The sequence below is a fragment of the Clarias gariepinus genome, chromosome 12 (assembly GCF_024256425.1).
Source record: "Clarias gariepinus isolate MV-2021 ecotype Netherlands chromosome 12, CGAR_prim_01v2, whole genome shotgun sequence".
Taxonomy (NCBI): domain Eukaryota; kingdom Metazoa; phylum Chordata; class Actinopteri; order Siluriformes; family Clariidae; genus Clarias; species Clarias gariepinus.
In genome coordinates, this window is record NC_071111.1 from 18,718,031 (window position 1) to 18,862,209 (window position 144,179).

Here is a 144,179-nt window from a genome sequence, read left to right on the forward strand (position 1 = left end):
TCCCAAATGAACATCATGCGAACAAAAGTAACATACAGAAACTACAAACATGCCATATATTGTGAAAAATCCACTAAACCCACTAGCTTCTGCTGACCCATGCCAGCCTACCGAGATAGCAGTCCTGGCTTACAGCTTAATCAAGACACACAAGATTTCCTAATTATGATTACCCATTTTACTATATTTTTACAGAAACTGAAAGGATGTGGTGGTGGAAGTTTAGTAATCTCTTCACTTGACTGGCTCATTAATTGTTATCTTGTAAGTCACCGAGTTTGACCCCAGCTGATTGATAACTCCACGGCATAAAAAGGAATTGTCCAGAGAGACTGAGGATGCATTTGGTCAGTGTAAGTGGTTTTGGATAACCCTTTAATGAGAGGCCTAAATGTAAAATCCACAGGCTTTCCAGGAAGCTCAAACATTCTGTTAGGCCACAGATGTTATTTCTGACCTCATCTTACTCGGCCTGTAAGCAGAGTCTGACCATGAGTGGAGTTTGGAGAATTGAGCCATGGAGCAACAGTTAGGGGACAAAATGCAAGTTTATTCGAATTGCCTATACAGTGTCTGTCTATCGTATCAAGCGTACCTTGTTAAATACAGTAACACACAGAAGACAGAGAGCGAGAGAGACAGAAGTGGACAGGAGACAAGCTGTAACAATACTGATCCTTGAAAGTTTTGCATATTAAATATTACTTGAATTTATTTAAGCAACTATTACTGCCACTGCTGCTTGGGAATGAGGAATCGCTTTGCCTCAATCAAACTACTTCTGTCTACATTCTCATGGAATACATTAATGTCTCACTCTCAGACCTATTGTAGCGTTAGTTGTAAAATATTAATATGTTACATGTGCTTAATTAGAGTATCCATGGGCATTCTATGCGGAGAAAAATTTAATTGGGAATACATACACTACAGAATACACCTTAACTAATACAATTATATGTTATAATTATATAAGTGTTATTTATATACATATATAAAATGCATATGCATAAACTGGTTGCACATCTAATATGTAAAGCATGATACGTTTGCTCTAAGGAAAATAAGGCTCTTTATTTTAGGCTTTTAAGATAGGCCTGGGCTTAACAGTTGTACTGTATCTGTGGTGCTACTATTGAGTAAGGCAGAAGAAACAGATCTGCTGATGTATCCAAGCAGGTTATGATTTGGTTATATTTGCATATAATGTGCAAAGTGAAATAAATATGCCGTTACATTAAGGACCTGCTGCTCTGTGTAGTAGGATAAATAGTTTACAGATAGGCATTTTAGTCAGTCAACAACAATCATTTTTTTAAAGAATTACAAGGAACATAGAGAAAAGTAAAATAGGAGCCATGGTGGCACAGTGAGGTACTGACTAAGAGCTCTGGAGAATTAGGTTTGAACCAGGGCTCAGGTTAACGCCTGAGTTTTACATGTACTTATTGTGTCTGTGTGAGTTCCCTCCGGGTTAACTGATAACACTATGTTAAATAACACCGGTGCAAATGTGCTAATGTATGTGAACATGGTGTACTGCAGTTGTTTACTGCCCTATCAAGTGTGTGTAGCCCTCTCATATCCAGTGTCCATCAAGGATCTGACTAGAATCTAAAGCAGTTATTCGAAAAGAATAAATAAATGAATCAATAAATATACTAAAGTGATTCTCTTGCAATATGTAAGTGATTATCTTGCAAAACATAGAATAATCACATAGTATTGAGCAACGTCGAGATTTATGAGGCTGCAAGAGAAGGAAAAGACAATAGAACTTCTTTGGATCAATTAGAAAAAATGTGATTATAGCGATCCTTTGAGATTACAGACACATTTGCAGCTGCAGAGGAAAAACCACAAGTATTTTGTCAAATAAAATAATGGGACTGAGAGAGAAAGAGAGAAAGAGAGAGAGAGAGAGAGAGAGAGAGAGAGAGTATACATGAGGGTGACAAATGGAATTTAAAATGGAATACAGAATTAAAAATGATTATATTAAAATAGGCACCAGAGTGGGAGAAAAGCATGAGAACGAGACTTAGAGACAGATAAAAGGGACACAAAGAAAGGGAAGAAGACACAAAGAGGGAGAAAAGGATATGTGAGAGAGAGACATGGAGAGCTTGGACACTGACAATGAGAAACCGAGAAAGATATCATGAAAGGGACAGACAGAGAGAGAGAGAAGTGTGTCTAAAGCTTTGTCATGTTCAAAAGTTAGTAGCCCCCTTTTAATTCCGTGTTTTTGTTTAAAACCACAATAAAATTAATGTGATTGTAGAAAATACAACCTTAGACGAACAACATTTTTCTCCTTGTCATTATGTATTTAACAAGAATATAGCCAAAAAAAAAAACTAAATCATGTGAGCAATACTAAAGTACCTCCATTATTCATTAAGCTTGTAGATCCACCAGTTGAAATACTGTTTGTTTTTCACAAAACATGGCACTGGACATCAAGGACAAACAACTCCACTTTGGTATCATCTGTCCATAGGATATTGTTCCAGAAGCCTTGTGATTTGTTCAGAAGCATTTTTCCAACCTCAGGCACACTTCCATGTTGTTTTTTAGACTGACGATAGAGGCTTTCTCCTGGCAACCTTTGAACAAACTGTACTTGTTCAGTCTTCTTCTAATTGTGCTGTTATGGACTTTACCATTTAAATGAAATGTTGCTCTTATTTTTATTTTTATTTTTCTCTAAACATTGCACTGTCTGACCTTGGGCTAAATGTGCTGGGACGTCCACTCCAGGGAAGATTGACAACTGTCTTGAATGCTTTCCACTCGTGAATAATCTTTCTGACTGTACAACGTTGAACTCCACTTTGCTTGGAAATGGTTTTATAACCCTGTGCAGGAACATTGGCTTCTCTAGGACCCCTCTTTCCCTCTTAGCATTTGTTAACACACACACCTAAATGTTCCAGACGAGCGTCTGCTTTAACAGAGGTCTGTACACCTGCTGAAGATAATTTTTTTTATGGGTTGATGATTACCAGCACCAGGCTGCAACTTATCCTCTTAAATTTAAATACTGTTAAAGCGGTAAGGGGTTACTTAGTATTGCCCATATGCTTTTTTCTTTTGGGCTTTATTTTTGTTAAATAAATAACATTAAAAAAAGTTATATGCTGCTGTTAGTATTTGCCTTATGCCAAAACCTGCTATGATCAGACATGATTTTTTAATACAAACATAAATAGAATTAAAATAGGGGGCACTAACTTTTGCACACAACTGTAGATGTGGAAGTGCTCCTCAGGCAAAGTCATTGCCTTTAGGTCAATAGCAAATCCTGGCACTGACAATGTGAACAGGCAGGAATTTTCAAATCTCCTGCTCTGAATGTTTTGTGCTGTGCCAACAATACCGCTGGTGGCACAACACAAAACCTCCATTATCACAGCTTTCTGATCTGAACCAGACTAAGCTATTACTTTACAAGCAAAAAGAAGCTTTTATGCAGAAATATCCAGCATGACAGCACCTTTTCCTTCTTGGTAGTCTTTAAAATATAGTATGCAGCGTAATACAGTATAACCATCCAGGGCTTCTCAGTTATGCTTGCTTGGACTTCCACATGCCTTAGGCATAATTTTCGGGATTACCAGGATGTTCAAATCTCAAAAGTCATCTTGAGCTCTTACAGATTGTAAATGCTTTTGCTCCCTGAGAGAAATTGGTCACAAATTTATTTGGAAAAATCCAGTAAAAGGCAGAGTGCAAACACTGGAGCTGTGTATACACAACTGGGAATCTGGCTGTTAGATATAAATATACAGTACTGCAGCCCTGTTTTGATTCTTAGATAAAGCTTGATTTAAGACATATTTAAAAATCCTGTTTATTAGATATTTCAAATATTTAAATTCTGTGTACAGTTAAACCTTGGATTGTGAGCATAATTTGTTCCTGAAGTGTGCTTGTATTAAAAAAACAAAAACAAAAAAAAACTGTATATCAAAGTGAATTTTCCCATAAGAAATGATGGAAACTGATGATTCTGTCGACGGTCAAAAAAATATTCATACTTAAATAATTAATACAAAATGTAAAGTTAAAATAAAAAAATTACCCTGCACTTTACCTTCGAAAAGATTTCTGACAGAGCAGTGTTTTAGTTAGTTAGTTAGTCAGTTAGTTAGTGTGTGTGTGTGTGTGTGTGACTAACGGAAACACTGCTCTGTCAGGAAACTTCTTTAACAAGGAACCTCTTTAATGACACTTAAGCAGACACACACACACACACACACACACACCTTAATGGAGAAATGGAGAGACTCCAGATCTTTGACAAGGAACCTTTCTAATGACGCTTGCTTTTGCTTTATACTTGCATACACACGCATGGTCCCAATGTTATAATAAACAGCACACGCATGCACAGATGTTGACTATATGAGTGACGGTAGTTGAGTATACGCTCGGCAGACAAAGTGCATGTGTACTACTTGTATGTCAAGCCCTCGCTTGTTTATTAAGTTGAAATGTATTAAAAAAAAGACCTGGTAACTCGCAATCCAAGGTTCCACTGTATTTAGTTTTTATTTTCCATCATCACTTCTCCACATTCACACTTAGGCAAAAGTTACTCAATGTAAGGGTACTGAAAGTAAGTGAATATGTAAGAACTTACCTTCAACAGACTGGCCGATGCTGTGAAGGTGGGTGATGCTGGAGTACTTTTTGCTGATTTCATGTAGATATTGCTCCACCTGAGCCGTGTTGTGGTATTGAAACTCCAGAGCTTGGCCCAGTGGTACCGCAAGAGGAAACCAGAACAGTGCTGACAGCAGCATGGCATCTGCTTTCTCCTTCTCCTCCTGCCCTCTCAATCTCTCTATCTCCAAAACTACACACCAAGAACAAAAACAACACAAATCAGTACAAGAGATGTTGTTTTGGGTTTTTTTTTTTTTTAAGACTTTTATCCCAAAGAATTTTTTTTTTTGCACAGACTGAAGAAATCACAGAACTGAGACCTTGTAGGTGAAGGCCAAGGCCAAGGGTCTAGCAATTGCTTTCTAGCAGGTGTGGGATGTGAATATCGCAATTTGCTTCTTCAGAGGGTTGAAAGACATACTAGTTGCAGCTTGAAATGTCAAGTAGTAGCAAAAGAAATGGTTTATGAGAAGAAAATTAAGGAACAAAGGTATGAAGTTTTACAGAAACAGGTGTGTGTTTGGTGTTGATTCCTGAACCTTTGCCTTGGATACTTTTGTATTCAGGATTAGACGGCTATTAGCTATCATTAACATGTTGTCTTTTGCATCAAGAAATGAAGGAGATTGATACCCAGATACTAGGAAAGACTAAAATTAATAATCAAAATCAAAATGAGAAATATTAAAGATATATAAATATTGAAGAAATAAGAAGCTGGGGTCAGACTGCAGGGTCAGCCAGGATACAGTGCCTCTGGAGCAGATAGGGTTAAGGGCATTGCTTAAGGGCTTAAAATCACATCAGCAACTTGACAGTGCTCGAGTTCGAACCTCCGGTCTTCTGCTCAGTAACCCATAGCCTTAAGCAGTTGACCTATAACTGCCCCAATTTTTTCGATAAGTTTTCATAGCAAAAGGTCATGGCATCCCACGACATGAATGTGACATTTACAGCAGAGGTGAGTAGGTACAGTATAATGCATGGTATCTGTACAGTTCTTAGTTTTCTTATAGTAAGCCAAAATTAACTTCATAATAAATAATTATGAATAAACCAAAAACCTATTTGGTCTATTTTTCACAGGCAGTACATGTTGTTGTTGTTGCTTTGTTTTGTCTTTTGACCCAAACCACTTGAACTCACACCACATACTGTGATTACCACCAACCCACCATTAACAGACTTCCAGGGAGGACTTGCAGGCTACAATATACACTACTGTATGTATGTAATTTCAGTATATATATCTTAAGTATATCTTCTCAAAAGATAATACTATAGAAATGAAACTTGAATATATATTTTTTTGAGTAGTTAACGGTCAGCTTGTATGACAGTATAGATTTATTTTGGTTAGTATAGATGCCCTTTGTAAATAACTCAACATACAGCCATTATTGTCTAAGTCGCTGGCAACAAAAGTGAGTACACCCTAAGTGATGTACAGCTGTACACCTTTAACCATGCAAAGTCACATGTCCTATTTATCATATTGATGTGTTTGTCATTGTTAGTTCATTTAAAGTTCATTACATTGCATAGGTTGTGCTGTAAAAGGAAACCCTGATATGTTATTCTATACTGCACAATCCTGAGATCTATTTATGTTTATTAAAGTTTTAAGGGTTACATTGTCTTATATATTGGCAAATATGATTGCTCTCTTTCTACTTGAAAATAAGCAGAATTCCTCGGATACAGAATAGGTAAGAATCTTTTATCCTAAAATGTTGAAAGAAAAATAGTAGTCAGAAATAGTAGTTGAATATGCTTTCATCATTTGTGTCATGTACAAAGAACCTCCACAGCAAGATTAATAAACCAATAACAAATAAACAAATGAGCAAATAGAAAAATATGTACATACCGCGATAATTTGAGACGCGGTAAGCAAAAAGCAAAGGTTTATATACTGTACTGATTTTGTTTATAGCCAGGCAGTATTAATATTTTCACTGTACTGTATAGTTATTTTGTGTGATCAAGAGCAAGGGTGCCTCCATCCCTAGGTAAGGATTTATTGGAAAATCTTTCCCTAGATTTATATGAAAAAAAAAAACATCAAACAAATACCTGTCAGTACATAATTCTCAGCTGCATAAAGTTATATTAAAGTGTGTGTGTATATATACTCCTATATGTTACTCCTTATTCTATATATATATGTATATATACAGTATTACTATTTAATATTTCTATACAGTATATATATATATAGAAAGAGAGTAAATGTATATATACATACAGTATATATACTGTATATATATATATATATATATATATATATATATATATATACACACACACACAGAGTTAGAGACATTGCTCAGCTGCTATTAATCTGTAACGGAATGCATCAGAAATAAGCTCTGCTCTAACTACCCCAGTATGACAAATACCCCATATGCATATTCCAGGAGGATTAATAACTACATGTTAATATATATATATATCAGTTCTACATACATGACCAGTCTTCTGTATCCAGGAAAAGCTTCAAGACTCTTCACTTCTCGAGGCTTCTTTCGAAAGAACAAGTGACTGCGCGTAATTACGCAGCTGCTTTTTTTTTTTCCCTTCTGTGTGTGTGTGTGTGTGTGTGTGTATGTGCGCGCGCGCGTCGGGCTGGCACTGAGTCTGAAATAAACCACCCATTCACATTTCTCTAAAGCCTCCCGTAAACCTCGCACGCGCTCCGTTCCGACACGTCCTCCAGAGCGCCGTTCAGTCATGTTGTGGAAAGCCAAAGGGCTCAAACACGTCTCCGAAAGGGGCACCGCACTCTGGATCGTACACAGATATAGGGGAAGTCTGTACCTGTGTACTATTCTGTAACATATGGGTTAACATGCTGTTTATAATGAAGTGCATAAAACTCCCCCATTATTCCCAGATGATTTTACTACAGTATGAACAGTTTAGGATGCCATAGGATGAGGTGCTGTCTCACAGCTCTGGAGTCTCAGGTTCAGTCCTGAGGTCAGATTACCGCCTGTGCAGAGTTCCACATGTTCTCTCCATGTCTGCCGGGGTTTTGTTTGTCTGTGTTTTACGGAATTCTCCGATAACAACTTTGGAGAAGGAAGATGCCGTCCAGGGGGTGACTTTCCACCCGTGGGATACTGTATCCTGCTGGGGTGGCACAGAGCACGAGGTAAAGAAGAAGAAAAAATACTTCAGAATAATGATAACATTTGCATGATCGCTTTTCTGTCACTTGTTTGGGTGTTGCATTTTTTTTCACGTCACCGTTAACATTGTTCACACCCTGATTTTGGGAACCTTTGGGAACAAGTACTGCACTAGGAAGGGCTCCCACTGGTCCACGCTGGTGGACATCATCTCGGGTCTCCCCACTAAGCCCGACTTTGAGGTAGCAGTAAAAAAAAAAAAAAAAAGGGTACATATGAAGTACAGAAATTTGTTTTGTAAAATCCTCCCAAATAAATCACAGATCATTCATAATACTGTGTAAATATGTATGTTGTTATTGTTGTTTTCTTCTCCCGTCGAGGGGTCGCTACAGCAGACCATTCGATCCGCATGCACAACAGGTTTCACACCTGGTGCCCTATCCGGCACAACCCTTCCATTTTATCCGAGCTTGGGACTGGCACTGCATCCAGTGGCTAGGGTTGGGTATCGTTTTTTTTTTTTTCGATACTGGTGCCAAATCGTTACTTTTAAAACAGTACCGGTGCCAAAACGGTGCCTAAACCGATACTTTACCAAAGCCACAAAATGATGGTGGATGACTTAAGAATACATTTTTATTGAACAAAAGGCAACTTAAAATTTAACAATATATTAAATGTTTAAATAATATATGAATATATAAGTAAATACAAAAAAACAACAACAACAAAACATAAGCCACCTAACCCAACTACAATAACTAAACCGCTTCAAATTTTAGCAATTCTTTTGCAGAAATTTTACCATATTTGCCTTTTCTGGCAAAATACGACACATGACATGCACATCCTTCTTTGCAATGGTAAATTGGGTCACTGTTGTAGTACTACTAGTACTAACTAAAAAAAAACATAATTATAAAAAGAATCCATGTTACATTATTATTTTACAAATACTAATGTAATCGTTTGACCATTTGTTAGCATGAATGCAAGATTTGCATTTTGTAATTAACATTACATTAGCCTTCGACTAACCTGCGGAAAGGCTGCTGTCGTCATCATAATCGGTGGACTCCTTTTTGCTACAGTTGGTATGACTGGGTGCTGGGTTCACCCACACCGATAGTGCCAGCTGTTGTCCGCAGGCTGTCAAACACGGTGCCTCCCTTCGCTTTTAACTTTATTCCGTGTGCCTCAAATGTTTCATTATATTTGACGTGTTTCCCCCTTAACACGCAACTGCTGTAAAACATTTGCTGCACGTCGCGGTGTCAGAATCCTTTCTTGTGAAATATGGTCACACTTTCAACCGTTTAGTTTTAGGCATTTTAACAAAAGTTTTATTTAACAAGCTAAGATAGCGGTAGACCGCCTGCTGCCATCAGAGCGAGTGTAATGTCAGTTGCTGCATTTACGCGCATCTCGGATGGTCTCTCATTTCCTGATAATTCGTACTTTTATTATTATTTTTTTTATTTAATCTAATAAATCTCATAATCTACAAAAAAATATATAAATCCAGAAAACAAATATTTCAATCGACAGTTCAGGCATTTAAGTGGCACTGAAATGACACACCGAAATTCGTGTTCTGTTTTGGTCCAGTACATACCGGTTATACAGTACCCAACCCTAGGTTTAACCCAGGCCTTCTGCATGGAAGGTGAGATGGATTGTTGGCCACTCAGCCACCAATGCACTGTGAATATAGTATATTGAATTATACAGTTTTGCTTCTTCTGGTTCATGTGAAATAATATATAAATGGTCTACACACATCCCAATGTGAAATGGCTTACCCTAAATTGGGGCTGGTAACGCTTGCTGAATAAAAAATGTATAAGGTCAAAGCTATTAGGTGCACAGTTTAGGAAAAAAAGACAAATGATTATTAACTATTTATATTCTGTCAATTATTTATAATTTATTAATTGGTTGATTAATTAAAATGTAGCCAAATATAGCCAATTAACGCTGAGCCCAAAAATTATTTAAGTGTTTTAAACTGAAACCTGATATTCATTATCATTACTGACTGATAAAAAAGCAGCTTCTTGGTTACTGAAGTTATTGAGCGCAATAAATCACCCACAGGACACAAAGTTATAGAACTACATATAGATCAGTACGAATGAGTAATATGAGTATAACTGTAGTGCAGCATGTAGCATTGCTGGCTCACTCACACTTTGAGGTGGTATACTGTAGGTGTTAATCTAATGTGTGATTGACTGACATTTCGACAGTTCCCAGGCTTTTAGAAGCAATTAAAATGGAGAGCTGTGAGAAGAAGCTTAGACGGGTTCAAACAAATCTAAAATGTAGACCAAACACACACAAAAGAAGAACTGTCTTTCTAAATTATTTCTTATTACTTCTTTAAAAAATATCTATTCCAGCCATCCCAGGACATACAGGTAATACTGCTCCTCCACACTAGAGAATTTATATACTGTACACACCAACTCCTGTTGACCATGTTGACCATGACCATCAGAACCAATTTCCAATTGTTGGCAGTTTGGGTCTTCTTTCAAACCATGTCAAAGTGTCTATACCTCCCAAATTACTTTAAAATAATTAAATCAGATCTTCAAATCTTCCGCTGTTTAAAATTGGCTCCAAAAGACATTCCCAACTGTCTATCATCTATACTCTTTCTCAGATCTCCTTGGACTTTTCCATTGTACTGTGTCTTGGTCAGTTCAAACAAACCCTTTTAATTTTGGCATAGAAAAGCTACCAGCTGTAGTCCATCATCACTAACCCAGGCCTGAACCAGGGAGTGAGAGGCCTTGGGCTATGCAAATTAAAAGTTATTTCAGGAATTTCAGCACCACTGAATTAATAATCTATGTAGATGTGTATAAGAGTGACACAAGTTTGGTCCTACTTTTAGGAGTAGGAGTAAGAGCAATTTATTAACATTCTTCAAATAGGAAATCACTACTATCTAGGAGTTGCGATTTGGCATACAGGCACGGATGTGTGCGGAAGAAAGACAATTTGGTAACATTTAATGAGACATTGAATGAGCTCATTAAAAGCTATGTTTGGACAAAAAGAGAATACTTTTTGTCACAGATCATGTGCGGTTTGCAACTGGTCCATCTCATATACTGTCTCCACAAAAACTATAGTAATACCTTCTTTACATTTTTTTTACTAACAACAAAGATGCAGTTTTTCAACATTGATGATTTGGGTTTGTCACAGCCAACAATGTGAAAACGAATAAATCAAACTTTGCTCTTGTAGCACTACAGATCATGCACAGACTCATACATTTCCCCACCGCAGCATGAAATCATGCGCAATGCCTGTTTCCCTGAAGGTGTTGGCGTCATTTATGGCACAAACATTGATATAATCACCCTGAACATGAATGAGGGGGGTTATGTGAACCAAAAACGCTATCATCACATCAAGTATGTACTGTATATGGCAACCTAGCGGAGCTGGGCCTCGACCCACCAACCTTCTGATCAGTAACTCAAAACCTCAACACACTGAGCCATCAACAACGCCCAATATATCATATATACTGTATCCCTTGAGCATTTGTTCCCAAACACTGTGGGTCACAGGGGATTTTATTTGGGTCGCTATTTTTGCAATTTATGTCTGCACTACACCTTTCAGTCACACAGCTAGATAACTACAGTATACGACTTTTATAGTTTCTGTCATAACCAACCCTGCTTGGCTACCTTTGACAAGACAGCAGGCAGAATTAGCCGTACATGTAGCCAGTATAAAGATGATCAAAAAACTAAAGTTAACCCTGATTGATGGAAGGCAGGGAACAGGGGAACATTCATTTTCCAAGAAAGAAAATCAGAGGCAAGACTGAACAAGACTCCTTTTTTTTAAATATGGTTTTGTAAATTATGTATGTAATTTGCAGTGGAAAATGGCCAGATCAGAGTTTGAAGTCAACTAAACCAAAAAGAAACCATGCACTGTGAGTTGGCAAATAAACCAGTTGGATTTCTTTCAGAGAAAGATAAAGATAAAGTCATTGGAAAAGGTTCTTCATAGAAATGTAACATTAAATGAGGGCTGGTTTACCATTTAAAGCAAATGTAAAAATGTAAATGTAAAAATCATGTGTACAAATCGTTTCCTTTTCTCGTGATTTATAAATAATCTCAATTATGAATTGGGTTCTAATGGTTTATAATAATAATAATAATAATAATAATAATAATAATAATAAAAGGGTCCCTAGAAAAGAAAAAAAAAACAGTTTGGGAAACACCATCTGCACTAATGTGAGGGCACCGTACAGTGTTTTTTTTAATTGTGTTTGCTGCACTTTACCTTTATAGAGTAATAAAGGTACTTTTTCATGTTTTCTCCATAATAGGGGCACCTTAAAAGGCACTTTGTCATGTTTCCTGCAACATAGGGGCACCCAAGGGAGAATGCCAGCATGTGTTTTGTAGAGCCCTCCAACAAAACAGGTCTGACTCCTCAAGTCATGACATACATGGCACCAATATGCTAGCAGCATATCTTTTGAATCCTGTAAGTTTCTAGGTCATGGTCAATATCCGGACTTGCACATCCCACTAATGATTGATCAGATTGGCGTTTGGGGAAATTGTTGCATGGTCCTGCTGAAAGAGACCACTGCTATAAGTGAATACCGTAAGGAAATTGAATGAATGCATTTGGTCTGCAACAATGTTCAGGCAGGTGGAATATGTTCAAATAACATCTACATGAATGCCAGAAACCGAGATTGCCCCGAGCATCACAGCCCCTCCGCCAACTGTATGAGCTTTTGATAGTGGCCAGGTCAGCATGGGAACTATGATTGGTCTGCAGCTACACATCCCCACACATGGCAAGCTAAAATGCACTATTTAATCTAAAAGCTATCATAGCCAGCATTAATGTTTTGTGCTACAGTGGCTTTTGGAATCAGACTGGACAGGCTAGCCTTTACTCCCAACAGGCACCCATGCAATTGCCATTTTTCCTGCTTACACATAAACCCCCGATTGGCTAATTTTCTAATTGGAAACACTTACAGTAAGCAAATGCTTTATGGGGTTATTTTTGAGCATGTGATCTAAACCTTTTCTACAGTAATTATACTCATCAAGGCCATTTTTTAGACAGTAAAATCAATGAACAAAACAGGCTAGAAACCTAGGCAAAGTATCGCCTGTAGGGCTGCTCAGTGGCGCATTGTCCCTGGGGTGGAGAGTTTGAATCTTGATTAAGCCACAGCCATCCATGGCCCAGAGCAAAAATGTCTGTTTCTTCTGGATGTGTTGGAATGCAGAATCACAGTTACTGTACTTGCCCATGTATGAGAAAGAGATAGTGTTTTCCTTTGAGTGTGATGGATTGAAATTGGCAGGTGACCAAACTGGGAGATTGTAGACATGTACCGTATGTAGACATCATCAAGTTTAGATGCAACAATCACTCACTCTCACTCTTCTTTTTACAAGGCCTGAAGCCTATCCCAGGGAACTCGGGGCACCAGGCTGCGTACACCGGGACTGTGTGCCATTCCATCACAGGGCACAAGCATAACACAGGGCATCACCAATTGCCAATTAGACTAATGCAAAGTGCATGTCTTTGGACTATGGGAGAAAACAGGAACCCAGAGGCACCAAGAATGGGGAGATCATGTACACAGACCCGAAGACAGGACTTAAACCCTCAATCCCGAGTGTGCATGGCCACAGTGCTAACCACTAAACTGCAGTGCCGCCCAAGAGCAACACAATGGAGCAAAATGAACATAAAGTGCTGCATAATTGCATCGTCTCTAAGAGAGACTACAGTCCATGAGAATAGTACTGTATATGTATATTTGCACTGGTGATCGTTGAAAGTACATGATAATATTAATGTTGTTTTTAAAAACACAATCTGACTACAGTAGCGGTGGGGGAAAGAAGAAGAAGGAAAAAAAAATGCTTAGACCGGCAACACCACAGATCAAAGCGGGAGCTTTGGAGAAGAACTCGACCTTATACATGACTTCATTTAAACATCATTTCACCACCTCCTTGTCCCCTGAGGGCCGACATACCATCACACTCAGCAAGTGCCTGTCTGTGCAAGCTCATGTACTGTGTGTGTGTGTGTGTGTGTGTGTGTATTACAGGGCATAAAATTAAGACAGTACTTTTATAGATTTTATACAGTATCTGATCAGTGAACAGTGTTTTACAACAACAATGTGACATTTCAGTCATTCAGTCTCTAAATAGAATATTTACATTATATAAAGAAAAAATTACCAAGACTCAATTGAGCAACTTGTCCAAAATGTAATATCTCCTCTGTGTGTGTGTGTGTGATTCTCTCTAGATGTGCCCTTTCCCTTACCTGTCATGTAATTTATGACCCTTATCTTTGTGGCTACTTAAAATGATCATAATTATCTTTAATTGCGTAATGTTATTAATATTTAAAATTCACAGTATGCACAACACCGTAATTTTAAACATATGAATCATACAGATTTTTTTCTTTTAGTTTTTTTGTTTTTAGTTTTATTTCAAGCACGTCTCACTATGTGAGATTGTGATTATTAGGCAGAGTTATTTTTGTTGGTAAAAGAGCTATACTGTGTATTTTTACTTTTGTTTTCATCATAAGTCCCGATTTGACTTGAACGCCTCTCGTACTTTAGACAATCTTTTGGATTTTCAAATGCATGGATCACATAACCCTAATATATATATATATATATATATATATATATATATATATACACTTTGGGGTTATGTCTACGATGGTTAAACCATTTTAATAAAAGTTAAAACTTTTAAGGATGGTCTCAAACAAAACATAAGATCCATGCAGTTTAAGAATCATGCACATATACAGTATATAAGCAAGATATTTGACAGAAAAAAGTTCAGTTTTTATTTACTTTCTTTTTGTCATAACATTATGTAAATTACGTGATGATGTCATTTAGCGACTTCTAGTGACTTTTAGAACAGCCAGTGGTTAAATGGTTAAAGGTTAAACCCATCTAATGCGTTAGGTCCGCCATTTAAATACTCAGTTATTTAGTTATATATTTTTAAAAAGTAATCTGTAAGCCAGACAGCAGTTATTCTGTTAGTGTGTGTGTGAAAGTCGTCTACAAGCCCCGCGCCAATAACCTGCCCTTCTCTGTTATTCCTGCTGTTGTACCCCTATCTCACCTATGCGGTTTGATTTGGGTGAGAAGCGATGTTTGGCACTGTGAGCCACCATGAGTGACTACCTGACGTTCCGCGAAGTTCTACAAGGTCCACGAGGATGGACGCGCGGAAAGATGGAAACAATCACAGCGGCAAAACTCGCGGTGAATTATGATGAACCGTACTTACTGTACGGCCACCATGTGAAACCACATACTGTAAGTGAGATAGTGGTATTAGTAGTTAACAGATTATAAATGATGGTAGAATAATTATAAAGGTCTTGACTAAAACAACATGCATGAGGAATCACAAAGCAGTTTTTATTTTCTGCAATGCAAAAGTACTCAAACTAGTTAGTTTTATCAGAAAGTAAAGCTGTAATGTACCTGATTACTTTAATGACAGTAATTTTGTAATGTAATTAGTTACTTTAAAAAGTAACGTCCCCCAACACTGTTACTGTATATTTTGCCGCATACTTTACATATGAACATTATTTATACACTAGAGTTACCAAGCTAGCATCAAAAGCTGGCACGTACTGTAAAGACTAGCATGGAACAAAGAAAAGTATGATGATTTTTTTTCATGAATCTTAAACCCTGCGTAGAATGAATGAGTCACACAGAGACACACACACACACACTGGATACATCCAGGATTGTAACATTATACCAGTATAACAGAAGGTAAACAGTGCAGCTGTCTTGGATACTGTTATCACTGTATACACTCATACCCTTATCGTTTCTACTGACTGCCACACTATAACGAAAACAGCATAGTCGGTTTAAGCCCCAGTGTCTCTGTTTAGTCTACACGCTCTAAGGTACCATGTGCTTTCTATCTTTGATATTTTCCCTGCAGTAACACACCTGACTCAGATTATGAAGGAATTAGTAATTACCTGATGAGTTGGGTCAGGTGTGTGAGAGCAGAAAAAAAAACACTCACCGTTGATAACTTGACTATTTGCTTTTATCAGAACACAATCATTTTCATCACAGAGCTCACAGTCGATGAGTGAATCTATAGGCATTTGATATTATCCTTGAAGGTTCCTATATTTTACTATTTCTTAATCATTGTTATCACAAACCTTGTTATCACACGCCCACTCAGAATAGCAGAGCCGAGCAGCGACAGGCGATGAGATCTTCTTATATGAGGTCACAATAAAGGTTGACCTTGGGGTTGATCATTGATCAACATAGACAATTAATTGAACATAATCAATCATTTAATTCCATATGTCATGTTTCGCTCATACTGCTACTGTCATACCTACTCATCATATTTTTTCCCTCTTACACCCTTTTATTATGCACATTCTGCACCTCCTGTATAATTTTGTATATTTTTATTTAAATTTACAGTTTTTATTAACTTTTAGTTTGTATTAGTGGCACAGTGGCGTAGTGGTTAGCACCTTGCTCGTCCAGGTTCCGGATTTAATTCCCACTACGGTGTGTGTGTGCATGGAGTTTGCATGTTCTCCCTGTGCTAGGTGGGTTTCCTCGGGTTTCCGGTTTCCTCCCACAGTCCGGAGACATGCAGATTGGATGTTCTCAAATTGCTCATAGTGTGTGAATGTGTATGGTTGTGTCCTGTGATGGATTGGCACCCTGTCTTAGGTGTACCTGGCCTTGTGCCCCATGTCTCCTGGGATAGGCTCCAGGCCCCGACAGCCTGTATACAGGATAAAGAGGTATATGATGAGTGAATAAATGTAAATTGTAAATTTTTCGTATGTAACATTTTTTTTCCTAGTGTGATTTCTCTTTTACAGCAGAAAAATCCTTGTCCTCCTTTTCTACCTTACCTTCCCATTTTTAAGTCAGGAACAGTCACATTTTAATGTACTGTTGTCTTAAGGAATAGTTCTCAGGCTTCCTGAAGGGCTTGTTTTTGTCTCTCATTTCCAGTCCACTCTCTGTACCTGAGCAGGTTCATAGGAATGTTCATTTTTTTGTTTCCTAACCCACACAGTGACCTATAAATCACTCAAGCATAAAAACTACCTAACTTAAGACATAAACAGTGAGTAACAGGTGCAGATGATGACACATGATCAGGATGGTGATTAGTTTACTGCTGATGCTGAATGAATGCTGAGTGGTTTGTACAGACGAGAGAGGAAATGAGGTTGCTGCTGAGGTTGTTACTTAAACAACCATTAAAAAAATATAGTATCGCATGGCCTGTCGCGGTAAAGCTTTTGTTCCAATTTTATGAATTTAATGTGCATCATTTAACATGAAGAAATGAGGGGTGACTCATAGCTTTCACACAGTACTGTATCTACTTAATGTGAATGCATATTCATGTGTTGCTGTTAATGCTAGGACCTTTCAGTGAGGATTTATCCAGTTTGATTAGATTTCTACCTTATTTACAGATCAGATTTAAACAATTGGTAAGAAAATTTAAGCAAGGAAGAATTGAACCATGGTAAAAGATTAATTGGCCACACACATATTGGTAAGCCATAGGAACATATCTAGTTGCAACACATAATTTGAAAATCATTTTATACACACAGATGCGAGTAAAAGTCTGCCAACATAATTCCGATACTAGAAACTTAGTTGTACATAAAAAAGCTTTTGGTGCACTGATTAACTGTGTTTGCTCTCTATGATGATAACAACAACAGAGCAAAACCACATCAAGACATTTATCAAGATTTATTTTGTAATGTTTGACAGTTAAATCTGCGCTTGGGAATAATTGGCATGTTCTTACAAGCAAGATAAACAAAAGCCTTTGCTTTGCTTACTTTGTTCATCTTTTCTGCTTATTCTTCCCCAATTAGGGGTTTTTGTCAGAATAAATTTCAGCATGCAGTGGCAATCACAAGTGCAGAGGATTTTTATTCACCTTACAAGATTTACTTGGCAGTTGCTCACACTGACTCACCCACCGAAAAAATCAAGAGACAAATACGAGCAAGTGAAAGGTAAACAATTTCTCTCTTCACACTAAATCTAGTCAAACCTCTAAAACTTTTTTTTTTATTACTGTAGTATGGGGGAAATAGAATATGCTTACAAGTAAGTGAAACCTATAGCTAGCAACTTAGTATTGTACAAACTGCATGTCCACATCTCACACTTAACTTAAAATCTAATAAAATCTAAACATTTATTCATTTTTCTACAGTAATTTTTTTTCCCCCCAGTGTCCAGTGAACAATGAACACAGTGAGGGAGAAATCACTCTGGGTGAAATGCCAGTCCATCAGCCACTCAGACTCTCATTCACACCCTGACATGCTCATTAACACACTCTCACACTAACTGACACACTCATTCCCATCTACAGTCGTGGACAAAAGTATTGAGATAAAAATAAAAAATTTATGTTTTAATGACAGTGTCAAATTTTTTATACTGCGCGGCATATTTTGTTTTCAAAAAAAATTTTTAGTTTTTTTTTCATCGCTTCAGTAAGTGTACTTTAAGTGTAATGTTGAGTAACAAGTTGCCATACCTACATAGTTTTTAGGCAAAACAGGAGAAATCATGCACACACACAGACAACATGCCAAACACAACAGAGACTGTAACCTAAATAACAGAATATATATATATATATATATATATATATATATATATATATATATATATATATATATATATGGCATACATCCTTAGATGCTTCTCCTTCAGTCATCTTCCAACGACTAGAGCCTTTAGCCAGAGGGTTGTGTCATCAGATGGTTACCAATGATCCCAAAGTGTTCGACCCTTAACCATAACGCTCTCCTGTTGGTGGGTCAATAGTGGTGGCCAGCCACTACTCACTCCCTCCTGACTGCCAGCTCAACTCCTCCCTCCTGCTCCAAATCCAACAGGAGGCTCTTTCTGCTGCCTCCCTCAGCCTTCGCACTGCCTTCTTTCTCTAATCCCCCTCAATCCAATGTCTGACATCAGCTTTCATACTGATTGGGCTGGAAGGTCCCTTACATCCCATCTCAACTGGATACAACCACGTCTGCCAACCTTTGTCCCTGCAGTTCCACACCAAGTCTTTATAGCGTTCAGTCTTTCTTTCAAACACCGCCTCCCACCCCTCTTCCCACGGCACTATAAGCTCTACTAGAATAATCTTCTTTCCTTCCTTGGAGAAGAGGACTGCATCAGGTTTTAAGGTAGTGTGGACAACATCTGGAAACTGAAGCCTTTTCTTCAGATCTACCCTAAGCTCCCATGCTCTAGCGGACTGCAAAAGACTTGCCTTGGTTTTATTGGGCCCTGGTGGCCCTGTCCCCTCTTTGACAAATGTTATTCCTGGTGGCGACTTGCTCTTATGTTGACATTTCCTGGTCCTCTCTTGCTCTAGGATGTCAGCCAGCACAGTGAGTACTTTGTCATGGCGCCATCTGTATCTTCCCTGGGCCAACGCAGTTTTGCATCCTGTCAAGATGTGAGCCATTGTTCCCTTAGGCCGCAGAGCTTGCATGATGGGTCGTCCCTTATCCCCCATCTGTGCAGGTTTACCGGGGTTGGAAGAGTGTCATAGACGGCCTTAAGCAAGAATGAGATCCGGTATGGCTCAAGCCTCCATAGGTCAGCCCATGTCACCTTTCTCTTGGGGGGATCCCACCTTGTTCAGGCCCCCTCAGCCTTTTAGCTCCACAGCCTTTGCTTCCTTCGCTCTTCCTCAAGGTCCCTTATTTCTGCCTGAATCATGGCTCTTTTCTCCACAGGGTTGACTTTCCCCCACCTATGGAAGTGGGTCATTCCAAGTCCTTGCCTTCCTGTGCAGGTTGCTCCAATGATGTCTTTAAGCTCCAGGTTCCCTTCTGCTAGGACCAGAGGCGTCCCACTTCCGACCTGACCTGGTTTTTATTCCAGCTTCTCTGACCTTACCGACTCTTGAGTCCCTGAGGGTCATAGCTACCTTGCACTTGGCTACTTGGCTACTAGAGAAAGGTAGCTGTAATTGCCCTGATCTGATGTACAGCCCGACTGACGTGAAGTCTGGAGGGATTCCCAACCACCTTCTGAGGTGTGCGTTGATTTTACGCTCATACACGGTCATGAGCCACATCAGTCTGGGAGCAGGCCATGTTGATAAATCCATGCTTAAAACTTCCCTGGAAGCCCTGATTTCTTCCTAAGCCAGCTCTCTGCTTGCTTCTCAGTACTCTGGACATTGTTATGGTCCTTTAATGAGTTATCATACATCATACCACTTTCCCAGATACTAGAAGGAGATATTACCCTTTTTAATAACTAGGCTCCTTAATTTCGTGGCTTAAAAGTCAATCTAGCCCACTTTGCTGCCTCGTCCAGCTTTGTTAGAACCCACCTTGCCTGTACATGGGATGATGTTGTGATTGTAAGATCATCCATGTAACCCCTGATAGCTGATTGCCGGGTCCCTGAATCCATCATTGGGCCTCTGGTTTTAATTTCTCTGGCTGTGATAATGAGGTTCATGCCCATGACAAACAGGATGGGGGAGACTGTACATCCTGTGGCAATCCATATCTCAAGGTCCTGCCACTCTGTGATGTAATCCTTCGCTTTGAAACTGAGCTTTATTCTATTCAGGTAGTTGCTGATCATTACCTTAATGTGGTCTGGGATATGGTCGTATTCCAGCGCTATTCTAATTAAATCATGGGGAATGGACCCGTAGGCGTTTGCCAAATCCAACCAAACAACTGTCAGGTCGCCTTTTTTCGCCCTTGCCTCGTATATCAACTAGTTCAGGACTTCTGTGTGACCCAGGCATCCTGCAAATCCCGGGATTCCACCCTTTTGGATTGAGGTGTTGACATATCCGTTCTCGATCATATAGGTCATATAATTGGACATCCTCTTTGCCAACACTGAGAAAAAGATTTTGCATTCCGCTCTGAGTAGGGAGATTGTTTTAAATTGGCTTATGCTCTCTGAGGCTTCCTCTTTGGGGACAAAACATCCTTCTGAAACCTGGGGCTAAAGCCGCTCTCGCCTTTTTAACCATTTCCTGGATTTCTTTCCAGGTTGGTTCATTGATGTTGAGCTTGATGGTGGGAGGCTCTGCCATACCAATTTCTGGATTTTCCAGAAGGCGACTATTTGGGCCTTTATGTGTCTCCTTGAAAAATGCCTCCATCTCCTCTTTAGAGCTAATTAGACTCCCAAATTTAGCTTCTCCCAATAGAGACCTGGGGAAATTGTAGGGATCCTTTATGAACTGTGCCCTCCGCTTCTCCTTCTCCTTGCTTAGTATCCTTGTTCTTTCCGCTTTTCTTATACCCCTTTTCCACTGCTCTGGTTCCCGTGCCGGTTCCGTGCCAGTTCCCAATTTTGGAACCAGTGCCGCGCTTTTCCACAGAAAAAAATTGGTGCCGGTGCCCAAAAATAAGCACCGAACCGGCCCGTAAAACTTTGCTGGTCTAGTTGCGAGAACCTGTGACATCATGAGCGGTGGGCGGAGTTATAGGGAGCGTTAAAAAAAATGGCGGAGACAAAGTCTGTTAATGTGGAGCGCGGACGAAACAAAAGCGTTTTTTTGGCATTTTGGACATTCACCGAGATTCAGCAGAAATTGGAAAGTGCTTTAAGAAATAAAAAAGTATGAGGAAATAAGAGAAGAACTAATAGTCGCAGGCTTCACACAAACAACCGACCAAATAGTGTATAAGCTAAGAAAACTGAAGAAAGACTTTCAGCGGTTATAACACGTCGAATAAACTGTTTTTGGATACTGAAATACATTTTTATACTAGTTTGGAGAATAACCAGTAAACTGACATCGGCCATGGTCGTTTCTGTTTAGTGGGGGTGGCCTGTGACGTATTATCATGGAACTCCCGCTGAGCTCCTGTCTAGTGTAAATGCGGGCCGGTTCTCGGCACCAGCACCAGTGTAGTGGAAATGAGGTATTAGTCTCCTAAGCCGTTCCCGAAGCCTACTTGTGAGATCTTTTACCCCTTCTTTTACCTCAATACTGCTTGCTTTGTACCCCTTGTTAAGGCTCCTAATTTCTTTCCTTAGGTCGCAAATTTCTCTCTCTCTTCTGTTCGGTTGCTTCTCTTCCTTGATGCTACCCTTCTTCTCTGTTGTACCAAAGCGTTCCTTTGCTAGGTTGTACGTGATCTCTGTGAGAGTGTTTCCGATCAGCTGTGCTAGCCTCCTTGATGTCAGACATCTTTGGCCATCTAATCCTCTCCTTTATAGGCTCTGGCTGTGGTATGACATCTGTGGAAATGCTCCCTTGTGGAGTTGGTGCCTGAGGTGCCAAGAAATCTCCAACGCTGTAGGGTGCTTGCTGGTTGGAACTTTCCTGCATCTCACCAGATTTTGGTGAGATGCAGAAAAATCTGCATAGATCTGCATACTGCACCTGTATCTTCTCCCTCCCACACTGGCCTTGGCCTGGTGTATTTTGCTGCAAACTGTACAGTATGCATTTTATATCTCATAAAAATCTGACATTCAAGCTGTAAATCTTTGCACAGGGGGGTTTCAAATCAAACTGGTATTTTGATTGTGCAGAATAACAGAACATAGTCATAAAAATAAAAATCTTTATTTCTCTGTAATGCATTTATCCCAGCATTTCACTAGTATTTGGATACACAGATGTGTGATAACTCCCAGCTGAGTTTCTATAATGTGAATGTGTTTGTGAATAACTGCGCGTAAGATTTCCACAGGGGGTACTCTGCACATTGGAGACGTTGAAGTAAAGTTGCTTACACATTTTATACCTATTCCCCTAATTTTCCTTTAATTCTGTAATGCTGCTTTAAAACAATGACCATTGTTAAAAGGGCGGTTTAAATAATATTAAACTGAATTAAAACAAGGTATCTGCCAAATTTTTCAGGATCAGGCATTCCTCTCATGGAATCTCTCATGGGAATGACTCCGGTGGGCTTCAAGCCACCTCAGCTGCGATCACTATTCACAGATGTACAGCTTTTTTAAAACATTTGCATTTTTCAAAAGTTTCACTGCGGCTGAGAGACCCATCACCATACTGTGCTTGAAGTCTTCTGTAAATGTCAATTAGTTTTATTCCTTCCTTCACAATTGCACTAGTAAAAATGCTGGTAGCTCTCGTGAATACTTGTGCATTTATATCAACATTCGTATTTAGCTGCAACGCTCACTCGTCTTTCTTTAACTGTCTGAAATGAGCACTTATGGATCATTGATCCATAAGGTATGTAAACCATACAGGTGTACTTTTAAACCTTTTCAACTGATTACAGGTGAACTGCGCTCTCTTGTAATTTATCTATCGATTAAGCAACTTTATCTGGTAACTATTTGGATTATTTTTAGTTTAGACATGGTAGTGATGAGCTACTATCTGCAGCAGGTATGAGTATTGGTTACTGGGATCTCAGCAGGGTAGAGGATGATTAACTTAGGTGTGTCTCAACATATCAGTCTTTGGATTATGTCTGACTATACTGCCATCTTGTGGCCGAAAGTACAGTGCAATCTCAAGATTCAGTATTTAATCCATAATGTTAAATCAGACTTAAGAGTTCCAAATAATGCATAAATGTATGTTAGAATTCTTCACTTAATAACCCAATGACAATAAAGCACATTTATTCACATTGTACAAGAAAGTGTTCAAGTCAAACCAGGAATTTGTGCAGATTGTCATTGTGCAGAATAACAGAACACAGATACGAGAGTAAAAACTCCCTTTATTATTCTATATAATCCCTGATACACTAATGCACTTATACCAGTGTTTCACTAGTGCTTGGACACCATCAAGGTAGAATGTCTTCTCAGTTCCGTATAAATATTATTTCATTGGTTTAAAAAAGGAACCATTAGCCAATAAGATTTTAGCATATATTTGACAGGGTTAACAAAAAACATGCCTTTTAGCACCACCTATTCAGATTTATTTTAATGGGAGCTGTGTGGCCATAAGAAAACTACTTTTAGGGAGACTAATCAGGAAAAAAGTGTGAATTTGATAGGGAGCAGAAAGAGGAGCAATGGAAAAATGTTATGTAATCTGATAACTTCAGATTGACCGTTCCACAGTGATGGGTGCATCAGGGTAAGTAGGGAATCATACATAAACTACTATAGTGCCCACTGTTTGCAGTTCTACCTGGATGGTCTTAAACTACAAACACGACTTATTGTGGCTTTCTTTCAACAACGGATTTTTCCTTGTTACTCTTCCATAAAGGCCAGATTTGTGAAACGCATGACTATTAATGGTCCTGCGGACTGATTCTCCCACCTGGGTTCTCAGCTTCTCCAGAGTTACCAAAGCTGTTAAGTCTACAGACTTAACAGCCTTGATTGATTTAGTGATTCAAAGGACAGGGGTGACATCTAGTGACAGTGAAGAGAGATAACATGTCTAAAATAAATTGGACCTAGCCAGGCAAATGTCCCACCATTCAGGATGTTCAGATCATGCACTGGGGTTGTTTTTCAGTGTTCACTCTTAAAATTAACCACTGGGCATTGGTGGCTCAGTGGTAGGTGTCCAAGTCCGGGTTCAATTCCCAGTTCGAACGCCAAACCCCAGCCACTCAATGCAGTGCGGGTCCCAAGCCGGGATAAAATGGGAGGGATCTTTAAACCTATGTGGGAGATGAGGAAATGCATCACATTTTGTCTCGAAGCTGTTTTCCACTGTATTGGACTGTGAACTGTATTTTGTTGAGGAAATTAGGATTGTTCACCATCAGGACAGTTTTACAGGACAGCCATATCTGCGGAAAGTCAGAACTTGATTGTTCGTAAATCAGAGACTACTTGTAATACAATATTTAGTAGTAGTAGGTAGTAATACTGAGACTTATACAACAAGATTTGAATAATGAACCCCTTTGGAGGATTTCTTTTATTAGATAAAGTCATTTTTGATCGTCATGATGCATTTAGTAGTTTAAACCAAAAAAGAAAAGAAAAACATAATAATCTTCCTGCTTGACTAATCACAACTGAACCTCTGTATCAAAACGCACTGTTCATTAACAATATATACACACACTCAGGCCTGTAGTAGCACTAATGATACATGGGTGGGTGTGAATACACAGTCAGCCTGAGAGTTGTGCTTAGTAGATTCCACATGATGTAGTTTAGTGTTTAAATCTGTGTAAAGAAATGTTGATTTCATATACAATGGAAATGTGACGTACATTATATTTAAAAAAATAAGTGTTATAGTAGTCTGTTTGGTGAGGTGCTGAAATACTGAAGTGTGCAACAGATACGAGACCCTTCATAATAAGTTCATATCCAGTGAGAAGCCTAGATGGAGAATACAGTTCCGTTTAAACTCTAAACCTTAAATACTTCTCCTAAACACTTCGACCTGATGAATCCCCATAGCACTTAATAAACATAGAACATAAAACACGTTTATGCAGTGCAGTAAACACAGTGACTACAGAGAAGTTAGTGTTAGCAGAAGAAATATCGGGTCGGAACCCGCTGAAAAGTGTATGCACGCGTTCTTTACTTACATCCAGTATGTTTACAATCTCTCTTTTTTATATATATAATTTTATATATATATATATATATATATATAAAACGCCAGAAAAGGCGTTAACAGTTCCAGACTGTAGGCCATTAGCATCCAGGCTAATGCAGAGGGATGTGCCATTGTGAATGTAGTATTAAGAGAATATTAATAATAAAAAAATCGATGTTTTTTTTATTACATCGCACAAAAAAATTAAAAATAAATCCACAAAGCCAACTAAACCAATTGCATGATCATTTAGTACGTGGAGCTAAAAAGCTGTAGAATGCTACACAAATTCTGATAAAAATCTCAGTAATAATAATCTACTAGCGATGGGATGAAGATCGATTCTAGTCAATGATCGGTTGATTTCCTGCACATTTCAAAAGATCGATTGTGAAAAATCGGTTTTACTTAGTAAAAATTCCCAAAACATGTTGCATGTTTTTTATTACAAACCGGAAAAAAGAAAATAATTAAATTTGTAGTAAATGCAGTGTAATTCGGAAAAATTAATTAAGAGATTAAGAACTCTATTAAGATGCGTCACATGAGTCTAAGCTGAGCTTTGGAATGCATTTTTGCACGAAACAACGCTTGTGGATCACGGTCGGTGTGCAGAGTGGACGACCTGTGGTAACGTACTCATATGCACCTCAATTTTTATTTGTTTATTTTGATCAACAGATCTAAAAACAGATCTGTGCGGTTGAACCGATTATCAATTGATCATGGATTACTCAAACCCATAATCAATTATGAAATGGTTACCGACTTACATCACTACTGTCTCCATTTGTTACTGATATAAACTGCGGTTATGTTAATCTTGGGAATGAAAAGTGCTCTGGACAAAAGCTGCTCTTCTGTTTAAGGTGAAAAAACAAAACCTTTTTTTTTTTTTTAAAGTTTGTGTCGAAATCTAAATAATTTACGTTACATATATAGCACATAGCCATCACCTGAATTAATTTAAAGAGCAATATGTTTTTTCCCCAATCTTTCTAAAGTATTGAGCTTTTTTTTTTTTTTTTACTGTTAGTAGAATTTCTAGAAAACATGATTTTGATTTCTCTGGCTACAGTACTAACATTTCTCCTTCTTTCTTCTATACAATAAGTTGGCAGTTTATTAGGTACACCTTATCGTTCTTAGATAACATTGTTATCTCACTCATCTTCCATACCGCTTTATCCTGTATTGAGGGTCGTGGGGACCTGAAGCCTATCCCAGGAGACTTGGGGTACGAGGCGGGGTACACCCTGGACAGGGTGCCAATCTATCACAGAGCACGCACACATAGTTGTTTTTAGAAGTCCTGCCTATGCCTCTAGCTAAGTACCTAATAAACTGCCAATGTGACTAAAAGTTTAATGAACGAGTGTGCACAGATTTTATTTTGATAATGTTCTTTATCTTCAAAAGCAGCTTTTGAGCCATCACATCCCAGAACCATTAGATTTAAGGATTCTGCTTTTCTAATCCTGACCCAACCTTACTCTGGGAAGGTGCGATAAGCCGGATGTTCCAGCTTGGTTGGAAAGATGATGTCACTATTCAGGATCCACCTAATGATTAAATGCTACAGACTGGCACAGTTATAAAGTATATAAGTTGTAAGTACACCTCTCTTTAACTGTGTTTATCCTCCAGAGTAAAATCGCGGTACTGAGGGGGAAAAATGGGTTTGTGTAAAAATAAAATATTATACCCAGGACTTTAGTTTTTTTGTTTAAATCTCAGCTCATTCTTGTCATATTCACAATCCTGTACAATAAACCGAGCTCAAAAATATGTATACCGTATATACATATAGAGATTTTATGATTATGGCAAACTAAACTATAAAAATAAAATGAAATGGGGGAAAATTTATCTTTTCTCTCCAATTCATGCTACAGAAATTCATGGTTAAATAAATGGGGGAAAAAAAACTTATGTACAATTAAAAAAATGTAAAAGTAAAAAATAAAGGGTTGCTGTTAAGGATGAGGCCATTTAAGTGAAGAAAAAAATCATTTGTCAGTTCTTGACTGTTGATCAGTATAAACACCTGGCGACCTGTCACATTGGTTCCGTAAAGATGCTGAGGGTCATAAACGAGTAAACACACACTAAACAAACCAAAGAGATCTCACACACACATTTTCTATATAACCAACAATTATACCTTTCATTCATCATTCTCTCCAACACTTACTTTTTAACTCCATATCCGTCACTCAGCCTATAAGTCCTTATTTTAATCTCAGTCACTTACTCGAACCATTCTCCTCTCTTTTTTTTAAAACCACCATATCAACTTTGCTCAATATATCACATCCCCTCCCACCACTTTCTCTCTCTGTCTGTTTGTCTGTCTGTCTTTCAGAGCAGCATGGACTCCTGCATGGCGAAGGCCTCTTGTCGGTAATGAACTCCTCCGAACACCGTAGGCATCTGTTTCCTGCCAGTCACGGGCCTGTAGTTCATCATGCCGTCTGAAACAGGCACTGGCGGGAAGCTGAACTCTTTCCCAGGGCGTACAGGTGAGAGGTGGGCTTTCTGAAAGCTTGTTGAGCGTGGTAACCCACCCGGAGGGCGCAGGGACGCCATACCCGCCGCCATACCCGCCTCCATCTCACCGTGCCAGCCCTGGCTTTGCCACTGCCTCTCATATCGCGGATCCACGTGATGAATAGGCTGCCTCGGGAAATGCCTGCTTTCAACAAAGTTGTCCATCTGGCCTACAAAATCAGCATCGAGTGGCTGCCGCCGAGACGTGGCATATATGTTATTCATCATCACTTTTTCCGGGGAACGATTTGGGGGTGTGGAGCGTGCTGTAGTACCGTATGCCCGTTCATCATACGCAATCTCATATGCTCTGTTCTCTGGGTGCATTTTGGGGTGATAGGGGAAATAACCAGGCATCATGCCTTGTGTGTTCGGTAAAGGTTGGCGAGGGTCAGACATCAAGTGTACGGGTGGATTTTTGGGGATTCTGAAAGTTGGAGCAATGATACCACCACTAGGGGGCCTTGTAGGACTTCCATGTTTAACAGATGGTGCCATGTGCTGATGAGATGGATCTGGAACCTGCATAAAATTTGAAACGTCTGCCACATCTCCATCGGACAATGGGACGTTGTCGTACTGTGAGGCGTTAGAGCCACGGTTAGAGCCGGGTGCGACGCCTCGGGAGCGAGGGCGAGGACGACGTGGCTGTTCACTGGCCACTGACATGCTGGGAGAAGAGGGTACCGTGCTATTGGGGATCACTTGGCCCTCCATCATGGCTGCCAGTCTGCCCTCGGATGGCTTCACCCAGCGTGGCCCGATGTCCTTGCGTCCTACATTCGCGTTTAGACTTGGTGGCATGCGCGGTTTTCCGCTCTCGCTTGGCACGTCTTCCTTGGTCTCCTCCCTGTTCTCAGTTTTTTGTAGCGTTCTATCCTCTGAGTCCTTTTTCTCTCTGTTTTCCGGAATGGTAATTTCCGTGGCTGTGCTTGGAGAGGGTAGAGCCTCCATCCGCCCATTTGCGATGTGATTGGCTTTCTCTGGTGCCAATCCCTCAGGCTCTGGTGGAAGCTGGCCCAGCGGCTTTGTGGGAAGCTCGTCGTCTTTACCTACACAGATTATTGAACAGCTAGTCAGGGCACAGAAAATAATAAATCACACATGTCCTCCAACCTGTACATGAATATTCTAGCATTTTTCAACCTGGTCTCTATTCAGTGCGTCTGTAGTGTGTATGAAATAACCACTGACAAGAACTTAGTACATTTTCTTGGACTGAGGGAAGAAGGGAAAACAACTGTTTACTCGAAAGCAGGTATAGACTATGTCACAAAGATACAAAATAAAATAAAGAATTCCTCACCAAAGTTGCCCCCATCACAATTTACAGATGCCTTTGTATAATTTATGAACGCACTTAACAAAAATGTTGCAGAAACATTTATTTAATTCCCAAACAACTGCCTAGAGATTATAGCATTATAAGTGTTTCGAATAAACAGGTTTTAGATTAATTATACTACAGATGCACTTGACTGATGAGATATAAAGATCAGATTGAAAAATATTAGAATATTGAAGAGTTTCATTACAAAATGTCTATCAATTTTAAGAGATTTTGTGGGTTAGGATTTAATATACAACTCTTTACAAAAAATCTATTAATAATAATATATAAAAAAATTATAATACTATTTATTTATAATATATATTTTTATATTTTTGTATTATTTATGCTAACAGTCAAAAGCTTGGACACACCCACTGATACAATGTTTTTTGCAATTTATTTTCTACAATCTAGAACAATACTAGAGATTTTAAAAACTATAAAATAACACATTTGAAATTAGTGAATTAAGTAACAACAACCATCACCACAACAACAATCAGTTATTTTAGGAAACGTAAGGTAAGTTGATGTGGAACAGCTTTAGCAAGAAGAGTATTATCGAGTGCATTTGCAAAACCCATCGAGCACCATGAAGAAACTGGATCTCATGAATATCATCTCAGGAAAGCACGACCAAAACTTACCTCTGCTGCAGAGGAGAAGTTCATTTAGTTACCAGAATCAAAAATCATTAATTAACAAACAGCACCTCAGATTAAAGCCGTTATAAAGGCTTTACAGATTATAAGTAGCAATAACATCTTAATATTAACTGTTTAAAGGAGATTATATCTCATTTTTTTTTCTTTCTACATGTTTTACATTGTAGAAAGAAAAAAAAATCAGGAAAGACCATGAAACTGAAAGGTGTGTCCGAACTTTTGACTCGTAGGTAAAATCTATATTTACCCTAAATAACATAAATAAACAGATCAGCAATAGTATGGAGCATAACAATGTTAAGAGTACAAACAATAAGAAAAAAATACAACAAAAAAATTTAGTCAAATTAAGCTAATTATTATTAATGATTTTATTAATGCTCCTAATATCTTTTTCTATGAAAAAGAAATGAAATTTGAAATGTAATTAATGCTACAATAGTATTTAAGTCTTGGCTGTTTCACTTTGCCTCTGGTGTGACCCTCTTCAACATTATAGCCTGCTCTTAAAACCATGGGTCTGCATAAAAGTAAATATATAAATGATAACACATTTTTGCAAAGAAACTCCTCCTCTGTCAACCGTGTAAACAAACATACAGTACTGGCTTGGGATGCGATCACGTGTAATCACTACATATGAGTTAACTGATAGAAAGACAACGTAAGGGTGTAGAATGCATTCTGGAAACCAACCTCATTTCATAATCACACACAGCTCTGCAACAAAAAAAAAACACTACTAAACTGATAAATAAACGAACAGTAAAGTGTAAGCGGTCATGCAGCAGAACATCCTTCAGAGAATAAAAAAATAAATAAAAAAAGTTAGTGTCCACATTCACTGTGAGGGGGGAAAAGGTCAAGCAACAGCTCTCACCACATCAAATACAAGACTGGGGAACAAACACTGATAACACAGGTCATCAAAAATCATGTGAGGCCCAGCAGGATGTGTTGAGAAGTGCTTCTCGTGAGCATACAGGTGACACACGGCAGGTACATGATATTCACACGTCAAACGGTAACAGATATAACAGACACGACGCACATGGATGGTCCTGTTGACGCTGAGACTGAAGTCCAAGTTGTTCGTAAATCCAGCACTAGGATACTAACACAATTGCCTATAAACAGTATAAAAATGATCCTTGTTCCTTAAAATTTACATTTAGGAAAATTTATGGCAGACTCCCTTATCCAGAGCGATGTACATCTGTTTTTCATTATACATGCAGCTGAGGGTTAAGGGACTTGCTCAAGGGCCCAACAATGACAACACTTGGCAGTTGTGGGATTTGAACCTGGGCCGTTCCGAACCGTAATCCAATGCGCCTCTATCGTTATCGCTTGGTGCTTCTTAGCAGTGCCAGCCTTACCCCCACTGCTTTACGCATGTTTGAAAGTTCATAACTTGAATGTTTGTATGTAGGGGACTCACTATACTTTACTATCTAAATCTCTCCTAGAGAGGCTGCTTTTGCATTCACAGAATTGTTACATGTTTTTATTCAGCTTCTGAATGGATGAGGAGAAATAAATGTTCAGACACTTCATTTCATAGCTCAAAATTAAACAAGGATTCATACTGCATTCCTGCCTACTTGTACAATTCTTACATGCATGGTAGGAGTACAAGTCTAAACCTAGTTTGTTCGACTGTTAATTGAAAATCAACAGATAACTTGTTGTCCAAGCCATTTCCACATGTTTGGGCTATTAAAGGAGTTCCTGGGAGGCTCTAGGAAACTGGCAGTCTGATTGTAGTGAAACACTGGGATCAGTGCCTTAGTGTAGCAGGGGATTATATACGGAAATAAAGCTCGCTTTTGCTCTCGTTACTTTGTTGTTATTTTGGTAGGCATGGTTTTTGACTTTGGAATTTGTAGAGAAAATGATCTATTAATTAGATTAAACTAAGCTCCACTACCTGTCCAAAGCCATGTTGGCATTTGCGCATCACACCTACTCTACAGTACATGAGCTTTTCTGAACATCCTAGTTCGTCTCCCTATTTGTAGCCTCTTGTCTTCAAAAAAAAAAAAAAAAAAACATTTATAGTCTGAAATTTAGACTGTTGCCATAGAATGCAAAACGTGCTGGATGTGTATGGAATTTTAATTTTAAAAAGTATCTGAATACTTATTTCCCTTTACAGTATACATAATTGTATGAACATTTAACTTAATTTTATTGGTCTTTTTTGTACTATATAGAGTACTTTTTATCATTAGTAATGTATTATTATTATTATTATTATTATAACTGTACACCTGTATTAGTGCTGATTTTGGATATGACTGTTCATGTGAACAGATTTTATTTTTAGTCCACAACTGATTGAATGCCTCCCCACTGAGCTACCCAGGAGGCTATTATACTGTCAGGCGATGATATGTGATCTAAAATAGCAAGTGTGTGCACGCATACACAATCGCATACTAATTACCTACCCTGATCTGTCCTCTCCTCTTAAATATCTTGATTCTAATTATCTTATCTCACTCTAAAAACTTTAGAAACGCTCTTCTTGAACCGTTTCTGGGGTTTCCAGGCGACACAAATGTCACAGAAGAAAAGAATACCACACACACACATACAAAGGCTTTGTTACTGACAAAAAGGACAAGATGGGAGGATGTGGACGAGCATGAGTGTGTGTGTGTGTTCATTTCGGAAGGTGCAGAGGGCCAGGCGTGGGACACACAGGAGGATGACTGACAGACGAGACACCGTTGCCCACCGGTTGTGTTTGATGGACGGGGTTTTGTCCCCGTTTCCGACCGCGCTATTGTTGACTGGAGCCGAGTTCAGTTCAGAGGGAGAGAACGAGAAGATCAAGAGTCAGACAGATTAGATGAGATTAAGGCTTTTAGACAAGAAGTTCAGTGGAGAAGAACAAGAGTGAGAAGCGTCCGAGGGAGGATCAGATGAGAAACAAAAAAATGAGAAGAAGGTGGTTCCATCAGATAAGGAGAAAAATAGATAAGAACTAAAGTCAGTGAAATGAATAGACGAGGAGGAAAAAAGTAGATAAAGCTCACCAGATGTGAAAAATTAAATTAGACACAACCAGAAGACAAAATATGCAATATAAGCAAATAATGCATTGCAACAATCATATATGCAGGGGTTTGTGTGTATGTGTGTGTGTGTGTGTGGGTGAACACAAGAATATTGTCTCAGTAATTAGGAAGCAATGACATAATGCAAAGGGACTTTCGATAATACTGAATATTAACTAATAAAATAATAAATGAATAAAATAATAAACAAAAATAAGCACTTCCCTCTCTACCTTCTCTCTTGTGTGAACTTGTGGCCGTTACCTGGAGGAGGAAGATCTAATTTAGAGCGTCTGAGTTCAGTCATGGAGCTCTGGAGCTGCTCGATTACATAGTCATCTTCGAAGAAAAAATCCTTCGAGAGGGCAACTTGAAGGAACTCGACCAGGTCCTCCATGGAGCACTTCAGCAGGGTCTCTGGACACACACACACACACACACACACACACACACACACTTGCATTTGCTGTTCATGCGGTGACGGAATGTTCTCATACTGTACACGTCCTCAGAAACACACAGAGGTGCCGTTACTTTTGTGGAGCTTGAGGATGGTGTAGGACATCGCAGGCAGAACTCGCTCTCCCTCCAGAATGTAGATGTCCCATATCCTGAGGGTTAACGTGAAAGGCGTCTGCCAAAACAGAATGGAAAAAAACACACGTTTATATGGATGTGCAAAAAGTGACAGCGACAGCGTGCGTGTGCAAACAGGGTACACGTGCATGTGTCTATGTGGTAAGAGACGATTTCCTCGTAAAATGTCATTCGCCAATTTTTTTTTCGACCCCCGCCATAGAGAAGGTGTAGTAGACAGGGGCTCTGTTATGGGTTTGTTTTAGGGTATACTGATATACCGCCTGGCCCAAAAACAAAAAAAAATAACTTTTTTTTTTAGAAGTGTTTAATTATTGGGCTGCATCAAGCAAAGAAAACAACTGGAACTGGGTTAAGAACTCTTTAACACAGTATAGCGCTGAACCGTTAACTCTGTGGAGGAAATGTGTCAGGAAAAAAAACATGAATAGAGATTCATTGTGGTTCAATGGTAAAAAAAAATCAGCAGGAAAAAAAACATAGCTATGTTTAATAGTGTAGGTTAAAAGGTCATGTGGTCAGAAGTAAGAAGGTCAGGTGTAGGCTTAACAATAAAATAAAGTCAGCTGACCACCCAAACGTACAGAATGACCAGGTTATCACATCAGTGGAGTATTTCTACGTTAATGGAAATGACTTAAAACTCCAACTGGGTTATAAAGTCCTCCCTCACGTCCTCCCTCCTTTATTCTGTCTGTTTGCTCTCTAATTTTCGATATAATCCTCCATCTCTCTATCTATCAAGCTTTAACACCTTCAGTTTCCGTATGTTACTCTCCCATTACGTCTGCCTCACTGTTTATCTCTCGCTTTTCCTCACCATTTATCCCTTTATCCATATTTTCCTCCCTTCGTTTTTTCTTCCTTCCTCTCCCTCACACATCCATCCGTAGGTCTCTCTCTCTCTCTTTGTCCATCTCTCTTTCTTTGTTTGTTTCACCAAGTCCACCTTTATTCGAAAACTTCTCTAACTAAATAACTGAATCCTCTGAACCACCCTTGCAGTCGCAGGTGCCATTTAGTGTCATCCGCTACAAAAACAGGAAGCGGGGGAAGTATTTATTACACTTATTATATGTTATTATATAGTTCTAACAATAATTTCATTATATCAATCTTAATTGGATCAAGAATGCAGTGTGTGTTGGACTCTTACACGATCCAGAAAGCACTGGAAGAACCACTTCATGGTGTAGAGACTGGTGAAAACCTCCTGGCTGTCCTGCAGAGGAAAGCAAGCAGGCACACACACGGTTATTAAAGAGAATACCAACAAAAACAGGCCAAAACTTGTGACAATACAACAGGTGACATTTCATTTTAGAAAACAAATCTGTGACTGCAGCTAAAGACGAGTTTTTAAGATGATCACGCAAACAATTACACGAGTCTTATGCATTATCTTTATACTACCTGCTTTTTCCATTCGTACTTTTGACACCACTGTATTTTCCCCCTACGCTCTTCCTGCTGTACAGCGCCATCTGCTGCTGTTGAACGATCCCAGTCTGACCCACCCTGCAACTCTTACTCTACACTCGCACCTTCTCCTTTATTCCTGTGGTTAATTTCGCTTGCATTCAGCAATGTTTACTGCACAAATGAAAGAAACAATTAACTCTGTTTGTTCATATCTCCCTGGGGTTCACTGCAATATTACAATAACCCTAAGTAAATTCCAAGAAGACATTTTTACAATAGAAGTCACTGCATACACACGATACATAAACAATAAGGCGCATCAGCAGTTTGTTACATGCTTACTCTGCTCTCAGGAGGCTTGATTAGCTAAAGTAAACCAGTTAATTCTTTCTCTCACACACACACACATCCTCAAACTAATGAGATTCATTTTAATCTTAATGTTCCCTATATGAATTAATCATCCACTGACATTTAGCTAAGTGGGATGTTTTTTTTCTCGCAGATAAATGCATGAAATGATTTTATTAAGAGTAAACAATAACTGATAAATAATTAGAAATAAAAGTCATTCTTGATCACCCTCGGCATTAACTGTAGTGAGGTATCGATCATCAATCTCTGCTGTGTTCAGTAAATGACGTAATGACTGCACATCATTTCTTTGCTAGGGTTTCAGACCTAAATTTTAAAGTGCTATTACATTTTTTTATAATCATTTTGTATTTTGATATTATTGCGCTTGATATAATGTTATAATTCCTTTATGAACTGCTAACTCACAGGGACTTGTATAATAGATGCTCCATATATTACTAATGTGAGTAATCATTAATATGGTGAAGTTTTCTGTGAGGAGACATCGGTACTGTACTGTGGAAAACGTTTGTCTTTCTTAAGGGCTGTGTTGCGGTTTCTCTGCAGCATCAAGGAACATGTATTTGCTTTATTAACTTGGAGAGAAAGAGGGGAAAAGCAAGCTTGGTAAGAAAAGTACTGTTTATACTGATAGCAGGATATGACTTGTGGACATTAAATTTAAGTATAATTATTAAATTACCTACAAATTCAAGACCACAAAATTAAATGCAACTATAAACTCAACATTACATCATAACATTTAACTACAATTAACTACAAATAAAATACCACAATGGTAAAAGTAGCTATAAATTAAATACTACAACTTTAAATGTAACTACAAATACTATAGCACAACATTAACTTTAATATACAAACTCAAAACCACAACATTCAATGTAACTGTAAAAAACAACGAAAAAATTGCCAGGTCCTGTACTTGCAATTGCTTTTTAGACAGAAATAATAAACACTTCAGGACATTCTAATAAACTTTGGGACACATCACACCAATGAGTCAATAAGTAGATTCCTCTTAGTGATGATTAAATTATGATTTTAAGACGACACACTAACACTAGGATGTGATATTCTGAAACACATTACATCATAACTTACAAGATGTTGTTTAAGTTTAGGCATCATCTTCTTCAGGATGCGGTCATGATGCTCTTGGAAGCGCAGCAGCTTTGGAAAACCTGGCACGAAAAATCCTAAACACACACAAACACTTACTTTAGTGCCATTATGGTATAAATGAAAGTAAATGTGTCGCTAAATAATATGTGTGCCCCTGCTCTGAGCCCAAGCTGGAATATACATGCTGTCTAACGTGGTATAGGTATGAATAAAGTGTAGGCGGTATATACTGCATGTGTGCAGGTGTGTGTGTGTTTGTGTGTGTGTGTGTACCGTGCATGGAATGTCTCTGTCCAGATAGCAGTCTGACCAGAGCCCAGAATGCGTCCTCTTCATTCATATAAATCAGAAGGAGAGCGGTGATCTGGCTCATACCTTGACAATATCCCACCTCCTGCACACACACACACACACACACCACATAAACACAATTACTTTAACTCATGCTGTAGTAAATCTTTTTTGGAATTTTTAACATAAGTTATAAGATCCTATTATACTGTAAGATATATATCTTGTATATATATATCTACAGTATGTAAATTGCTCTTAACCCAAGTTAATGAGTTCAGTGCCCTGCCATGAAGCCGCAGCGCCAACACCAGAGTGTTACATCTTCTAATACAGCAGCTTGATATGCATGAATTCATCCTCTCTCTCTTTGAATACAAGCTAATGAGTTGGCTTAATTAAAGATGGGCTGCTCACCAACCATACCTCTAAATAAACTGGTGATTTACATTAAGAAACCAGACGCAATCAGCAGGGGATTCAAAAACCATTTCTAGAAAAGATTAAAGGATCAGATCTCCCTCTCTTTCTCATACTGAGAAAGCTGGTCAGATGTCACTGTGGAAACCTTTTTGTCCGCACACACTTTAATTTACCAGAAAAACACAGACATGGTTCTGCTGACTTTGTTCATTTAGCCTGGGCTCCCTGCAGAGCTTGTGTTGTAAGGAGTTACAATAACCAACATGAAGGCAAACAGTCTGCCTAAAAATGCCTGCTATGTAGGTTTTCTTCAAACGTCGAGCTTTGATCAGGTTGTTGGATTTCGCGGTGCTTTAGCAAAAACAGACATAAGCCTGATTAACTTTTTTTTTTTATTATTAAATACAGACTGTTAAAATGTCTGTGTTGCAGAATGCGGCAACCTTCCATGCAGAAAATGTTTAAACTTCCCTGTGCCTACTGTAGACAGGTGTCAGCTCTGGCACTCTGCGATACGCGACCCCATATGCTACAAGCTGTTACGCACTGCATGTTCTTACACCTTTCTATCAAAGACAGGATTAACTCTTTCAGCAATGAATGCTAAACTTACACTTCTATGGCATCAGATCTTCGCTTCCCATGCCTTGGGTGCCGCAGACCCTGTTGCTGGTTCACCGGTTGTCCTTCCTTGGACCACTTTCAATCGGTACTAATCCGTGCACACCAGAAACACTCAACAAGACCTGCTTTGTCGTTGCTCTGACCAAGTCGTCGAGCCTTCACACTGACTGCCTTCACACCTTCTACCCGATATAACCCTCTGCCTTTGTAAATAAATAATCGATGTTAATTACTTCATCTGTTATGTTAGGTTTTAATGTTATGGCTGGTCACTGTATGTCTTGCATATAAGCAGATCTGTTTATGTATTTCGTCAGATATCTAATGTGTGTTTGAAATAGAAATGCTGAAACATCTGTTACTGTGTAGGAGTCGTCCACTAGAGGGCAGATGAGTGCCGTTTCCCTTGAACTATGTATGTTCTGTTGATCTGTACAATGACACATATTTTTGAGATCAAATATCACTGGAGGTGTAATACTAAAACAAACCGTTCACAAACCAGGACGGAAAATGTTCACAGCTATTCAACAGCAGTTATTTTGTGCTCGCATGCACATAAAGAGTTACATCGGATTAGTTCGGTTTCTCTCCGTAACTGTACGCACATTTTTATTGAAACTGTCCCAACCATAACCGAATCTCTCGGCTTTTATCGAGTCATGATCTCAAGGACGGCGCAGATGTTGCGGTGACTCACCCTGTTGTACATGGAGTAGGCCGTGAGGACGTGGAACAGGTCCTGCTGCCTGTAAACACAAACGTGCACACAAATGTTGCATTAATCAAACACACTTTGTTAATCAAACAAGCCCAATTAGAACACACAACTAACTTGTTTGTATGTGTGCATGTGTATGTTCAAAAAACAAGAGCTACACATTAAAAAACAACCAGAGCAAAACAGACCATCCCTGAGATTACAATTATGATAAATTATATATTAATTACTGGAATACTGGAATGATCAAGATGTGGTTAAGCCTGCAGTGGCTGTGTGTGTATGTGTGTGTGAGTGACGCAGGAATGTATGTGTGTGTGTGTGTGTGTGTGTGTGTGTACATCACGTACTTGACGTCGTAGCGGCGCATGAACATGATGTGGTCCCTGTATGTGCGGTTTACATCCAGGTCTATTTGACGGATATCAGGGGACAGACCTCTCGCCCTCATTTTCAGCTTCTGCAGAGAGACAGACAGAGAGAGAGAGAGGATGAGGTGTGTGAGAAAGCTCGTTAATAAAAATGAATTTTAAATCAACACTGCAGCTCAAACAGCAATCGTACAGCAGAGAGAGGAGCAGTACACAGTGCTCTCATCAACACACAAGCGCACACACACACTGCACTGGCTGCATGAGTCATGATGGCTGTTCATGAATGCCCCAATTCATAATTCAGTGTGTGTGTGTGGTTGTACAGCTTCAAATGGATATGTAAAGTTAAAGCAGTTAAAAACTCATTAAGTGTCTATTAAAACAAAAAATGCAGCCATGTTGACATTTGTAATATAATATTAATATGAAATAAAAATGTAATATCCAGTGGCATCCAATATTAGTTGTATAATGAATTTCTTTGTATAGTCTTTTATTAACAGCTTCACTTTGGTTAATGGTTTCCAACGTTACCCGTAGCTACCTGCATCTAGTGGCATGACTCATGTTAGGACTAAAAGTGCGAACATTATCTTTGTGTTCCAACTAGGAAACATGAATGGAAAACGTTAATCATCTTTTTAAATTTTACTTAAAAAGTTAAATTCTCATATACTCGTTTTTGTTTTAATTTCAATGACCACGGCTTACAGGTCAAAACAAATTCAGCATCTTAAATATTTGCATATTCCCTAAGATCAATCAAAAAAGGCTTTACAATAAATAACTCCTAAAAAAAAGTTTGGTAACTTATGCACTTAACACTTGGTCGGTCTCCTTTAACACTGCACCGATACAGCAGCATGGCATGGAAGTGACCAGTCAGATTACTGAAGATCAGGTTGCTTCGATAGCAGCCTTCACCTCATCTGTATTGTTGGGTCAGTTGATTCTCATTTTCCTTTCGACAGTTTCACATAGATTCTCTATAGTAGGGCTGCTCGATTATGAAAAAAAATCATAATCACGATTATTTTGGTCTTGATTGAAATCACGATCATTTTACACGATTACTCATTGACTTTGGAAATATGTTACCGACCGGTGCCGACACAACCGCGTAGCAAATCTTGCACCTAATATGTTTTTGATCCACGTCCGCTTCTTCGAATCCAAACTGTTCCCAAACAACAGAATTGCTTCTACCTCTTTTGTTGACCAAAGACTTCTGTGGCTTCTCTTTTTCTGCCATCTTCACCCACGCTGATTTTTAAATGCGATCAGATACCACATACGCAACTCGCTGACAGTATAGAGTGAGAGAGTTCGGGCTTCTGGAAGAGCGAAAGTGCGGATGCGAGCGTCAGAACGCAGGTCAAAATAACAAACAAAAAAGTGATTGATCATTTTTTTTCGATTACACCATTTTTGTAATCGTTGAGACCCGATATCAAAATTCGATTAGTTGCACAGCCCTACTCTATAGAGTTCAGGTCAATCAAACACCATAAGATCAGCAAACCGGTCAGTCGTAGCTCTGGCACTATGGGCAGGAGCCAAAAATCAAAACAAAAAAGGCTTGAAATATATATCAAATGTAATGAATCTATAATATATGAGATCCTAACTTTTCAAATGAAATTACAAAAAGAAAATTTACTTTATCAAAATATTATAATTTTCTGTTGTGCTCTATATTTAAGATTTATATAAAAAAATATTCTCTTAAACATCACTTAAAATGGTTTAACTAGCTCCACATTAACGCTTATTTCAGATAACAACTAACTAATTCACCAAGTGCATCACAAATACTTTCCTTCAATTAATATACAGGTAGGTGTGTGTTTGTGTGTACCTCATAGAAGTCCTTCTTCTCCTCTTTCATTTTGGGAATGTCAAGAAGCAGACACCAGACCTGTCCTCGGAGCTGTAGTGGTATCCCTTTATAGACCCTCCTCACCAGCTGAGTACACACACAGACAAATACACACAGTTTTGTTACCATTTCTCAGAACTCTAGCACATCTGTCTTCACAACAGGATGAACAGCTGTATATGGGTACACTTCCTATACTTCATGTTCTTGTCTAATATAAGCCTATTTATAAGGTGAACCATTACATAGGCATTGTAAGTAGTTAGCATGAGAAGAGGTCAAGTGCTTATTGAGTCGTCATCTGTACTACAATCACACTAAATATGTCTGGGTTGAATTTCAGCCATGTAGAAAACACTGCTCATGTCGCCTGAACCATCATATGATTAAACACTAAACGTTACAATCAGGGATATTTTTACTCGGGATATACGCGGGATGCATATGGTTCTTCGGGACGCGCACTGTAATTACTGTAAGCAGTTTAAATCAACAACATCCTCTTTTAGCTGCATTATGTTCAGCACAGAACTGGGATGATTCTAAACTAAGCACTGAGTGTGAATCCTCTTGAAATATCTTTATGATAAATGCATGGTGTTAAATAGTTGCACTAGAAATCGAATCCGCACTGCTCTGAGGTCGTTAAAGTTAATGTGTTATTCTACACTCATAACATGTTGATACACAAGATCTGTATCTTATCAAAGCTGTTAATTTGATTTGACTTTCCTTTGGATAACCCAAGGGCCATTAAACTTGATTTATTAGCTTCATATCAAAATCCCCCGAACATGCCGGGCTCCATTTTCTGAGTCTGGTGATTCATTTCTTCCTGTTGTCTTAGGGAGAGTTTTCTTACCCCTGTTGCAATCTGGTTCTGAGTCTAGACCTGGATTTGCATATTATAAAGCTGTTTAGGAACAATTGTTTTTTAAAAGAAAATGGAAAGAAAAAGAAAGAGAGAGAGAAAGAGACTTAGGGGACGTTTGGTAAGATGATGCAATATGGAGAATTGTCTTTCCCTCGATGCTGTCTCTCCTTCTCAACATGTGTCGAAATATCACACTGCTACATTCCCACACTAACACACTTCCACACTGTCTTGTCATACCATCAGGTTCCAAAAAGCAATGCTGTACCATTTATACAGGACACACACACATATCCAGCAAAAGTATTACAGATTCAGCAGAACACTCATTTTTCCGCTAGAGCAGTCACTGCTAAATTCAATACACATACTCAAAGGAGATTAGGCTTGCGTGGATAAATATTCTCACCTGGAAAAGTTTAAACAAGTGTACAGTGTATAACGATGCATCACATCTACTATTTTAAAGACAATGTTAATGGTAGCGATAATTAGAAAGTAAGGAAATATTATGTAATATGTATATAACAGGGTGATTTGGTTTGAACTAAATATTAAATCGAGGCAATAAGCTGTGAATCATACTGTAGCTAGCTTGCTGATTTTATTCAGTTTGTTTTTTTGGGCATTGAGAACTCGTATTCGATTTTTAAGCACTAAAGTTTTTTGCCTTTTTTGTCTTAAACAACTATATTTAATACTGAAAGTTACTGTTGTGTAACTTCACTGAATAATAACATAACATATATACAACATAATAACTTTCATGTCTCATAAGAAACTGTTTTTCTTTTTCCCCCTGCCAATTGCCTGCTCCACACTTCAGTCCAATAGCAAGTAGGTGGAGGTAATGAGCGAAGCACCCACCATGGGCCATGGGAGCAGTTTCTATTTTCTGCAAAACTTGTCTTATATTTTCCAAAAATATGTCAATTTCAGACTATTTAACATTAAATAAAAAATTTAAAGTGTGACTCGGTTCTAAATTGAAAACGGACATCAGTTCAATAAATGTAACTAGCCTACAAAAGATTACTAAAAAAGCATTAGAGATAGTCAATTGTGCAGCTCTATGGGCTGTTCCACATGATTCGCAATGTATTGCATCTAATCTAGTGATATTGTCAGCAGTTATGCAACAGTTAGTTCTCACTGACTAACCTGATACATAAGAAGCATTCCATGAGTAGTGATATAAAGCATAACAGCACTGGGACATTTAACTATATACATTGAAACCTCGGATTGCGAGTAACACAGTTTGCGAGTGTTTCACAATACAAGCAAAGATGTTTTAGAAATTTTGACTTGGAAAACGAATAAGTCTTGGTTTACAAGTACCGGGTATCATGTATCACGCATGCGCTTCTTGTTTTGATGGCAAGCGTCACGTGATCACAACTGAGCCAACGGTTTTTCTCTCTCTTGCGTTGCGGAATTGTGGATAATCGTCTCCCCTGCTGGGTCTTAGTGCGCGTCTCTTACTGGTATAATCAACATCTGTGCACGCATGTACTGTTTACTATAACACTGTGACCACATGTGTGTGTGTGTAAAACACATTTTATTTTGTGTCTGTATGCATGTGTGTACAGCGCACGTCTAAAGCAAAAACAAGTCTTATTAGAGACGTTAAAAACCCATTATCTCTCTTTGCACAAGACTTAGCCTGCTCTATGTGTCTGTGTGCATGTGCGTCATTAGACACCGTGCACACAGACACAAACTGTCAATTCCCAAACTCTCAATCGCAAGCATGGGTGAAATTAGATTGGGACAGTCTGCAGTAGTGGGGTGGAGGGGCTGCCTGCCATAACCTACATTTAAAACCGGTCACAGAAGCACTTTCATTAACAAAACATGTCATCTTAAACGCCACTTTGTCTCCCTAGCAATCGCTTCTAAATTGCATCTGAACTGTCCAACTGGTTGTGATGATGTTTAACATGAGATACAAAACTGATGGGCTTCTAACACAAGACTCAATCTCTAACCCCTGATCAGGGTCACTACTTGGTGTGTGGAACAAGGGATTGTAAAGTACACCCTACAAAGTGCAATGTTGCTTGTTAGGCTGATAATTAGTACAATTTTTAAGCAATATGAACACTCTCATGTGACATCGCTTTAATATTTATTAATTAGCCTTAGAATGAAAATAATGCTGAAGATTATGTGGTTTCATAAAATTTTACTGAACTAAAATTGCATCATACTGCATAAGAGCCTCAGATGCCCTACACCAGATCAAAAAGTGAAAATGAGAGCCATGTGGACAACCAAATTGTAAAAGGATTATAATAACAATCCGCTAGTTGACACAATTTCACAACTGGCATTGCTTGGAAGCCATTGTCAACTGCACAGCTGATCATTTTCTTACACTTTCTTATGTTATGTTACAAAAACCTAAAATTGCTTATTTATGTATGTGAATAATTATGTCATTAATCCAGACTTTCTTAAATGTTCAATCACAAATGGGAAAAAACATACCTTCTCGCTGTTCTTGTACTTGTCCCAGCTTTTCAGCATCTTCAACCATTTCTCCGTCCTCTCCAGCTCCAGGTGCTTGTGCTGAGTGAAAAAAACTTATACAGTTAAACAACGAACACGACACCATTACACAACACAACAGGTATATAAATTATATTAGAAAGCGCTGTAACATAGTTTGTGCATTAAGACCAGATTGGACAAAATATGCATTGAATATAATGAAACTTTTAAATTCTTGTGGGAGTGGTCTCAACCAAGATGATGATGCTCCAACCACAGCGCACAAGGGCTCAGTAAACGGTCTGATGAGCATGAAATGGTATAAATGATATTCTCTGACATTCACGGTCAGCTTGAATTAAACCCTCTCTACTATCTTCTTTAAAACACCAACTGCAGAAATATCTTTCAAAAGAATGATGTTTATCGCCTTACATTAAACAGAGTAAGGCTGTTCAGCTCAACATCTTACTGTACCAATGCACTTTATGTTGATTTTTACTTTACAGTAGAAATTACACACTACTCCTCTCTGCTCCTGACTATTTCAGCAGGCATGCCAGTGTTTACAGTCAGCTTACTCAGAATCTGAAACATCAGAGACCATCGACTGCTCAATTAAGCAATCTCTGGAGACCACAATTTTCTGGTCATTGCTTGTTATTCATTACACCAGAGTATGTTTGGTGTTGTAGTTCTTAAGGGATTTACCTGACTATTTCTGAAAAGATAAGGTATAATTTTCTTCAATTAGTGCTGATGGCACAGACCCGGAACGTCTTGTTTCACTCCCTTCCTCAACATAAACAGCACGCGGCTAGGGCTGCACAATTCCTGACAAAATTGAAATCATGATTTTTTTTTTCCTCCATGGTACTTGAGATCACGATTTTCTCAAACAATTCTGTTTTTTTTTTTCAACAAAAACATTTATTGCACTTATAAATAAATGAATGAATAAATAAATGTCTGTGCCATTCACACAGGATTTTCCACTTTTTTAAAATAAAAAAGTAGCTTTTTCCTGTTTTAAAGTGAATAACTTAAGAGCTATTGAACGTAAATAGAATGTTAAAAAATACTAAATAAATAGAACTAATAAATATCACCCGTGCTTTTTGGCACCTTAGCCAACTAACGTAGTTAATCACTGCATTCATTATTTTATTACGGCTCAAGCACTATGACATCAGCCCTATGCCATCATAGTTTGTTAAGGGCCCTATTGTTTTCCTAAGAATTTTTCCCCCCCCAACATTTGGGGCATTTTGTGGGTCTTAGCATGCTCAAAAACTACTAAAACTTGGCAGACAGTTTGAAATCTGCTGCCATTAGGATGCCTGAGAGTCTGGGACCTGGGCGCGACATGGGGGCCCTCACACAAGATTTTGCTAAATAACTCCTACACACTAAATCCGGTACACATTCAGAAATTGAACTGAACAACTTTCGCACTGCGTGGTTAATAACTTTGTGACATCACATTGAGTGACATTACATTGACTTTTTGGAGGTCTAAACATAAATTTCCATACTTTTTCAAAATTATGTCATAATGGTATGGGTATGTCCTCTTTAAATGCACGTGCCTGATGTGTCCACGATGAGCGGGTGCTTGGGCCCACTTATCGTTGCTTGCAACTATATCATTATTAACTTTTCATCAGCATATGGTAAACAGTAGTTTGTAATTAAATACATATTTTACAGTGTAAAATTAAAAGGTTTTATTGCCCAGTTAACATTATCTAGTATAATAATTATAGTATAATATATGATATAACTTTCACTTTGTTCTTAGAGACTCTGTGTAACAGCTAGATTCAACCGATAAGGTTTAATTAACTAATATATTGAGTTATGTGATAGAAAACTGAGTTTGACGGCGCAAAAATAAAACTAAAGCACGAAACGGTTTTACCCTTAGGTCTTTGGTATGATAATAGAGACATACAACTTTAGGTGCGCAAGTAAACAGACTAGTCTGTTTAGGTCCGCTTCCTCATTACACATTACCAGAGTGACAACAGAACACTATGTTTAAATGAGGAAGAGAAAAGTGATCCAGGTGTATGGCTGAAGCATTTACTGATCTCTGGCTTGATTGGTGAATTAATAGTGTTTTGTGTCACTAATGAGTTTAACTGATATTTTCTTGACAACAATTCCAGATTGCTATAAGTGAACTCATGAATGCAACTTAATCTAAAAGCAGGAAAATACATGCAGGTGAATCACAATCATTCAGAATAAGATTGCATCTATGGTTTTATCAAGACTTTTATTCGACTAATTGTGCAGCGCTACACACAGCCATGTCTCTCTACCAGATCAAGTCAGGGTACTATTACAGAGGGATCTTCGGGTTTGAGTTACGCAAGTTAAATATCTTTCAACTTTTAGACTTTATCACATAATCTCATCTTAAGGAACTTCACCTTACAGGTAAACCTGTTTAACTGGATCTATTTTGATTGCATATTTTACATATTACATAATATTTTTCCATGATATCAAAACTCTCTGTACACCACCACATTGAATTTCAAACGAAACAGCGACGATGTATGCAAAGTCAAGACTTTCACCTTTAATTCAAGACCTTTGATAGAAATGTGACATACAAACACCTTCATTTAGGGGGGGTCATAAATAATGGGACAAAAATGCCTGTTGCCTCATTCCTCCATGACTAATCAAGCAGATAAAAGACCTGGTTGAGTGTTATATTTGCATTTGGTACCGTTTCACTCAAACTCAAAGTGAGGTCCAAAAGGGTATCTATAAAAGTGAAGGAGGCCAGTCGCCTGATCTCAACCCAATATGAGTGGCATGCACTTTACTTACTGAAGACAAGACTAAAGGCAGAAAGACCCACAAACAAGCAGCAGCTTGAGGCAGCTGCAGTAAAGGCCTGGTAAAGCATCTTGAGGCAGGAAACTCAGCTTTTGTTCAGGTTCATGGGTTCGAGACTTCAGACAGTCATTGACTACAAAGGATTGTGAAATGTGTACGAAAACGGCTGCAATTCCTAAATGGTTAATGCCACACTGACTTTACTCACATGTTGAATGTTTCATTTCAAATTCACTGTGGTGGTGTACAGAGGCCAAATGACACAACAAAAATTATAGACCGCACTGGTTATAATTCCTTCCTTTCGATCTGAAAGTCAGGTGTTGGTAAGGGGTCAACTTATAAAACATGAAATGTTTCACTACATAAAAAAATATATATGAATAAAAAACGTAATTATTATATTATTAACAGTAATAATTATTTTATTTAATTACATTACAGTGGTGTGAAAAAGTGTTTGCCCCCTTACATATTTCTTTTTTTTTTTTTGCAGGTTTGTCACACTTGCTGCTAAGGGTGGCCCAAACCAGTTATTAGGTTTAGGGGGCTAACACTTTTTCACACAGGGCTATGTAGTTTGGGATTTAGTTTTTCCTTAAAAACCTTCATTTAAAAACTGCATGATGTATTTACTTGTGTTATCTTTGACTAATATTTACATTTGTTTAATGATCTGAAACATTAAAGTGTGACAAACATGCAAAATATAACAAAATATAAGAAATCAGTAAGGGGGCAAACACTTTTTCACACCACTGTATATTATATTATTATAACAATTATTATTATAATCATTATTATCAATATTATTTATTATTATTGTTATTACTATTACGATTTTGTATTACTGTGATTTATAAGCATTGCAATTATTATTATTTTTGTTGTTGTTGTTGAGTATTATGATCATAATCTCTGATCTTTTTTAGCGTAGAAGGTGCTCACCTTTTCCTCCATAGCATTAAATGCTGGAAGTTCAGACTCACTAAAAGGAAAAGACAGACAGACATGCATATTTCAGACAATAATTCCACCAAAAATTGCAGCATTATTTCATCACTCTCTAAACAGGACAATGATTTCTCTTATTGTCATTATGTTTTCCTCAAAAACAAAAAGCATCTCTACATTCACAACATGTTCCAGTAAAAGCTGGAAACATACTTTTATGCGAGTAACTTTATGAAGTGATAGTATTAAAGGGGAGCTAGTACAAACCAACAAATCATCTAACTGTCATGTTGCTGAGGTCACATGTAGGCACTTGTGGACCAAAAAAGGGAAACAATCTGTTCCACAGGAAGTGGACTCGCTAGATAAATTAGCATCGCTATGACAACGGGTCATCCATGACGCCATTTGGTTTAACCGGGTTCAAAGAGGGGAATCACTGGCATTTGCACAAACAGGAAATGATAACATTCCATTTCAGGCATTTGGGGTCATTTGGTCTCGAGTTATAGCAGGGGCGAGAGTGGACGCTACAGCTATGGTGCTGTCTAATACTGACCTAAGACATGGCTTTAACATGACCTGGTCTTCCCCTATTAAATCCTCACTCCTTATCAGATCCAAGTGAAGTTTGTTAGACTGATGTTACATGTGAAATAGAATTAATATCATGGTACACCTCGAGATTGCATCTTATACAGGAGGCCTTGTAAACCATTGTTGTTATTTTCTTTTGAAAATAACAGTAGCACAGAAAAATGGTGTATCTGGATACTGCAGAATTCTGAGAGACTGTAAATGCTCATGTGTCCTACACACCACTTTCAGATTCTATTTGATATAATATACGGAATGTAAGTGCGTCATATAAGACATTGCCCTTACTATTTCTAGTTGGGTTTAAGTGGCTTGTATAGTGAATAAAGAATGTGGTTCTCAATGACATAACACACCCATATCTGCTATACTAGTTACAAGAAGTGAGATAAGGTCACATGAAATATTTGTGGGGGAGCTACATCTCCTCAGCAAATCAAAATCATGGCTATAAAGAACAATCACAATGGAATTCATGGATAGTGAATAGTGGCTTGCGACACTGCGATCAATTAAGCAAGATTACATGTGAGGGAGTGCTGTTGTACTGAATGTATCAGCATGGGTGTGATGCTGTCGTACGCACTACACAGCGGTGCTGATATTCAGTACAACAGCACTCCTTATCGTGTGATATTGCTTTTATACAAACACTATCATCAAACAGATTTATGATTGGTTTGTTTTTCTAACTGTTTACTTTGCCAACACATGTCCGTATGTGACTGGAGAACTGACTAACCGCGACTGGAGTTGCTGGTGGAGTGAACGACGGGTATTATATAGACAGAGGTGAGGAGAATAAACCACCTCTGAGGTTATAGGTGCTAAAGCGGCAAGTACGGTATACGATTCTTTGTTCCACAGGTGTTAGAAAGGGATTCGGGATTCAGCCTTGTGATAGAAGCTAGTTCAGTTTTGTCTCCATGAACAAAACAACATAGATGGTTCAGATGGAATTTAGAATGACTAATCAGCAATTACTAAGTGTTGTTTAAGATGACAATGTTTTTTCCTGGATTGGTTTTCAATGTAGGTTTTGGCAACCATTTTATTGCCTATCCACTACATGCACTCTATAGACCCCATTACCCATCATCAGTCCAATGTGGATCTGCTTCTTCTTTATGACACCGTGTTTCATTATGCAAACTACATTACAGTATAAGGATTCTGTGTCTCTATGGTTTGGTTTTTAATGAGGGAATTTAACTCCCCAGACGTTCCACATTATTTCATCTCTTATCTTGTAGGCAGTGTACCGAGTCTTGGATGCTGTGGAGTCACTTGCTGTTCCTTTGTTTACCTATAAGATAAACCGCTCACTTCCCTTCTCCATCCATCCCACCCACCTCCCTTATAGCGGGGCTATTTAACATTACCCTCTCCAAAACCCGACCCTGTTCCACCTGTAATTTACCGTTTCACAGGCGTACGCTCTCTAACATTTTAACATCCTTTTGTCTTCCCCACTGCCAGAACACACTCCCTTTCTCTTTGTAACCCTATGATTGTGGTTTCCTGCTCTGCCAGCCACATGTGGCACCCTATAAATATCTCATAGTACTCTGAGGTTTTAGAAAGCCACAAACCTCCCTGCCAGAAGAAGAAGAAGAAGAAGCAAACAGGGTACAAAGAGGAGAAACGGCTATAAGGGTGTATGTCAGTGTGTACGTACCGGAGCATACAGACTTTTCAAGACACCGATACTCTCTCCCGTGTGTAGAAGAGTATACTATATTGTAAATATAGTGTCTCGAAAACTATAGACGAATATGGACAGGTGTGCACCAATGATTATAGAGTTGCATCATGGGGGGGGTATGGGGGGAATATGGGGGGAGGTATGGACATGAGTCTTAAAATATAGAGTTTAATAGAATAGTATAGAGATGCACTGATGAGTATGGTGTTGTAAGTCGTATAGAGGTGTATGGAAAGGTATATAGAGGGGTTAAGATACAGTAGACGTATAGAGACGTATAGAGCTGGTCAGAGGATTATAAGGAGTGTGTAGGGAAGTATAGAATATAGAGGTGTATGAAAGCATAAGGAGGTTTATGATGGAGTATAGAGGTGTATAGAAGAGTATAGAGGAGTACTGAGGTGCACTTAGGAGTATGGAGATGCATAAAGGTGTGAAGAGAAGTATAGAGGTATGTATTGGAATATAAAGGTGTGTGTATGAGTATAGAGGCGCACAGAGGAGTAGTAGGGTGTACAAAGGAGTAAAGAAATGCGTAGGTGAATATGGAATTATGTACAGGAGTATAGTGGTACAGTATGTAGAGGAGTAAAGAGATAAACAGAGAAATATGGAGGTGTGTAGAAGAGTATAAAGGTACATAAAAGGGTTAAGAGTGAACAGAGATGTATAGAGCTGCTCAGAGGATTCTAGGGAGTGTGTAGAGAAGTACTGTGTAGAGTGTACCGAAGAATATGGAGGTTTGTAGAAAAATATAGAGTATAGAGGTGCACAGAGGAGTATAGCAGTGGACAAAGGGCGTTTATAGGGGAGTATAAAGGTGCATAGAGCATTACAGTAGTGCTCTGAGATGTGTGGCGCATGGAAAAGCGCAGTGTAAAGGCATCATGCTGGGTTTAATTTGGCATTGTGTATCCAAGTGGCCTTGGGCCTTGGGGTATAGAAGTGTGTAAATGGGGTATAGAGGTGTGTAAATGGGGTATAGAGGTGTGTAAATTGGGTATAGAGGTGTGTAAATGGGGTATAGAGGTGTGTAAATAAGAGTATAGAAGTTTATAGAGGTGTAGAAAAAAGTATTGAGGTGTGTGAATGTGTTTGCAGAGTAGCACAGAAAAAGGATGGAAGTTTGGAGAGTATAAGAGTACACGTATGGTAGGGTACAGATGTTTTAGGATAAGTGGTGTTATACAGAAGTGTACACAGACATAAAACCGTCATGTTAATCTTCAGGGTAAGTTTCTTACTGGAGGAAGCCGAAGCGGTCCACCACTTTGTAGAGGTCATAGTTCGCCTCCTCCCACGACTCAACAGCACCACCTTCCAGACCCTAAAGGAGAAGGAGAAACAAAGTCAGCTATACAGATCTGTACGATCATTCTGTATGTGTGTGTGTGTGTGTGTGTCACCGGCTTTAAAAACAAACTGGCCTGCTAGATTGAGGGCAAGCAGCCAAGGTGAGAAGCACTTATAAATATTCATGCATATCAATATCAGATGTGTGGCGCATGGAACCGCGCAGTGTGAAGGCATCATGCTGGGTCTAATTTGGCATTGTGTACCCGAGTGGCCTTGGCACAACTTTGGGCCGGGCATGCAAATTCATTACCGGAAAACATAAAAAAATATATATGAGTATTTAACTTTAATGCCATAGCTGACTTATACCTACAGTAGCCAACATCAAAGCTTATAACTTGGATAGGTTTATTTATTTTAAAATTTATTAACCTACGATATGGTTTCAGGTCAAATAAATGTTTAGTGTGTTTGACATAAAATCAGAAACCCCAAACACCACAAATTTCCAATGTGACTCTATAAAATATAATTATAATAATAATAATAATACAATGATATAATAAATATATATATATATATATATATATATATATATATATATTTTTTTTTTTTTTTATAAAAAGTTGGGATCATCCACTTCCTGTTACACAGGAACCATTCTCCTCAGTGTCTAAGACAAATTTGTGCAAAGTTGATGCAACAGCTGAAGGTTTTCCACAGACTTTTCCTGGCATTACACACAGACACACACAAGTACAGAAGGTTTCTTAGAAATACTGTAAACCACACATACACACATTAGGTATGGTTAAAGGAATGATCTGGGCTGGAGTAAGAAGACTGCAGCTGTGTTCTACACACACACACACACACACGTGTATGCAGGCAAAAGATCACAATTAGCCATGTCTAAAGTTTATACCTTTTTACGTATATCTAATGTTTTAACCAACCTGACCAGTCTCAAATGTGTCCAACTAATCGACCCAAGTCGTGCACATCAGACGCAGAAATACAACATATAATACAGAAAGAAGAAAAAAAAAAAACTAATTACCCGGGCAAATACCTAAATGTGAGTTTTGATTGATTTTTAAATAACTTCGCAGCATTTTCGCAGAATATTTTTACATCAAAAAGACGCCATATTTAAAATATATTTCTTAACACAATAATGCTTCTTATTTTTATCATTATTTTCCTTCCTCCCTTACATTTATAATCTGAGCATCACATCAGTGTGTACAATCTGCTGAGCTGTCAGTTCAGTATTAAATAAGTCCAATACTGAACAGGCGTTTCTGCAAAAATGGAAATGAAATACACAAATGAATATCCTCAGGGTGCTATAAATTCAAAGCCGGTTCTCAGTGAGGCATGTGGGAAAATCCTGTGCACTGGTGGCTCGGTGCATGCATGTGGAACAGAAAACGGATGATGCACACGGTGCATGCAGTGCATAATGTTGGAACTCAAAACACAGGCTACGGAACCAGAATCCCAAATAATTTAAAAACGGATATTGCTTCTGTCGTTAATTTTTTCTTATCTGTACTGACTGGTAGGGATGGAAATCACCAGGGAACACCTGATACACCATACAATACTATCACCATAACTACTGTAAGTGCCCATTTGATTTGTATTGTGATTTTGTATGTCAACATACATACAAAATTAACAACACAGTTTTATAAAAATCCCTATAAAATTTTTTTTTTTTTGGTTTGGTCATATAATTTCTGATAACTTGCTCTAACCACCCAGGATGCTGTCCTGCCTGTAATTGTGTAAAAACTTTAAAGCACGCCATCTTCAGGATTATAGAGAAACTGTAATACACCAATTAAAATGCACAATGGAGCATAGTTCATTCCAAAGTGGGCTTGTATTTCAGAACACTCATAAACCAAATCAAATTTTCCCATAAGAAATAATGGAAACTTAAATTATTCATTCCACAGCCCCAAAAAATAAATACAAAAAAATAATTATATTTATAATAAATAATTAACCTGCACTTTAATTTTTTTTTTTAAATAAATCCAAACAGATAAGTGTTTCCATTTGTGTGTGTGTGTGTGAAGCTGAAGTAAGGAGCCCCTCGCCCTCTCCCCCTTTTCATCTTACTCAGTTACCCTTCCTCCACTCTTTTCACACACACACACACAATGGAAACACTGTTTTATCGGAAAAATAAACAAGAAATCTCTCTAAAGACACTCGATTGAGCGACACACTAACAGGATCACTGTAAAGTAAAAATAAAACAAATTAACCTGCACTTTACCTTTACACAAAAACACTGCTCTGTCATGATTCTTTTTAGAGCAGAGAGAAAGAGTGTGTGTGTGTGTGTGTGTCTGTGAAGGTGAAAGTGGGAGGGGTCTGTGTGTATGTGTGTGGCACAATGTTCAATGACGTGCACACAGACATAAAGAGCAGGCTAAGCCTTGAGCAGAGAGAGAAAATGAATCTTTAACGTCTCTAATGATTTTTAAAATTGCTTTTGCTTGACGCGCGCTGTACACACAGGTATACAGACGCAAAATAAAATCTTTTACATACACACGTGGTCACAGTGTTTTAGTAAACTGTACACACGTGCCCGGATGTTGATTATACCAGCAAAAGACTCAGCAGAGGAGATGATTACCCACAATTCCGCAGCACAAGAGAGAGAAAAAACATTGGCTTAGTTGTGATCCATAATACTTGGTGCTCGTAAACCAAGACAATGCTCGTTTTGCAAGTCAAAATGTATTAAAAACGTTGCTCGTCTTGCGGAACACTCGCAAACCGCGTTACTCGCAATCCGAGGTTCCACTGTATTTAACAAATCGATTTTGTAGTCAGTATGTCAATGAATAAATTATCACAACAACAAAAAAAAGGATTGTGATTTGTAACTAAATTGATTTCTCCCTATCTCTACTACTTATTCATTTGCTATCAAGTCCTTACTTATCAATGCAGCCAAAAGCATTACAAATCATTACACTGCGCTTACTCTCCTCTCCTATAAAGACATGTACTAAGTGCAGGTGTGTGTGTGTGTGTTTCTGTGTGAGAGAGAGAGAGAGAGAGAAAGAAAAGACATTAGAAACTAATTAGGGAAAATGTCAGTCACCTAATGGACACCCACGCCTACACTCAATTACGGTCCAAAATGTCCTCAATTTTGGGGACAAGCCGAGACACTAATAAACACACACACACACCTGCAAACATGCAGCATACTTATGAGAGAGATGAACATATAATACACTCAGCTCATCCTACAACGATTTAGGAAAGCAGAAGCCGGCAAACTGCTCATTAAAAACAGTTCATAGTCCATCATCATGAAGTTGGACACTGACAGTGTAATAAAGAAAGAGTTCAGTAGGAAATAACACTCACACAACATTTGTTTCCCCAGTGACATTTAAAGTTTTTTTTTTCTTGCACAGGAGCTACCAAGCTAAAGTTATTACCGGGAAAAAAAAAGAAAATAAAAATGCTAAGCTGGCAGTTTAGCATCAGGCAACCTGATGATACAATGGTATAAGTATTTGTGTGTTTGCTCTAGATAACCACGGTGGGTCATGTCCAAAAACAAGTTAAGCACAAGCAGTGTGAATTTAATACGGAAACTACGCATATCAGTAAGTAGAACTTCCTCAGTGTCTCAGTTACATGCGATTCTGACCTTGAACTAAAGAACATTCCTCATTGAGCGACTTGAACAAGGAGCAGCATTCAGTTTTGGTATAACCACAGAGTGTCACTTTCCCATAAGAAATACTGGAAACTTAAATTATTCATTCGACAGCCCCAAAAAATAAAAACATAAAAATTATGAACACAAAATATAAAGTTAAAATAAAACAAATGAAGCTGCACTTTACCTTAAAGCTAAACTAACCTGACGCGCATGCACACAGACACAAAGAGCAGGCTGATACAGAGAGAGAAAACGGATCTTTAACCTCTCTAATGATCATTATAAATCATGTACTCAACCAAGCCTTATTATTAATAATAAGAGTATGAAGGACGTTTAAGTCAAACCGGGACTTAGTAATTATTTTTTTATTTCTCAATATAATCCCCTGCTTCACATCTGAAACAAGCGCTGGCCTCCCAGGAACTCCTTTAATAACCCAATCATGTGGAGATATATTCGAGCGAGGTCAGGATTGTACGAGGGATGTGGCATTAACTCCTCACTCGAGTTCCTGTAATGTGAAAGTGGTACAGATCCCTCGGACGGACGCATCCTTTCCGCAGGTTGATGACAAGTTATCTATCGATTTTCACAAAAATCTGGCGTTCCACTTGCGGAATGTTCACTGGAACGATGTCAGTGGACTCTGATCCACCTCAGGCAGGATCGTACGAGACGATTGACGAGACGTACAGTACGGCCATCTTTAATACTTTTGTACCATTCAAATGTTTTACTGCGGCTATCAAGTCTCATTGATTTGGCAGATATCTTTACCCTAAATAAGTTCTCATCAATAAATATATATTTACACTGGTTCACTAGACTACTGTCTAAATGTATCGTCTGTCCCACACTGTTAGAAAAAAAAAAAAAAAAAACTTCTGGTCCTGATTTAACTTTCTTTTTTTTTCTTCCCCTGCACAAGAACTATCGCAAGTCTCGGTTTTTGGTTTTGTACGCCCCTCGTACACAAACACTTATAAGTCTTTGTCTCATGGGTGAGCTTCTTGACAGAAGTTTCTCATTCTGCTTCTACCTATTTATCGGGTTCATACAGTAGTGCTGCTGCTAGCATTAATATTTCATTGCACTTTAAAATGACATATTTTCAACAATTCTAATACAATCAGATTTTTAAAAAAGAACCCTACTATAGCATATTTTCTACACTATGTACACAAAAGCTTCAGAAATCCAGGACTGGATCAATTGTAACAGCTCAAGAGCTCAGAAGAGCTGCAACATCTGGATGGATGAAAAGTCTCTGTCTCTCTCTCGAGATCCAAGGGTGCTTTATTGGCATGAATATACCGACATTTGTACTGCCAAAGCAGGGTGTGTAGGTATGTGTGTGTGTGTGTGTGTGTGTGTGTGTGTGTGTGTGTGTGTGTGTGTGTGTGTGTTTGACTGGAAAAATGTGGGATGGGTTGGGAATGTGGACAATGTGAGTCTGATCCTCGCTTTTACCTTGTCATATCTGGCAACGATTTCAGCCCGCTCCTGATCCAACCTCACAGCGGCGTCCTGCTCTCCGTCAGACGCTGGGGGGAGAGACAAAGAGAGACAGAGACAGAGAAAGACGGAGAAAAAAACGAGAGATTATTATCAATCAAAACTAACTGAGTGCATGGGACAAAACCATAAATAAATAAATAAATTAATAAATAAATGAATGAATGAATGAATGAACAAATAAATGAATGAATAAATAAACAAACTGACTAACACACACACACACACACACACACACACGGACCTCATTCAAGCAACCACAGCTACCATAAACAAATTATCCCACAAAAAAAGATCCCACTTTAGAGCCCTTTTTCTTTCTATAAGCATTTTTAATGCTGGTGTAATTTAGTCAGTCAAATACCACACACACGCACGCCGCACGCACGCAGTGACGTAGGAGAGAAGGGACGGAGTGAGCAAGTAAGTGATGAAGGAATCGAGTGTGCTTTAAATGTTGGTGGGCACCGGGACGAGGCACTGGACTGAAGCCAGCCCTCAGATGTGGGCGATGAGAACAGAACCGTCTGAGTCCGAAAAACACACAATTCTTCATCTTTTAGAACTAACTAAGCCTGCAGATTTAGTTTGAGGTCATAATCTGATTTTTTTTATAAAAACACTAGAACTTTTTTACATTTAACCCGAAATCAGGGTTTTGTTTTGTGTCCATTGTTATCATATCGCACTTTTACACATCCAGCACAAATGAGGACGATGCACACAGTTTTCTGGGATTCTCACGGGCCAGGATTGAAACTTAGTGACTCGGTTCTTTGAATCTCGTTCTTAAAAATGAGCGCATCTTTTTTTGAGTCATTTAGTTTATTTCATTCTTTTGATCAGAAATAAAATAAAATGTTGCATTTTCAATAAACAGACCCCCAAGACGTCTACATACACAAATTTTGTCTATAGTTCCAGTAATAAAAATATTACAATACAGCTAAGGACATATTATGATAAACAGAATGAGCAGCTCACCTCTCATATCCTCTAGTCCGAGTCGTTCGTTCTTTTGAATATATTTCACCACATAGCGTCTATGGGAGTCACGTGACAAAAGACAGAACGACTCGGAGTAGAAGAGTCATTGAGAAAGAATCGCTCAATTCTGTTTCCTGTACATCACCCACGGAGGTCTTGCGACGCCTTGCGCATGCACGCCCAGTGAAAAACGAACAAATCACTCTCTGAGACTACTTGTTCTTCTGAGTCACGTTAAAAAAGATCAAATCATTCATGAGCGACCCATCACTGATCACAACTATCGACAGGTTACAGTGAAACGCTTAAAGAAGCAGAAGCCTAAACTTAGGGTTAAACGCGGAGGACTGCTATCCTGGGGTGTCGTGATCTGCCCATACTTTTGAGGTGTTAAAGCGTCCTCCCTATAGAAGGATCATCCGTCTCGCCTGTCTCCACCTGTCTCCACCTGTCTCCACCTGTCTCACCATCAGCCCTCCTTCTGTCTCTCACTCTGATTCATCTCTCATGTTCGTACTTCTTTCTCTTCTCTCGTTTCCTCGTTTCCTTTCTCTGTGTCCTCTCTCTCCTGCCTACTCACTTCTCCTGTATTTCTCCTCATATCCTCCTCCTGCCCAGACTCCAGTGTGTTCTGGCTGAAAAAGTTGGCATTATTTTTAACCATACTTTGAATTTCTTCTCATTTTTTCATTTCCTGTTTACTACCGTGACCAATGGCATTGAAGAAATGAAAGGGCCTTGAGGTTAAAATCCGCATATTTCACTGACACACACACACACACACACACACACCGTGGGAAAATGCGGTTTAGACACTGCATAAAACTAAAATCTGAAGACTGAGAGAATGTGATTGTGGTGGTCGTACAAATCTAACAAGCCTGTTTCTGTGATCAACTCCGACTTTACATAATAGACACACACACACACACACACACCATTACCGAATCACGTTTAGTATGATCATTCACAAAGTAAAGCTCTCACTTCAGCTTGAGCAACCGCAGCAGCTCGTGCTGTGTGTGTGTGTGTGTGTGTGTGTGTGTGTGTGTGTGTGTAAGGCGTTCGGGTCTGTACACTGTGAAACCCACACGCGTTCTGAAAGCATTTGTTTGTTTCAGTCTTACACAGCTTATAGACATACTGTAGCAATGGTTTTATTTTTACATCACAATGTTAAGAACTGAACATCGCACAATGCGACAAAACACTAAAACACTATACATTAAATACTACAATGTGTAAGATTTTTTTTTTAAAAAGCTAAATTCTCTGGTTGCTTTATTGTAAAAAAAAAAAAAAAAAAGAAAAAAGAAAAAAAGTTTATTCTTTTTATTTCTCATTTACTATATTTACTAGATCCTCCCTCTTCTAAAAGCAGAGGACAGACAGGAAGTCGTCCCTCACTGTCTGCTGTCAGTGTGCTCCTCTGTCCATTTATCAGTCCAATGATGATAAACTTTTCTTTTTTCTTTGTGGGTGTGCGCGTGTGCGCTTGATTTGCACATATTAGAGCGTCGGGTCAGTTTGCTTATCGGAGAATTATTTATTAATAAATCCAGAGAAATGTATTAATTTCCCGAGAAAATCAAGTCATGTCCTAATGTGAGGACATTCATGTCCGGAGAGGTTAAGAAAACAAAACTAAGTTTCACTAAAAGTACATGAAAACACTTCAGTCTTCTGGGAAAGCTTGCCAACTTTTGTTTGGAGCCGAGCTGTGGGGATTTGTGCTCTTACATCTAGTCGTGTGTACATGTGCGTGAGGAGGTCTGATGCTCTGAAGGCCTGAGTGCTGGACACTTGAGATCTTCCACTCCAACCTTCATAGCTTTGTGCACTGTGGCATTGTCGTGTTTGATCCTCTGAGCTCCAGTTAAGGAAAGTGTAACACAATTAAACTTTGCGGCAGGGGTTTGGAGAAGGATGTGAAATAAACACGATTCTATTCTGCTTTCGTAACGCCTGTGATGAACCTGCACAGCGATCATGAGAAAACGCCTTGTCTTCAGAATCAGAAACAAAATTATATATACTGTACATGATGGTCTTATCTCTAAATCAATCGTATTATACCATGGTTAGTTTCAAGCAAGTAATCTGATTAGACGAAAGCCATTCCACAGGTAGTGATATACAATAGAGCGTATTTATACCTTATGTATCTCAGGCATTCTAACAAAGTAGGTCAGTATGGTCTGCAGTACTGGTAAAGAGGAAAGACAAAACCAGAGGCGAGTAGTAACGAGTTACATTTACTCCGTCACATTTACTTGAGTAACTTTTTGAAAAAAATTTACTTCTGCGAGTAGTTTTACTGCACCATACTTTTCACTTTTACTTGAGTAGATTTGTGAAGAAGAAACGCTACTCTTACTCCGCTACATTCGGCTAGACTCGACTCGTTATTGCCCCGCCCTCCCCCATTTTCTCCCTAATTTTAGTCATGTCCAATTTCTCCCTGTCACTAGGGGGCTCTCACATTAAGCTACTACTACCACTCAGTCGGTTGGGCCGAAGACTCCGAAATGAAATACGTGACGCCAGCTGGCCGCATCATTTTGAACTGCTCGCTCATGCACCGTTGCAGGCAGCGTAACACACTTGGAGAACAACGCTATCCGCTCCTTCCACTCGCGTGAGCTCACAGATGCCCCTGATTGGCTGAAGAGCCGTGATTAATGTGGAGCACCAAGTACCTCTCATCCCTCCCCTCTGAAAGAGCTCGGCCATTCAGCTCTTTCTAAACCACCGGCTGTGAGAGGTTACAGAATCACCCGGGAATCAAACTCGCGATCTCCGGATGATAGGACGAGCACTTTACCACTGTGCAGGTCGGCATAGCGGGTAAAGTTCTTTAGCCGGCATCCCCGACATCTTATACAAAGCATGTTTCATTTACGCAAAGTGCAAAAGAACAGCTTCATACTGCGGTGTGTCTTCTCTCTCTGCCAAAACAGTCACACACTTCAGCACATAAACTCTCGACTTCTATGTTGGCAATACATTGGTATTACAATTATACTATAATATACAAACTGTGTATATAGACTGTATATCTTCTTTTTCTTTGTCTTTCGGCTGTTCCCTTTCAGGGGTCGCCACAGCGAATCATTTGCCTCCATCTAACCCTATCCTCTGCATCCTGTTCACACCTACTAACTTCATGTCCTCTCTCACTGCATCCATAAATCTCCTCTTTGGTCTTCCTCTAGACCTCCTGCCTGGCAGTTCCAGCCTCAGCATCCTTCTACCGATATATTCACAATCTCTCCTCTGAACATGCCCAAACCACCTCAATCTGGCCTCTCTGACTTTATCTCCAAAACATCTAACGTGGGTTGTCCCTCTGATAAACTCATTCTTAATCCTATCCATCCTTGTCACTCCCAAAGAGAACCTCAACATCTTCAGCTGTGCTACCTCCAACTCTGCCTCCTGTCTTTTCTTCAGCGCCACTGTCTCTAAGCCGTAGGGCATTGCTGGTCTCACCACTGTCCTGTACACCTTTCCTTTCATTCTCGCTGATACTCTTTTATCGCACAACACACCTGACACTATATATACATCATTTAAAAACATTATCGGACATTATGATTGAAACAGTTACTCAGTACTTGAGTATCTCTTCACTGAATACTTTTTTTACTCTTACTTGATTAATATTATTTTAAAGTATAGCTACTCTAACTTGAGTAAACTTTTTGGCTTCTCTACCCAACTCCGGCCAAAACCCACATTTAATCAGGGAATCAGTTTTAGCAAGAAATCACACCCGATAACGTTGTGTCATCTTTAACACTTCACTTTTTTTAGTAACTGCTTCTAAGTCTGAACCGTCTGTGTGGTTTAACGAACCTGCGAGCTGCAAAGATAACTAACTTTCAACACAAGGCTGAATCCCGAAATCCCTTTAATCAGATGTGTGGGACAAGAGATCTTAACTTACACCCTACATAGCACACTAGTTTTCCATTCAATGATATTTGGGATTAAACCTGAAAACATGAAATTCAGCTGATATTCTAAAGTAACTCTCATACGCTCCTCAGGTCTGTCCTTCACCTCCACTGTTTATCCTTCTCACCTTTTAGGTACGCAGTGCTGGTAAGAATTAAAACTAATACTTTCACTCCTGTTTATTACACTAGAATTAACAGGTAGAATTAACGCTCGGTAGCTAACGGTCAGTCACCGGCTCCGCCAGCGCGGTTTAGTTCTGCCAGTGGTCTAAGGATGTGTGCTGGTTAAATAAAGAAACAAAATCACAACCTGTTGATAATAAATAAAGTTTGTAGAACACATCACAGCTGTGCTGATATTCGGTACAACAGCACCAGCGCTTAATTATACTGATACCTGATTTAACAATGAACACAAATTTCACATGAGAGGAAAAAAAAGAAGAGAAGCGACAACTAAAACGAGAGAAGAACACCATGAACCTTTCCGAGAGGGAATTTGTCTTGTCGGATCGTTTAGTTTGTGCACTAGCACACAACCTCCCCCTCCCGCAGCCGTACACACACATGCTGAGTGGGAGTTATGTGCAAGGCTTTAATGATCCAGTGTGGCTTTTGCAGAACACTGTGTAAGTGTGTACTGGTGTCTTCTCCAAAAGCCAGAACCACATAATGAACTCCAGGTCCAGGGCACTAACATGATTCACTATTCTGCTGGCTGCAGTGTAATGGAGTTAAACTAACGAGCGGGCTCGGATCGCGCTGCCTCTGCTTCCTCGTGTACGGCGGTACGCTGCCCACGAATCCCACATGGACGGCGTTATTGGATTAGGAAATACACGAAGGGCTGCTTTCCCTGGCCGCGTGCACACTCGCAGGCAAAATATTCGCTATGCCTTTATGATACATACGAAATAAAGTGTAGCGGAATAAAGCAGAACGTGATGTGAGAGACTTATCGACAGATGTTATATAGTCTATGTCTTTTAAAAGGTTTAAACTAGACTTTAGTTTGCAATGCCATGGTCACTGATGAATTGCTTGGGTGATGTTTAAGATTAGAGTGAGCTGTGCTACTGTTTAATGGAAGGTTGATGGGAGACAGATTTATAGCGTGCTCCCAGGCTAATTAATAAGGAAATGAAAGAAACCGGGGTTTCAGGATGGTCTAACAGGAGCAGGAACAACAGTTATACAGAAAACAGTTATCACCACCACTACTACAAAAACCGATTTAAAAATCGATGAAGCATTCATGGATCAGAACTCTTTTTCAACAATACACTCCCGACGGATGAACCCAGACTAGAACTCTTGTGCAATAACTCCGCTCATGTTCAGGGGAAGGAATGTCTGTGCTTACGATCCCAAAATCGTCAAACTCGCAGTGAAATATTTGCTTCTCTGCAAACTATTCTAGGGAAAACATGAACAGAGACATATTGAAGGATAATTTAATCTCATTGACTATATTAAGATGAATTAATAGGGGAAGAGGACTGGAGGAGGGAAAATGACACTCCTGAGCATAAGGGATGGGAATCACCAGGGACAACCTAATACAATACTATCACTCTATTAGGATAACGATTTTAAAATAGATACCGATTCAATACTTTAATTTTTTTGTTACGATTCTAAACAAACTTTGCAAATAATCTCCCTCTAACACCACTAGGATGCCTGTGCTGCCTGGCAATGTGTGTGTAGTTCAGAATGCACCACCTGCAGGAATGGCAACATTTCACCACCGTAAAACGAGATGTATATAAATTAAAATTAAAGAAAAGAATTCACAAAAAACACGGATAAAAGAATAAAAATTGATTTTTACCCCATGCATCCAAGAGTCAAGTCCAGAATGCATGATGGAGCCAAGCTCCTGTCTGGAAACCCCTTTGAAGATTTATCAAAGACTTCAGAGATTCTGAAATTCTGAGCGAGTACATCAGAGGAACCTGATAAACTTTGGGAAAGAACTACTTAAACCAAATGGAACAGGAAAAAAAAATGGGACTTTTTGTCTCATGAGCAGAAGAATGGAGGTTTAAAACCGACTGACATTTACAGAACACTTCACGCGGTAAAACATATGAATGGCACGAACGTTTTAAAAAATCCAGTACGTCTGTGAATGATGATCGCGGTCAGTGTGACATACAGTAACTCACAAGGCAAATTCCTTGTACACGCCTGGCGTTTCGTAAGATGCGAGTTATCCAGCTAGCCGGCTAATTAGGTCTCTAAGTTAGTTTTTCTGTTAATTTATGTTGTAAATCTTTGTTGCATGTAGCACCTTGGTCGTGGAGGAACGTTGATTCGTTTCACTGTGTACTAACTGTACTATATATGGTTGAAGTGACAATAAAGCCGACTTGACTTGTCCATGTTAAACTAACGAGATGGTACTTTCACCTTGTGTTCTTAATGTAACAAAGCAAACTAAATTATGAATTGGATTTTGGGTTTTTGCAACAGAACACATTTTTTTTTTAATGTAATTTTTTTTTTTGATAAAAACAAAAATGTCTGAATACTTAAGTGCTCTCACTGTATAAACTTATGCTGGCTTACATCAAAAGAAACTAAATTCATTACTATGTATATTGAGTAATCATAAAAAAATGAAACAGCAATGTCAGAACATTCAAGCTGGTATAAAGGATGGCTTTCAGATCCTTTCTTGATATGATTGTGACATTTTGCACTCGGCTATTATACAGCCCTTCAAAATGAGACAACATTTACTGAACCTCCAAACGCTTTGAAACAACACCAAACGCTTTGAAACACAACCATCTTCTACACACACTACCCAAACCAACAAGGTACTAAGTTTTACATCCATACAATTGATTTGTGACAGATGCCTAACAATTATATGGTTCATTAATTAATTGTAAATGAAAAATCTCTCTTCAAGTGCTTAAATAGAGCTTGAGAAACTGAAGCGGTGCGGGAGATGGAGAGATGCAGAGCCTTAGCGAGAACTGAGCTCCTTTTGTTCGTGCTGCCACTCGGCCTTGAGAGCTGCCCAGATTTTACTCACACTGTTCGAATACACACACACACAGACCAACACTGTCTGACATGAATTAACAAAAAAAAAAAAAAAAGCCTACATCAAGCTCAGAGGGGAGTCGGCCTGTGAGACATACTCAAGCTTTTTTAACCAACGCTTTTAGAACTTGGGCTGCTTCTAATTTTATTTCGAATCAGACGTCAAGAACGAAGTGTGTTTTCACTTTCAACATCTCCTACTCAAAAAAAAAAAAAAACCCTGATGTGGTTAACAATAAATAAAATTCAATACAGCAATTTAATGCTTAGTCATGCTCTTGCTACTGTATGTGTTTATACGTCACACAATTTTAAGTAGGCTTTATTGTCATTACAACCATATACAGTTAGTACACAGTGAAACAAAACACGTTCCTCCAGGACCAAGGTGCTACATGCAACATAAATTTACAGCATTAATGAACAAAAACACTAAACAGATCAGAAAGACCTAACATAAATTACAACATAAATTAACAAAAACTAACTATCTAAGGATAACTACAGGTATTATAGACAACATAAAGTGCACGTGCAAATGTGCAAACAAGAGCAACAACAAAGTGACAGTTGCACGTTCAGGAGGCGTCTCATCACAAACGCTAAAGACAGAGGTTGATCTTGTTTTGACTCATGCTTATTCAAACCATTTCTACATGTTTGAACCATTAAAGGAGTTCCTAGGAGGCCGGGACGTTTCAGACCCGACTCCCGGCAGGGTCACGTCTGAGGCAGGGTCACCTTCTGCTGAGAGAACGTTCTACCTAGCATCATGATTTCGCTGTGCTGAGAGAACGTTCTACCTTCTAGCACTTGTGAAACTCTGGGATGAATGCATTAGTGCAGTGGGAGCACAAAACTAAGCATAATTGAAAAAAATATATATAATAAAATACCCTTTTTGTTATTATTTGTCGGGATTTGGGAGTCATAATCTGACCTCCATGAATATTTCTTCCTGAGAAAAAAATTCAGTTTTTACGTCTACACGCGGCTTTGACAGGAAACGAATCGCACATCTTTACTTCTCATCTCGGTGATGACAAGAGGCTGATAAAAATATAAGAAAAGCACTTTTTTCCTTCTTGAGTCGACATTTCAGTTCAGACAGCGGCGAGGTGTGAGGTTTTACTCAGGAGAATAACTCGCACATGCTTACAAGCAAACTGATGTGCGATGACACCCGGCTATCACGCCGTCTCCTTTCTTTCACTTGTCAGATCCGCAGGCTCTCAATCATCCTGTTCCTGATGCGCTTCTCTCACTCTGTGCAACTATTGTCTTCATCTCTCTCTCTCTCTCGCCTCATCCAGCCTTCTTGGCAGACGGATTAATTTTCTCGCCTCTCGTTTATCTGCTTCCCATTTCCACCTCCATCACCCCGGTCTTAATCACGGTCACCTTCACGGCCTTCTGTCTCTGTCCCTCACCGCCCCCCTCCCTTCGTGTGACCCACCATCCCCGTCATGCAATCTAAGAGGGGAAAAAAAAGCATGATTGGAGGCGCATTTATTTCCCTCGCTTTGTTCTCTGGTCTGTTTTTCATTTCGTACGTGGTAGAGAAGTGTGGAGAAAGGGAAAAAAAAAACAGACGAGAGACGGGGGATAAACTGCTGATCGGTTTCACTGCTTAATCTTAAATACATTCGGTAAACATTCTGTCTCTCAGTGCGAGACCACGGTTGTCAAAAATGATTTTTTGAAAAGTCAAAAAGGGACTTTTGATTGTGGAGAATAACAGAACACAGCTCTGAAAGAAAAAACTCACTTTATTTCACTATATAATCCTCTGCTACACTAGTGCACTTATCCCAGTGTTTCACTAGTGCTTGGATACCGTCAAGGTAGAACGTTTTCTCAGAGCCGTGATCGGACTGCCTGCTTTATGTCTGGAACACTGGCCTCCCAGGAACTCCTTTAATGGCCCAAACGTGTATAAATGACTTGGAGTGAGACAAGGACTGTACGATTTAGGATGTGGCGATAACTCCCAGCTGAGAATCCTGTGATGAACAAGCGTCCACTAGCTGAATGTTCATGGGAACGACTGCAGTGGGCTCAAAGCCACCTCGGCCGGGGTCATCATTCACAGACGTCTTTTAAACCTTTGCACTGTTCAACCTTTGTTTTACCGCGGCTAAGAGGCTCATCAACGTACTGTGCTTGAAATCTGGTAAAAGCTTGAAATCTTGGTTTGACTTGAACGACCATTGTAGTTACTATAGCCTTCCTGTCAGCTCTAACAGACCGTTCTCCAAGACTCAATCGCATTTTGTCGTAATTGTGATATTCTCAGTGAATATTAAGTGATGTAAGCGTCGTGCTGCTGCCACGTGATTGGCGTGAAATTAATATACAACCTTTCCTTTCAAAGGTTTCCTTGTTACATGGTGTCCTGACTCTCATTATGGACTAAAAGGTCTTTTCACTGTGACGTCGCAACACTCGTGTTAAACAAAGCCAATGATGACATCATCTCTTACCTTGCTCCCATTCTTGCTGTGTATCCTTAGTAAAGCTCTGTCTTTCCATCTGCATGGGTCTCTCTCTCTCTCTCTCTCTCTCTCACACAATTATACTAATCAACCTGACTTACAGTTCATACTGTCCTCATTCTCTTCACTCTGCGATACCAGGCTTTAAAAAGAAAAGAAGCCGTAAATCCCAAAAGACATAAAACTGGAGAAAAACAAGAAGCTGAAATCAGTCAGTCAGACAGACAGAAGAGTGAAGAAAAGAAAAGTAACAGGGAGACAATCCAACAATGCCACTGTTTGTTGACTTCAGAGACACGTCAGTGTACAAACCCACATACTAAATACCAGCCTGTGTCTCTAGCACTCTCTCTCTCACACACACACACACACACACATGTAAATAGTGCACAAATACAACCAAACAACATACCAACCTTTACAACAAACAACTGCTGGAATCACACACCTGATTCTGACAGCACACACACACACCACCCACACACACACAGTTTGTCATATTTCTTTCTACAATCATAGAAAGTTAGATCGCAAATAATTAATAAACTTGCCTGCTTAAAAAAAAAAAATAATGACAAGGTTGTATGTTACCGACATAACACGTCCATCCTGAAGTGATTTATTCCTTTTGACAAAATGTGTATATATATACCCCACACCCACCCACTTAAGAACCTCAGCAGCCTCATTTCCCCTCTCGTCTGTTCCAACCACTTAGCATTTAACATCACCGGTATATTAATCACCGTCCTGCTACTTAATACATTCATTTGCATTAGAGAAATACATTCATGAACAGTAACAGTGCGATAAGGAAGAACGTCTGACAATCAGATTTGAGTATTCGGTATAAAACGACCATTCATAAAAACAGCATAAAATTCCACTGTGAGACATTTCTGACGTGTGGACAAAACTGCGAAACGTGTTTTTCTTCTCGATCGAAAGTGTATCCGATATGGTTTAAGGCAACAATAAAGGCTCGGATGTAGCGTGAGGGGGTTTTATATGAATGAATCACCAAACGGAGGTTCGGATATCAACTGGTTTTTGTCTCCAACACGACCAGGAGGACGCTCAGAACCCTCAGGCCCTGAAACTCCCGTGAGCAGGCCAGCAGACACAGCTGTTCCAGAGGTGAGAGGAATTCCCCTGGTCTCACACAGTGCAGTGAACCCAACTAACACACCTGGAACGCAGCCCTGGAGCAGAGCCCGAAGCTTCTCACACCAGCGAGACCGGGAGAGGACCAGACGGGCTGACAGACAGGAGAGCGGCCCTTGTCCTTCTCCACAAAAATTCTACCTGCTTTTTCCATCTTTCAATTTTTTATTCCATCCTTACTTATTTTTTCTCTTTTTCTGTAGCTTTCATCTCATTTTCCAGTTTCCCTTTCCAATATTTATTTCATCTTCCGTTCATTCTTTTATTCTACATTCCTTCTTAGTTGCTACCTTTCCTTCCTTTCACCCAGCCATGTTTTATCCACCTTTCCCTTCTTTCATCTTTTTTCTCCATCCTTCTTCCCTTCCCCTGCATCTTCCTTCTGTTCTATTCCTTCTTTCCATCCTCCTTTTTCCTAACTGCCCTTTTTTCCATCCCTGTCTGTCTGCATTCTACCTTTTCTTCCATCCTTCAATTTGTTACTTTTGTCCTTCTCCTTTGTACGTTTTCCTTCCTTCCATTTTTTCTACTCCTCCTTCCTTTCATCTTTCTTTTGACCTTTACCTCCTTTTACCTTCACTTCCTCCACTTTTTTTTTTCTCTTTTCTCTTTTTTTCTGTTTTTCCTCCAGCTGTAATGACACATTGATCTCAGTGCTCTTTAAAGTGGAGTGTGTGTGTGTGTGTGTGTGTGTGTGTGTGTGTGTGTGTGTGTGTGTGTCACACATTAAGGGTTTTATGGCATCGTTTCCCTGACCAGGAGGCGTACATGTGTGCTGTAGATCTCCACACAAGCCAAGTCTCACAGCTGAAATAAGAACAGATAAAAGACAACACAGGAGGAGAGAGAGAGAGAGAGAGAGAGAGAGAGAGAGAGAGGATAAGACGGTAAGCTGAAAGGCAACCAAATGGTGCACTAAAGCTGCATCAGCACCTCGTCATCTCACAGCAGCAAAATGTCACTGGAGCTCTCACAAACCTGTACCTAACGACTTCAGCTCAGTGTGTGTGTGTGTGTGTGTGTGTGTGTGTGTATTGATGTGCAGCTGCAGGAGGGTTTTCTAGTCGCACAAATGACAGAAGGAACCGATCAATAGAGATTAAATCAAGGCTTCAAAAATATACTTTCTTCTTTTTTTTTTTTTTTTACTTTTGCTTAAATGTGTCTCTGATGTGTCAACATATATATTTTTGTGCTGGAAAATGAAATCAGAAAATACTTGAGTTTATCCGTAACATGAAAAATTCTGAAAATAGTTCCTCATACCACAAGTCGTAGAAGAATTCCACACTGGCCAGGCTTTAAAGCGAATAACGGTGAACATCTGACTCAAAAAAAAGAAAAAAAAAAAATGAATGAAATGAAGACCTGAAGACTCAGGTAGGTAAACTGGTACTAAGGGGGCCAAAGTGTACCAAGAAAGATCCCCCCCCCCACACACACACACCATTACATCACCACCACCACCAGCCTGAACTGCTGATACATGGCAGGACGGATCCGTGTCTTCATTTTGTTTACATCAAATTTTGACCAGAATGTCGAGACTCATCAGATCAGAGTCCAGTTCTATTGTCCAGTTTTGGTGATCTGCCTCAGTTTCCTGCTCTGGTGTGGTCTTCTGCTGCTGGAGCCCATCTGCTTCAAGGTTCCATGCGTTCCCTCTGCGTTCCTTCGGTTGTAACGAGATGTTACTGTTTGGGTTACCGTTGTCCTTCTATCAGCATGACCCAGTCTGGACATTCTTCTGTCCTCAGGCGTCCCAGATCCCTGATGCTCACTGGATATCTTTTTTTTTTTTTTTCAGAACGTCCTCTGTAAACCCTAGAGATGGTTGTGTGTGAAAGTCCCAGTAGATCAGCAGTTTCAGAAACACTCAAGCAGTCGAACAGGTGTACCTAATGAAGTGGCCAGCGAGTGCATCATTTCTGGAGTTCATTACAAAACAATAATGTTCTGCTGGTTGGCAAGAAACCTATATACTGGGACACAGCTTACATCTATATAAGCATCCTCTCTCTCTCTCTCTCTCTCTCTCTCTCACACACACACACACACACACGGCGGTATGAGGTCTGAAGTGTTGGCAGCCGTTTTGTGTTACCACGTGTGAAACAACTTCACAGCCTGTCAAAAGTCAGTATCAAATGAGTCGTGTTTGAAGGGAAAACACAAATGTCAGGTTCACTCTCTCCCTCACACACACACACACACACACACACACACACACTCACACACATGCTGGAGTTCTGCCACGCAAGGGGTGCTAATAAGATTCACACACCCGTACGCACCTGCGAACCTCGAGCTGGCGCGGCGCCGAGACGGAGACACCAGCTCTTTGACGATCTGAAGGACCTGCATGCTCAGCTCGTGGGGGCGGAGTCAAAGCTTGAATGAGAGGCGGAGTCAGTGACAGAGGCGGGGCATGCTGGGGTGGGCGTTGGAACGAGGGTCGCCCGAAGATCCCTGGAAGCCTCATGGCCATCATGTGAAGACCGAGACATCTCAAACACACACTCCTACACTCACACGAACACATATGCTCTCTCGCTCTCTCTCTCTCACACACACACACACACACACACACACACGTGTACAACCCGAGCCTTAACGTCCTTCCTCTCAGCTCTGGGTGAAGTTCAGTCCCGGCTAAATTCTGCCTCGGAGACGAAAGGGTAATTAGTGCCAATTACCAGCTGTGACTCTTAAACCAGTCCGTTAGTGCGGCGGCGCAGCTTTAGCGGTGCAACAAGTCGCGGGGTGATGAGAAGCTCCGAGTTCTCCACTGAAGCTCGCTCGCACGCCGGTCTCTCCATCTTTTCATCCTTACGCCTCTCTGTCCTCCACGCTCTCACGTCTCCCGGCACACTGCTGCTCCGAGTCCAGCTCCTTCTCTCCCTCTCTCTCCCTCCCTCCCTTTCCCCGCTTTCTCTCTCTCTATCTCACTCACTCAGGCTCCATCCATCTCTTCTCTTCGTCCCCTCCTCTCTCTCCCATCTCTCTTTTTCCTCTATCGTATCTCCCTTGCTTGCTTTCTCCGCCTTTTTCCTTTATCCTGAATGAGGCAAACCTTCAACTTTCCCTTTGCTTTCTCTTCTTATCCCTCTCTCTCTTTGCACATTTATCTAATATCTGTTTATTACTCCCTTTCGCTCTTTTGTTCTCTCACTTACTCTTACATCGAGTCTTCCTTTTTTTTTAGAGAGAAAGGAAGTGAAAAAGATTAGAGAGAGAGAGAGTGAGAGGACGAGGCATGATGAGAGACAGAAAAAGAGAGAAGGATGAGAAATGAAATGGTGAGACGAGCGGGCGTGGAGAAAGGAGTAAAATGAAAGAAATGGACAGATTAGAATGAAGACAGAGCGAGAGAGAGAGAGAGAGAGAGACAGAGGGAGACATAAGGAAAGAAGAAAAGAGCGAGAGAGAGAGAGAGAGAGACAGAGGGAGACATAAGGGAAGAAGAAAAGAGCGAGAGAGAGAGAGAGACGATGGAGAGAAGGATAAGGAGAGAGAGATTTCTTCCACCTCATCCTTTTCTTCACCCTCCTTCCCTCTCTTTCGGATCATCCCTTCCTTTCTACAGATCCTCATCGCTCTCTCTCTTTTTCTCCCCCAGTAAAAAAAAATGTACGTCCTTATTAAATATGGAATTTCATAATTACTTTGATGTAAGCAAACCACACATGTAGACACATTCACTCTCTCTAACTTTACCTTTCAGCGCGTCCAATTGCATTCAAGGACAGAAAGCAGTCACTTGTTTTTGTGTGTGTGAGCGAGCGAGACATAGGACTCCATGTGCTATAATCAATCTCGCTCTAATGGCCTTCGTTCTCCTCCTCTCTCAGCACGACTCGGTACAAACGGCATCACAGAACCATCGCTCTGTGTTATGAGCTTTCTTCTGTAAATCTCCTCGCTTAAACACATCACACACCCTCCTCTACACACCGACTTAATAAGACACTGCCACAGACACACCGAGCGGTCCCTCCCTCGCAGTAACTGCAGTATGTGAGAGAGAGACTTTAAAACATACTCGTTGGTATTGAGAGTTAAGAAAGGCAATAAATGTGAAAAAAAATGTTCCAGGTTTGACACTGGAAATGTTTCAAGGGAAGTAAATACTGACGCAAGCCACTGAATCTTCTGGTAGGACAGAACAACATGTGTTTTTTACACTTATTTTTATGAATTTTACTTGTAAACATACAGTATAAACCTCCACAACCTTGTAAACCAGTGGCCACCTGCCCATGATTCCCTGAACAGCTTGTTCCTTTAAATGTCATCGTCATAAAAAACAACAAAACAGTAAAGCAACTCATTGAAAAATCATGAACGATTTGTTTCTTTTTGAACGAGTCTTTAACGTGACTCAGAAGAACGAGTAGTCTCCGAGAGTGATTCGATCATTTTCTACTGGGCGTGTATGCGCAAAGCGTCGCAAAACCTCCGTAGGTTATGTACAGGAAACAGAAATGAGTAGTTACCTTTGAGTCTTAAGGCCCGAGTCGACTCGGACTAGGAGACTCATGAGAGAAACCGTGTAATGTGTAACCTGTGTATTGCACTGCGTAGCGTCTATGAGAGTCACGTGACAAAAGAACGAACGAACGACTCGGACCAGAAGATATGAGAGGTGAGCTGCTCATTCTGTTCATCATAATATGTCCTTAACTGCATGGTAATGGAACTATAGCCAACATTTGTGTATGTAGACGTGTTAGGGGTCTGTTTACTGAAAATGTAACATTTCATTTTATTTCTGATCAAAAGAACAAAATAAACTAAATGACTCAAAAAAAATTATTCTTTCTTACTTTGATGAACGAGATTTAAAGAACGGAGTCACTAAAATTATCCAAACTTCCCATCACTAGTACGTGCAACTTAGCCGTTATGCCAAAAATGCTTTATTGCTGATTTCTTGCTAATCAAAAATTTTTACGCTGAATTCGTGAAGGACAGCATTTGTATGTTGAGGTTCCACAGTATTAATAACACTGCACAAAAAGCCATAACTATTTAAAATAAATAAATAAATGCAAAAAATACCACGTTAGTTATCTGTGTGCTGAAAATGTTTAAGCGCAGTAACAACACTCTTTTACATAAGGAATATTTCAACTATATTTTAAAGCATCATTTGTCGCTGTTACTACTGTATGTTTACACAACTCAGTAAACCCTTATTTCTCGACCGAGTAAATGCAAAGTGTGTTTTTAATGCCATAAAACACCACCGCAACCGCAGTTAACCTAAAGTATTGTTTCCAAATCCTAATGTTTACTTTAGTTTCATCATTATCATCAAGGCATTTCGGTTCATTACATCTGAAACGCTGACTATACACTTCAATGCCCGAGAAAGAGAATATATATACACATCACTCATCTGAGTTAGCCGCCTAGCATGTTGCTAACAAAACCTGAATTTCCAGTTGAATGTGCTGAAGCCAGAAATGACGTACTGTAATCCTGACTGGCTAATTAGCGCTTAGGATGGAATGCTGAATTGTGATTTACGTAAACTTGTTCATCCGAGTTTTGAAACCTGTAGAAGAGAGATTTCACAACAGAGGTGTAATAGTTAGCACTGTGGGTTCGCACCTCCAGCAGGGTCGGGGTTTCACATCCCGCCTCAGGTAGGGGGGTGGGGTTAAGAGGGTGTGGAGTTTGCATGCTCTCAGGACAGAGTTGAGTATTGCAGGATAGAGGGATCTCAGTGGACTACTGATCAGGAGGTTCCAGGTTCAAACCCCAGCACTATTATCAAGCTGCCACCGTTGGGCCCCTGACCAAGACTCTTAACCCTCGACTGCTCAGATCAGACCTATAGTGAGATAAAATGTAAGTTGCTCTGGATAAGGGCGTGTGCCAAATGATGTACATGTAAAACAGTCCAAAGACATGCAGATTAGGTTCATTGCAGTTTCCAAATTGCCCACAGTGTGTAAATGTGTGTGGATAGGCAGTACCCCACCTCAAGCCCCAAGTCCCCTGGGATAGACTCCAGGCCAACCGCTACTCTGTACAATATAAGTGGTATAGCTTATCACCAAGACAAGTTAATTCCTCTCATCACTTTCGTTGAAGCAGCGATAAACACCACAAACCCTCAACATCCTCTCTTCCTTTTCTCACGAAATTCCAATAGTTCAGTCTTCCGCTCAGCTTGCAGTTTCTCTATGAAGTTAAAGGTACTCGATGTCTGTACATCCGTTATACGAGAGATCGCCTTTTGAAAAATGCAGAACAAAAAAACTTCCCCTCACAGTTAAAGTTTCATGTGCATTATCCAGTGTATGATTACTGTACCTGTATAAGCTTTTACCATAGAAATGACAAAGTCTTAGAACAAGCGCGTTAACAAACAACAAACACAAAATGTTGACCAATCAGATCTGAGAAAGCAACACTGTGGAACAGCCGTTCTTATCTTGTGGTGACAATATTTCGGGGTCTGTGATGAATCGAAAGAGATCAATCTGTTTGTCTTGGTAAGCTCTGGCTATATGCTGACATGTGATAAAGGTCAGCCAATATCTGTAGAGTAAATATTTCACACCGAAGCATGGCTCCGAGACTGAGAAAGTCATACAATCCTTGCGCGCTGCTTTGAAACATAGTACATCTGATACGAGCGAATAACTGAAAGATTTTCCACTCACTGCTTCCTGGTTATCAGCGCTTATCACCAGCCTCTAAAGTCAGCAAGACCTGCTCCTGGGTGAAGTAAAGAACTGGAGTGGAAGATGGAAGATGAACATAAAAAAAAAAACTACCGGCTCGTCCTAAAGAGTGCGGGCGGCAACAGGCTTAGCTGAACCATCGATCTGGTATTGACGCAGGCCAAACACACACACACAGAGGGGCAAGATCGATGGGTCTGTCTGGCGAGTCACTGAACACTAACGACCAGGCGTGCCCAACCCGGTTTCTTCTTTACAGCTCCAGGACTTTATTCAATCGTTTTCATCCAGTCACTCCAAGTTACCAATTACATGGGGAGTCTTAATCTCATCGAAAACACACCGAGATCACAAGACTAATGATGTATCATAGTATTTTACTTTGTACTTTTAGGTGTTACTTCCTGTTATCAATTACATTCCAACAGTTGTAACCGTCATTGCTTTTTTTTCCCTCTCTCTGGAACTTAAATAAATATTTACAGCTTGTCAAGTAACCAAGAAATTCCAGCCACAGCTTTATCCCTGTTACAGACTGCTCTATAACTGAGAGTCTTGATTGCTCAGAACAACAGAACACACTTATGAGAGTAAAAACTCAATTTATTTTGCTATAAAATCCTCTGCTACACTAATAAACTTATCCCAGCATTTCATCGTGCTTGGATACCATCCAGATGATTTTCTCATGGAACTGCCTCCTTCACGTCTGAAACGCTGGCCTCCCAGGAACTCCTTTAATGGCCCAAACAAGTGAAAATGACTTAAAGCGATGCCAGGATGTGGCGAGAACTTACTGTACAGCCGAGTTCCTGTTACATGCCAGTGGGGTAAATGAACAGTTCATTCAAACAGATGCATCTCTGCATCTGCAGCCAAGAGTCCCATCTCTGCACTGTGCTAAAAGTCAATCGCTTTTACAGCTTTATTCGCCAGAAATAGAAAACCAGAAGTCCAGGTTTGTCTTGAATGGCCATCGGACTATTTGTGAGAGTACCCCATACAAGACATAAAATAGTACATCTACAGACATACAGACGTACAAAATATTCAAGTAAGTGTGTTGATATAATCCTGTGATTTGTCTAGAATCCAGACTTTGACAGATATCGAGCGTATTTCCCTCAGTGAGTGTGCAGAAGCTTCATATGAGGCTCAGCACAACTTTGGAAAAGATTTTCACACAGAACGAAGGTTGTGAAATTTAGCCCGTATTACTTACATTATTATAATGAACAAGAACTATTGTAATGTACTTATTTGCACCTCGATTTTAATATAAGACACACCAGTGGCGGCTAAACGGAAGGTCGACGGTTCGAGCCCCAGCTCCACCAGGTTGCCACTGTTGGGCCCTTGAGCAAGGCCCTTAACCCTGTCTGCTTCAGGGGCGCTGTATCTTGGCTGACCCTGCACTCTGACCCCTGGGATATGTGAAGAAAGAACTTTACTGTGCTGTAATGTATATGTGACAAATAAAGGCTTAACTTAACTTAAAACCAAACTAACGCTTGAAGAGCGCAGCGACGTATCCATCTAATCGATCATTGAGTGTGGCTTCTTTACAATCTATTTCCATTAACAAAGCAAATATTAAACGTTTTTTTTTTGTACATATGCGAGATTAATTTCTTATACATAAATCTGTTGTTTGACACTGCTTTAATTATAACCGGTTTGAGAACTTGATTAGGCTTGTAGGGCACCTCTGTGGTGTAGGAAAAGCCGTAACCATCTGTGCTAGGTTCTGTACACGGAATCACATTAATCACAAAACCAGCTGTTGGGCGAGAAAGACGAAGGGCAAAAACGACTGATTAATGCTGGGATGCAGAAAAAGAGAAAGGATCTCCTCAGAGGGAGGGGAAAAAAGAATAACAAGTAGTAAAAAAAAAAAAAAAAAAAGCCCAAATAAACAATGCTAAAAAGTGAAATAGTAGACACTTCTTTTCATTCGGTCTGGTTTACGTCCTCGGTTATTATAGAAAAGGCTGTTTCTTCTGAATTTCTCTTGCAGGAATTATTTTCTACGCAGGGATGAACCGAGATTTAGGAGATAGCGGAGCTCAGTACTAGAGAAAAGTCCTATGTATTATCTGGACCTCTTAGCATTCTCGACAGATTCACTTTACTGATTAGGTGGTGAGACTCCCACTGTTTCGTTTTCCTCGCTTAACTGGTTTGGCGTTAAGAATATGTCTTCAGATCCTCTTCTAAAAACAACAGTATATACTTGAGATAACGTACTATTTAATATCATACTTATCAGATTATAACTTCAGACTTTAGATCAGGCAGATTCGGAGCCTGGGGTTGTGTTTTAAACACAGACGTATAAGGGGAGGAAAAAAAAAACTTGCAGGCTGGCATCAATTTAACTCTGCCTTAAGCACAGCATCAGGTCTTATAAATCCGCAGTGAGAGCGGTTAATAAAGTGAGGCTGATCACTCGTCTTTAATAATGCATGATGGAGTGAGCCTCGGAGTTATGAGCTCGGGTGTAAGTGTGTCTGTGTGTGTGAGAGAGAGAGGGGGCAGTTTGAAATTACAAATGAATTAGAACTGATATGAGTTTAAGTGCAATATGAATTCTTCTACTTCATATGTAATCTTTCTTCTTTTCTCATGAAAGTCGAAAATTATCTGCACTCAAAGCTACGGTCTCTCCAGTCACTGCTGTACAGGTGTGTACGTGTTACATCGGAAGAATTAATCGCAACTGCGGTGCGAGCAAAAATAGATGCCCTGCTTGTGATTCGCACGACAGAAGAGCAGCGTGCAGTGATTTGTTTATCATGGCCTGTGGGTGCACCTGGTGCTGAAGAGTTTAGATATCTGCGAACGAAATTTGGACCGATACTCTGAGGAAGGTGAACGTTTCTTAAAGTGCACGGTGAACGATTTCTATCAGTACAAGTCTGAGAATAAACAACAGTGACGGAATATGAAAGCTTGTTGACAAATAGACAAAGTGTTTCGAAAAGCAAGGGAATTACGTAGAAAAATGATTGTAATTTCTAAATGGAACTGCAATAAATTCTGCAGCCAGAGTGCGAATAATTTTTGACTTACCCTCATTAATGAAACAAACACAATAGCTAATGTGCAATAAACATAACCTACCCTCTTGCTTAAGGCTGGGAACCTTTCATTTTTAAATGCGGCCAAAAAGCACCTCATGCAGTGGCAGTGCGTTGAATTTTTTTTCAATCCTGTGGGAATTTCTTTGCTTGGAGACACTCATTAGTTACCGCTGTCCAAGTGTTTGTTTCGGTGCACACTTGAGAGAGCAGACGGCTAATCAGACCGCAGCTCTTAGGCAGAAGAGTGTCTGAGATGGAGCGTCTAGGACGAGGGTGATTTCCGCCGCTTTTCATCAAATGATGAAGAAGCTCGACGGGTGATAAAAGGCCATGATCTGTTAGTGCACACCTGTCAATCACTGTACAGCAACATTTAGGCAAACTGTGTATCATGAAATAAATTCTGGAAAAGATATTTACCTTCAAAATTATTATTATTATTATTTTATTTAAAATCTCATTTCTTTAAATGCATGCACTGATTAGCTGAGCCACCCTTTCCCTCTCACAAACACAGCCCCGCCCATCCAGCTGTGCACGTGAAGCGCTCGTGAAATGCCCACAAGTCACGCTGTTGAACGCTTAGTTTACTGAACTTTGTTTTCGAAAATCAAGATGGCAGAGGAGGAAGTGGATCGTAAGCAGGCCGACTCAATCTGGTGTTCGCAAAAGCAATCACGGAGAACCAATAGGGAGCCGTTTCTCGTTGTTGGGCGGGGCTACACCTGAACTCTAGCCAGCAAGGAGTGCAATGTGAGATGCGTTACAGCTTGACTTTTCACCTGCCACTTTATGATCTCTCATATATACAGTACAGCCTATGGAATAGTTAGCAAACTGCAAACTTCCTTACCTGTGTTTCTCTTCCGTGCTAATATTAGTATCCTGTTCTTCTGATACTTTCTCAGCGAACCAGGGATCAGCGTCACTGCTCGTTTTCTCCCCAGAACATTATTGTAGATCTTGCATGCACGAGGAGCCAAACCTGCATCACCCAGGCAACGCACCACTCAAAGGGACGGCTGTGAGGAAGCGCGGCTTCACGATTTATTCTGACCAGTGCGTCTCCTTGGCCGCAGTAAAGTCCCTCCTCGTCTGTCACGCTGTAAAATGCATGAGGCTTCTCAACCAGCCTGAGGACATTTACAGTCTCGGGTAATTTATGAAGAAACTTACAATATTGTCCTGGGGATAAAGCACGAAAATATGTGTGTGTGTGTGTGTGGAGTATGGTCTCTATAGGGACCAAATGTTCCCACGGTGGTAGCAAGGGAATTGTGGAAATACTGTGCCCACCTTCTATATAGACAGACATGCACACACACACACACATAGGCATTATGCATTTGCATAAAATCATTAATTATTATTAAATTATTAAGCTGTAATAAGACATAGCTGTCAGGATCAATATATAATGTGTTCCTTTTTTAAACACAGTCTATAGGGGTGAAATAATGCACGCTAGGCAGATCTTTTAGTGTAATAAAGAAATACAGCGAGTGAACTCTCACCTGTCCCGGTGGTATGCTTTACTAAAGCTATGAGACAGCAATTATGTCTGAACTCACTTACCATCTATAACGCGTTATTCTGTATAGTGTTAATTCCGTCAACAAAAATAATGATAATAAATATTGGTTTTACGACTCTTTTTTTCTGTGACTGACATGAGACGATGATGAGACGTAACAGATATCTACGAACAGTGAAGAAATCAGACTGCAATATTGTTGATAAAAAAACGAGACTAACATATGGTTTAAAATAAAATACAAACTACCGTGCGAGGTATTTCAGGAGTAGTTTGCGCGCACAGTGATGAGATGCTACAAGCTCTTCATCCCCGATATTTGGGCCCATTTTCTTCACATCGAACCGAAGAAAAAAAGCCCATGTGTAGAAACAGTGTGGGCACACAATCGCTGGGAAAAGTACCAAGACCCAGAAGAGACGCATCAAGGAAAACCATAAAAATCACCCAGTTTTACAGCTTCTTTTGTGGGAATTACTACAACAGTCCAAGTGTTAAATTTATATAAAAAAAAATATAAAATAAAGGTAATTTTTCTTTTTTAGGTTTCACAACACAGTTTGTCCATACTGTTCCTATTGTTTTGTAGTTCAAAAATATGGACATGCAGCAGTTGTCGTGTTGGTTAAAAATAAATATAATTAGCTGAAAACGGCAGATAAATTGATAGAGATATTAAAATTTTTAAGATAATAATTTTGCGAAAAACCTTTCAAAATGTTTTTTGCTAGACTAGATTGACTGTAAGATTAAATAATTGTAATAATCTTATTGCTAAAATGTTACGTTTTAAAACTAAACTAAAATGTCCAGACTTTTAGTCGACTAAAACTTGACTAAACAAAAAAGATGTCTATATGACTAAATATGATACAAACTAACAGGGATATTTATCCCGGGACTAAGACTAAAATTGAAAGTAGCTGAAAAAAATAACACTAATCTTGTACACAGGGTCAATCCATCTAAACTTTTGTTTAATTACATAGTATATGATAACTGTTTAATTATATGATTAATGCGTATTAATTCACAAACACAGAAATAACCCGGGCATCCACAGCCCACTCCGATTATTTTTATTTAATAACATGGGGAAAAAAGTCTCTTAACAAATGAATAGTTAAAAAAAAAAAAAATTTTAGAAAGAAAGACAACATATCTCATGACGCTGAATTGGTGAACATACTGATACGCTGCTTAACACAAAGGTTTCACACACACTAAGATTTCGCTGAGTCACCTTTAACTTTTAATCCAGCACAATAGTTCACGCCGTGGCGAAATCATGTGAGAAAATTATTCCCCAGCTCTCAGAACTCTTCCACAATTTAAGTACTGAAACATGTCTGTGTGATCAAAAAGAAAAAAATAACCCAACGAGGTGATAACCAGGTCATCCAGTACGTTTAAGTTGTCAGCTGACTTTATTGCCACATGATGTTGCTGAGTCTAGACCTGACCAACTGGAGCAACCCCAGGTCATAACACTTGTACAGTGATCACTATGCATTGTATCCATCATCCATCATACGATCAGTCTGGACTCATCAGACCACATTGAATCAGCAAATTAAAACGTTTTTCTGATTAGTCCCACTAAAAAAGTTAAACAAAGCTGTTTAGACCCAATCCTGTAAGTTCTCATCACATTGTGCATGTGGAAATGCTCTTACGTTCACTATAACCATGATTCCTAATTCCTGATCTCGATCCATGTCTTTTCCTCGGCCATCTAGGTTGAATAGTCTGGGTTATTGTGCATTTTCAGACAGTAGCAGCCCCTAAACCACCCTGGAATGAGCCGCCCCTGTACTCAGGCCCCTGATCTTCCTATTTTTTAATCTCACCTTAAAAGAGTTTTATACTCTTTGGCATTTATACTGTACAGCATGAGAACATACTCCACTCCTGTTTTATTAAATATTTATTGCTTTATTTGCTAATTTTATTCAATGACGGCAGACAACTTATTGTTGTTTATTGTTTTATTTGGATTTTATTTGATTTCTATAACTGTATGTTTTTATAGTCTGTTTCTATTTCTGCAGCTGTTTCAGGATTGTATAGCCCTTTGGTCGACTGTGTTGTGTTAAATGTGGTTTAGGGAATAAATCTAACTTGACATTTGACTTCACCACATTTCTTTGACGAAGTTAATGACTTAACATTATCCTTCTATATTTTAATAAGACTGGACAGTTCTTAAACCAAATCACAGTCATGACAATTCTCCCCTAGTTATTTCCGTGGCTTGATGCAGGGCAATAATTTGACCTTTCTAAAGTGGTTACTTTTTTAACCCAGGCAGGGGCGTCTTAACAAAGATCTGTGCAGTCCAACACGTCCAAAATATAACTTCACTCCAACACTTTCAAAACATGAGAGTCTGAAATAACGTATCCAGACAGAGAGGGTGCTAGACATTAGCTCTCAGTCATATCTCTATCAGGGGAGAAATGATGCCATCATATCATCTTGACGGAAACTCATCCGTTCCTGCTTTAGTGAATAATCTCACCTGAAATTTGCAGATTTATACAGAACTGCTGACTCTCATACAGTACAGAACATCCTGTCAGTGTACTGTTGTTCGCCTTTACTCCTGTCCACCTGAATACAACAATGATTTATGAGCCCTCTGTTCAGTGTCAGCCAGAAGAGGAGGAAATTCCCTCGGAGCCTTGTTTCCTGTTAAGGTTGCTTTATGACTTTTCAGGGAGTTTTTCCTTGACACCATCACCTCCAGCTTGCTCATTAGAGATCTTTTACTCTCGTTACTGTGTATCAGGTTTAAAATATGCTGAAATCGATACACCGCCTTCATTTGCTCTTTCACTTCGTTTGATTTCTTACTGCATGCAATTAAACAAAAGACAAAAACATTGGCTATTGGCTACGTCTTATTAATTACGTGTGTATTAATACCTGCATCCAGTGTTTATTTTTACATTGATGACACTTGGCCGATGCCCTTATCCAGAGTGACTTACATTTATCCCATTACAGATCTGAGCAGTTGAGGGTTAAGGGTTTTGCTCAAGGGCAAAACAGTGGCAACTTGCCTTTAATGCTGGGGTTTGAACCTGAGACCTTCCGATCATAAGACCAACTCAAATAGCACGGTACTGATATGAAAGGGATCTATAAGAAGCAGTCTCAGGGCAGGTTAGGGGCTTTGTCTGTGTCTGTAAAAAAAAGTTAGTCTGTTCTAACTGTTGAATAAAAAACTTCTTCAGACTTGAGCTTGGTCTCGAGGTCAGACATTTTATTAGACAGGCTGTGCTGAACAGAAAGTAACAGTGATGAAACTTCCGTCTGAAGGCATTAATTGCCTTTCTAAGTACTCCGGGGTCGTTAACTGAACCTTAACTGATCTTTATAAGTTTAATTAATGTGACTTTAGGCTGACAGCAAATACCTTCATTTGGAAAAATACAACTTCAGCAAAGAGCATGAATCATATGAGGACGTCCTTAACTTACCACATCCCTTATGAAAACCATTCTACAGTACCATCAGCATTCCTACTGTAACTACAATCTAGAATACAGATGTGATCATCCTATAGAACAGTAAGATCAGCAACTTTGTGTTCCACGCATAACCCGATTCCACTTCACGGAATTTGAGATTGCATCTGTATATCCTTCCTCAAATAAAGATTCTTAAATTGGATTATAGTCTAATTCACTTCCACTGTAAGTTTATTAAGGAGATTTAATGCATTAACATTTCAACTTTAAACACGATGATCAGTCATGGCTTATTGCTTTACATAGTAGGCTGAAGTGAAAATTGCCCTTTTATCCCTTTCTTGCCCCCAAACCCTAGAAAATGAACCCAAAAACAACAGGAAGCTCTATTCGCTTGACTTTCTCATGTCTTTACTGACTCAGGAACCTCAATTTCGACACAGCAGCTGAAGAGAGGTTCGGGGAAGGAGTTATCGAGTTCACAATCAATTTATATCAAACTGTTATATAAATAATCAAATCTAACATAAAAAGAAGAAACAGAAGTGTTGTGTATCAGGGCGGCTGGAATCACAGCTCTCGATCTTTCTCAGGAAATGGATGTTAACTTGGTTCCATGGTCACCGTACAAGTGTGTGCGTGTGTGTGTGTGTGTGCGTGTGTGTGTGTGTGTGCAGGTTTTCACTTCTTCCCTTCCTGCTGTTTACTATGAAATGTAATCATACTCCTGAGTGACTTCCTTCCCTCGTTCAATCTTCTCTCTGTCTCTCATTTACACACACACACACACAAACTTACATACAGTAAAGAGATACACATGAAAATATACAAAATAATTTACAGTCACAGGCATACCTTACATTTAATAAAAGATAATAAAAGTTGCATTAAATTAAAATATGATCAAACCAAGATTAATAATTCTGAGTTAGTTTCACTGCAGCACTACGTCTCTCCTGGCAGTTTTTTTTTAGAGATTAGGGGGAAGAAAAAAACGATTCAGTTACTCTATGTAACACGATTTTTTTTTGTGTGCTGATTCACATAATCGCCACACGGGCTACAAAATCAAAAAGATTAACAAAAAAATTTATATAATGATTTAATAATAATCCTCCAAACATGGAAATTAGTCTCAAACCCACTCATTGCACACACACCGTTCTCGAAACACACCCGTTAGTAGCCATGCTCAGCTGCTCACGTGCTCACAACTGATCGACACGAACCTTAAGAATTTGGAGGAAAATTGAGACGTCATTTTGCTCCGACACCATATGAATTTCTGAAACCGTGGAGGCAATTTGCCGTACCCTTTTCTTCCGGTGCCTGGTGGCCTTTTTTGAAAAATGTCAGCAAAATTATTAAAATACTGCAGATATCAGTAAGTGCAGCATGGGTGGGATCTGTTTATTTCTCGCTTCCTGCCACAACCTGCCGCTGGCGCTTTGTACAGTACATACAGCCGCTTGGCACAGGGCTTATTTTGTTTGCTCTGCACAAGTGCGTCATACGTCATTACACAACGGTTGGTTTGGAACGAGCTTTGTCTCCTTAATAATCGCTTCCAGGTCGTTCAGAATCGTCTCTGAACAATCTGTGCTCTTATATTTACGCCTGCAGAGCTAACTAACTCTTAATGCAAGTCTGAATCCCAAATCGCTCTCCAACCCCGGATCAAGGGCACTACTTGCTGTGTATGTGTGACAATAGATTGTCCACCCAACATAGTTTCCATTTAACATTATGCCGCTTGCTCAATTTAGACATTTACACTCACTGTGTCCTGACAGTCTTCCATAATCTAAATGATTCCAAGGACATGAAGTCATAGGATACATAAATGTAAACATCACATTCTTTTTGTCATGTAATGATCTGCTGTGTATGATGTAATAAATACTGTATCTACCCCAAACCCAACACACACACACCCCCACACACACACACGCCAGGCGTGCCTGCTAAGTTGTCTCTGTGCCCCTTGTAAAGCTTTAAACATAAAGCTCTTTCAGTCCGTCCTTAACACACTATGGCTTTGTGCATAGGAGTATTGTCATGCTGGAACAGGTTTATGCTTCTTATCTCCAAGCAAAGGAAACCGTAATGCTGCACCATACAAATACAAATTAATTTTGTGCTTCCACCTTTGTGGCAACAGTTTGAGGAAGAACCGCGTATGGATGTGATGAGGCATGTGCGAACATCTTCACAGTGTTGCAGTACATACAGTACACTACTCTACGGTTACGTTCACTTCTGGCTTCTATGAATGAGTCTTTAACTTCGTAAAGTTTTTGGTATATTTTGTTTATTGTAGACAAGCCATTTAAAAGCATTAGCAGACCCTTTTAGAAAGTCTTACTTAACTGTTTTGCTGGCAGTTTGTTAACAAACCTACATCACTTTGTCATAACGATACGATGCTTTTATTAAATTAAATCAACAAAAAAAAAGGTTCATATGAATTGACACAAAAATCACAAAATTGATTATTGATCAGTGATTATAAACCTATAAATTCAGAGTAAGCAAACAGCTGCCACTGAGGCAGATCAGTTTCATTTGTAAAAGTAAAATAAAGACTAAGGGACTAAGGAATGAAGAACTAAAACTGATTTACAGAAGACTTCAAGCAGAGTACGGTGATGAGACTCTCAGCTGCAGTAAAACATCTGAATAGTGCAACAGTTTTTAAGAAGGCCGTACGTCTGTGAACGACCTCGTAGAGGTGGCTTGGAGTTCACTGCAGAACATTCAGTGAAACGCCTGATCTTTGGAAATCGACTTGTGGGAGAAACGTACTTGTCTGTGGGAACTGTACACACACTCACTCACAAACGCCAGTTACACATTACAGGAACTCAGCTGTAAGTTATCGCCACATCGCCCGTACGGTCCCGACCTCGCTTCAGGACATTTCTACATGTTTGGGTCATTAAGGTTCCTGGGAGGCCAGCGTTTCAGATGTGAATCATAGCATACTGAACACTGGGATAAACTATTTTAAGCCAGGGATTATACAGAGAAATAAAGAGAGGTTTTACTATTTTTATAACCGTCTTCTATACAATCAGAATTCTCGGGTTGACTTAAACACAATGATTATTTACCTAATGTGTATCTCTTACTCTCCAGACTTAATCCACAATACGTTACTTTAGCCAGTCCCACAATACATCCTCCTTTCAGACTGAAGCTGTAAAACTTTCTTTTGATTGTGTAAAGCTGCTTTGCGACAAAGTCAACTGTTAAAAGTGCTATACAAATAAAATAAAATTAAACTGAATTTAAGTGCGTGTGTGTTTACGGCTTTAACGTGAAAACCGTTTATTTTCACCATGATCATTTTAAATAGACACAGATCTGACCAGGCCAGAGAAATATGTAAGTATAGAAAGCTCATCCTTCTTTCCTCCATGATGTCCTGCTTCCACATCTCTCCTTCTACCTACGTGGCGTAAATCAGTCCATCAGGGACAGACGACCCAGCGGCGGGTAATTACTGCACGCTCGTTAGGCCTTTCACCCTCCCACAGTACAGAGCAGGGGGTAATCACAGTAATTACACACACACAGACACACACACACACACACATACACACAAAGGTTAAGGGCAGAAAAACAACAACAAAACACTCTGCTAAGGGGGCAGTGTACCATTTAAACACACGCACACACACAAAAGAGTGTACCAATGCTGCATACTAATAGATATATCTATAGACACACACACACAAAAGTAAACATTTTGTTACCCAAGTCTCAAGTCACTCACACACACAAACACACACACACACACACAAGCCCAGACCTGCACACTCACCTCCAGATGATAGTGGTTTAAAGCAGACGACTCTTATTTAAGCCACATGTCCAAAACAATAGGAGACCCAACAGAAAGGTGTGTGTGTGTGTGTGTGTGTGTGTGTGAGTGTGTGTGTGTGTGTGTGTGTGTGTGTGAGAGAGAGAGAGAGAGACAGAGAAAGTGTATGTGTCAGAGAGTGAGAGAGAAAGTGTGTGTGTGTTTGTGTTTGTGCATGTGTGTGTGAAAGAGTGTATGAGAGTGTGTGCGTGTGTGAGAGAGAGTGTGTGCGTGTGTACTCACTCATACTGCGAGGCTGGTTAGTGGTAGACAGTTGAGCTCCAGGTGAGGCTGTTCATCCACAGATCTTCTCCCGACTCCACTCATGACCTGCAGGTAAGAGATCCGGCTGTGACATAAACTCCATAAACTCCATAAACTCCATAAACTCCACTCCAAAGTGTAAAGAATCTCCTAAATGGGACACGACCGTGTGACGACGCCTGACGTGGCCGCTGTTTTCATATTACACGTCCTGCACTTAACATGACTGTGTTAGAAAACACAAAGCCAGTGGAGTTACAGTGATGATGCAGACAGGTCAGGTGTACCACGATGATGCACTTAAGCTCCTAACATCCAAACACACACACACACACAGCGAGGATTACAACAACACACACAGGTCCAATCAACCTCGAGTACTGATTAAGAGTTTGTGGGCGTTCCGCAAAGATAAACTAAATTTTAATAGAGATTCCGACTTGATAAACGAGCAAGTCTTGATAAATTTATTTTTGTTTTGACGCCGAGCATCACGTGATCACAACTGAGCCAATGTTTATTTCCTCGCACTGCGGTATTGTGGGTAATCGTCTCCCCTGCTCAGTCTCTGTGCGTCTCTTACTGGTAGAATCAACGTCCGTGCACGCGTGTACTGTTTACTTTAACACTGTGGCCACGTGTGTGTGTGCGCGTAAAACATCTTTTATTTAGTAAATTTATACAATTCATACACAGCAGCTCCCTTTCTCCTCCTCTCCTCTCTCTGGTCTCAATCACTACAGCCACGATTCTTATCAAAGGTAAAGTGCTGGTTTTTTGTTACTTATTATTTTAATATGAATATTTTTGGACTCTGGAACAAATCGTCTGAGTTTTCATTATTTCTTATGGGGTAAATTCACTTTTATATGAGTGTTTTGATCTACAAGCATGCTTCTGGAGAGAATTGTGCTCACAATTCAAGATCCCACTGTATTTTTTATTTAACGCATGTTTGCATTTGGCAGTACAGAGGGTTCGATTCCCGCACCGGGTCTGTGTGCATGGAGTTTGTAATGTTCTCCACATGCTTGGTGGGTTTCCATAGTGTGTGATAGTGATGGGTTACCACGCCTAGTGCTTAAGTCTTCTGGGATTGGCCTAGGAGATTAATTTCTAAAATGAAAATTATTATGGACCCCAGATACTGTGATATATAAAATCATGATTAATTCGGCAGCTAGGCATCATAAAAATATCGTCTTGGGACGTCCCTGGTGATTTCCTTTCCTAATAATCATCGATGACCAGATGCACATTTCCACCTGCATCAACACTGGCCAACATGCTGTCGACCGTTTGTTACAAAACGTATCTATACTGCATGAGGATGTGATAAACATTTAATCAAGTCCTCTGAGAAAGGAGCTTCCTGTTTGTGTCAAAACAACAACACTCCTAAACATGCTGGTGTTCGACCAACCAACCCACTAGAATATAATCACATATAATTTGTTCAAGTCAAACCAGGACTTTTGATTGTGCTGAATGACAAAAACAATCGTTATTTCTCTATATAATCCCCTGCTACATTAATGCACTAGAACTCGGATACGGTCAAAAGTTTATACCAGAGAGTCTCATCACCATCACCAGGCTGTGCTTTGATCTATTTTACACCAGACAGTTCATCACAAATCCCTGTTTTGACTTGAACACACCTCGTATAAGAATAATAATACCATAATGACAGTGTACCAGTATACCACTCAGCATAAATAAAGCTACAACTGTACAGATGTATACACACACACACACACACACACACACGTCATCTCTCGCTGTCTTTCTCCTGCACTGACTGAGCATATGGGAAACTCAGAGCTGCAGATGTGACACTCGAAACACACCAGAGAGCTGCGTCACTCTCAACATGCTTCGATCCTTCACAGACACACCAGCATGAATTTAATTCATTATCGTTTAACAAAACATATTAGGACGAATTTAAAAACAGGCGTCAAGTTAAGATACTGAAGGTTCAAAGCTGGGAATAAAAATATATAAAGAAAAAGACGAGAAAACTCCTCAGATTTCTGCGATTGCTCAATGAAGTCACTGAGATAGCAGCTAGTGTGTGTGTGTGTGTGTGTGTGTCAATTCAGCTTCACTCAAGACTCGAGACTACAGCCCCTCACACTCAAAGCTATCATTATAGTAGAGTAATGACCACTTTCTGTGTGTGTGTGTGTGTGTGTGTGTGTGTGTGTGTGCGCGTGTGTGTGTGTGTGTGTAATAAGGGTAATCAGACCAGGACGGAAAGGGGTGACTGAGGGGAATGGAGGGTAATAACAATAATAAGGGTAACAATAGTGAATCTGCTGATACTCATGAGGGTTAAACAGGAGGACATCATGAACTGCAGGGGGACAGAGAGACGAAGAGAGACGAAGAGAGACGAAAAGAGACGAAGAAGTGAAAGAGAAGGTGTGTGGAAAACTCAATAGAGATAAATGTGATAAAACAGTACATACTGTATAGGATATACGGTATACAAGGGCAGAGGAAGATACCAAGAAAGTGAAGACAGGTGGAGGAAAAAGGCATTATGGGTAAAAAAAATGAGCAAATGGGAGACGGGTAGAAAGAAGGAAAGTGTGATGGAGCTCAAGAGACTTACACCTGGGATTACCGACACCATATGTCCACCTGTGAGCTAATGAGGTCATCCCAGACTTGTGTGTGTCTGTCTGTGCATGTGTGTGCGTGTGTGTGTGTGTGTGTGTCTGGTCTCCACCCAGTTGCAGCGTGTGGGTCTGTCACAATAAAACATAATATTTACACCTAATGGGCGAGAACAAAAAGCACAATTTATACAGATCTGTTAAAACACATCATCTGTGAACTTTTACCCAAAGTGTGAAGGAGTGTGTGTGTGTGTGTGTGTGCGCATGATACTGACACCACATCCGGGGTGTATCCCCACATCACTCCCAGTGTTTTCCCGAAAAAAGCTTTCACCTCTGATAGTGTTTTATCTAAAATTGCCAACCTGCATACATACACACACACACACACACACAAAAAACATATAATGTGCCAGTTAATCCACTTGTCCTTGACCCCCCCCCACCTTCCACACACACACATACACACACACTGAGGAAGTGATTGAGATCCTGCTTGTCCTTTTCCTCATTCCGTTACGCTGCTGACACATTACACGCTGATGTCAGTGTGTGTGTGTGTGTGTGTGTGTGTGTGTGTGTGTGTGTATACAATACAAGCCCGTACTCGTCCTATCACACACAACAGAAGTGCTGATTCCACTGCCAACCTTGATTCACACAAACCTATAGTTTGTTCAAGGGTGTGTAAAGGTAACATCACGTCAGTCCGTCTTAAATGTTCTTCTTCACTACATAAAAAAAACAGTCAGCGAGAATGCAATATAAAAAGGAAAGTGAGTCAAATATTATCCGCACTCTGGTGATATCAAAACTTCAATTGGCAGCACCGTTTTTATCAGCGCTTTTGAAGACGTTGTGGAGAAAGTGTTTAAACATCTGCAAACAAAATTTGGAGCGATACTCTAAGAAAGGTGGAAGTTTCTTAAAGAGAATCATCACCGCTGACGAGACACGAATTCATCACTACGAGTCTCAGAATAAACGGCGGCATATAGAACGAAAACTTCCTCAATCGCTGACCGAGAAGAAGTTTAAAAGTCGACCATCAGCTGGAAAATCGATGCTTACAGTTACAGAGATTCTCAAAAGCCAGGATTGAAAAATTATCAGGAAAAAGGTTCAACAATCAACGGCGCTGGTTACAGTGAGACGCTTATTGATGGGCTGAAGCCTAAACTTCAGATTAAACGCAGAGGACTGCTATCCAAGGGCGTTGTGATCTTGCCTAAAACATTATTTAACGAAGTAATACAAAAGCATGTTGACAGATTGAGTATGTGGAAAAATAATGTATTTGATGTAACTTTGTTTTTTTAATATGTTAAAGCGAAAAACATTCATGCTTGCAGCAAATTTTTGTATTTTTTGGTAAAAGTATGTATTTGTCTTTTTTAAAAGTTTATTAAAATAAATTCTTAAGCCAGAGTGCGGATAATTTTTGACTTTTTTAACAATTGAGTGGCTCGGAACCATGAGATTTAGAAGTCATGGTTTAAACAGTCTACGCCATGTGGACACTAATAGCGACATAGCACGTACTATTTCGCTATTAGTGATAGCGTAATAGTACGTGCTATTTCGCTATTAGTTTGAAAGCAGACACTGAGGAGGCTCATCACTAAATGAGAACTACAAAACCTGAGGGAAAGCAAGATAATGAGAGTGCTCCCATTAAGGGGCTGTGTCAGTGTGGACTATCCGATCCGCACATTCAACTAGGCACAGGTTTAACACTGAATGCCCTTCCTGACCCAACCCTCATATTTCTGTCCATGCTTGGGACATTGTCTTGGCCGGGAATCGAACCCAGTGTCTTTCACATGGAGGGTGAGAAGCCCAACCATTGAGTCCAAGAGCGTAATATTTTTGTATCCTCATCAAGCACCTGGCATTAAAACACAGAGTCAAGTCCCTGATATCAGACATAATGTGAAGGAGCATCACTCTGATCCTTTTTACCCAAACCAATCCTATAGTTTGTACTTTTCCTAATTCACATAGAGACTGTATTATATTCAATGCTGAGACACAAGCCTGCTCCCCTTTAATAGCTTCCTTTGTTAATTTAATCAATGCAGTTTATCACTTCTGGCTGTTTTAACTTGGACACCAATACGATCAGTCAGAGTTTTATTTGCTGAAAGCCTAACAAACTGGTAATCCTAGAAAGTGAGGACTGATCAGTGGGACGCCTGAAGCAGGGAAAACACAGAGCTCAGCAAAATGGCACTACGGCAAGACAGAGAGAGAGAGAGAGAGAGAGAGAGAGAGAGATACAGTGCAGAGATGAAAGAGAGCGATACAAAACTGAACAATGAAGCAATGATGACTGAATGAGGTGGTGGTAATAGAGACTGTTTTTGGTCTTGACAGTTGTCTCAGTTTTGTCCGAAACCCGTCTCATTATGGTTTGCATATACAGTAGGAAGACTAAAAATTATTTTCTAAACAGAGCCAAGACCATGACGTCATGCTCACGAACAAGTGCTTTGTAATGTTCTAACAGTCTAGCTGCTTAACACAAAATGTAAATACCAAAGTCGAGGGGGAAGGTAATTCAAGAGAAATTTCATTTAAGGTTAGGACGGTACTCCAAGCCAACACATCTGAGCATCTGGTCTCGGTCTTGACATCGGTCCACGGCTCCAGATGTGTAGCACACACAGAAAATACCTGGCGGGCCGCACAAGTACATCGGACCAGCTTTTTTTTCGAAAAAATTTGACAGAATAATGCCAGCGGCGACCGATTATCTAGCAGTGGACAGTTCCCTCTCACGCTACCGCTCCTGTTTGTTCTGCTACTGCGAGAGCGGCGTCCTGAGAGGCAGTAAATGCAACGGATGCCAGGTGCGGGAAAGAATAAGAAGTGTCTACTCATTTACCTTTTAAACTGTATAAATTTTACTGTTACTGGAATATAGAAAATGACATCACAAAAATGTGTTACTTACAAAATATAATAATATAATAATAATATATTATTATTATTATTTATTTCGGGGTTTTTTTTTGGTAACAGAAACAATCTAAAATAACCATAAAAATATATGATCTTATAAATCTGTCCTATTTCTTTGCCTATGTGACTTTCTTCCCTCCTCATTGATGTTGTTTAGTTCTGGACTGGACCATGTGTGGTGTTGGTCTCATCTTTCTCGTCCCCATCATCACTGAGTATATTTGTACTCCGCTGGGTTTGGGCTCAGTCTTAAACTCGACACTACTGCCAAATAAAAGCACCACACTGAGTAAAACAAACTGCCAAGTGAAGCAGCAAGAGAGTACCAGGGAGGGAAGTGCACTACTGTATAAACAGCCACTAGTATTTACTGAGTAAATGGGAACTACTGCACCAGCAAGCAAAGCAGTGCAGCAGGTTATGAAGCAAAAGTATTTACACTCCATGTGCATGTCACTCATATCAATATTTCACTGAATTAAATGCTTAAAAAACTTTATATATAGCATAGATATAAATTATATACAGTATATAGTTTAGATATATACTATACCTACAGTAAATATAAACTATCTACAAAAATAAAATAAGGTTTTAAACATTGGTCAGAACTCGATCTTTCAATATCTTTATGTCTGTCTGTATGTCTGTCCAACCAGATTTGTCACAGCATCACACGAAACTGGCTGAAAAGAACTTAATGAAACTTTCACAGAACTTTCACAGGATATCTGCCTGAGGTTTAACCTGCACAATAAGTGAAATCAAAATGCTGATAAATGGGATTTAATCATTTACTTTAAAATAACCTACTAATAAGCCACTTGCTCAGTGTAAACGAACACCTGCACTAATAAACATTAATTAAAGCTAAACTGAGTATTTTTATTGGGATTCGTTCATATTGTCACCTCTGAAATAACAGCGCTAAAGTAGTAGGATAATCTTTATCCGATCTACTTTTTCGATTTCTCATCTGTGATTCACTCTCCGATTATCGAACAGGGAGTGTATTTGGCTGACGACAAAAGAAGTACAACTCGGCGTGAACAAGGCGTAAGACACTCAACCTTACAAAACTTTATTTCTTTGTATTAATAGGCGAGGAAGAGAGTTCTGCTGTACAGAAATAAAGGCAGAGCTGTGCGTGGGCCGGAAATAATGATAACAATAATAATAATAATAATGATAACAATAATAATAATAATAATAATAATAATAATTAAAATATAAAAAAATATAACCGATTACATTAAAGCTAATAAGATTATTTTTTTTATTTTAACCTTTTAACTATTTCTACAAACTTTTTATATAAATATTTTTTATTTTATATTTACAAATATTATAACATACTGTATATATACAGTATATATTTACATATATATATATATATATATATATATATATATATATATATATATATACACACTATATATATATATATATATATAGAGAGAGAGAGAGAGAGAGAGAGAGCTGTACATACTATATACTTGGTAGATAAATAGAAAGTAAATATAAAAATAAACAAACAGACCAAAAGAGTGGAAATCGTACTGTACCTCAAATAAACTTTTGAAAAATATATTGTGCCCTTATTTTTTTTACATAAACAACTCCTAAAAACTTCACCACTACACACACTCACTCCTACAATTCATTTCTGTATCAAAGCGACAATTTACCCCACTCTGTGAGTGACAGCCCGCGCTAGCCAATCAGCAACCCGAATCGTCGATTTCCAACCAATAGCGAAGCTCCGTTTCTGTTTACAAACCCGCCTGTCAGTTTCCGCACTCTGCCGCTGTCCCGAGTATTTGGCTAATTAGTTGGCTAGGCCCCAATGAAACACGGCGAGGGAGAAACATTTGAAATAAATGTATTAGATTCACATGCAAACAAAAAGTACACAATCCCACGCGTTTTTTGTTCCACCTGCGAGAGAACATAAAGCACGCTGTGAGGTTTATCCCGCTGTAGAAAGCGCTGTTAGCTCGGCTGGGCTAAGCCTACTGCTTAAGCGCCGCGATTAACCAGGCTGTTTGTAGGCTTGTGTTCTCCCACCATGAATCGTTTGAATAAAGAAATAAACCGATTTACCTGGTTTCATCTCCGGTCTCGTCTATCCGATTCATTTTGCCCCGGTTGAAAGAAATGCCCATTCTGCCCCATACCAGGAAATCGGGCGCTTCTTGCCCACTGAAGTGAAGAGTTCTGAAACTCAGTATGGGAAGCCCTAAGGGGCAAAACTCTTCCAAACTCCAGACCAGGTGGAGATCCGAGCGCCACGCCCACCTCTCCAGTAATCACTGCTACTACTACTACTATTACTACTACTCAGAGGTGTCAAGTAATGAAGTACAAATACTTCGTTAACTTACTTAAGTAGAAATTTTGGTTATCTATACTTTACTGGAGTAATTATTTTTCAGCCGACTTTTCACTTCTACTCCTTACATTTTCACGCAATTATCTGTAAGAGCCTCGTTACACCTATTTTATTTCAGCTTATCATTCAAAAAAAAAAAAAAAAAACATCCAGATAAATCGCGCCATCCGGATGGAGCGAATTTGATTGTGGTTGGATGAGAAGAATAAACATACCATTCCGACACCCTATTGGTTGGTACGCGATCCATCGCACCTGCACATGACGTCACGTCACACACTCCAGCAAGGACGTTTGAATAAAATAGCATTTTCGGTTGATAAGGTTGTGATAAGTAGACGAAGATGTCTGTGATAGAGACTCAAGATTCGAGCGAAATGTCACAACCAAGCACCAGCGAGGAAGGTAACAGCACCAGGAAGGTAACAGGAATGATATAGATATATATATATATATATATATACGCACATACACACATATAATTTTTTCTCAATTAATCACTTGGATTAATCATTCATTCTGACAGCACTAATGTTTATTGTAGACAACCATACAAGGGTATTCGTTACTAAGCCTGCCCTGGGTACAATAATTTTCTTGTATGTTGCCCTCACAGATTCCTGCAGCTAAGCTTGGATGTACATTTAGATTCTAATAAAGGTTACCGATGACATGCCTCTTAAGTTAGACTTTTTGCACCATTATAATACTTATAGGCAACTAGTTATCATGTCTTCTTCTCCATAAAACATGTTAATGCTCAGTAGTACACATGTATGGTTCTTTAATGTATTTGCATTGTACTAAAATGCATTCTTTTTCAATTGCCATATACAGTATCCCAAATCACTATGGCCGTTAAAAAATACAACAAAAAAACAACACTTTTTTTTTTTATAAGCTTTTATCCTTAATCCTCCCCCCCTCACATTACTTTTACTTTTATACTTTAAGTAGTTTTGAAACCAGTACTTTTACACTTTTACTTGAGTAACTTTTACTTGAGAACTTTTACTTGAGAACTCAAAGCTTGAGTTGATACTTTAACTTCTAAAGAAGTCTTTTTAAACCCTAGTATCTATACTTCTACTCAAGTAATGAATGTGAATACTTTTGACACCACTGCTACTACTACGGACAAGAGTATTTAACCAAACCTGTGATGACATTTTATCCAAATATACTCAGCAAAAAAAGAAACGTCCTCTGACTTTCATCTGTTTTTACTTTCAGTAAACTTAATGTGTAAATATTTGTATGAACACTAAAAGGGTCAACACCATAAGACATAAACTAAAAATGTTTCACAATGTGTCCCTGAATGAAGGAAGGCTCAAAATCAAAAGTACCGGTCAGTATCTGGTGTGGCCACCAGCTGCTTGAAGTACTGCAGTGCATCTCCTCCTCATGGACTGCCTATTGCGGACAGTCTGAGCACTGATGGAGGGATTGTGTGTTCCTGGTGTGACTCGGGCAGTTGTTGTGGCCATCCTGTACCTCTCACGCAGGTGTGATATTCGGATGTACCGATCCTGTGCAGGTGTTGTTACACGTGGTCTTCCACTGCGAGGATGATCAGCTGTCCTTCCTGTCTCCCTGTAGCGCTGTCTTAGGCGTCTCACAGTGCAGACATGGCAATTTATTGCCCTAGCCATATCAGCAGTCCTTATGCCTCCTTGCAGCATGCCTAATGAACGTTCACACAGATGAGCACAGACCCTGGGCATCTTAATTTGGGTGTTTTTCACAGTCGGTAGACAAGTCTCTTTAGTGTCCTGTGTTTTAGAACTGTGACCTTAAATGCCTACTTTCTGTAAACTGTTAAGGTCTTAAAGACCATTCCACAGGTGCATGTTAATTAATTGATTATGGTTAATTGAACATGCATGGAAAACATTGTTTAAACCCCTTACAATGAAGATCTCTAAAGTTATTTGGATTTTTACAACATTATTGTTGAAATACACAGTCCTGAAAAAGGGACGTTTCTTTTTTTGCTGAGTATAGATATACTTTTTTATGGAGTTGAGTGCCAGTAGTTGTAATCCTGTACGCAGTGTACATTAATGGCATCTGGCGATCACAATACACATTTTTAAATTTTTAATATTTAGCTACTTTTTTTGTGTAAGTAGCCTAGAAATGGGCAATTTTTTTATTTATTTATTTTTAACTTTTGAAGATAGAAAGCAACCTGTTGTATGGAGGTTGAAATAAACACAATATGAAAAAAACACAATATGAAATAAACACAATAGGGTTATGGTGATAAAATAAATAAAATAAATAAATAAATAATGTAAATCGTGGCATAGTGGTTAGCACTAGGCGATTCCCGCCTCGAGTCCGCTGGCATATTCTCCTCATGCTTGGTGGGTTTCCTCTGGTTTCCTCCCACAGTCCAGAGACATGCAGATTAAGTGTAGTTTCTAATTTCCAAATTTCTAATAGTGTGTGCATGTGTGCCCTGCGATGAATTTGTACCCTGTCCAGGTTGTACCCAAGTTTTCTTGGCTCCAGGCGTCTTGAGGCCCTGAACAGGATAAGCAGTGTAGAAGATGAATGAATAAATGAACATAAATCCATTTCTCTCTCTCTCTCTCTCTTGCATGCTCACTCATGTGTGTGTTGCACCTACACATGAAAGGTATGTAACAAAGGCGGCTCTTACGTAACAAAGGCGTACTATGAAATATAATATTCCCAGTGCCCCTGGCTACTACTACTGTTCTACTAGTATTACTGAAGCCCTTTTGGACAGGATTACATTTACATGTGGTTTTGGAATGGTTCTACCATATTTAAGTTTTTTTTAAAGTATTTGACACACATCTGACCTGCATATTCAGTCTTACATGGTTGCATCTTGCATGCATAGTGGCAGGCTCAGTCACCCTTCTCTATTACTTTTCAATCAAAGAAACAAAAATGATTGCTTCTTGTACTCTTCGCTCTTATTCATTTATTGCATTTATGTTTTCTATATATTATCTTTAGCTTTGTTTTTCACCTTTATATTACTTCTTCTGTCTTTATCATATTCTTTTTAAATTTTGACTCTGCACCATCTCAGCTATTTTTCAAATTTCTTTTGTAGTGCTGGTGTAAGAGTCGTTGCAATTTCCCCTGTCATTTTTTATTCATTGACATTTTTTTTCTCTACTTTTTTCCTCTTAAAATGGTCATACATTCACCAATTGCGACATTACTCGCTCTGCCAGCTTACAGCATCCTCTGCTGCCTTTGAGCAATCACACTTCTCCCTTTCTTGCAGAAATCCATCTCTAGTTTTAAATTTATGATGAAACTTAGATTCAGCATACGAATGAATGTCTATAGTAGTGTAATGCCTCTTCATCTGCTTCTACAACATGATGTGAACCGAGTGTGACCATATGACCATGTGCTGCAAACATTTGATTTCATAGAAAATATGACCCACTAGAAACCCACTTCTCTTTCATGGGTGTCACAAGGAAAGAGCTAAACAATATTACTCAGAAGAATTACTCTCAATAGTACTCTGATGTCAAATTACCGCCTTTTTGCTTTTTATTATTGGTAACAATGGCAAATCATTTTGCTATTACCTTGATTAATCATTATATTTTAAATAATAATAATAATAATAATAATAATAATAATAAACACTACTACTATTATCCGCAGCATTACTGTAACGATTGATTAGTATTTTTATTACTATTATTTTATTACTATTATGGCTTAATGATTAGCACTGACGCCTTGCACCTCCATGGTCTGTGTTCAATTCCCCCTACGGGTCTGCGTACATGGATTTTGCATGTTATCATGTTGTGGTGTCTTCCCACAGTCTAAAGACATGCAGATTAGACTAATTGCCTTTCCCAAATTGTCCATAGTGTGTGAATGTGCTTGTGAATGTTGACCGGAGGTCCTACCATGGGTGTAAAATGCGAAAAAATACAATGGTAATCACCGCTGGCCTCCATGGTCTCTAATTGGACTACAGATGTTGATGGATTATTATTATTATTATTATTATTATTATTATCATCCCTGATATTAGTGAGTCTTGCAATGTTTCAGCTCCTTACAAAAATTAGCTTCATCTACTGTATGTTATCAGCATTACAGACAGGACACCTCAAAGCACATACCCAAAAAACAAGTCGCTGTTCCGGAAGGGTCAAATTATTGGCCTGCATCAAACAAAGAAAACAACTACTGTAATGTTCAACACCTTATTAAGACCTGGAAGGATAGTGCTAAAACTTCAACTGCATAAATGCAATATGATTCATGAATGACCATGACTAGAGATCCCTTAAACTCTTGGTGAAGTTGTTTTACAGTATAATATATAGAAATCGCAGTGATGTTCATAGGGACTAAGCGACTAATATTATGCATCAATAAAATAAAGACAGCTGATGACCTATGTACTATGTACACCTATGATGTACTGAATCACCAGGTTTTCACATCCATGATTTTAAAGTTTTCAAACTCCAGAATATGGTAGGTATATGATTCCTAGTGGAAGTGAGCTATGAAATATTTTCCCGTAAAGAGTTCTGTGTTAATAAGTTTAAAATCTACTATTTCAAGATATTTCTTTTTTTTTCTTAGAGTTCTCTGTAGAAGGAGTCTAACTGATGTTTGCAGTGGTCAGCACTGTGGCCTTACACTTCCAGGGTCAAGGGTCCAATTCCTGCCTTTGAGTGAGTTGCCGTTTTTTTCCCCAGTGCTTAATGGGTTTCCTTTGGGTACTACAGTGTCCTCCCATAGTCCAAAGACATGCGGATTAGGTTAATTGGCCCGTGGCGTGTGATTGAGTGTGTGCTTGTGTGCCCTGCACTGTATTGGCACACCACCCGGTGTGGGATAGGTTTCAGGCCTACCTCGACCCTGTACAGGATACGCGGTATAGAGAATTAATGAGTGTGTGTGAGTGAGCAATACTTACTACTAGTACCGTGTGTGTGTGTGTGTGTGTGTGTGTGTGAGATCTGTGACCTAATAAAGCAACCCGGGTAATTACCTGACTCACCTGGCATTTAACTTTCTTTTTCTATGTTTTATATGAGCTTTATTCCCGACAAAGCTTTTAAAATAAAACTGAAAGCAAGAAACTGTCATCATGTCTTTATCATTCTTTGCACTAAAGTGTGTGTTGAAGTCGCTCAGTGGATTTCATGTTTTTTTGTCAAAACTGATCTGGCTTCATTATGTGGTATCTGTGTGCGAGAGTCAAGAGACTAAAAGCAAAAATCATTAAACATTTACCACTGACTCCTGGTTTAGTGTTACAGAGGCTGAAAGCTTTTCCTGCAGTCAATGAAAAATTCATCACAGTGACTAATTAATACATTTACTGACTGCTTCTGCTGCAGCTAATACTGTAAATATTAATGTTACACCTCCACCTAGTGGCCGAGTTTTATCACTGCACGTAATTATTATTTTATTCGACCAATAAGTGCGGTGTGCTTTTAAATAAGACGGGTGTGGATTTAAATCCCAAATGTTTTTTTTTTTTTTTTTTTTTTGGCGATATCCATCATAATTTAAAGATTTAAAAATGTAATTTATAATAGAACAGAGCTAAAGTAAGGAGGGACTTGTGTTGTGGTGCTGCTTGCACGTGCAGTTTTGCTGTATTTTGTATATGACTTAGCTAGTTTTGCTAATTCAAGGTGTTTTGTCTTAGCTAGTCAGTTAATTAGGTGTCTTAGTTAGTTAGTCAGTTCGTTTTTTTAAAATTATTATTAAGTATGTTGTTTATTTATGCTGTATGTATTTAGCACCTGTGTACCAAACTGTATATAGTTGAAATGACAATAAAAGCCCACTAGATTTGACTTGATATATGTCTCAGTATAAATGACTATACCATCCATGTAGGCACAGTGGCTAAGTGTTTAGCACTGTAGCCTTTTACCTCCAGGGTCCGGGTTTGATTCCCTCCTCAGATCTGTGTGCATGTTCTCCCTGTGCTTGGTGGGTTTCCTCCGGTTTCCTCCCAAAGTTTAAAGACATGCAGATTAGGCTAATTGGCGTTCCCAAATTGCCCTTGGTGTGTGTGTGTGTGTGTGTGTGTGGTTGTGCCCTGTGATGGATCGGCATCCCATCGTGGTGTACAACCCAGGAGACTTAGGGATAGGCCCCAGGCTCCCCCGCGACCCTACAGGGTAAACAGTATAGGTGAGGAGTGAGTGTCAGTATACCACGTATTATATAGATGGATTTTAAGATTAAATATTAAGTCCTTATAGCTTTTCTCTTATGTCATATGCATCATCACTGAGCTTTTGGACCCCCCCCCCCTCTTTTTTTTTTTTGCAAGAATGAAAAAAAAGTATTTTCCATAACCTCTAATATTTCACTAGACAGCCTTTAGCTTTGATTATGACACACATTCGCACCGGCATTGTTGTGACAGCCTTTTGCAATGGCGCCCTATTTATTTTCACCCACAGATGCATTAATCTTTGGCAGAGATCTTGTATTGATAACAGAAAAATCAAACCACTGTGTGAAGTCTTCTCCAGCACATCCCAAAGTCTTTTAATGGGGTTAGTCTTTCTGGACTCTGTGAAAATAATTCCTCATGCTCCCAGAACCACTATTCTGTTTGAGTCCTGGAATATGCCTGTGCATATAAAAAAAAATCCCCAAATGTGATACCCCAGTTGTTCACTACATTCAGGTCATCAGCTGACTTTATGTCCTATTGCACACATAACGTTGTTGAGTCTAGACCTGATCAACTGAAGCAACCCCAGATCATAACACTGCCTCCAGGGGCTCGTACAGTTGCCATTATACATTGATGTGGTGCTGACTGAAAGCAGACGGAGAAAAATGATGGTACACGCTTAGATTCCTGGGCCTGTATTCACAAAGCTTCTCAGAATTCTTTCAGAGAGCTCCTATCTTAGCTTAAAAAGTCCTAGCTGGGAGTCCTAGACTAAAATTGATTTAGGAAACTTCTCAGATCAGCACTAAGTAAAGAAAGTACAAAAACCTTTATCTTAGTAAGGAGGTGTGGTCGACCCCGTTGCTAGGGATGACGCAGCAATTCAAGGACTGAATTGATAAAAAATTACCTCTGACCTCTGCAAAGGTCTTGAAAAGCACTCTTTGTGAAAATAGAATATATGATTATAGAACAGTCAGTAAAATTATAATGTTTGTATATAAAGAAATTGTATACAGGCTACTTTATGCAATGTTTCAGTTATAGGCTAAATAGCTTAGATAATTAAACAGCCAAATGTATACTAAATTTAAGTGTTTACATTTATTTATCATAATGATTTTATCACTTGTAATTCATTTCAGATTAAGGGGGGGGGGGGGCTCAGCTTTTACTAATTTACATGATTGCAGGACAGTCTATGTAAGTTGCACTCTCGGAAGGTATGTAGCCAACAATCCAAGAGAGATGAAAGGAAGTAAAACGAGAAACCAAATAAGACAGAAGAGAGCTGTTTACTTTTAGCTTTACGTACATTGTTTGGACAGATATTTCTTCTTTCTGCCTTTTTGTCCTCTGCTATATAAACTCTTAAGCCTTTTAAAGTCCTCCTCTCTCTCGTAACAATTTTTACCTTAGGAGCTGTTTTTATGCATTGTGAATCATTTTTATCTTTACTAAGATTTAGTCCTAAATTTAAGAGGAAATTCTAAGAAAATGTCATAATTTTAAGAATTTCATCACTAGGCTCAACTTTGAGGCTTAAGAAGAAGAAGCTTTGTGAATACGGGCCCTGGTCAGAAGATGTGGCACATCAGGATGCAAATTTGCGATCTTTAAATCACAATCACTTTTGAAGCAGAGATTTTAAAGTAAATTCAAACTTAAGACTACTATTTGTTTATGAATTTATTGGAAAATGCGGTAAAATCTTATAAACACGAAGGAAATTGGGTGTTCTGGTGCACTCGTGAAAATGTGTAAGACCATTTTGAGTCTCTGATATCCTTTTAAACGGGCTAAAGGGAACTTGAGGCCTCTAGTCCGTCTTTAATAAAATGTTCAAATGAATTTGTGGTTCGGTTATCTTTAAACATTTGAAGTCTCATTTTGCCCTTTGTAAAATGCCGGAGAGAATCTGTAGCCTTTGCCATCCTTTATAAAATTCTTGAGTCAGTGTAATGTGTGGTATCCTTCATCAAATATTCACGAGCACCTGTACTCTTTGGTATGCTTTATAAAATGTATAAGTGAATTTAATTTGCTGTATGCCTTCTGAAATATTCATGTGCGTTTGAACTCTGGTATCCTTCACACAAGGACAGAAGGAATTTAATCTACAGTATCTTTTGGAGAGAAAAAAACTTCTTCTCCTTGGTATCTTTATGCAGAGCTGAATGAATTGATAGAGGTATGAGTTATGATGATGAAACAGAATATTAGGTTTTAAATTTATTTGTATGCATTTCTTTTTTTCAATTCAATGTCTTAGCTTTTATACACTAATGTAAAACCACAAACACAAAATTAAGGGGAACATTGGCTCCAGGGCCCACTTTTCACTCGTGTTACCATCAGTGGGAAGCTTTGCATGTTCTCTTCATGTGGATCTCCAGCAGGTTCTCTGTTTCCCTCCCCCTCCTAAAAACATGCCAGGAGGGGAACTGGCTGTCTTCAGTTGGCTTTAGGGGTGTGTGTGTGTGTGTGTGTGGTGTCAGGGTCCATTACCACTTTGACCGGGATATAATGTTGTTCCTTGAACATAAAGGAATGAAAACCTATTAAAATGAACCCTCAATAAACAAAGTAACTTAAACATGTACTTACAGTACCTGTGTGTTTATGTGTATTATCAGTATTGGCACAATTTAAGTTGTTGAAAAACTGGTTATGTGATAATGGTATTCATATACAGATATGTACAGAGTTAGCCAAAAATGTATAGGCACTTCAGAAAAAGAAAAACTTGTATAAATATTTGAATAATAAATGTATTGTTATATGTTATATATTGATATATATGATAATATTATTAATGTAATATGAATATAATATGATCTGTAGTCTCTGGGAACATGTAGGCCAGTGGTAATTAACATTTTATTTATTTCCATTTATTTCCTGGTTCTTTGTGAAAAACTAATTGCCCCTAAACCTAATAACTGTCTTTCTACCCTTGGTAGCAACAACTGCAATCGAGTGTTGGTGATACTTGGCAATAAGTCTTTCACATCACTGTAAAGCGATTTTAGTCCACTCTTTTTTTCAGCCAGATTGCAGGGTTTTTAAGTATGAACGGCCTCTTTAAGGACCTCATTCAGATTTAAGTCCGGACTTTGTCTAGGCCACTTCAAAACCTTAATTTTTTTTTTTTACCCTTTCAGTAATGGACTTGCTGATTTATTTCAGATCATTGTTCTACTGCATTAAAGCGCATAATTTATGGTTCCACCAATTATAACAAGTCGTCCAGGTCCTGAAGCTACCATGTGTGATGCCAGATGTAACGAAACACACCTTCCAAAAAGTCCACAGAATCAGTTCACAGAATGTTTGCCCAAAAGTCATGGGATTATCAAGAAATTTTTGGCAAATGTGAGATGAGCTTTTGTGTCCTTTTTGGTCAGCAGTAGCTTTCACCTTGGAACTTTCTCATAGATGCCATTTTTGCTCAGTCTCTTTCCGATTGTTGAATCATGAACACTGACCTTGACTGAGACAAGTGAGTCCTGCAGTTCTTTAGATGTCGTTCTGGGTTCTTTTATGAGCTCCGTATGAGTCGTTGTTGTGCTCTTGGTGTAATTTTGGTAGTCCGGTCACTCCTGGGAAGGTTCACCACTGTTCTGAGTTTTCTCCATTTGAGGATAATGGCTCTGACTGTGGATTGCTGGAGTCCCAAAGCCTTAGAAAAAGCTTTATAACCCTTTCCAGACTGAAACATGTCAATTACTTTGTTTCTCATCTGTTTTTTACTATTACCTGTATGTTTTAGATCTTTTTTAGATCTTTGTGTTATATTAACATTTAATATGTTTTATATATTATTATTGCATTATTTGCAGTGCCTTGCAAAAGTAAACTCTTAATCTTTTTAACATTTTGCCTCATTATAACCACAAACATAATGTATGTATCTTATTAGAATTTTATGTGATAGACTAAAACAATGTGGCACATAATTGTGAATTAGAAGCAGAATGATAATGTAAAGTATATACAGTACATAATCTTTCTTCTTTTTGGTACCTTGGTCCATCCGTGTGGCACATAAGGTGACGGATGCTTCCCACCATGGAGATATATTGGTCATTTCCTTGTAAGTTATTTAAGGGGTTATTATATTGAGGATGCAAGACAACCACCTAGTAATTAATTACAATAGTCCAGTTTGTAGATCGTAAATGCATGAACTAGATTTTCTGCATCAGATACAAAAAGAATATTCCTAAGCTTGGCAACATTTCTAAGATGGAAGAAGGCTGATTTTGTAAAGTTTTAAATACGATTTTCAAAAGACAAGTTCTTGTCTAATATGTTGCTGGTAATAATGGTACATCTTCTAAATACAAGTTGAATTGTGAGAGCTTTTGTGTACTGGTTTTTAGACCCATAATATCTCTGTCTTGTCTGAAATTAGTAATAAAAGATTATTGGTCATCCAATCTTCTAAATCTTTGACACACTCTGATTTTGATAAGATGTATAACTAGGTATTATCAGCATAGCAGTGGAAACTAATCTCATGTCTTCTAATAATCTTATCCAAAGGGAACATGTACCATATATTAAGAACAGCAAAGGTCCTAAGTCTTACCCTTGTGGGACCCCATGTTTCACTGGCATTACACTGGATAGTTCTCCATTTAGATCTACAAAATGGTATCGATCAGACAGGTAGGATTCAAACAATCTTAATGCCTGTCTTAGAATACCTATGTGATTTTGTAAGCGATCTATGAGAATATTATGATCTATAGTGTCAAATGCAGCACTAAGGTCAAATAAGACTAAAATTGAGATGCAGCCTTGGTCCGAAACTAAAAACAAGTAATTTGTGATTTTAACTACTGCAGTTTTTGTACTATGATGGGGCCTGAAATATATATACACACTGTATATACTCCTGTGGCATCTCCCTAATTAGCAAACAATCTGCATATGACATAATTGATGTAATTTTATCATTTTGTTCTAACATTGACTAGACGTGTGTGTTGTGTGAATGCGAACCTTGTGATATTCTTTGTTCGTTTTGTTGAATGTTTGTATGTATTTGTACAGTGGTGTCTTTGAAAAAATGCTCGAGCGAGTCTGAACTCTGCTGTCTTTTGTAAAATATTCACAGACATTTGATCTGTTATCTTTTGTTGAATGCTTTTGTGGATTTAATCTCTGGCATCCTTTATAAATTATTCACACACGTTTGATCTATGAAACCCTTGAAAGAACTCTCTGGTATACTTGAAAGAATATCTCTGAAAACTTTATGTCTCTGAAATCTTTTTTTTTTTAAGTCTCTGAGTGAATTGAAGATCTGTAATAGTTTCTAACCCTTGTCCTCACATTTTTTGTTATTTAAAAATGAATTACAGCTGAATTTGCATTCCCTGCTCTTGTATGTTCAATAGGATAAATTATTGAACCTGTGTTCCACTGTGAAATATTTACACAGATCTGAATGCTTTGGTGTTCTCTGACTCTGCTTTAAAGATGTAGAATAGTTTCCTCTTGTGTAATACAGTATGGCCACTTTATTAGGTACACATACCTTGCTTCTACTGTACATGCATTTTTAACAGATTTATCATTCACAAGCACTTGGTATGTGTTCACCGTTACTCTAAATCTATCCATCCATACATCACTGAACTGCTAACCAGGTGTCGTATTTACAGTCAGTTCTTTCCATAGTTGTGACTTCTTATTGTCCACTTTATTAGACACACCTACCTTGTTGTTACACAGTTCGATAGTGAGCTTGGGTGGAGTTTTGCATTTTCTCCACTTCTTCATGTCATTTCCTGCAGGTCCCCTTATTTCTTTTCATTGTCCAGAAACATGAAGGTAGGGATAAACTACCCCCTTTGTGTTAATGAGTGTGTAGCCTTTTTTAGGATTGCCGTCTCATCCGAGATTAATTGCCCTGCCTTCATGGCACCCAGCGTTCCCGGGTCTGATTCCGGATCCACCATGACCCTGACCAGGATAAATCAGTTACTGAAGATGAATGAATGAAAATTAGTAATGAATTATTTATCAGAGAGGGTGCTGGTAAGGGGGAAGAAGATCAGTGACTGGGTGCTGTGATGCTGCCTAATGCAAAGTACAGATCTTGTTACTACTTTAAAGCTGATTCATTTATAATAATGTTGTGGAACTGTTGTAAGAAAAACTAGTTCATGTTATATTACTGACATTACATTGCACTCACTCCTTTACCAATTTTTTTAAACTAAATATTACAAAATTAATATACTGTAAAAAAACAGCATTTTTTAAAAAAGAACTTAAAAATCTCAGTTTAATATATATACAGTATATTATATCAATATATATACAGTATATTATATCGATATATATATATATATATATATATATATATAATATGGATATATTTTTCATATTCGTGCTTTAATTTTTTCTTCTTCTTTTTAAAATAACAGCATGTTTTTTTAAAACCCATTTTATTGTTACATTTAGATGATGTGGCTCGCCTCTGTGAAAGTCTCTGTGAAATGTTACTATAGAAACTAAACAGAACAACAGCTGGCTCTGGCACAGCTGCTATTATAGAACATAAACCCTCTTTCGACAATTACATTTCCAAATTCACCATCGAATTGATATAATAATATTTAAAGACAGAAATATTTTGAACCAGTTTTTACTTTACATATTTCATGTATTTGCACTTGAGTAGTTTTATCATAGGACACTTTTTGGGATTACTCCACTACATTCTACAGGAAGTATAAATATCTATAATTTCTACTTCACTACCTTTCTGCATAGGATTGCGTTACATAACCTGGTGTATATTTTAAGTAGTATATTTTAAGCAGGAATATCGCCACCTGCTGATTAGTATGCATAATTGTATGTATTGCCTTCTCTCTGTGAAACGCTTAATCATGTAGCAGGTGTTTGGAATCAGAAGCGGATTTAGTTGTAGCCTGTGATGATAATAGTATGTTCACAAGTGTATTTACTCACCTGCCTTCACATGACACAGAACACATTTGGGATGAGAAAAAAAAAAGCTAACAGCATATTGATTCAAGACCTTAAAAGTGTAGGCAATACAGTACCTTAGCTAAAGTATTTTAGTTTTGGTCACTTTCATTATTTAGTTTTATACATACTATAGTAGAGCTCTGGTCTTACAGTATATATCAATATATGATATATATTGTGTGGCATGTTTCCACAGTAGCACAGCAAACGGTAGGGTTTAAATCATAGCATGGTCAATATGTGTAGCACCATGGTACTGTAGGTGTATATTATGTTAAAATGTTGAACTTGTATGTGCCTAAAATATAGATATTATATAAATAATCAGATATTAGTTTTTAATATAGTACCATGTTTTCCATTTGTACAGTATATAATCACCAGTAAACCCATCTAAGTAAATGTAATATAGTTCTTTAAAAAATGATTCAAAATTTCCGTTCCGTTTATATTATATATAAATATAAAAACTAAAACAAGAAAAAACAAAACTAAAACAAAAAATCCCAAATGAACTGGCAGTGTTTAATTTGGACTCTCTGGTATCTCTGTAGGGATGCAGTAAAGACAAGGACAGGACAGAGCGGAGAGGTACAAGGACAGAGAAGTGACAAGGGGAGCTTCGCCCAGAAGAGCCGACAGTACAGAACAGCAAAAGCCTGTAGACAGGGCTGCTAAATTTTACACCCTCAATATTACTTCTTCATTATTTATTATTACTTTTTATTATTATGAAGAGTTTGATGAAGCTAGCTATGATTTTGTTAAGATAAAACCAATGCTACCAGGTGATGCTTTGCAGTGAGTGTTTAATCTTCTTGTGTTGGCGTGAGAATTCTGAGTGTCTCTACAAATTTTAGTTATGTTCTTTTTTTTTTATTTAATTCAAGAGATTTTTCTTGTCTTAACTTTTGAGATCAAATATTATATATATATATATATATATACATATATATATATATATATATATATATAACTTTTTACTTTAAAGCACTTTTGAGAATTTATTGTGGAGCGATTTGTTTAGAAACAGGCTGTCCATCTACTGTCACAGCAAATTGGGCTGCACAGAAATATACATATAAAACATTTCTATGTATATTTATCACATTTGGTAATGAGATTTTGGTGGAGAGTAAATGAAACCGATTGCACTAATGCGTCAAACACAAAACACAGTCAAACAGTAAAGAACGAAGTAAGAAAGGCAGGACAGAGAGAGAAAGAGAGAGAGAGAGAGAGAGAGAGAGAGAGAGAGAGGTGGAACACTGGAGGGTTGTGTGAACGCTGTTACAACATCAGACAGGTACTGGAACACCACAGCACAGAGAGAGAGACGAGTATTAGGAAAAATGATTTAATATCGGAGACAGAAGCAAAAAACTGCATCACACAAGAACGTACATTTACAAAAATAAGTCTGACTGTTTCAGCTACACAGTTAGGTTAACAGCGAAGGACAGAGAAACCAGAAAAATCTAAACAGCTAAAAGCAAATAAGTCCTCAAATTACTTGTTTTTATCTCTTTGTCAAACTAATACATTTATCCACTGAAGGGGACTAAATACTTCTAAATCGTCTAAATCGTCTTATCATGGAGACTGCACAATATACTGAACAAAATGAAACTTACCGCCTTCGTAAAGACTCTTTGAAAAAGACAAACTTGTTTTTTTTTTTTTTTCATTTTTTGTTGTTGTAAGTATTTGTAAGCCGAAAGGAAAACTCCCGACCCTCTTTCCGGAAAAAAAAGAAAGAAAAAAGAAAGCAAAGAGATAAAGATAAAGAAAAGCAAACGCTGAAGTGAAGAAGAACAAGAAGATGTCAAAGGTCAAAGATACCGAGCCAAAGTTCTAGAAAATCTTTATATTAAAACTTAACCTTCCTGGATGCCAACTCAGAAATCAAAACTCGGGAACAGCCGCTGGCCGACCCGTGCGGCGGGTCAGACAGACTCTCCATAGGTTTTTTTTTGTTTTTTGTATTTTTTTTTTCTTTAATTGCCAGTATAAAAAGTTGCACTGGTACAAAAGGCATAAGTACAATCAGTTTAGAAATAGGAAAGCCTGCGTTTTTTTGTACTTTTTAAATTCCATCCAATGACAGATTCCAAGGAGTCAAACAAACATGTACCACGCTTACATAATCCACTGAAATGCATTGACTTTGGCTTTTCTCAAGACAATACTTAAAACTATTCAAATCCTTTTAGAATCAAACAAAATGATATTAATCTACAGACAACAAGCTTTTTTTTATACGGCACATCAGATCAACACACATACAGTATTATTTTTTTTGTCCAAAAAACTTGACATAATAAGCGAAAAATGCAAAGAAACTTCACTTTGTCTTGTAAAATACACTTGTTAAATAGCACTTAAGAGAAAACAAAAACAGAAAGAACAAACAGATTTAAGAGAAGATGTGTGTGGTGAAGAAAACCCCTGAGTAAAGAGCCTCAGCAAGCACTTCTGCAAAGACCCTTACAAGTTTGTGCTTTACTAAACATCTAATGTGTGTGTGTGTGTGAAAGAAATGGAGTGTGTCGGGGATTGTGTGCGTAGTGAGATTGCGTTATCTTACCCTGTTTGTTTTGATGGCGGCGAGGCGGACTATGTTTATACGCATATACGCACACGCACACACACACACAATGGGAGACGTAAGAGAATAAAATTGGTTGGTTTAACCCCCCTGCCATTTGACCATATAATAGTGCAGTAATATCAGGGCCAGCGTTGCATCTCCTTAATATCAACCCAAAAAATGATCTTGGCCTCGTTCCAATACTGATTTTAATACGTCCTCGTTAAATCCCTCTTGCCAGAGCGCTTTGGTTTAATCCCTGTCGCTATTTGGGTGGCAGTGGAGCTACTTTATCAGCTGAAGTCGGTTTAGATGAGGATGAGCCCTTGGTTTGTGAAGGATGGAATCAGTTGACATCACAAGATTTCAAGAACGGAACCAACCCAGAATGCTTTGCAGGCTGACCTCGTTTGTTGTCTCGGCGTTGTCTTGTACTTTAGGGCACACCTGGATGGCAGGTCTTACACACCTCTGAGTCACGAGTGGAAATCCACAAAGGCGCTATTAAACTGACCTGCTCTTATGACATCATACCATCATCTAGCAAATTCACTGCCAGTCAACTGTCTTTATTTTAAACACTTTGTACCTGTATTACACTATATATTAGATATTTTAGACCTAGTTATAATGTACAATTATGCCGGTCAAAAGCCCAGTTCTTACTAATTTAATCAAATTATTAGTGTTTGTTAAGCATTTCACATTATGCACAACTTGTTATATTAAAATAATATTGGTATAGCATATTTTGAGTCCCAATATTTTGTTGAAAAATGTCGAACCTAACCTGATCGAGCCATCTCTACCACTCGGTTGACCAAAAAAATTAAAAATCTTTAAAATTATGCTGTTGTTTAGTAGCAAACCATATAATAACAATGTGTCCAAAAACATTTGCCTAGTTGCACCACAACACAAAAATCCAAAATTTTATATGATTCCTATTTTTGTTTTGGCAGATTTTTTAGTCTAATTATTATGATTTATTAACCCTTTAACATTTTGCTCAACCTTATGGTAGATCCTACTTTGAGTCGATATACATCTTGCTCAAAAATTTATTTAAACCTGATTGAGCCTTTTCTACCAGTCGGTTGAGATACGTTATGCTAAAAATATCCACTAGATTTCGCTGCATCTTTAAAAAGTACCGCATTCCTTTACAATTGCTTCGTAGTATCAAATATCTCCCCAAAAATTTTCTGTTGCACTAACAAAATAAATTATTATTGGTATTTTTTTGGGGAATTTGTAAATGTATCGATATTTTACCATAAAGTGCCATCTCAACTGTTATTTGTTCTTAGAGAGGATGTTGAAGGGTTAAGATAATGAAATATTTTCAAAATTCTAGGCTAAAAAATAAAATAAAAAACACATTACATTACGACAATAATCTGCATGTCCTTTGAAAATAAATACATTGTACTCTAAGCCACAAGCTGTGAGGGACTGGCATCCCATCTAGGGCGTATTCCTGTAATCCTGGGATGATTTCTGGATCCTTCCGCGACCCTGACCAGGTTAAAGTGCCTACTTAGATTGAGGGATTAAACCATAAGAAAATAACCGAAAGACTTAGTCTGGTTGTGTGTAGATACTGAAATGGCATTATGTAATATTTCATTTGAATTGACATCACATCTTTAGAACTGATAGGGCTATCAGGACGCTGGCTTGCAACACTGTGCGACATCATTGTGCTAACAATTTCATTGCCGTTCTGTCCGTGTGTGTGCGTGCGTGCGTGCTTTTTTTGTGCTTGAAACTAGCACTGATTAACAGCGAAAATCGAACATTGTGTTCACCATAACGTTGAGTCTCTTGAACGAAGTCGCTCCCTGCAGCTCTGTGTTTGGCAGTTCCAGTTTTCGTTGGGTGTATTACTGGGACAAAACATACACAAACACACACACTTACATTCATACATACACACACATACTGTACACATGCACACAAATAACCTTGGCAGCACTCAGGCAGCAGCCTATTCCACCCCACTAATACTGAGCGTCATGTTAAGGCAACGGCAGGATTTGGGTAGAAAATAGTGCTTTAGTGAAGTAAACAGGGTTTTTTAGGGGGGAGCCGGCTGTAAACCACGTCTGTAAACAAGATTGTATACGGGCCATTTACAACACATGTAAACGTTTTTTTTTTTTTTTTAGACAAAAGTGCAATGGGATATATGGTACCGCGGACGGGTGGGTTCTCCTTTGGCGTCGGGGTGCTTTAAGACCTGAAGAAGCAGAGAGAGACGAACAGGCATGTGCCGATACTTCAGTATTGAGTAATACTCACTTCATAGCGGACGTATAGACCGATCGCCACTAGACCTGCATCTAATTAGGGAGCTGGGTAGGCATTTCTGGGCAGTGTTTGTGCTTCTGAGATCGAGTCCGTCCTCTTTAGAAGGCAGCATATACACAGGTGTGCATGAAGTTTTTTCGCCTCTTGGTTAAAAGCATTGTGATTGTAAACTGAAAAGGCCTACCGAGAGCAAAAGTGTTAAGATCTGAACCAGTGAACACTGAGAATGACATTGCTAGACTGTGACGTTTGTCTTATTCGCATGTAAAAAAAAAACCTCATCAACTAATTAAATTGTGTTTTTTGTGTGGCAGACAGTTCAGACGATGCCAAATGCTCAGGGGTCTGCTGATCTACCCTTGATAATTCATCTGTTGTTTGCTCGGGGATGCTGATAAACCCTGCTTAGCGGTGAATTCGATCCGCGATTAGATCCAATTAGCGCGCACTTCCTTTATGAGCGTGTGTCTCAACTACCAAGTCTTGATTATATACGTTTGTTAATTGAATTAAAAATGATTTCAGTGACGTGAGACTCTTCGCGGGTAATGAAATGCATCAGGCTGGTGTAAACGCATTAATTTGCATTCCTGTAATGTTTCATCGCATTATTCGATGTTAAAATGCACCCAGACTGAAATCCTGGTTAAAAATCCAGCCTTTAAAATAGTTTTTTTTAAAAAAATGCAATCTAATGAGAAATATTTCTAGTATGATCTGAAAATGTACTATCAGCACATGCCTGGCGATAAACAAACACCTCTTTTCAGCTCGCCTCTGTTTTCTGATTTCCGATTGGCTATTCAGGCTGGCAAACGATGCCATGTCACGTGCGTGTAAGCGTGCGTGCTGCTGAGACTCGTGCTCAGGGGGCTCACATACACACACCATCGAAGAAAAGAGGGCTGAGGTCAACCTTTAGCGCAGGTGTGTGTATGCGTGCATGTGTGTGCGCGTGTGTGTGTGTGTGTGTGTATGGTTGTGCACGTGCATGCGTGTGTGAGAGAAGAAGAAGGAGAGAGAGAGAGAGAGAGAACAAGAGCGAGAATGACACATGGGCACTTTTTACATCTTTTACAAAAAATGAAAGCAAAAAACATGAACAGTTCAGGCAACAAGACCACAGAGTAGCAAGTTAACAACCGCTTTTTTTGTTGTTGTTTGTTTTTGTTTTTTTTAAATCTATATCCTTAAATATGAGGGATACAAAACACTTACGTAATAAAATACCCATGTTATCAAATCATTTCACAAGTAATACACTGAAGCTGTAGGCAGGATGTACCGTCAGAATTTGGCACTAAAGTCCACTCATCTTGTTTTGTTTTTTTTTTCGTTTTTTTTCATGTTTCCGTTGAAAGAAAAAAAAGTACATTTCGCTGAACGCAACAACACGGTATACTAAATATTGTTTCCCACAATCGAAATTTCAAATAATAAGAAGAATGACACTGATGCTTCACAAGCTGACATTGTAAAAGGTTTATATAGCTAATTACCCGACAAGAAATTTCAAATAGGGACTTTTAAAAAAAAAAGGAAAAAAAAAAGAAATGAAAAAAAAAAAGTAAACAAAAGAAAACAATCAAACAAACGAAAAAACAGGTATACTCTAGTAGCAATAGTACTATGATAGGTTTTTGTCTATGTTCAAGTAAACCGATTTTTAGTCTTCTCTTTAAAAACACAAGACGAATAAGACTATTAGACTTGTGATGAAACCACGACTGAAATCCACAAAAAGCACCGACGGGAACGCGGGTCACACAAACTGTTGTTGTTTTTTTTTCTTTTTTTTGTTTGTTTTTTTTCCTCTATACATTTAAACAGTATAAAATATAGGTCATTTCATGTGCATTTATACCACGGATTGTCTAACGGTAGATCAGTTCAGCAAAAAGGTGTGACATGTAGGTAGCATTTCCCCCAAACAGGGCACTCTTTTTTTTTCTTGGCTTTTTTTTTCTTTTTTTTATTTTATACCTTTACTACTCTAGAAAAAAGTGGTTTTATATAGACTTTAATGAGAAACCGAGCCACTTCAAATGGCCTTATCAAAAAACTTTACACTGCCTGAAAAATGTAAAAACCACAAGCTCGCTCTGAGAGACTCTTAAGTTCAATTAGACAGTTTTTTTTTTAATATATATATTTATATATCTATATATTTATTAAAACTGCTTGGAAGTAGTCTAGTTCTCGTAGAAACCAGCTCAGGCTACCTGCACGTCTCATGCTGTGAGACGCCCTGACAGGAAGTCCAGAAGCCAATCCCTGTATTGTACTTTCAAGTTTACTTTAAATGAATGAAAGAAACTAAAAAAATGAAATGTAAAGCAAATCATAAGAAAAAATTGTAAGCTAGCAAATGAAGCATTTTTTAAAATTTCTTTGCCACAGGTTTGTTTATTATTATTTTTTAATTCGTTACATTTGCGAAATGTTCAAAACAGCGCTTCTTAAAATGACGACGCTTCGGGTTAAACTATTAAATAGACTCTACCTATCTACCTAACTATTCGCGAGTGAGAACGCGGCTTTAGCGCTTTAGCTTTTTCACATTTGTTGTGATTGATTTTTTTTCCTTCCTTCTTTTCTTCCCCCCATTCCCTCCCCTAACTGTTATCATAAAAAGAGAAAGAACACAAACAAAACAAAGGTCAAAAACAGAAAAAAATAACAGTTAAAAGCTCCAAATGAGGTCACATGCAAAAAAAAAACAACAATAAAGAAAAAAAAAAAAGAAAAAAAAAAAAACGAACAAAAAAAAAAAACAAAGATCAAGCTAAGATCAAAGTCGAGGAGAGATCAGTAGGAGGAGACCAGATTATGATCAGGAGAACTCAGAAAGACATCGGAGACAATGACGAGACGATGAGACGTGTTTTTTTTTTTTTTTTGAACGCCACGTAGACATGCTAGGCAAACGATGAGCAAAGAGTCATGGAGATGAGTTTCTAGGGAAGAAAACGGGAGAGGAGAGTTACACACACAGCCTCTGCACACAACTACAGCATTAAAAAACCATGAGAACAAACAACAGATAACAACAACAACAGCAACAACATCAACAACGACAACAACAGCGCTACTAGCCAGCGGTAACCCAGTGCAAGATTTTTTTTTTTCCCAGTTATCTTTTTTTTTATTACTACACATATTTCACACAGATAAACATATGTAAATGATAAGTACATCCACACACACACATACACACACACACACACAAAGCACCCCAAAGAATCCATCAGTCTCTAGTTTAAGAGACACAGCGCGATGGATCTTGAGTTTTAAAAAACGATTACATGGTTTTTATTAATATTTTTTGGGGGGGAACGCGGAAAACAAAAATAACAGAATACCAGACGAAGCTAAAATGGAACAGAAGGAAAAAAAAAGGGAGAAACAGATTACACATGTAAAGTGCCACTACTCACGGCGAGGGAGAGAGGGAAGAAAGGACTGAGAGGGGAGGGGGGGCGGGGGGGGGGGGACAAAGAGCGAAGAAGTAGGGCTTCACAATTAATTAAATATAAACTGCAATTAAAGATTAAAAAGGTCACTATTTACCCGTGCTCTAATTCAATCTCCTGTCTATTTGTCTTCACCAGTGGGGATTGAGTGGTTAAGGTTCCATCCTATTGATTGGACGTATCACTCCTGGGATCGTAAACAAGATCCTGTACCCTCACCTGCGGAGGCCTAAGTCTGGATTGGATTCTGATGTGTATATGTTTTCAGAAAGATGCTTAAAAAAATTCCTGCGTCCATACTGACATGATAGCGTCACACAGTTGCTGCAGGATTTGTCAGCTGCACATCCATGATGCAAATCTCCCATTCCACCACATCAACCACATGGATCGAGATCTGGTGACAGTGGTGCCCATTTCAGTACAGAGAACTCATGTCATGTTCAAGAAACCAGTTTGAGATGTTTTTTAGCTTTGTGACATAACGCTTTATCCAAGGGTCATAAAGGGAAAGACAACGATACTTAAGTAGGTAAAATGATGCTCGGTTGGTACTAAGGAATCTAAAGTGTACCAAGAAAATCTGAAAATCTCTCCCACACCAGGACACCAGAACCGTTGATGTGAGGTAGGACGGATCCATGTTTTCAATGTTGTTTACACCAAATTCTGATCAACAGAAATCAGACAAGGCAACACTTTCCCAATCTTCCATTGTCCTATTCCAGTGATCCCACTTGAGTTTGTTCGTAGGCTCAGTTTTTCCTGATAGGAGTGGAACACGGTGTGGTTTTCAGCTGCTGTAGCACTTCTTAGCACTGCTTCAAGGTGTGACGTGTTGTGTAACTGTTGCCTTTCTATCAGCTCGAACCAGTCCGGCATTCTCTTCTATCGGTGTACCTAATGACGAGGCGGCTGAGTGTATGAATGCCTGTGGATTCACCCTGTGTATACACCATCCAGGATCGCTTCAGTTTTATGTGGGAAATTAATCTCACTCAAAATCTTCCATTTAAACCACCTCCTGATGGAACAGCCATATTAACAAACAAACACATGGTGACATTATGATATCCCGAGGGGCTGACAAAAAAAAAAAAAAAAAATCCAAGGGCACTGAAAAATATTTTTGAAAAACACAATAACACCCCGCGAACCCCCAAACCTGCTCTTTTGTTTTCTACTGGTTTTACAAAACCTGTGTTTGTGAATTCACAGGTCAATACAACCAGCTTGATAAAATTGGAACTAAACCGCTTCCAGGAGCAAATTGCACGCCCTTTTATTTCCGCCATCATTTGGTGTTTATTTTGGGCTGATTCTATCCGCGTTTGTTCTGACTGCAGCATTAGCTGGAAAGAAAGAAAGACTCCCTAAAAACAAGTCAGATAGCGTAAATGGTACGGCTAGAGCATAGATGCTGGCTCATTTGTAGCATAAATGCTTTTAGCGTAATGTGCACACTTTGAGAAGTAGCACTAAGTGTCTAATCACTTGTAATCACTTGCTGCTTTTATCAAAAGTCATTTACCTGTTAGAATCCAATCCACACACAGGGCTGAGCAGTTTAGGGTTAAGGCGTTTGTTCAGAGGCCCAGAATTGGTTCTCTGGCTTTTACTGGGATTTGATCCAACTGCCTTCCTTTACAAGAGGCCGAGGCATAGCGGCTGAGCTGCCACTTATTATATTCTCAATTAATAACTCGAACAGACAATATCGTTAAAAATGATCAGGACAATCGTGCAGCCCCATTACACTCTAATATAACTGGGACATGACTGGGAATGAAGAAAGACAGATGAGCAGGGAAGAAATAGGGACAGAAGGATGAGAGATAAAGAAATGAGGAATGAGGGAGGGAGAGAAAGGGGGGATGATCCTCTGTTCTCTTCCCACATCGGATTGTGTGGCTTTCAGAAGACCGGACGGCGAAAAGCACTTCTTCAAAAATCTGATCACTAAACCAGGATAAATAAAGTCTTTCACGTCAGTAGAGGCAGTAGAAATTGTTGGTTTTTTTTCGTATAAAAATAGAACTGCTTTTTTTACAAATAAAATTTACAGGCCTGTGGCTTTCTGTACTCTGATATATATATTTTTATTTCAATAAACATCAAGTATTTGCAGTTGAACCCGCCACGCCGCCGGAAACATAAAATGCTTTATTATTAGATTATTTTTTATTTGTCATCTCTTTTTAAAATGCTCTACATAAAATGCTCTGTTGGACAAACACCAGAACAAACAAACAAACAAAAAAAAAACCCAACGCAAAAGGCGTAATGCTTTAATGGCAAGTGTGGTTTGTGTGTGTGTTTGTGTGTGTGTGTTTGTATGTGGAGAGTCTCTTTTGGCAGTTGTTGCCGTTAACTACAGCGAGGCCACATCGGGTTTTGACCCTTTTCTCTCTGGTGCCGTTGGGCCGAGGGGTCGAAGGAGCAGCGGAGCCCGGAGCCAACACCAGAGGTCAAAGGGCAAAGTCGAACGTGCATATTGGTGCTTTTTCTGGGGCTCTGGCCCCGTCCCTATGCATTCTGACAAGCCTCAAGGTTCATAACGGGAAACTAAACGTAGTTTAGAGAATGTTCCTCTCGGCTGTTGTTGTCGTTATTATCATAAAAAAAAAAAAAAAAAAGGCATGATATAAATATCTACTTAAAAAAATCAATAAATAATTTTATACATAACTTAAAATAAAAAGGGAAAAAAACTAGCAAGAGCTATTCATTCATCGCAGATCATACAAAATAATAGCAAAAATGGAAGCGTTCATGTGAATAGAAACCAAATAACAATAATAATCATAATAATAATAATAATAATAATAATAATACGGCCATCAAAAAAGTTTAAAAAGAATGTTCGGGGGGAAAGTGTCTCCCTCTAGTAGTGTTAAGGGTGAAACTCTCTCCCATGTCCCCCCCTTTTCCCATCCCCGGGGCGGTTGCCGTGGCAGCAGTGGGGACTTACCCTAGCAGTGTAGGGACAGAGAGGAGAGGCCCTAGCAAATAGATCAGTAGGGCTTGCTGTCGTTCTTTGAGCGCTTCAGCTGCACCTTCAGGCGCTTCATTCCGATCTGAAACCCGTTCATCGCCTGAATGGCTGCTTGTGCCGACACGGGATTGTCATAACTGACGAAACCTGACAGACAAAAAGAAAGCGCAATCAATCAAATGGTTAGTGTGCAGGGTCTACTGATGCTAATCCCCCTGAGTGCTCCCATTCAGATTGGGAAACCCATATAAAACATATGGCCAAAAATATGGGGACACCTTACGATCAAATTGTTGCCACACAATTGTCTAGAATGTCTTGTGCTTTGTAGCATTACAATTTTCCTTCACTGTAACAAACCTGTTTTAGCATAGCCATACGGTATACCAAGGAGTGGAAAAACTGGAGCATCCTGAATAAAGGCCGGATATAATAATAATAAACACCTTTGGGATGAACACCGACTGCACTCTAGGCCTGAACATCAATTCATTTTTAGCCACAAAGTATGCTGAAGAGCTTTGTATAACAGTATAGCAGGACTAAATCTTTAATTTGGTAATTAAAAAGTGCATAAATAGTTAGGTGTCCATACTTCTGGCAGGAAATTTAACAAAGAAACGTAACACAAGCAACAGGACTTCTGTGACATTGCCAATTTTCCAAATGTCAAGTAATGACAGCCGTGGCATACACACAATTAGCGGCGAGTGAAAAACTGAGACTTATTATGAAAAATTCAATTTTGGATCATATTGCAGACGGCGGTTTTCTTATTTTTTAAATATCTGCTAGGGTTCATGATATTAACAAAAGGCTGGTCATTTTTTAGTGAGCCTCTTCCAGCTTTGGCCTCAGCACCACCCTGGAGTCCCCGTTTTGTTTCTGGTTACAGCATTGTGTTGTGTTGTGAGTTGAGGATTAAATATGTACAGCATGACAAAAAGCAAGACGTGCTCTGTTTTTGGCTGTTAAAAAAAAAAAAAAAAAAAACACCACCACCAAACTCTCTTTTTTGTCAATACTAAGTGAAGCGAAGAAACTTTATATTCAGTGGAAAAGTTCCTAGGTTATCGAGTACATCCTGAAACTGTGAGTGATGCTATTTTTAAAAGTTACTTCAGGGTCAGGATGTACCAGAGAATCTGTGTTTTTCTGTGACTTTTTCTTGCTATTAATAGTGAGCAATATCACCCTGTACAGACTGTTACAGACTGCACATAACACTGTTTAATCTAGCGAATAAAACTGCAGAAAAGTCCCACACCACCATATAATATGGCACTCTAGCAAGCAGCTTTGCTAGGCTGCTAATAGTGTAGCTGCTCCATACAAAACCTCTTTCCCTAGTGATTTTCAAACAAAAGTAAAAATAAACAAAATAAGGCTTGTGATACTTTCACCTGTTTAACTATTTAAACCTTAAGTCAAATCTAATGGCCTACATATATATTTTAAAAGCTTAAAAAGGATGGGTTAGCTGTTAGCAGCTAACCAGGAACAACAAACCTAGCTTCTTTTTTTTTTGAGGAAGTGAGTGATGTTTTGTGGTGACATCCTCCTGTTTAGTGATATCCTGTGTGAAATTTTTTTTTTTCAAATATCCCAGCTTTGTTAGTAGACTGGGATCAGAGCGCAGGGTCAGCTATTATACGGTGCCCTTGAGCAGACAGAGATAAGGGCCTTGCTCAAGGGCCCAACAGTAAAACCCTGGCAGAGATGGGGCTCGAACCATGGACCTCTATGACCGAACTGTAAAAATAATAAAATATGGGAGCTTTTAATGTCCCTACAGTAATTCAAATACGGATGTCCCCCTATAATGAGGGGCAGGGGTAGATTGGGTGTTGGACTGCTGACCAGGAGGTCCCCGGTTTGAGCCCCGGAGCCACCCGGGTTGCAACCTTGAGCAAGGTCCTTCACCCCAAGTGCTCAGATACAATCGGGCGTTGAGATGGCATCCCGACCCCATACGTAACTGCCAGAGAAACAATGGATATATCTCCAGGATGTGGTGTATCTGTCGTCTGATGTGCTGGAGATGAGTGCCAATATTACTATATGTTTAATTTCACCTCATGTTGCCTATTTATTGTGCACTGTGTGGGTTCACCTCAATTAAAAGTGACTCAGTGTATGTGTAAGAAAATTAATGTTTGTCTATAAATGTTCATGTGTCACTCTCTCTATTGTTATTTTATGTTTTTTGCCACCATACCGAAGCACTTGCTCAGATTGGTCTGTTTGTCGATGAACACTTTGGCCGAAACGACATTTCCAAAAGGCATGAACATCTGCAGAATGTCCTGGTCCCCGAACTCCTGCGGCAGGTGATATATGAAAAGGTTTGCCCCTTCTGGTCCTGCAAACACAATACCCAACACATACACACTATTATTAGTATTGGTATTCTTTTTTTTAATAATAATCATTCTCTAGGCTCAAAAGGTTGGCAGGAAAGCAACATTAATCTATGGTAGGAGGACACTTCACTGCACAAAAAGGGACAATCAATTTACACATTTTCATCTGAAATTTCACTGGGCATGTGAAATCATACTGAAAGGACCTTATATGAATCCTGTCATCTCTTTACACATCTGTATTGTAGGATCTATTGACATTTACTGTAGCGTATATACAGTAGTACTTGTATTACTGTATATATGTATGTGCTTTATTTCTCATTTTTAATGAGGGGTACATCGCAGGGATGAAAATTCAATTTCACTATCATGTGTATAAAGTTTGCATGTGTGTATCATTCTATACAGCCCAGGATTAATGAGACTCTTGATATAAAATGGATAAAACCCAAACACTGAAATCACACTGGTTAAAATCTAATAATAATAATAAAAAAAAAGAACAAACTTAACCACATACTGTTAATTATGTGATAGTGTGGGCGCTTTTTATTTTTATTCAAAGCTCCTGGGAACCTTGTTGTGATACACAGACTCATGGACTCATGTAGCTCATAACATCCCAAAATGAAAATCTAATAGCTTCTCTCATCCTATGAAGCTACAGTACATTTGGGTTGTGACTGCACCTTGTAGCAAGACAATGGTCCAAAACATACAGTACATCTGAATCCTTGAGACTCGATCGCCACTAAATCAAGCTTCTGACATGTTCGTTTCATTTTACTGACCTAAACTCCTAAACCTAAAAACCCTGAAATACAAGCATGTTCAAAAAATTTTATTCCCTCCTTTACTTCTGTTGTTTTTTATTTTTTTTAATGTAAAAAACATTATAAAAATCACCTGATCGTAGCGGGTCTCACTGTTGGGATAATACGACCTCAGATGAAACACAACCATTAACATTTTTCATGGTGCCATTATTTATTTATTAAAAATGTAACCTCTCGCAGCCGGAGGTCTGCTTGGCTAAGTTCTCTCAGAGGGGAGGGATGAGAGGTACTTTGTGTTCCCAAAATAATTACGGCTCTACAGCCAATCAGGGTCGTCTTTGAGCTCATGCAAGTGGAAGGAGCAGATAGCGCTGTCCTCCCAACGGTGCGTAAGTGAGCAATTCGAAAAGATGCAGTCGCTTGGCGTCACGTGGTTCGGAGGAATCACGTGATAGTCTTCGGCCCTCCCGACTGAGTGGTAGTAGTAGCTTAATGTGGGAGCCCCCTAGTGACGGGGAGGAGTTGGACGTGACTAAATTAGGGAGAAAATCTAAATAATTTGCCAAAAAAACATGAGCAATACTAAGTACCCCCATAAATCAACAGCTTGTAGATTCACCTTAAGCAGCAGTTGTTTAAAACAAGAAGAAATGTTCAAGAAAATACTTATTTTCGGAGAAATAATTTGGGTAAATATTTTATGACCGCCCCTTCTATGTATGTACATGTGCATGTATATGTGCGTGTGCATACTGTCCTGTATGTATTTGTATAGAGAAGAAAATGAAGAATAAATACATATCAGTATTTACAGTTTGAGCTCAATTTCATCAGATTGAAAGAAGACCCCCTACAGGTAATGAATGGCATTTTTACAGCTTTTAGAGATCCCTTTTCTCGAAAGGTGCGTTCTTAATGGCCAGATCTGTATATGTGTGTGTGAGTGTGTGTGTGTGTGCACTTTTTTGCTCACCCTCTTTCTGGCTCCCGGCTGCGCTCTGCTGCTGCAGTAAGCTCTGGCTGTAGAGTGTGGGCAGGGCGGCGGCGGCGTACTGCTGGATTCCTGAGTAAGCCTGAGTGAGGGCATCCATGGGGCCGGCTGAGCCGCCGCCATTCAGGGCAGCCACACCTGAGAGCATGTGAGCAACTTTACATAAAACCCAACAATAAAGAAGAAAGAAGTGCACTTACTCATTAGCGCTTGGGACTGGGGGGAAGTGTTTTTTTTTTTTTAACTACAACAGACACACACACACACACACAAAAAACATCAGCGAGACAAGATACACACCACAGGAGTACGAGACACAAAACGAAAACAGACAAGAAGATTATATCCACATCAGACAACACACAAGGAACAGTTCAGCCATTAATGAAATGTACTTCAGTTCTCCTGACCTCAGATATAATCGAACAGGAAAAAAAAAAAAAAAAAAACTGCGCTTGTTTTGTTTTGAGGAACACATACAGGTTAGAATCTTAATTGATATCATCCTGAGTTACTGCAATGTCATTTACAGATCACATTGTTAAGGTTAACCACTTGTTTATTTACGACGCACATGAATTTAATAAACATTCGGTCGAAAATCAGCATTTCCTACATTTCAGTAAATCTCTAAGAGTTTCTTTGCTTGGTTTGATCCCTGTGTAAACCATCTCCTGACACTGATTATCCAGCCTCCTGACACGAATGCTTCCATGGCGACACTGACTGATATGCTAAAGATAGACTCGACATCTTGCGAATATGCGAGGCTGGACGTTTCACTGCGTCTTGACTACAGTTGGGTTAAAAGAAAAGCTGTACGTTTCATTGTTTCGCTGAATAATCACAACACATTTCAGGACAGTCAGCTGACACATACACATAAGAACAGCTCACGATCAGCAACAATAAAGAGTGCTGTTACACACCCACAACAAACTGACACACAAGATTAACAACATGTAATACACAGCAGTGTAAGCAAGTGGAAACCGTGGCCGACACATGCAGGCATCACGACATCACGACAGCAGCGTGTCACTATCACCACCTCATCACCATACCACATCGACAACAACCGCTCCTATCCTTCCTTTTATTTCACTCAAGTCATCGACCTACAGTACGATGGGTGTTCAAGTCAAACTGGGACTTTCACATATTTCTTCTGTATGAATTTAATATTTACAGAAGACTTTAAGCATAGCACGGTGATGAGACTCTCGAAACATGTGAATGGCGCAAACGTGTTAAAGGCCATACATCCATGAATGACGATCCTAGCCAAGGTGGCACGGCAGCCACTGCAATAGATAACCACTAACCAAAAGTCTTAGGCACCATATTATAAAACAGAATTGGTACAGCGTATATGTTTTTTATGTCTGCATAATTATGTCTAAAATCATTCAGTATTTCCTTATATAACTTAATAAAAAATAATAAATAAATAACATTACAGGAAAATATATATGCATGGCAGTTTTCAGATGGAAACCAAAAACCTAACGTACGCTCCTGGGATTTGCATAAAATTAGAAAGGAGTGACAAAGTTAGCGGAAGAACTCATATTCTCCAGCAAGCTCAGTAAAACCTAACAGCTGTTTTCTTATAAAACCTGTTTATTTTATTACTCTTTTTTACTCTTTATTGGTCTTTATAGAAGTTTCTTTCATGCAGAAATGTTTGTAAAAGCATCTTTTGATTTATGTCATATTTTTTGTATGTGCCCAAGACTTTTGCACAGTACTATAAGTAAAACAGCTGTTAGGTTTTACTAATTTTCCTGTAGAATACGAGTTCTTCCGGTAACTTTTATGCAAATCCCAGAAGCGTACATTAGGTTTTTTGTTTCCATCTGAAAACTGGTCTGTCTTGTACTATATATTTATTTCTTTACAGCCATGCATATATTCTTCTGTAATGTTATTTATTTATTAATTTTTAAGTTATATATGGAAATACTGAATGATTTTGTACATAATTATGCAGACATGATAAACATATATAACAAAATTGGTACAGCATATAATATTGAGCCTAAGACTTTTGCACAGTAACATTATATATATATATATATATATATATATATATATATATATATTACGATTAGTTTCAAGATTTCAATCTCATCTCTAATTGGTTATGTCCCCACTGAGCATGAAAAAGGCCAAGAAAGCCAACCTCAGAGCACAAATTCTGTAGTGTTTTTCTGGGGACAGTTTAGTTAACTACATAACTAACACTGCATCATTAATATTTATTCATTATTAAACCTCAGCGTGTGTCAGATGAATACATGTTTACGCATCATTTTAAGCTCATTCATATATCAAATAAGATTAGAATAAGATTGGCGGTAATGACTAGGATTACTTTGCTAGTGTAACTGCTTCTCTAACGATTAGAGAAGGATCCAAAATATACAGTTTTATATTTTATATAATATTTTATTTATATAATACATTTTATTTTATATAAATTTATATTTTTGTATCAATATACATGGATGTGCCCCCCCCCCCCCCAATTAAATCGTCTGTACCGCTTTATCCTGTCTACAGGGACGCGGTGGGGGCATGGGGCCTATCCCAAGAGACTTACACCCTGGACGGGGTGCCAATCCATGGCAGAGCACACGTACATACTCATACGCTCATTCACACACTACGGGCGATTTGGGAACGTCGATTAGCGCCTAACCTGCATGTCTTCAGACTGTGGGAGGAAACTAGAGCACTCGGAGTACACTCTAATGTCCCTTTAGGACCTGAGTAATCATAACCCTATACATAATCCTTCAGCTCTATTATCAAGACTTAGCTATAAATTATTCAGTAAATGCAGCAACATCAAGAGAAAAAAAAGTGTTCGCTTATGAGTATTCCATAAGTCTGGAAGTAGTGAAGTATGGATGAAGGGAGTCTACTTCCTTCTTTACCTTCAATAAACATGATTGTTAAGAATGTGTTTGAAGATGTCTCCCACCAGCAGACCCTCCAGTCAGATGTAAGAACACAAGAACTCAGGAGGATGTCTGCTAAGAACAAGAGCCGGGATGCCGTTTCATAAGGGGGATGCGTGCGTGTGTGTGTGTGTGTGTGTGTGATGACTGATTCATGCATATTTACTGACTGGCCTTTTGGCTTGACGTCCTGCAAACAATAAATGATGAGCAGGGTGCTTCAAGCGCAGCTCTCTCATTTATCCTGCAATAATTACAATACTGACCTTTACTATTCAATTAAACTATATGGCCTTTATAATGAGCTGTGTGTGTGTGTGTGTGTGTGTGTGTGTGTGTGTGTGTGTATTCGAAATTCATTTCAATTAATGTAAAACAGATGATGTGACGTTTTGGAAAGCCTGATTTATAAAACCGGTAACCTGTCTGAAAGGTCATTTGGGAAAAGGCAGACATCCAGGTCAGGTCATCCACACACACACACACACACACACACACACACACACACACACACACACTCACCTCAGCCTACCAATTAATAAAGTAACACATGAGGCCCCTAGCTATTGTGAGGTGAATTACAGACGCTAATCAGACGGCTGAATGGACTCTGTGAAAATGTCCTCTTTTCCGGATAAGTGCTGCACACGACACCACAAACACACACTCACGAAGCCAACAATTTCACAACGCTGAAACAATCACAAGCCTGGAGAAACATAGAGAGAGAGAGAGTGAGAGAGAGAGAGAGAGAAAGAGAGCGTGAGAGAGAGAGCAATGGATTTGCCAGGCGTCTGGTTCGTGGAGGTGTGTGTGGAGACAGGACGAAGAGGAGTTTGCTTAACACATACTCACACACCTAACTATAATCTCGGACTAATCTTTCTTTTTTTTTTTTTGGGAAAATATTTAAACGAATCGAATAATAAAATGATCCGATCTAGCGTACAATATAATAATGATGTCATTATGAGAATTACTGTATAAAAGCGATAAAAACAGTATAAAAATCTGACTCCTATTTGAAAAGTCTGAACAATGCCGGTGAATTCTAACTTCAGTGAACGAACAGGACTCCAGATGATGACCTGATCGTTCATATCCTGAACACAAATAAACATGAAAAAAGTAGAAAGAAAAACACAACACACAACACACACACAGGGACACTAGACATACACAGACAGCAAACTCCTATTGTATACCCAGAGAGATGCCCTTTTTGTATATTCGTTTGTCAGGTTTGTCGTGTGTCTGCGTGTCCGTGCGGGCGTCTCTCCGGGCGTGTGTATGCGTGGGATGGGATGGGGTGAGGCGGATGAGGTTTATACTCACTGTTGACGCTACCTGCTAGTGCATTAATGTTGTTGAGGCCCACGGTGGCCCCGGCGAGGCCTTGCAGGGTCCCCAAAGAGCCGAGAGAACCCATCGCTCCGGCACTCGAGTTAGCAGTGGAGCCTGCTGCTCAGAGAGAGAGAGAGAGATAGAGAGAGAAAAAGAGAGAGACAGAGAGCAGGGAGAAAAATATGCAGAAAAACGATATAGAGAAAGAAGTGAGAAAAAGGGACAAAGATGAAAAAAAACGAGAGAGAGAGAGAGAATGTGTCACACCATTGAGTGTATTTAAGGTACAGAAATGTATTTTAATGTCTCATACACACATATATGGAGGAAATTAGGAAGACAAGACATAATTAGGAAAATAAGAGGATGATGATGATGATGATAAAGTGAAACAGATTATGGTAAGAAACGTGTTACGTGCACACTTTTTTTTACTTTTAATGCTGTTCTTTAAAAGGATAGATATAGTAAAAGAGAGAGAGAGAGGGGGAGAGATTAGGAGAATAGTGCCAGTGTGAAAGATGGAATGAGACTCATGTAAGAAGCAATACACTCTGCGAAAATGACTCCGGCGCTCTAAACTCGCACCTCTCACAGGGGAAGCGTTTCCAAAAATACTTCTGCCCTTTTCTAAGAGTTTGCGGCTGCAACGAAAGACGGAGTAATAGCTACCGAACCTGTCAAAATGCCTAACCTGGGAGCTACAAGGACATAACGGAAGGACAGCCCTTCCGCGGCCGTGACGCAGGCTTTCTGATGCAGTGACTAACTGTGAGGATGTGGATGAAGACGACTCGATGGAGGGGAAAAAAAAAAAAGCGTGACGGCTGCAGTGCTTATGCTACGACAGTGAGAATGATGACGATGAAGATGAAGGCTAGGCGGCCGCCGGTTACCTGGGCTGGCCAGAGCTCCCAGAGAGCCTGTGCTGGAGGTCAGGGCACTAGCGGTGGACGGGCTGGCCGAGCTCTGAGCTGCCGCGGCGGCCGCTGCTAGAGTGGCCAGATTCTGTAACTGCAGAGCGTTCATACCTGAAGAGAAACAGAGAGTCAGCCATCGTGGGAGTGTGTGTGTGTGGCTGCGCAACAATATGGATGATGGCGTGTTAACACACACTGATCTCAAGAAAGGGGTTTGCTGAGTGCTACAGAGGGTGATCGAGTAGGCACTGATCGAGTGTGTGACGTTAATTGACTAAAAAAAAACATGGTGATGAACATACAGTAGGAATGTGTGATCGGCTAGGTGTGTGTGTGGAATAGGTTTTGACATGTATTCGTAAAGTCATTGGAATAATTCGCAGTGTGTGTGTGTGTGTGTGTGTGTAGGAGGGGGGATGGAAGTATTTGAGTGTGTATGTTATTGAAACATACCGGTAAGTGCGTGCCGACTTATTACAAAATGTGCGTATGAGTGTGTGTGTGAAAATAGGTAATGAAGGTAGGGGATGTCAAAAAGAATATACATTAGGCCACTATATATATATATACCGTATACATATATATATAAAACATATTACATATATGTACAAAGGGGCGTTCAAGTCAAACCGGTACTTTTAATTGCTCAGAATAACAGAACAACTAATCCAGGTGTTTCACTAGTGCCTGGATACCATCAAGTTTTAATTCATGTCTGAAACACTGGCCTCCCAGGAACTCCTTTAAAGGCCCAAACATGTGGAAATGGCCTGGTGAGGACTGTACTGGGATGTGGTAATGACTCCCATCCAAGTTCCCGTAATGTGCAAGTGGTGCGGGTGAATGATTGTGTGTACAGTTCCCCTCAGACAGATGTGTCTCTTCTGCAAGTTGGTTACAAGTTATATGTCGGTTTTCAAGGATCAAGCTGAATGTTCACAAGAACGACTGCGGCGAGCTCCAGGATCGTCATTCTACTATTCAAATGTTTTTCTGCGGCTAAGAGCCTCATCACTGTACTGTGCTTAAAGTCTTCTGTAATTGTTGATCACTTTTATGTCTTAATTCACAATAAAGTCCATCGCAGGTCCCTGGGTTGACTTGAACACCCCATCTGTGTGTATATGTACAGACACACACACGGAAGTTAACACACCCCAACTTTAATACATGATGTGAGTGAATGTACAAAATACATGTATGAGTGAATCCCTGAAGCTACGACACAGAGAATCTTCCTAATTGATTTGTTTGGGGGGAAAAAAGAAAAAAAAAACAGCTGCCTACAACAGTTAAGCAATCTTAAATGTTCAAGAAAGAATCTGATGTTTTCTTCTCCTGCGCTGATTTTCCAGGAAAATCTCTCAGTACTGATTCCGTGGCCTCACTCGCCACTGGCAAGGACTAACTAGCGAGCAGAAGACAGCGCAAAAACACACAGACGACACTCATCCACAGATGTCTGACAGCATCTGGCAGCCGACAAATGGCTTGCTGTGTAAGAAGTGTTCAACTCCAGGCCTCGGAATGGTCTTTAAGCTTTTGACAGCTGCAGGATGATGAAAATGGAACACGTGGCACGTCATGATTTCATTCGTCAGTGAACGTGTGCGACGCGACTTTTGAACCCGAAGTGTCACGGTATATAACTCTGGGTATATTAGGATTCGTTAAGATTACACTCGGTGATTAAAGAATCTGCGAGCCGGTCGAAATCGGGGTTAATTTAAACACCAAGGTGTAGCCAGCCTTGCTGCTTTAATTAGGGACCAGACGGAAATGAGGGACTTCCAGAGACTGGGTTTATCATACGGATAAGATCTGCCGGTGCAGAAATGTGGACCAAGAAATAGCTTTTATCCTATTAGTACAAATAAGCTGATTTGGTAGGTACACTCATGGAAATGATAGTGATAGTTTATTACCTGCCTTAGAGCTGTGCGGCACTATGAGACTCTTTCACTATTGAACGTAGCTGTGATTTCTGTTGATTTCTTAAGATGCAACTTCATAGTGTTTAAGTGATCTCCAGTCATTTTGATTTAGAATTTTTTTTTACCACATTGCTTCCATGAAGTTGCTGGATCAACATTATGATCCCAGGTTTTAATAATGTCTTGGACAGTTAGACAGTTTATCGTACATATTGTGTTCACATTTTTGTTGTTTCTTAAAGACCCCATAGGATCCTACCCATCAGGAACCCTGTTGTAATATAGTCGTAACCATGTTGAGATCATGTTCAACACTCATGTTGCAAATACAACTTCAACGGAATTTTAATCATTAACGTCTATTTGCACAACATCCGACTACATTTATTACACGTCTAACAATGACACAAAGTCTCTAACAACATCCTTTACGTGTCGTTTAGAAACATTCCCGCAAGGTGCATCTTAGCTCTTAAATTACAGTACTGTAATACGGCGTTCGCAAAGCGTCCAAACTGCATTATGTCTAAATCTCAGACATTAAAGGGGTTCTTGTTTCCCTTTTGCCTGCATTCCAATTGAATACATTGCTGTAGTTTGGTATTTAGTGGTAGGCTAATTGTTATATAGAGAAGCGGTAAAAATTTATTAAGTTACATAGCGCGATTCTTTAGCGCCACACTGACTCTAAAATATTATTTTCAATTATATTTTTATTAACATTATATACATAACATTTGCATTTGAGATGGTAAACTGTTGCTATTCCTTTACAATCCCACAGGTGGTGCACTATAAACTATTCACACATTGGCATGCGACACAGAATCTTGCGTCGTAGAAGCAAATTGCTATGATACTGTATACAGTACTACCAGTCAAAAGTTCGCCTTCTAATTCCATGGTCTGTCCTGACTGCTATTTCTTTCTACACTGTAAAACAACGACATCAAAAATATGCAATAATCTCCTCTGAACAGTGGATATTGAGACGTGTCTGCTACTTATGCTCTGTAAAGCCTTCATAACGGCTCTAATCTTAGGTGCTGTTTATTAATTGGTGATTATAAATAAACTTCTCCTCTGCAGCAAAGGCATGACGCTCTCGCCTCAGAGATGGAAGCTAAAGATTTGGGGGTTAATCCATTTTGAAATCATTTTTCCCCCAAACCACTGTCTTAGTGGCATTCGTTCAATGCTAGCTTTTCATCATGTAGTCAATGTTGTTTCCGACGTCAATTCATTGACAGAAATCCCTGCTGGATAGTACTGATTGTCCGCTGCTAGCGTTACTGTATACTGTATGTTGCTCCTACCGAGTGAATCCTTGAAGTCCATATTTTCAAAAAGGTAAAAATAGACCCCTGAGGGGATGGTTTTACGGTATCCGACCTGGATGAATATGAGAAGTGTTTACTGGCAGAGAGCTTTGACTGCTTCATGCAGATTGTGCACTGGAGACTATGGATCAGAGTTTCTATCTTGTCTCTGCGACATCCTTGCCAAGGGACACAGAGGTGGGTGGCAACTTTTAATCTCGGATCTTGCTTCGCACAAGACGAGGAGGAGAAGTAAGAAGCCAGGCTTAATGCTGGTGTGACGGTCGATCTCCAAATTCCATGTGTATGTGAAATGGGCGTGACCTAAAGAAGTTTTTTTTCCCTCAATAGATACATACATTCTTCATATTAACTACTGTATGATGAAGTAAAAGTGTTGTGATGTAGAGCTTGTGTATGCGTGTTGTGTGTGCATGTCGGAGGCCAAGAGGCTGAGGAGAGACAGGAGCGGTGTGACAAAAGGCTTTGCCGGAGGCAGCAGCAGGAGAACAGGCGGTTAAGGAGCGCTTTTGTGCTTCTGAATAGACTTGAAATCGCAGCCGGGTTTTTGGGGCATTTGTGTGTTTCTATGTGTGTGTATGCATGTGTGTATGTGTGTGTGTGTGCGTGTTTAACAATGCCTGCTGACTAGCTGGCACACAGCAACCCTGGTGGTCAAGAAGGACAATTATACAAGTTGCAAGAGGTTGTTTTAGGTTCTGTGCACGCAATTGCGCATGTGTAAATCTTTGTGTATGCATGTGCAGGTGTGTGTGCGTATATATATATATATGTGTGTATGTGTGTGTGCATGAAAAGGGCGAAAAAACAAGAAATTCAGTATGTGGGAGGAGAATGTGTGAGAAAATCTGTGTGTCTGCATGTGAGAGGGGAAAAAAAGTGTGTGTGTTAGAAAGAGAAAATGCAAAAGTGGGAGTGAAAATGTGTGTGTGTGTGTGTGTGTTTTTGTGCGATTTTCTTCCAGTTCCCAGTAGACAGAGGGTGGTCAGTGGAGAGATTTCACTAGCTCTTAGTGCTCAGTGTGTGTTTCGGGGCTCCTTATGGCTCGTAGCTCCGCCCACACCAGATGTCAGCTGCACATAGCGCCTGCCAATCACGGCCGGTTGCCAGGCGACAGATGGAAGGATCCTACTGAGATGCACAATTCAACTGAGAGAAGGCGCTAAGATCTTGGTGAGCTCACAGGCTCCTGCTGGTTTGTACCACATGAAGATGAGGACACACACACACATTTCTGTTGCAGTTGTCCACAGTTGGACCGGAATAAAAAATAAATCCTCTCTGGGTGCTGATTATGTTTAAGTGGTGTTATTATCCTTAGTGTATGAAACCTAAAGTGTACATATGGTACACAAGTTACATGAGGCGAGATATTACTTCTCATACGAGTGAGCTGCCCTGGCGTTAGCAATCCCTCTGCCCCGAGAGGACGTTAGGTGTTTTCTACTGAAGAAAAGAGTTATTTAATATTTATTTTTTCGAAAAAGAAATGACTTAAGGTGAAATATCTATAAAGAATTATTAGAAGAAAGCTAGCAGTGACTAACAAAGAAGTGCACATGTGCCTAATCTGCTTGTTTGTCCCATGCACGAGGATGAAGCTCTCGCGATTTGCTTTGCGGTGTATTTAAAAATGTTACAAAATGTTTTTTCTTTATATTGCTCTTATTAAATTTCACAAGTTAAAACAAATATTTGTTTCCTACTTAAAAACATAATGGTCAGACTGGGTATCTTGAATGTTTTTCTTTTTATATACAGTACACTGTTTTTTTTTTCCAATTATAATGTATTTGGTTTATCCGATTACAATTTTTGTCCTTTTAATATTTTCTCATATACGCGACAAGTAATATAACATTATAAACATAATAAACATTTTGTTTTTTCGGACTATAAAAAGGATTAAGCAAATACTATTCTTACACAGTTTACATAAATAAAGGTTACCCGGAAGTGTAAAGAAGTGGAAGAACTTATTTTAAAGCGCATAAAAATCACATTATCTAACCCTAACCCGAACCTATTATCACATACCTTATGGAAATACTCACAATCAGTTTTATATAACAATAAAATTTTTTTCATCTAAAAGCTATTTGGGGGATCTGTTATAAAATACAAATTGATTTAACTAATTATAAACTTTTATCATCATTTAAGCTTTCAGCTATTGGAATATTATTAGTATATTATGTATTGAATTCTTTAGCTAGTATTTCACACAAAAATAAACAAAGCTTTAACTTGTGTGTAACTTGTGTTGTTCATTTTGTAAACACTGTGTCTTATACAGAGCGGTTTCTCTCTTTTTTCCTGCGATCTCCTCCATACTCCAGTCCAGTAGGTGGCGGTAACCACCTACCAACCGCACATAAACTCAATAGATGTGAATTTGTTTACTTAAAATTTTTTGAAAATGTAACATTTGATATGTTGCCTAAAAAGTGAATCGGTTCTGAATCTAAAACTGACTTATTAATTAGATCCATTAAATCGCACAGTTCTACACGGAACCCCTTTCGCGAGACAGTACAGCTAATCTGCTCTCTAGGCTCCCATCTAAATCTCCGGAACAGGGTGAACGTGTTTCTGTTGCATCACTGGCAAACTGAAAATCTGCATACCACATTCATGAAGAAGTCACTCCCCTATCATGTCCTCTACCATCCTTTCATTTTGTTTATCTGCTTCATGCAATATATGAAAGATAATAATCATATGTCATTGAAAGATAAAAAACATTATACACATACTGTATTACAGTACTGTACAGTATATCGTGAGATTTTTTTTTAATCTTCCAAAACTGTTTGATCAATAATGTTTTATGTGTCTCCTAGACAGCCGTCGCAAATGAAGTACAAAAGCTTCACAAGCAAATCATTCCCTTCTAACAAAGCAAATCGTCACGAAGTAAAGGCGTAATGGCTTGCACAAAATCGTTACGGCTGAGACTTCTGAGATCAAACCTCCATCAAAAAGGACACAATCCAGAGCATGGACGAAATGTCCCAGATTATGTCCTTTAAAGTGTGATGAAAAGCTTTAGCGTGTTCACAAGCCTTAAAAAAGGAAGAGCTGCAGATCGCTGAACACCAGAGGATTCATTTGGGGCACCTTGGAAAAAAAAAAAATTTAGGACACCTCTTCTGAAAACAGGAGAAATGGCAAGGGCTTTGCGAAATAAGGCAACACTGACGTCAAAAAAGGTTCGCCATTCATTCTCGTTAATTCGACTCTCTATTTCATTGATTAGTTCGTTTACACATGGTCAGGGTCGCACCAGAACTGGAACATACCCCTTTTGTGTGCATATACTGTAGCTCTATATATCTCTTACGCCCACACACACACATGCACACACTCCCTAAGTCTTCCTACTGATCTAAAATCTACAATTAAGAAAAAAGTCATGCCGGAGTTTAAATGATCCGGAACAGGAATGGTTTAGTAATGGGAGTTCAGAAGAAGGGGTTAAACTGGATTTTACAGGGTTACACGCTGGGACAGACAGGGCCAAAACCAACGGAAATCGACTTACCTGCCATCTGCTGGATCCCACTGAACGCTCCGAGATTACTGGATGAGGTTGCCTGCTGTAGCAACTACGGAGAGACACGGGGAAAGAGAGTGAAGGATGGAAAATCAGTTGAAAAAGGAAAATGACAGAATGACATATTTGCTCAAAGCAGAATTCGTTCTCAAAGCCTGAGGAAATGTAGCGCCGCAAATGTCATACAAAGTAAGTGCCTCCTGCTGCTTAATCTAAATTTAGACCCTGAAGCAAGATCACTAACCCTCAAGTGCTTAGATTGTCTCCTTTTTCAAGCAGAAGTCACTTTTGAAATGACAAAAAGAAACATCTGAATGACTGCATATAAATCATCTTTCTGCGGTCAAGTAGTGATCATGTGCAAGAAAAAGGACACTGATCAGTATAGAGAGGCTCGTGAATAAACTATGAGAGCCGGGCTCAGTGAAATGGAGTCTTATGGGTTTGGACAGGATGTCTTTAACAACTTAGAGGATGCTAAACAAATTACGAGGGGTGTTCACGTCAAACCGGGATTTGTGATGAAATCTGTTGTGAATGATGGTGTAAAAGCGACATTTTCTGATGCATATAAGCATAGTACGGTGATGAGAGTAAAACATTCAAATGTTGCAAACGTTTTGTAGAAGGCTGTATGCCTTTGTATAGTCCTGACCTCACGCCAAGCCATTTCCACAATGTTAGTGCCAATAAAGGAGTTCCTGGGAGGCCATACTGAGGAAACTTTCAACCTTGATGGTATCTAAGCGCTAGTCAAACACTGGGATAAGTGTATTAGTGTAGCAGGAGATTAAATAAAGAAAAAACGTGAGTTTTTACTCTCACAACCGTGTTCTGTTAATCTGCACAATCGCAAGTCCCGGTTTGACTTGAACACCCTTTAAATCTCAGCTATTATGGTAAATTCAAGTCATAGTCTTTGTGTTCCTGAATCTAACGTAATAACACAGGAAGCAAAAATGCTTTTTTTAAACTTTATACAGATCAGCAACAATAAAACTAGCAACAAAGAGCCAAAACACACTAATCACAGACCATGGGAGTGTCTTTGAGTTCATATGTATGATAAAACAATCGAATTCCAAGCAGGAACAATGTCTGCCGATCATGTGTGTGTACAGCATATGTGCGTGTGCTGTATCCAGTGCTTTGTTAGCTAGTTAGCTTTGTTAGATAGCATGGTATGCTAACTCTGATAATCTTACTCTGCTATCTGGTCAGCTTAAGCCTTTTTTAGTTTTATTTAAAAAAACATTTCTGATATATTTATGAAACTACTTTTTAAAGACCTGCTGCTGCTTTACTGCTCGAAAACATGCCCATGAGTCTGCGGTTTTCTCCTTGTGTAGCTTGGCTGTACAGGATGTAAACGTAAACAGTGTAAGAAAGTAGAGCTGTGAATCGTAGGTGGAATGTCGATTCGATTTAGTGCTTACTGTCTGATTTGTCTCTGATTGGAATATATATATATATTTTTTTTTTTTCTTTAGATTTTAATATATTAAAAATATAAAAAAATATGACAAATAAGAATTTTTTCCTCTGCCAATCTTCTGCGCTGCACTCCAATCCAGTAGGTGGCGCGATTGAACCAACCGCTCATAAACGACAAAGTTTGCGTTATTCTTGGTTTGCGATTTCTGCAAAAACCTGTGGCGCATTTTGAAGGAATTTTGCCTAGACGATTACTGAATCGCACGAATCGAAAACTGACCCAACGATTCAATTCATTTAATCGATTAACAAAAGATCGATTAAATTGCACAGCTTTACCAGAAAGAGCGCAAAGCTAAAGGTCAAAGGTGCTTAGTAAAAGGTTAAAGATAGAGATGATCAAGATTGCTCGCACTGGAATAGGGAAGTATGGGAAAGGAAGAAGAGATTATGACGTGCCATTACTTATGCATAGATTTTTTTTTTAATCCTCCTAAAATTGTCCTAGGTGTTTTTTTATTTTATTTTATAATCCTGGTTATTTAGTTCACTTTCTTTATAATGCATTTGAAATCAAATATTTTCCTCTTTCGACACACAATTTAAACAGATGGTGTGTTCTAGCAGGAAAATCTTCACAAGATTGATCAGGAATTAAACTCGCTATCACGTCAGAAAATCCTTACAATTCTCATCATCACGTCTTGTGCCTTATCCAATTAGCACCTTCACCCTGCCGCTACGCGTTTAGGTTGCTAACGAAGCTGGCGGAAAAGACAGGAATAGCGAGAGGGAAATGCGAATAGGGGCGAGGTGTCTTGCTAGAAGAGAGTGGGCGGAGCCTGAGGAGGGAGGGGCTGAGACAGTGACTGACTGTGGTGCTGATGGGCGTGGCCGAGTGGGTGTGGCCTCTTACTGCCAGGTACTGAGGGGTGAGGCCGGTCAAGCCGGTCAGACTGCCCCAGGCAGAGGCGCTGTTCAGCTGCTGCATCTGCTGAGCTAACTGCTGCTGCAGCCGCCGCTGCTCCTTATCCTTCTGAGTGTCGGCGAACTTTACCACCATGGGCGAGGAGCATCCCTATAGACAGAGAGACAGACCGGGAGGGGGAAGAAAAGGGGTTAGAGCAATGATGTGGAGGGGGAAAAAAAAAAGAAAGAGACATGGAAGGAAAGTGGAAACAATGGTGAGGAGAGAGGGGAAAATAAAGAACAGGGGGAATGCAAGAAGGGGAGAAAAAGAAATAAGAGTGAAGGGAGTGAGACAGGCAGAGACAGTGAAAAGGAAAATTGAGGCAAGTGTATGGAAAAATTGGAGAGGAAAGGGACAGAGAGATCAGAGACCAAGCAAGAGGTAGAGATGGGTTTAAAGGAAGAAAGAAAGAAAGAAACAGAGACAGGCGGAGGGAGAAAGAGAGTAGGAATGAGTGATGGAGAGAAAATGGGAAGAAAGATAGGGAAGAGGAGGATAAAGGACAATTAAGTATAATTGGGTATTTACCAAAAGCCATAACATTATCTCTCTCACACACTTACACACACACACACACAGGAAGAAAGTGCAAGCAGAGACAAGGGGCTGTGTGTGTATGGGTTGAGAAGGTGATATTATTTCCCCGGAAAGCGATTTCCTGCTTTATAAAGCGATTTCATCATCATGTGCTTCAGAGCGCGCGCACACGCGAGAGAGTGAGAGAAAGCACGCAAGAGAGACTCTGCCCACAGTGCATCTGTGCTAATCTGTCTCTCACACATATATACTCACACACCTCAGAGAGCAGCCTATAATGCCTGAAGCCCTGAGGGTCTACACTGAGAGTACACAATAGAGCACATAATGAGAGTGTGTGTGTGTGTGTGTGTGTGAGTGGTGGTGAGCCTGTGTATGTACGAGCATGATGCAGTGTGTGAATGTGAGTGTACAACAGGAGTATAAGCGTGTCTCAGTTCTACGGTACAACATGTTCATGCCTGAGCTGTGTCGATTTCTGCGCTGAACGTTTCAAATGGACGGGCGTCGACGTGAGGAAGCAGCGATCAGTGCTGCAGTGACTTTTTTTGTGAATAAATGCATAAAATTCGCCGTACAGTCCTGACCTCGCTCCAAGCCGTTTCCACATGTTGGGGCCGTAAAAGGAGTTCCTGGGAGGCCAGCGTTTCAGATGTGACTCAGGCAGTCTGATCATGGCTTTGAGAAAACTTTCGACCTTGATGCTTTTCAAGCACTAGTGAAACGCACAAAGTGCAGTAGTGTAGCAAGGGATTATATAGCGAAATAAAGGGAGGTTGTTGTTTTTTCCTCTTATAACTGCGCTGTTATTCTGCACAATCAAAAGTTCTGGTTTGTTTTCGAACGCCCCTTGTACTGTATATACCAAAGTAGACCAGCATTTCAATCAACTGATTATACTCCAGATCTCATAATGAGGCACAATTACGTACCAGGTCATTAGCTACAATGCAATATTGATGATATTTATCCGACAATCTGTTAATACAATCATCAAGCGGACATGTCAAGTGCCTTTAAATGCAAATGCATTACATAATAAAGGAAAATATACCTCGGTGGTCTAGTTAAAATTCAATCGAGGCTATTAAAACGTGCTTGTTATGTGAATTACTTTCAGGTAAATAGTTATGAGTGCGGAATCGACTCCGAAGCTCTTCTGAATCTATTTGCATTAGAAAGCAAATTTAAATGTTTCAGCGTTTTTTTTTTATTGCTACTGGAATTGTCCCTTTTCCATGCTTACCAGTGCTCACATACTGTAGATTTGCTGCTGGTGACGTATCATGAGATTACCATTATAATCTAGGGCACATGATCAAGAGTAACATTCTCTTATTCTCCATGCCGCTTATCCTGTCCAGGGTCACAGGGAGTCTGGGGCCTATCCCAGGGGACTCAGGGCACTAGACGGGGTCCTCCCTGGATTGGGGTGCGGGTCCATGACAGGTCAGACACGCACACAAATTTTCTTTTAGTCCAACAGTAAATTGAACAGTAATGAAATATATTTTCATTCCACCATGTGACAGTTTTATAAGCATTGTAACATGGTGACATTTTGAAATGATACCATATCACAACATCTAAGCATCCTTTCTCCGTCAGGACTAACCGGAGCCATCATCCGAGCCAATCACACCTCGTACTTCTGGAGTGTGTGCAAGCATTTAAAAGGTTGTTAGAAAGCGGAGGAAAAAAAATATTGCCAGACACTCTCTGAGCAGACGTCACGTTTCTCCTTTCATTGGCAGGATTGATTTTTTTTTCTCTCTCCAAATGAGGAATGGATAAAAATAAAAAATAAAATAAAAAATAAATAAATAAATAAATAAAAAGGAATGAGATTGTGCCTGAGGTGTCAGTCAAGTGATTCCATCTTGGGCCACGCATCTCAAGAGACCTAAAAATCTCGTTACTCCCTTCACACACATACACGTGCACACGCACGCGCGCACACACACACACACACACACACACACACAGCTCATTCTGCTTGCTCATTCCTGCAGCTTTCTCGTTACCCTCGAATTTTGACTTACACATGAGACGTGGTCTGAAGCTGAAGTATAAGAGACTACGATGCAAAATTAAAGCGACATTACGAGCATTTCATCATAATGCGCTGCTAAGGAAACGGCACGGAGATGTATCAGGGAAATGCTAATTATACGGCTGCGGAACGTATTACAATAATCAACACACCTACTGTAACATGCTTTGAATTGCAGAAGGTTGTGTTTTCAAATTTGTTTAAATTAAGAAATATTCTTTAAAAAAATGCATTTCTTTTTAAACAACAAACCCCCATTATTAGACTCCTCTTTCAAATGTTCTGGTTCAGTGTCCATATAAATGAGCTACTGTTAAGCTACAACCCCCCCATTATACTATAGCTACAAACCCCCCATATATACCGACTATATTGCAGTACCATACGCTATTTCAGTTGGGTTTCTGTGGGGTATTGTTGTAAATTATTATTATATTATTATATAAAAACAGCAAACATATCCTAACTATAAGGGCTGCTTTGTGTGTATAATGTTGTGGCCTTCATGTACGGCATAATAGATATCATTTAAAATAAATTAATCATTTTAAAAAGTATTACTATTAAAAAAATAAGGATGGTGAAAAAAGACAAGAGTTTATTAATAATTCACTCACTCACTGCACCGCTTTATCCCAGGAGACTTAAGGCACAAGGCGAGGTACACCCTGGATGGGGTGCCAATCCATTGCAGGGCACACTCACACACTCATTCACACACTACAGACAATTTGGAATTGTCATCTAGCCTAATTTGCATGTCTTTGGTCTGTGGGAGGAAACTGGAGCACCCAGAGGAAACCCACCAAGCACAGGGGAAAACATGCAAACTCCATGCACACAAACCCGGAGCGGAAATCGAATCCGGACCTTGGAAGTGCAAGGTGACAGTAAAAACATGCATTTCTGCATGATTGAGCCAGTAAAGCAGTTCATGGGAGGCCAGTGTATTAGACAGTCCGGTGTACTGAAAAAACTCTCTCCAAGCAGTAGTGAAACACCGGGTTAGGTGCATTAATGTAGCAGGGGGTTACTGTATACTGTATAGAGAAATAAAGAGAGTTTGTACTCTCATAACTGTATTAAAAGCCCCATTTTGACTTCAATAATAAAAAACTAAAATAATAATAATAAAAGTAATATACACTGCGAAAATAAATTTCAAGATTCAAGTCACAAAATGCTCTTTGAGAATTTTTTTTGCGTTTTTGGGTACACACAGAACAAAAAATATTAATACTACTACTACTACTACTACTAATAATAATGATGATAATAATAACAATAAGAAGAAGAAAAAGAAAAATAGAAAGGAGAAGGAAATTAATAAATTTAAACTAACTGTTTTTTTTAGAAGTAAAAACTGACAAGACTGTCTATCAATAAGAATTTATGAATGTGAAGTACACAGGTATTTTACATCTCTGGTAAACATGAAAATCAGAGTTTATTAATAATCACATTGTGCTGTGTTGAACAGAATCAATTAGTTGACAAAATCCAACATCGATAACTGAGAATGTTGCACTGAAATACTGTGATATTAATAGCTATACTTCGGGCCAAAATGAATTCCTCAAAATTATAAGAAAAAAACCCTTAAATGATAAAATGAAGCACTAAGCAGGATGCTGTGTGTTCGTACAGTGGGGAAATGGAGAAGTCAGAATAGAGTGTCTCTCCATAATGGACATTACCAGTGATTATAAACTGCTTATCGGAAATGCTTCTTAGAAAATGGTGAATAAAATGAAAAGTCTCATTGTGACTATTTTCAGCTTCTACTAAAAAAGATTTTACTGATTTTAAGCCTAAAATTACCTTTAACGATTTAAAAAATAGATTTTTGTTAAAAAAAAATAAGCCCGTTAAAAGACAATTCAAAACTTGAATTATTAAAATATCTATAAACACTGTAGATTATAAATATACCATATTTGTCCTAATATATCCTGGCATGAAGACAATATGCTGAAGTGTCCATTATAAAACAAATGATGCTGATATACAGTGAGCCTTCTTCGTATTTTGAATAAGGAATGAATTCTTTACAAAATGCATTCGCTTATTAATATTAAAGCCTTTTTCTTTTACAATCACAAACAGATATAAAGCCGGATGAAATACTTTCATCACCAATTTAAAGACAACTGACAGATTCTGACAAGATCACTCGGCACTGTGGGAAATCTGTGTGCTTCTGATGATTTAATAGGACGCACACATACACAACTCAGTACACGATCACGGACACACACTTATACATAAATACAAACGTACTGTACATTCATAAAGAAAGGACTGAGAAAGAAATGAGAAAAGAGAAAGAGAAGCAAAAGGAGCAGATCAAACAGGGGAGCGTACTGTATCAGGGGAGAGAGCGGGGCAAAGAACAACCCTTAAAATAGCCCTCGGAGGGAAAACTACTATATACTGCGTGTGCATGTGTGTGTGTGTGCCTGTTACGTCGGTTTTCATTAAGTCGTGACATTCAGAAAGGCCACAAATTCCACTGTGTGTGAAGAGGGGGGAGTGTGTGAACACAAGGGGCTTTTACGGAAAATAAACAACAAACCCGGAACAATTTAGTTGCCTGGAATTACTTTCGCCTGAGCTTAAGCAACGACTAGGAAAACACACACACACACACACTCTCTCTCCATCTCTCACACACATACAGTACATGCAGGAATACGGATGCTTTTTCACCACAACAAAACAGGTTGAGAAATGAATAGAGTTCTGTAATTGCTTTGGTTGTGGCACTAAAACGTGTTGTAAATATTCACACTAGGGAGGGCAATATAAGAGTTTAGTGGCATTATTAAAGCTTTTATTGCAGTATTTTTTACAATATTATCTCTGCATGTACTGTAAGAGAAGCGAAAAGACGGTTTGATGAGTATTTTTCATCAGTTTTAAAATGTTATGAAAAAGA

At 39.1% G+C, this 144,179-nt stretch overlaps 3 protein-coding genes across 16 annotated transcripts in view; all 3 read right to left on the reverse strand.

Annotated features, from left to right (window-relative positions):
* The window catches only part of cpm (carboxypeptidase M), a 39,420-nt gene extending 32,114 nt beyond the window's left edge, over window positions 1-7,306 (reverse strand). Inside the window, exons 1-2 of the mRNA XM_053508281.1 lie at window positions 7,144-7,306; window positions 4,649-4,864 (exon numbers count right to left, since the gene is read on the reverse strand). Of these exons, the coding sequence (XP_053364256.1) occupies window positions 4,649-4,811 (163 nt within the window). The 5' untranslated portion in view covers window positions 4,812-4,864; window positions 7,144-7,306. The remainder of the gene's footprint in view (window positions 1-4,648; window positions 4,865-7,143) is intronic.
* A 17,485-nt stretch (window positions 7,307-24,791) lies between these two features.
* Window positions 24,792-95,311, reverse strand: usp6nl (USP6 N-terminal like). 2 transcript variants are annotated; one of them, XM_053508379.1, is made up of 15 exons: window positions 95,197-95,311; window positions 87,482-87,568; window positions 56,870-56,943; window positions 51,636-51,718; window positions 48,084-48,123; window positions 44,277-44,357; window positions 40,886-40,993; window positions 39,004-39,113; window positions 38,633-38,681; window positions 36,868-36,988; window positions 36,574-36,668; window positions 34,829-34,894; window positions 33,610-33,709; window positions 33,340-33,492; window positions 24,792-29,064 (listed from the first exon to the last, which is right to left on the reverse strand). In XM_053508379.1, exons 2-15 carry the CDS (start codon window positions 87,483-87,485, stop codon window positions 27,824-27,826), a joined length of 2,325 nt encoding a protein of 774 aa, XP_053364354.1. In that variant the 5' UTR covers window positions 87,486-87,568; window positions 95,197-95,311; the 3' UTR covers window positions 24,792-27,823. The 2 variants fall into 2 exon arrangements, with proteins under 2 accessions (XP_053364354.1, XP_053364353.1); XM_053508378.1 differs by lacking the exons at window positions 87,482-87,568; window positions 95,197-95,311 and adding an exon at window positions 70,877-71,911.
* A 19,591-nt stretch (window positions 95,312-114,902) lies between these two features.
* Window positions 114,903-144,179, reverse strand: part of celf2 (cugbp, Elav-like family member 2) — a 175,325-nt gene continuing 146,048 nt past the window's right edge. For 2 of the 13 annotated variants that reach the window (XM_053508469.1, XM_053508467.1), the window contains 8 exons: window positions 138,556-138,759; window positions 136,236-136,299; window positions 129,394-129,528; window positions 128,489-128,614; window positions 124,170-124,343; window positions 122,273-122,416; window positions 120,031-120,201; window positions 114,903-116,543 (listed from right to left, as the gene is read on the reverse strand). In XM_053508469.1, coding sequence (XP_053364444.1) covers window positions 120,074-120,201; window positions 122,273-122,416; window positions 124,170-124,343; window positions 128,489-128,614; window positions 129,394-129,528; window positions 136,236-136,299; window positions 138,556-138,759 — 975 coding nt within the window. In that variant the 3' untranslated portion in view covers window positions 114,903-116,543; window positions 120,031-120,073. The remainder of the gene's footprint in view (window positions 116,544-120,030; window positions 120,202-122,272; window positions 122,417-124,169; window positions 124,344-128,488; window positions 128,615-129,393; window positions 129,529-136,235; window positions 136,300-138,555; window positions 138,760-144,179) is intronic. The other 11 variants (XM_053508479.1, XM_053508471.1, XM_053508470.1 and 8 more) reach the window with 11 other exon arrangements.

Bases quoted from the DNA above. Each gene is read 5' to 3' on its own strand.
- usp6nl (XM_053508378.1), bottom strand. From the start codon at position 70,946: ATGCAGGTCCTTCAGATCGTCAAAGAGCTGGTGTCTCCGTCTCGGCGC. The intron at 56,944-70,876 runs GTGCGTACGGGT...CTCTCCCCCCAG, and splicing joins CGCCAGCTCGAGGTTCGCAG to CGTCTGACGGAGAGCAGGAC. The intron at 29,065-33,339 runs GTAACGGCCACA...TAATCTGTGTAG, and splicing joins ATTAGATCTTCCTCCTCCAG to GTAAAGACGACGAGCTTCCC.